The 144,179-nt window shown below is 38.5% G+C and overlaps 5 protein-coding genes and 2 long non-coding RNA genes across 19 annotated transcripts; 3 read left to right on the forward strand and 4 right to left on the reverse strand.

The window, feature by feature from the left end:
* Window positions 1–10,203: 10,203 nt before the first annotated feature.
* Window positions 10,204–16,868, reverse strand: LOC126868976 (RRP12-like protein). 3 transcript variants are annotated; one of them, XM_050625013.1, is made up of 23 exons: window positions 16,605–16,868; window positions 16,340–16,517; window positions 16,092–16,218; window positions 15,219–15,401; window positions 14,977–15,136; window positions 14,719–14,891; window positions 14,414–14,649; window positions 14,163–14,330; window positions 13,984–14,092; window positions 13,750–13,914; window positions 13,543–13,664; window positions 13,345–13,459; window positions 13,039–13,275; window positions 12,747–12,973; window positions 12,536–12,659; window positions 12,160–12,448; window positions 11,922–12,079; window positions 11,567–11,829; window positions 11,330–11,493; window positions 11,074–11,259; window positions 10,859–10,969; window positions 10,630–10,786; window positions 10,204–10,558 (listed from the first exon to the last, which is right to left on the reverse strand). In XM_050625013.1, the coding sequence occupies exons 1-23, from the start codon at window positions 16,738–16,740 to the stop codon at window positions 10,468–10,470; spliced, it is 3,879 nt and encodes a 1,292-aa protein (XP_050480970.1). In that variant the 5' UTR covers window positions 16,741–16,868; the 3' UTR covers window positions 10,204–10,467. The 3 variants fall into 3 exon arrangements, with proteins under 3 accessions (XP_050480970.1, XP_050480969.1, XP_050480971.1); XM_050625012.1 differs by having other exon boundaries at window positions 10,630–10,789; window positions 16,605–16,751; XM_050625014.1 differs by lacking the exons at window positions 16,340–16,517; window positions 16,605–16,868 and having other exon boundaries at window positions 10,630–10,789; window positions 15,219–15,358; window positions 15,438–16,218.
* Window positions 16,869–17,554: 686 nt separating this feature from the next.
* LOC126868982 (uncharacterized) lies at window positions 17,555–20,088 on the reverse strand. Its single transcript, XM_050625032.1, has 2 exons — window positions 19,023–20,088; window positions 17,555–18,333 (listed from the first exon to the last, which is right to left on the reverse strand). Exons 1-2 carry the CDS (start codon window positions 19,758–19,760, stop codon window positions 18,076–18,078), a joined length of 996 nt encoding a protein of 331 aa, XP_050480989.1. The 5' UTR covers window positions 19,761–20,088; the 3' UTR covers window positions 17,555–18,075.
* An 8,372-nt stretch (window positions 20,089–28,460) lies between these two features.
* Window positions 28,461–53,069, forward strand: LOC126868994 (uncharacterized). The gene is made up of 2 exons (XM_050625065.1): window positions 28,461–29,068; window positions 52,930–53,069. The coding sequence occupies exon 1, from the start codon at window positions 28,476–28,478 to the stop codon at window positions 29,061–29,063; it is 588 nt and encodes a 195-aa protein (XP_050481022.1). The 5' UTR covers window positions 28,461–28,475; the 3' UTR covers window positions 29,064–29,068; window positions 52,930–53,069.
* Window positions 53,070–60,928: 7,859 nt separating this feature from the next.
* On the forward strand, window positions 60,929–116,608 carry LOC126868985 (uncharacterized). Of its 10 annotated transcripts, none has more exons than XM_050625038.1 (9): window positions 60,929–61,015; window positions 64,881–65,003; window positions 77,350–77,472; window positions 89,811–89,933; window positions 102,280–102,402; window positions 114,743–114,865; window positions 115,240–115,449; window positions 115,553–115,774; window positions 115,874–116,608. In XM_050625038.1, the coding sequence occupies exons 1-7, from the start codon at window positions 60,929–60,931 to the stop codon at window positions 115,399–115,401; spliced, it is 864 nt and encodes a 287-aa protein (XP_050480995.1). In that variant the 3' UTR covers window positions 115,402–115,449; window positions 115,553–115,774; window positions 115,874–116,608. The 10 variants fall into 10 exon arrangements, with proteins under 10 accessions (XP_050480995.1, XP_050480996.1, XP_050481002.1 ...); XM_050625039.1 differs by having other exon boundaries at window positions 115,685–115,774; XM_050625045.1 differs by having other exon boundaries at window positions 115,361–115,449.
* Window positions 62,076–112,691, reverse strand: LOC126869013 (uncharacterized). Its single transcript, XR_007690808.1, has 2 exons — window positions 112,052–112,691; window positions 62,076–62,190 (listed from the first exon to the last, which is right to left on the reverse strand). It is a non-coding gene; the product is annotated as an uncharacterized LOC126869013 (long non-coding RNA).
* On the reverse strand, window positions 63,758–101,921 carry LOC126869006 (uncharacterized). Of its 2 annotated transcripts, none has more exons than XR_007690784.1 (3): window positions 101,907–101,921; window positions 88,789–89,410; window positions 63,758–63,851 (listed from the first exon to the last, which is right to left on the reverse strand). It is a non-coding gene; the product is annotated as an uncharacterized LOC126869006 (long non-coding RNA). The 2 variants fall into 2 exon arrangements; XR_007690783.1 differs by lacking the exon at window positions 63,758–63,851 and adding an exon at window positions 76,227–76,320.
* LOC126868999 (uncharacterized) lies at window positions 69,096–71,693 on the forward strand. The gene is made up of 2 exons (XM_050625071.1): window positions 69,096–70,780; window positions 70,859–71,693. The coding sequence occupies exons 1-2, from the start codon at window positions 70,733–70,735 to the stop codon at window positions 71,270–71,272; spliced, it is 462 nt and encodes a 153-aa protein (XP_050481028.1). The 5' UTR covers window positions 69,096–70,732; the 3' UTR covers window positions 71,273–71,693.
* Window positions 116,609–144,179: the final 27,571 nt, after the last annotated feature.

The following is a 144,179-nucleotide window of genomic DNA, read 5'->3' on the forward strand; positions in this document are numbered from 1 at the left end:
ATATTGATACTCCAAGGCAAAACAACAACATGATCTGAATTACCCTCTAACTCATCTGCCACTACATTAATTACCTAAAATTAGGAACTTGCTTCGAGCCGACTATACCATGGTCAGCAGCGAAGCGAACCGTAAGGTAGCGATGTCTAGCTAATATGAAGCGAACTAAATACCATGCACGACATTCCAGACCAACGCATGCGCACTAGCTTCGAAATCTCGCATATCGATACGTTTTTTTTCTTTTTTTTTTCTTAATTTTACAATTTGTCCAGTAGGACATTTGGTAAAATATTGTAGCGGTATACTAATATAACATGTGGGTGGCTACCCCCCGCGGGGTACCATCATCGTGTTTGTTAGGTTATGTCCTTTATGAGATCTGCTGGGTGTTTCCTTTTTAGTCTTCTTTCTATGGTTGTGTTGATCGTTTCCGCTGCCAGCCGGTTCGGGTGCGTTGCTATTCTTTCTCTGTTCCTTCTTGCGGATCTGCTAATCTCCTCCTTGACCGTTGGTATTCCAAGGTCTTTCCGTATGTCCTCGTTTCTAACGTACCATGGGACGTTTACTATTGTTCTGAGAATTTTATCTTGAATTGTCTCTATTTCGCTTGTATGGCTCATTGCTGCTGTTCCCCATAGTGCTATTCCGTACGTCCAGATTGGTTTTATGATCGTTTTGTATATTTTTAGTTTGTTTTCTATGCTTAGTTTGGATTTTCGACTTGTTAACCAATACATTTGTCTCCTTGCTATCTGTATTTTGTCTATTATAGATTTAATACGCTGTTTCCATGTGAATCGTGTATCTAAGTGGAGTCCTAGGAATTTGACTTGCCTTGTTTGTATTATGTGCGTGCCGTTCAGTATAATGTTTGGTGGTATCTGTTTTCGCAGTGTGAATGTAATGTGGTTGCATTTATCGGGGTTTGCTTTAATTTGTTTAACTTGAAGCCACTTTTCTATTTTTGTGATATGTTCTTGTAGTAATGTAACTGCTGTTGCAGGGTTAGTGTGCCTGACTAGTACAGCTGTGTCATCCGTGAATGTCAGTATTTTGCTATTGTTAGTTGTTGGTATGTTGGCCGTGTATAATGTGTATAAAATTGGTCCTAGGACGTTTCCTTGCGGAACTCCTGCCTTGATTTCTTTAACTTGCGAGTGTGTACCTTTGATTTTTACTATGAAGCTTCTGCTGCTTAAGTATGATTTGATTAATTGGTATATCTGCCCCGGAAACTGTTTCCTGATTGATTGAAGTAGGCTAGTGTGGTTTATTTTATCGAATGCTTTTTCGATGTCCATGAAGAGTGCCGTGCAGTATTGTTTTGTTTCCAGCGCCTGTAAGATTTGCGTCTTGCCCATGTGTTATCTGCTCTCCTGGTTGCTGGTACCATTTTTATTGTCTTCCTTATTTTTTTTTGTGGCTTTCCATAGGGAGTAGTTGTAGTTCTCTGTTGTAGTAATTTTTTGTGTGTCCATATTGTTGACACCGCATATATTGCGGTATGTCTTTTTTGTGCCTGGGTGGCTCGACTGTAATTATTGTGTTTAAAACTTTTTTAATTTCGAAAATTTCCTTATTATTATTTTTAGGTTCAAGTTCTATTAAAAATTGCGTTAATGGTTGTTAATGGTTGGTTTAGTATCAAATCTGGTTATATTACTTATTGTTCTTACCTGATGTCCGATTTTGGCCAATTCCTCATATATGTTACTTGTATTTGTCTTTGGGTGTAAACCTCTAATTACTGCTTTGTAGCTTTTATCAGTTTTGAGTTGGTAGGTATGATACCCAGCGTTTTTTTCTTTTAGTGCTTTTGTCACTTTCCTAAAAATTTCTGGGGTATTAGTTTGTACTTTTACCTGATCCAATTTAAGTTGTTTAATGGTGTAATTTTCTTTTCCTGCCGTGCTGTTTAGTAGTTCAATGAGGGGGTCTATTATTTTGGCATCTATGTAGATTGGTGGTGGCTTGGCAATGTGTGTTATTGGTTTTTCAGCTGGGTCTGAATCCATCTCTTCTGGCAGTGAGCTGAAAGAGTTTTGTAGAGGAATTTCCTGTAGCCATTGTTGCCTTTCTGTTTCTATAGCCCTCCTAGCATTTGTATTTGAAGTTATTTTTCGCTTTTTGCTGGGAGTTACAGTCTTTCAGCTTTCGTTCTGATGTGGTAGATCATTGTTGATATTATTCTTTTCGTTATTATTTTGTGTAATTTCCATTTCTATTTCATTAATAACTGAGCAATCGTGAACTTCGCTTGTTGGTTTATTTGAGTTTGTTTTATCTACAGCTCTGTTTATAGAATATGTTTCGCCTTTATTTAGAATTTTTATTGGTGGTATTTTTTGCATGTTTTCCATCATTTAGCGATTGGTTCTATTATAAGTCACTTTGTTTTCCCACTTGTCGCACATACGGAAGCACTGATTCACACGACCGTATAGCTCAACTGCTCGGGCAGAACTCGTACTATGATAAATCGTAGTATAACTTGACTTTTACTTGGTCAAGCAGTACAGTAATGTTTCGTTAATTGTTTAAGTGAATAGAACCTTATATGTGCAGTTATGGAAAGAAATACATTTCTAAGAAGTCCCAAGTATTTCTTCCTTTATTTAGATAGTAAAAATTCGCTTCACAAAAGGAATTTAAAAAACTAGTAAGTATAACGATGGCCACTTAAAGGAACAAGAAGCCAGTTAATTTGTCATTAGATATTACCGATTTTCGTTCAGTAACTCTCGAAATATCGTAAGGGAGGAATTCTGCAAACTGAGAACAACTAGTATCAGATCGTATCGGCTAAAACAGGTGCACCATAAGAAAGTGACCAATCGGAATGGCTAGCTCGTCATATGGATGTATGAGATAGTCGTCAATGGACGTCAGTAGAACGGGGTGGGGCAGGGGAGGAAAATACGAAGCAGCGAGGGTTGTCAAGAGTCAAGACTCAAGACTCAAGACGCCTCGCCCACAAAAACCAGATGCCAGATGCAGATGCGACTGAGCGGTGTACACGTGCGACGCAGTTCTACCCGAGCAGCCGAGCTAAACGGGCGTGTGAAACAGTGCTCCAGAGAAAGTGCGGCAAGTGGGGAAGAGAAAACTACGAACGGTTACGCCTATAGTCAAACGGTGGAAACCCGTGTCCTATATCAAGAAGACTAGCAAACCTACTATGGAAAATAAGGATTATAAGCAAACAAGATCAATACTACATATACAAAACAACAGATACATTAAAAACAAGTCAACCAACAAACCAAGGACAGGACTGCTCAGCCACAATAGAAGTTGACATGGAAAACAACAAAGTAACAACTCAACAGGACGAAAGCTGGAAGGTAGCCAGCTATAACAAAAAAAGAAAAATAATAGGCAATCTAGATATGGAAAAGCAGCGATGGCTGCAAGAACTACCGCTAAGTAACTCCTTCAGCTCGCTAACAGAAGAATTAGACGACGACCCAATAAGCAACACCACAACTCAATCAACACACATTACAAAACCTCCACCAATATTTGTTGGGGCGCAAATAATAGACCCGCTTATTGATCAACTTAACAATATTGTTGGGAAGGATAATTACACAATAGGTACAACATAGGAACAGGTAAAGATCCAAACAAACACACCAGAAAATTACAGAAAAGTTATAAAAGAATTAAGGGGAAAATATGCAATATACCACACGTACCAGCTCAAAACGAAAAGGAGCTACAAAGTAGTTATAAGAGGACTGCACCCAAAAATTAACACAAAAAAACTAAGTGACGAATTAGCAAAGATGGGCCACCAAACAAGAACTATAAACAATATTACAAGGTACGATACGAAGCAACCACTACCGCTATTCTTAATAGAATTAGAACCTAAAAATAATAACAAGGAAATTTTCGAAATTAAAAAGGTTTTAAACACAATAATTACAGTCGACCCACCCAGGCACAAAAAAGACATACCGCAATGTATGCGGTGTCAACAATATGGACACACTAAAAATTACTGCAACAGGAACCCGGCGTGTGTCAAATGCGCAGGAAAGCACCTAACAGCGAACTGCCCACACACAGGAAAAATAAACGACATAAAATGTTACAATTGCGGTGGAAATCACCCAGCGAGTTACAAAGGCTGTCTAGTAAGAAAGCAACTTCAAGATAAACTTTTTCCACCGCTTCGTAACAGGACACACAACAATTTCCACACGCAACATGACAACACAGAATCTACGTTAACACCAAATACACAGCATGTAAGGAACAATAACCACACTAACACCAACACCGCTAGAAACCGAAGCTACGCGCAAGTAGTCAAACGGTCGTCACCCTTAGATAATCAAGAACAGAACAACCACAGCAATGACGCTACAGAAATCAAAGAGTTAATAAAACATTCCATAAAAAACACCGGAATACTCACAAAAATGATAAGCGAACAAAACGAACTCCTCAGACAGCAAACACAGCAGATAACAGTCATGTTACAATTACTTACTAACATGATGAGCAAAAAATAAAAATAGACACGCTTAAAATAGCAGCCTGGAACTCTAACAGCATACAACAAAGGGCCCTAGAAACTAAAACATTCCTGTATAGCAACAACATCGATATACTACTCGTCTCAGAAACACACCTCACAATAAAAAGCTACATAAAAATACCGCACTACACCATATACGACACCAAGCATCCCTCAGGGAAAGCACACGGAGGGACGGCAGTAGTAATAAAAAACGACATTAAACATCACCTACACAGCCAGGTCAGTAAGGAACATATACAAGCAACCACCGTTACCGTACAGACTAACAGCAACCAACTGCAGTTGTCAGCAGTATACGTACCGCCGCGACACAAAATCACAACGCAAATGTGGGAAGAGTACTTCCGACACTTAGGTGACAAGTATATTGCAGCGGCAGACTATAACTCAAAGCACACACTATGGGGATCAAGAATCACCACACCTCGAGGCAGAACCTTGGAAAAATACATTAGAAATAATAACCTCAATATATTATCCACAGGAAGACCGATATACCGGCCGACAGACCGGAGCAAAATACTTGACCTGCTAGACTTCGCAGTTACAAAGGGACTAAACGCAAATAAACTAAACATAGCACACAGCCTCGAGCTTACCTCCTACCATACGCCCATAATAATTACATACAGAAACAAACCAATACTTTACAGCAGCACAGAGAAGCTATGCAATAAAACCACCAAATGGCAAATATTCGAAGAAATAATAGAGAGCAAAATCAGCTGCAACATCCCACTGAAAACACCTAAACACATCGATCAAGCACTAACAACACTCACAGAAACTATCCAAGAAGCAGCAAGGCCAACCACTATATCTGAAACAACCAACAGACAAACAACAACAGTTCCACTAGACATCCCCGAAAAAATTAGAGAAAAAAGAAAAGCGAAAGCAAAATGGCAAAAACACAGAACAAAAGAAAACAAAAAACACCTAAACAAACTCACAAAAGAAATAAAAAACAAAATAAAAGAGCACAACAACAACGAGTTCACAAAGTTCATCGAGTCACTATCTGCTCACGAGAACTACAACTACTCCCTATGGAAAGCCACAAAAAGAAATAAAGAAGACAACAAAAATGGTACCAGCAATCAGAAGAGCAGACAACACATGGGCAAGACGCAACGAAGAGCAAGCTGAAGAATTTTCCAACCACCTACGCAACACATTCACCCCACATAACATCAACAACAGCAACCACAATAATCATACGGACGAGGATGCGCTAACTACTAGTACACCAACTGACAATCACTACACCATACCCAAAGCAACAGCACAAGAAATCAGAAATATAATTGAGAAAACAAAAAATAATAAAGCACCAGGAATCGACCTAATTAACGGCAAAATCTTGAAAAATCTTCCGCCAAAAGCGATAAGACAAATCACAATAATAGTTAACGCAATACTAACAATACAATACTTTCCAAAAACTTGGAAACTGGCACAAATCATAATGATACCCAAACCGGGCAAGGACCCACACGAAACCAAATCCTACCGACCAATCTCACTACTTCCGGTGTTCTCTAAGATACTAGAGAAAATAATTTACGACCGTATAAAACCCATAATAGAGAAGAATCAACTAATACCGGATCACCAATTCGGATTCAGAAACAAACACTCCACAATAGAACAAACGCACAGGCTCGTCAATGAAATCTTACAGGCGCTGAAAACAAAACAATACTGCACGGCACTCTTCATGGACATCGAAAAAGCATTCGATAAAATAAACCACACTAGCCTACTTCAATCAATCAGGAAACAGTTTCCGGGGCAGATATACCAATTAATCAAATCATACTTAAGCAGCAGAAGCTTCATAGTAAAAATCAAAGGCACACACTCGCAAGTTAAAGAAATCAAGGCAGGAGTTCCGCAAGGAAACGTCCTAGGACCAATTTTATACACATTATACACGGCCAACATACCAACAACTAACAATAGCAAAATACTGACATTCACGGATGACACAGCTGTACTAGTCAGGCACACTAACCCTGCAACAGCAGTTACATTACTACAAGAACATATCACAAAAATAGAAAAGTGGCTTCAAGTTAAACAAATTAAAGCAAACCCCGATAAATGCAACCACATTACATTCACACTGCGAAAACAGATACCACCAAACATTATACTGAACGGCATGCACATAATACAAACAAGGCAAGTCAAATTCCTAGGACTCCACTTAGATACACGATTCACATGGAAACAGCGTATTAAATCTATAATAGACAAAATACAGATAGCAAGGAGACAAATGTATTGGTTAACAAGTCGAAAATCCAAACTAAGCATAGAAAACAAACTAAAAATATACAAAACGATCATAAAACCAATCTGGACGTACGGAATAGCACTATGGGGAACAGCAGCAATGAGCCATACAAGCGAAATAGAGACAATTCAAGATAAAATTCTCAGAACAATAGTAAACGTCCCATGGTACGTTAGAAACGAGGACATACGGAAAGACCTTGGAATACCAACGGTCAAGGAGGAGATTAGCAGATCCGCAAGAAGGAACAGAGAAAGAATAGCAACGCACCCGAACCGGCTGGCAGCGGAAACGATCAACACATCAGGCACAGAAAGAAGACTAAAAAGGAAACACCCAGCAGATCTCATAAAGGATATAACCTAACAACCACGAAGATGGTACCTCGCTGGGGGTAGCCACCCACATGATAATCAAACAGCTAAAAAATTCTACCAAATTGGACAAATTGTGAATGTGAAATATTAAATAAAAACAAAAATTTATCATAGTACGTTCTTCAATATCGTTGCATAGCTTCTGTGCAGGTTATTACAGTTAACATCTTAGAAAGATACATTCATTGGAGAATTAATGTTTGGTAAAATAACTTTCCATTTTATATGTGTTACAAACTATGAATTGAATTTTGGTTTCCCCTAAATTTTGAGATTTTATGTACCTCTTCCGACTCATCCCATTGGATAAACCATGATTATATAAATAGATCTGCACACTCATTAGGGAAAACCGCCCGAAAACTGAGTCGTATCTAGCTGTGAAAAATCAACATTGAAAAATCAACAAAGTCCGCGTTCTTGCGAGACTGACAGAGATAAGTAAAACGTCTTTGTCTCCATTTAAGGCATTCATAGCATGTCACGCATGCACAGAACTTCTTCTTGTTTTCCACGTTGATTTTTTATAACTAGTCGAGACTCAATTTCCAGATTTTCCCTAGGCTTCGGTATATGAGTCTCGAGATCTTATATGACCGTGGAATAAATTATAGAATAAATTCTTGTTTACGTTACCTTTCGATTGAGAATCAGTGGCTTAAAGTCAAGTTCACGATGTGTAATACATTTGTCTTTTCGTTCCATTCTCATTAAAAAAATGTTATATCTTTTACATTGGATTAAATGTTTTCTAAATTGTTTAAATTTAAATAATACGTGCTTTTTTTTATTGAAGATTCAAACAAAAATTAGTGTACATACATATAATTTCCTTAACAACATTTCAATTTATTTGTCGGAGTCAGGTTGGCATTTTGTGGCGTTCGATGAACCTTTACTTACTTTACCGTCGCGGATGTAGCTAATATTTATCGGTACAAATGTGGACACTACAAGAGGCTATGAGTAATGGCGATAGGATGGTCGAGATAATGGTGACAACGAATTCAGGTTCAATAACGAATCCACGGTCCACGGGATAACGAGTACCAACGTAATACACGATTCGGATAACTCAATCAGCAATTCGTCCAACGTACCTAACTAACTAACTCACACTTAATCCAAATGAAACTGCCCTTATATATTCCTGTCCCCACTTCTCGGCTCAATCTTTGTTTTTAAGGAGAGCCATATAATCATTTCATACCTCTGTCAGGTACACGTCCCTCCCGTGACCGTGACTACCTCTAGTGACCCGCTATGTCACTTCGAGCCCGAACCCATTGTCATAAAGTCAGGTTGGAACATTAAAAATTATTTCTTATTTTTATTACTTAAGTGTAGCTATAGTAAAAGTCTGGACTATTGGGGTTTTTCCCAACATTCCGGATGGGAAACCCAGACGTTCTTTCATCTCCGACATATTTTATTCGTCAAATAACAGAAAAATAGTAACGATAATTAAGCCATAAATTAGTATTGTTCACAAATTATTAAATTAATTTAATGAAGTTTGTTGTAGAATACCATGTGTAGTAGAACTATTCTACTATAAAATGTAGGGGATTGGCGAACTACTGCACAGCCGCGGTATTTTCGCATTTGTGAATATAGAACGTTTATAAGAGCGATGTTAAAAGTTGCGTAGAAGATGTCGTAGTGAATAAACGAATTTGCAAAATATTTCTTGATATTATCGCGTGTTTATCAATTACACAAAGTAAAGTGACAGGATGTCTATCATTAATATTAATTCTGAACAAGAATAGAAGAATTACGTCAAGTGAGTAATTCTAAATAATAAGTAATTCAGTTTCTTTATTTTTTTATATGTCGGAGATGAAAAGAACACCGGAGCCTTTGGAATTTTGGATAATCCCGCAATATTGTAATCTAGAGTCTACTATAGCTGTAATTAAACAATTGTAGTTATTCAATCCGATTGTAATTGTTCGCGAGTTGTGATAATGAGCTTGGGCTCGAGGCGACAGTCAGTCGCCGAACGTAGCCGCGGTCACGGGATGAACGCTTTGTCTAACAAAGGTATGGAGTAATTCTATAGCTCTCCTTAAAAGAAATATTCGTGGCGACACGCGACAGTAAACATTCCAACGGTTTCTGTCTCGTAGCTCGCCACACGCAGACCCTATTCTTCGAGTAAGATGATTGCCAGATGTCGATGCGTCTCCGCAGTACATGTTCAGCTAGCCCGAGGACCCGTTATAAATCTTAAGATTTAGCTAACTAAAGTCCTTCAAACAGACAAACAGTCTTTGTCTCAACTACGGGAAAATAGGGGAGACCTATTTTTCAACGTGCGGCGTCTCCCACTAGCAACTTTCCCTCGAGGGCGGCTAGCATCTTTTTCTAACCACCGATATGAAGATTGACCAATTAGCAGCAACGCCAATTTCCCTTACTTTCTGAACGAAGGCTTTTCTCGACGAATCCGATGATCTCGTGTCCTTAGACACACCCCATTATAGTTTTCCTCTGTGGCATCATCGGGACGGGAAAGTCATTCTCACTCGCGATCTCATCGATGAAAAGAGTAACCCTTTACGACCAGTGAATATTACGCGTCCGATTTAGATTTTGTGAGCACGTTCATCTATCATCCCGTCGACCGCGGATTCGTTATTGAACCTAGGATCATTGTCGTTAGTTTCTCGAGTACCTAACTACCACGGTTACTTGTCCGGTTCTATAATAATCGTATTTGCACTAGTCGATGTCTTCTCTATTGCATAACGACAACGTGTAACGCAAACGAAGATTCGTTTCACGCCCCTAACCCTAATTCTAATGTAAACCCGACAAATATAATTATTTGTAAGTTATTTTGTATCAATTGTAAGGATTTCAATATTTGTTCTATGGAAATATGCAATAAATTAAACCATCTGTGTAAAAGGTCTTTTTGTAAGCGCTAATTTGTAGCCAACAGATTGCACAAGACAAATAAATAGTAATATAAGAATTCTTTTGCTCTATAACGAAGTCACTTTGATTTCAAACAATATGTCAATTTCTCAAGTGTTTATTTGTTAATATTAATCCACATATGTCATAAATCGTCACGGATTTTTAATTCAATGTCAATTCTTGCACAACTTTATATCATGCATTTTATGTATGTACAAATCTATAGCCAATGAAACCTACTCATAATTAGAGACTCATACCACAAAAGCATAGTTTTTGAAAATTTTTTTATGGTATATTATACTTTAGTTGTTCCGTTGCTTCATTCCAATTTTCGCACCTTTCTTCGCTCCTTTAATAATGTTCTGAAATTTACTCGCATTTTTCTTCTTTTTTCTGAAGATAAAAATGAATCAATTCAATGCGTATCTTCTACTTAAATCAAAATTCATGGTATCATCATTTACCTCTTGTTTAATGCTGCTCTTGACAGAGGTACATAAGCATATGGATCTGGTTTTCCTTTCCTTTTAACATCACCTCCAGCCTTTGATGCTTTATATTCTGCTCCTGGTACATATTCTGTTCTTGATCTTTTCAATGGTCGATGTATTCCAGACCCTCCTGCTATGGATACCAAAATTGTTATTAAACAACAGACCAAAATTTACTATAGATTATATATTACTATTATACCTTGATACTTCAATGTGGATCCACTCCTTACGCTAATGTTATCATAACTATCGCTATATTTACGTTTTTTATCCATTGCTTGCGACATGGCTACAGACTGAACATTGTCTTCTGATCATGTAACATAAAAATTCATTGACTTCGTTCACTTGTTTCTTTGAATTACTTTACATTTTTCTACAATTCCTAACATCAAATCTAACCCCAATTCTTACCATAATCGTCTTCTGAATCACTGTGCAACAAAAGTGCAGATTTCTTCTTTCTCTTGGGTTCTGGTTCGTTATCTTTCTCATTATCTACTGTGATAATAAGACGGCCATCAGACGTAGTCTTAAATTCACTATCTTTCCGTTTTATAGCCGCTATTTTTGAATTTATAGCGACTGTAGGTTGTGTTGCTACAAAAATTATTTTGTAAATTTAATTCCAACTTCGACTAATCGAATTTTGAAAAATATCTAGACTTACTTGATATATTTCGAGCAGCCGCAGGATCAACGAGATCAACAATCTCTTCATTCTCATGAATCCAGGCTTCCTTTCGCGATGTTCTTTTCTTCCTTTTCCTTGACTCTTCATTGTCCATATCTTCATCGAACTCATCATCGCTATCCGCCAATATTTCTTCTATACTGAATTTTAATAAAGATTATAGAGTTGTTTCTGTTTAAGAAAAATTTCGTTTAAAGTAAAATACGAAGTTACCTTTTAGGTTTTCTCTTTGCATTGAATTCGGTATCCTCGTCATTTTCTTGTTTTTTCAATTTCCTCAATTCTTTTTTCTTTTTCTTCGCTTCTTCTGCCTTATTCATATTTTTTAATCTCTTATGTAACATCGCATTAGAAGCTGGAATCATGCCAGAAATTGTTTCCATTCCGTATCTTCTTATTAATTTTACGAGAATATCTCGTACTTTTTGTCTGAAATGCCTATGGCAGTCATCGTTCATTGCACATAAAGCGTCTATCTGCAAATTCATTAATTTGTTTTTTTATTGAGCTATATGGGATTTTGTTACTAACCTTTTATTGTTATTAATTAAACGCCTTTGTTACTAACCAACAATTTTAAATTCGAAGCAGCAATATGAGATGGCATCACAGTAATATATACTTTGATATATGCCAATGCAGCTTCTGCAATTTCTCTTGTCGGACTTGTAACAAAAATACAAGCTTGTCCCAAGATTTCTTTAACTGTCTCTATACCTAAAGATCCTGTTGTAATATTTTTAATATGCTATTATTTATTTTTATACGAAATATTTATTTTAACTTTAGTTTGAAATATATTGTACCATTGTAATGATATGTAACGGATGAAAGCGCCAGCAAGGATGCGGTACAATACTTTTCTATCGCACCACTCAAACCAACTATGAGCATATTAACAAAGTCATTAAAATGTGTAGGATTTCCTACAAATTTCTCCGCAATAGTATTTAAAAGTTGGTATGCAGAAGTTCGACATTTCGCATTTAACTCTTTTAAACACATTATTGCTTCGGGCACAATGGCTTCTAAGAACTTAGTTTTCTCAAGTTGTGGATGAATTTTTATGAGATGAATTAAGCATCTTAATCGTGCCTAATTAAAAAAATGAGTAAGGCTTATTTGTTAAAATTTTCATAAGAAACTGATATTATAGAACAATGTATGTAAGTTAGCACTTACTCCTCTGCTTGGTTTTGCGACTTCAGTAGCCGAGGATATTAATAATTTTTGTATCTCACGTCTGTATTGAACTACAAACTCCTTACACGTTTCCTTCTCACTGCCACATATCTCTTCAAAAAACCTGAAAGAACACACAAGTAAAAACTAATTTTTGTTTTTGCAGAAAAGATAATTAAAATATTTAATTCCAAATATATTAAGAAGTTACCTATATGCTTTCTTCTGTTCCTTGGTTTTAGAAATTTCTTTAAGAAGTGGTACACACATATCGTAAAACGTCTTTAATCTATTAATGTCAGTATAATTAATAAATAATCTTATTATATCGTGAATACTTTCTTTGAAAAAATCGTCGATATCAGGTTCTTTCAACTTAAATAACGCACGATCGAATAATTCGTGTATCAATTCCTTATCCGCAATTGTAAGATACACCTGTAATTGTACAAAATATTAGTTAATCTCTTTAAAGAAAATTACTCCTTCTATGCACAAATTACTCTTATTGTATCATATGTAGCAAAGCGTTGTCCTTCTTCGTCAGTTCCAAGTGGCTTAGTAGTGTATAGATTTAAAAACAATGGTAAATAATTCTTTGCAAATCTAGCTAGTTCGTGTATATCTTCTTTTTTGTCGTCTTCGAGTGCTTTCGTTATTAATCTTCGTAAGGCAGACATTATCGACATCCTTAAATTCTTTTTCTCATTTAAATTTGTTCCTAACAGTTTAGCTATATTCTAAACAAGATAAAAGTTATCTCATGGACACTTGATACTATATCTTTTATATTTATCTCTGATATATACCTTGAAATTATCTTTCACATCGGTAGCGTTGTTGCATATACTTGGTAAAATAGCCCAGACTTGGCAAACGAGAAATTCGTAAGTTTTCCCACCTACAGGTTCGGTTGCTTTTTTTCTAAAATTAGGTATAATTATCATTAAAAATATCAATATAAAATAATTTATACTCTTATAATAAAGATAGATTACAATACTTACTCGCACAATGCAACGATAGGTAGCAATTTTTCCGTGAAGAAAGTAAGTGACCCACCTAGCACACAATCTTTCAATAATGGTAGTAGCCAAGTTCTTTTTAAATTAATCGCATTGTCCGACACCTATAGAATAGAGATTTATATTACTGTAGTTATAAAATAAAGTTTTTCTTTCTAAGTATAATCTGGTTCATATAGAATTACTTGCTTTCAATGGAATCAAATTTAATATTGTCTCTGGGCCTAGCACTCTTATCGCAGCTCCAATAGCATACTCAGCGTCATTTTTCGACGCAAAATTATAAGAATCACGTAACTCAGCAAGACTTTTTAATATCTCTATTAATTGCGGACTTCTTGCTTTACCAGTTACCTGTAATAAAAGGGAACGTTGAATTGTACAACAATGACAAAAGGGTAAGAAGCAGAAAATCGATATTACCTGAAATAGTAAGGCTATTAAATGAAGAATATGATACCAAGCTTCCAAATATTGATAACCTAATGCTTGATGGATCATAAAAGTTATCTGATTGATAGTGTCCTTATATCTAAAAGTATGATATAAATGATGAAATATAAATTATAGATACGAAGAATAATAATTAAATCTAATCTTACGTTTTCATTGATTCTTCGGTTTCACATATTTTACCGACACAATCTTGTAATAAAATTTTTATCGTGTGCGAAGAACCAGATATAACTTCCGATTTGTCCGAAAGCCACAATTCCATGCATTTATCCAAAATTCTTGGTAAAAGAACTGCGCATAAATTTAATGAATTGCTATAAAGGAAAAATATATTCAGCAATTACTATCTCTCCAATAAAATTGGATATAAGGAGTTTAAATATAAAAGTTTCTTTACTGTGCTAAATTTAAATACGCTTCTTGCATTACAGTTAGCCACGCTAAGGTTGGTTGTGTATCAGTTGCTGGAGGTTGATAATCATATAAGGCAGTAATGATTTGCCCATTTCTTTGTACTGGTAAAATAGCTTCTGATGGTCGAGAAACGAACAAACCATGAAAGGTTTGTAAACAACATGAAGTTACTAACACATTTTTCATAGTCATAAGCTTCAATAAAGATTCACTGATAGTCTGGAAAACAAAAGTTCGTAATTGTATAATATAAATATATGTATTTCCTTAACAAATGTTGACAAATACCTTCACATGAATCTTTGGTAAATGATGGAAAATGTCTTTTAGTAGTGTAAGGACATGAAGAATATTTGTAATACCATCGTGCTCGGAGTCAAGTTGACCAATACAGAATTTTGCAATGTATGGAGTAGCTGGATGATATTGCGGTGGGTTTTCACCTTTCATGATATCAACTCCTATAATTATTAACATTGTAATATTAAAGTTTATCAAAAATTGTCCAATTTATTTGAATAATTTCTTTATTCAAATTTGTGCTACCGTTTAATATGGCACATATTCCATGTTGTGCTGATTTTCTTAATTTTGGTTTATAGTGTATGGTAAATGATAAAATAACATCCAACACTTGCATCGTAGATGAACTAGACCATGTGGCTGCTTCTTGTGCTCGAAGGAGCACAGATAAACAATGAATACACTGTGAAAAATGAAAAATATAGATAGTATGCCTTGGTGTAATATTTAAAATCATATAAAGAAATAGAATGAAAAAGATTTACATGTCGAAGTATTAAGTACTCTTCCGATGATGCATATTTAACAAGGATACGTAAGAAAATTCCACTTGCAGCTCCAAATTGGATATTTAAAACATCTTTTGGGACAGTTTTTAGGCCCATGCCTAATAACGAGAGTGTGGCTGCGATTGACGTATCCGATTCAATCGCTTCCAAAGTGCTCATCTAAGATATTAATATTTATAATTAGTTTGTCCATACCTTTCTTAACCCTTTGCGAACGAGTATCGGTATATAGCCGCCAGAGTCTGTTCACAGTTCCGGGTACTTATTTTGAGATGTCTGACGTACGTCTATTTTCCTGAGCGATAATCTTATGTGTACTTACGGATGGGTATAGTAAACTAAACAGTGCTATATTTTTGATGGGAGAAAATTATAGATCTTTAGAAATCTTATGTTCCGTTTAACATAAACTCGCGATGCAGGATGGTGGCCGAGTGACAACGAATTTCAGTCTTTCAATGGCATTACCAGACAAATCGGCAGGCTTTTTATAAATTTTGTATATTTCTTATAATACCTTATATGTACACAATGCCTAAAAGATTCAGAAAAGGTTCGATAGTGACAGTAGTGATGACGAATATTATTTTGAACCTGATAAGATAGAAGACAACAACAGTGCTTCAGACACTGGAAATGAACTTTGTTCAATAAGGACATAGCTCAGACATTTCAATATTTCTAGTGATAGTCACGGCGATGATGAACTAAATATAAACCCTCAACAACGCAATCGTTCAACGTATATATTTTCTCAACTGTGTGTGCCAATACGTCTTGTCCACAGCGACATCCGCTTGTCGAGCAGCCCCGTCAGCAAAGGGTTAAAAAATATTTTGTAATACATACCAATGCAGCAAAATATTCTGTGCTAGATTCATTACCACCATGCTGTTTTATAATCTCCGTTACAGCAGACAACACAGCTAACATTTCCTTATGCAACAGTGATTTCGATTGAAAATGATTTAAAAACCTGTAAAATCATTATTCAATAATATTCAATTAATCGGTCAATTTAATATTTAATAATATCTTCGAGTACATATTGCTGATGTTTAAAATTAAGTTTGATTTAAGTATGACTATGTACTAACCTACTAAATGATATATTTGAACAATTACTATAATTAGTAGCAAAGGTATCAGCAGTGTTTTCTGTACATGTTTCCCAAGAGTTATCTTCGCTATCAGGTGTTTCTACCTGTGATTCAATCCCTTGAATAGCATTGTGTTTTTTCAAACTTTCTTCTGTTATACCAGGCTTCGCAGAGGCTAAGAGAATTACAAAAATTAATATAATATCAAAGACAAAAGAAAATTCATAAAAAATTCTAATCATTGATATTTGTAAGTTTATACCTGTTGAATCTTTAAAGAACATCCACGATGCCTGTTCCCGATGCTTTTTAGTTTGTGGATTAGAACTGGAGCTCTGACCCTTTGGCCAACGTTTCGCCTTTTTCCGGCTATTTAACCGCGGTCCCAATTTACCCATCTTCTCCTACCTAATTTTTGAGTAATATATACTTGAAAGGTACGAAATTTATCAAGACAGATATTTTTTTCTTTTATCCACAACGATAGAGAGAGGTTAAATCCATACTGCACGTGCTGCAAGTATTGTTACGACGCTATTGATGGCGTTGTATGGCAAAATGCTACGATATTCTAATGGCCGTCGAAAGATGGCAGCATATATCCACCATTGTGTAGCTTAAATATATGTCGGAGATGAAAGGATATCGGAGCCTTCCCTCTGAAACTTCAGGAAAATCCGTAAAATTGTAATTAAAGCTTACAGTTGTAATTAAACAATTTGCCGTCATTCTACCCAATTGTACTTGTTTGCGATTTATGATAATAAACTTGGACTCAAGGCGACCATCAGCCGCCGAACGTAGCCGCGGTCAACGGGACGGGCGTTTCATCTAACAAAGATATGGAGCGATAGTATGATTAAAGAAATCATTAAAAGAAATACCCATAGAGGTACCTGACAGTAAAACATTCCAACGGTTCCTTCGGACAATGAATACCAGATGTTGAGGCACCTACACGGCACAAGTGCAGTTACGCTGAGGACCCGCTATAAAACCTGGGGTTTTTGGTAATTAAGATTGTTCAAACGGACAGGCAGCCGTTGTCCCAAACTGACCAATTGACAACAACGTCAATTTCCCTTACTTTCGAAACGAGGGCTATACTCGACTGTGTATACTCGATTATGAACTGACTTTATCTGATGAGTCATTATAGTTCCAAACATATTTATTCTAAGCTATTGTATTTAGATTACTTAAAATTGAAGATAAATTTCTTCTTAAAACTTTATATTTATATAGTTCTTCAATTATATTACGTAGAATACTCCTCCATTATATTACCACTCTTTATTATATTTTATTTAACTCTGGCTTCTTCTAATTCAGTTCTAATTTTATTTCCTTTTAAAGTTTTATCATTTAAATTGAGATTCGTAATTGCATTTTCTATAGATACTCGACTTTACCAACTCCTCTCCATATTTTAATTCAATAATTCAATAATTTATTGCTTTATATTCTTTGTTATTGTTCGCCTATGACTCATCACGCCACAGTTATCGAGCATTACACTTCTTGTTTCTCTCACATTTAACATTAGATCCTCCAATTATTCCAGTTATTTTTGTTCAGCGAGGATATTACCATTTAATTATACCCAAACATATTGTAACTCACTCACTCGATCGTAATCCACGTCGACTCCCTTGTAACATACACCCTGATATTCACTTAATACTATTCCACTCACAGCAATTCTCCTATCACCTCATCCCACTTCACACCCCTTACAATTTATCGTAATAATTCATTGCACTTCCCTCCCCCTTTGTAGTCCATTGTAACCCACTGCAATTTTGTTGAAATTCGTACAAGCATACTGTATTTTCGATCAGTCGCGGGGAGACGCTTTCGCTAGGAAATGCGCCAACGGTCGCGGCGGAGGCGCGGGGACGCGTCCGCGGGGGATCCGGACTGCGCGCTACTGCCGACTCCCGATAAAAGGGAGATGGGGACGGATACCGACACCGAAATCGACGCCGAGGCTGCTGTCACGTAATTTTTTGGGTTGGTTGGTGGAAATAAAATATAGTTGAATCGTAACACAACAATTAACTTTATTTTAATCAACCTTTATTGTGAATTCACCAATCACAATGTAACACGCACTGAATTAGCATAAATCACAATACACTCCAACCACGTTATGTGAGACTTAGTTACAACAATACATTAAGTACGCGACTTATAAGGGTAGAGACCGATATAGATATGTTGACTATTCTAAGGATACAGAATAAGTGAAGTTTTACTGACGATACTGTGTCTGAGGAAAGCTAGGGGTGAGTGTGTCTATGGACACGGGACTATCGGATTTGTTGATGACAATTTTGGTTAAGGAAGTGAGGGCAGTAGACACCGTCTCCGATTGGATAATAAGACGGTTGGTGGACCAGGAAGGGTTTTAGCCGCCCTCGCGAGAAAGTTGCCAACGGAACATACCAGATGTGGAGAAAACCAACTTTCTAAGCTAACACGTGGTAGACAATAAACGTAAAGGGAAATCTAAGACAGGAAATACTCGCTTGGTCCGAAGGACCTTAACTATAAAAATGCCAAGGCCCCTGGTGGGCACTTAAGACTATTGAGGGTGCGCGCCAAGGATATGCAGACATCTGGGTGCCATCCTATCCGTGGTGTGTGGCCTGGTCTCTGATATGAATTGACGTTACACTGCCACCGTGGCCGCCGCCGCCTCTAAAATCTGCGACGGTGCCGACGGCGGCGACGACACGCGGAGTGACGAAACGAGGATCAGACCGGTCGACAAGCAAGCGACCGTGAAGGACGCGGACCGACCCACGATCAGGAAGAGGAGGACGTCGCATACCTGCGAAGGTATTCTGGAGAGAGAGGTCAGTCGTCTCCAAGAGACGGTGGAACGGCTGACCAAGCAATGCACGGAGAGGGCAGCCAAAGATGATAACAACGACGGTGAAGGACAAGAGGTGGGCATCACCTCTACGAGGGGGGCGAAAGAAAATGCTCCCGGGGCCCCAACGGGAACGATTATGGGTCCTCCTCCCCCACCACCCCCACACCCCTGGTCAGCATCGCGCCGTTTCCGCTGTCCCGACGGGTCGGGGAGTAATACACAAACCAAGAAAACGGATAGATTTGGTGGTCTAGAACCTCGAGATCCACTAGAGGTTCTCGAGATCCTGTTCCTCCGCAAGTTGGAGGAGTGTTGGCGAGAAATAATGCTAGGGGAATCGATCCCCCAGCTACGGACGCTGGCGTCGCCGCAAAAACCGTATAAGCACGATTGCGGTCGGCGAGAGACATCTCGCGGTTGACCGTGGAGTCGTCGGCCGACGAGGCAGGATTTACTACTGTCATAGGAGGAGGAGGAGGAGGGAAAGCGAGGCGAAAGAACAGGAAGCCCACGGCGCAACCTCTTCCAACGGTCCATGCGCCGACCGAGGACGCAAGAACCAAGGGACGGGTATCGTCGTCTTTTCCGTCGTCGACATTGCGAACAGGGACCTTGGCGCCCAAGACGGCTACCAGAAGTGGCGTAACGAGGGCGAGGACTTTCGCGGAAGTGGCCGCTTGGTCTTCGGTGCGTCCCCGCACGGGAAGGGAATCCATGCGAGGAGCGGACAGTGGCGATGGATCCGGAGCTATCGGGGCAGGAAAGAGGCGTAACACTAATGGGCGGGACGTGCACAGCGAGAAAGTGCCGGGCCTTCCCTGACCCCACCGAACCGCAGTGGCGTGGCGCGGTGTGACGTGGCCGCACATCGCTCCAATAGGGGACGTATTGATCGCGGGGGGGGGGGGGGGCGTTGTGTCGTTCACACCGGTTCCCCGGCCCCTCTTGATCGCAGTCGGGACGTTCATCGTGGAGGTTTTAGTCGGTTGGAGTCCGGCACTACCAAACCGTTTCTCCCCAGAAGCGACCTGGTGTCCGTGCAGTTTTCCTCCACGTTAATAAAAAACAAAAAAAAAGGACACTTAGGTGTACACCGCACCGTGAAACGAATACAAGGGCACCATCAATGGACCTAATCCCAAATCTAGAACAACGCGTCACAGAATTAATAGAAAACTGCGAAACTTGCCAACGAGAGAAATTGAACCGTATCAGAGCAAAACAGCAACCCGTAATAACTGACACACTCGTTAACCCTAATGACAAAATCGCAATGCATATATTCAGATCTCTCACAAAAACCAAACGAGGTAACCAATTTATCCTGTCTATTCAAGACTAATTGACCAAATACCACGTTCTCATCCTTTTAAAGGACCAAACAGCCAACTCGATCATCAACGAATTTTTGGATCACCATGTATACATATTTTCCGCACCTAAAAGTATCCTGACGGATATGGGACGAAATTTCGTGTGTAAACTGATACATTTGAAAAGGCTCTCAAGATTTGACACATAAAAGCTACTTCTTTCCACGCGTAATTTAACGGATCCCTCGAACGAAGATATGCTGTGGTAAAAAATCTTATTCGAACTTGAATGAGATGAAAACCTAAAACTAGTATGTATGGGATATAGTACTTCTGTACACGAAACGACCGGATATACTCCTTTCGAACTGACATTTGGACGACAAGCTAACATGTCATCCTCAATATCAAACAGCCCCAGCGTAACTAAAGAACAATTATTTAGCCTCTGGAAAAATCGATATAACGCCTATATAGTCAAAGCAAGACAAATCACTGATCAAACAAAAAGCAATATCGGAGAGATTAGATATGAAAAGTCATTAAAACACAAACGATATTCCAAGTGAAAGGTAAAGTATGGGTACATAACGATGACAAAACCAACAAACTAGACTACGAAATCCTCTCGTCCAATCCATATTGAATCCAATCCAATATCTTATTGAATATTGCAATGATTAAACGCAAAGAATCCACGATAACAGATTAAAACCTTATTTTTCACGAAGGCGACCATAACATGGATAATTCTAACTCTCGAATACATTCAAAGCGATCTAGTGGTAAGACCACTAAGTTATGCCAACGTTTTCTTAGAACATATCGACGATTGCTGTCTGTATAATGAATCAGTAGATATCACTCTTATAGTGGACCTTAATGACCCAATCGATCGAACCAATAGATTATAACATTGAGCTAAACCGTTAATGCAAACCACCTTGCGCTTACATACCAAAGATAAACAATCTAAAAATCAAGTATAGAAATCTCGAAAACCTAACGCATCAACTTAAAATTGTTATTACACTATAGAAGCAAACGCGGACTGCTCAACGTCATAAGCTCAGTATCTAAAACTCTATTCGGAACTCTCCTCGAAAAAGACCTAGAACTCATTAATGAAAATATTGATACATTATTTGACTCCAACAGCAAAATAAAAACGATCCGATTAGTAATCAAACCGCACTTATCAAATATGTACTAGACCATGCTAAGACGAATCAACTCGAAAACGTTACCAACGTCATACGCAAGATTGAAAACCATAACGAGAAAAACGAAACATTGATCTCTTTACTAATTCAGACTGAATCTACCATATCGGAGCTCCATATTAACATCGACGAAATTTTTAACACTATCGTATCAGGAAAACAAGGAATCATAAACCCGCAAATTATGGAATCTAAACAATTCTTAACAATACTCGAGCAAATAACGAAACAAAACTTTATGAGTAATCATATCGATCTTTCAGTTCAAAACTTTCTACTAATTCTAGATCTATGTAAACTAAAATTATGGACAAATGATAACAAACTTATATATACGATAACTGTACCATTTTCAGAAGACAACGAATGGAAAATAACAAAAATTTATCCGATACCTTTCAAGCAAAACTCTGTATTTATCGCACCTGTAGTAGAAACTGATACTAATCAACTTAGAACGATACATCTTTGTCGATAGCCACTACTTAAACAAATATAAACGAACGGCAATCATCGACATTTGTAAGGGAACTTAACTAAGTCACAATAGAATCAATTCACCTGAATGTAGAATCGAATTAACTAATAATCAACAGACAGTCAAAACCTGCCCAACTGCTATATTCAAGTTGGAAGAATTGACGTTCGTACCCTTACAGACTGAAAATCATTATATCATTATCATTAGGAAAAATGTGCAGATCGACGTATCGTGTAAAACACATAAAATCTTAGAAATCAGACAACCGAGTTTAATTAGCAGCAAAACTGAAGTTCGACTCGAGACGCCGTTGCTTGCGGACGTATCTGCCGCGAGCTCCCGCTCGTGAGCACAAGGCTAGTTATAATAGTAGTTGGTTAGGGGTAGATGTGTCATATCGTGGGTGGAAATAGTTTAAAGGAAACATGAGAAATACCAATTTTTAACGAGCTAGATAGTGATGGATAATTCCCATTTGAGATGAATTAGGGTGTCGTGGGTACATACAGTGATTTTAGTTTATTGTTGTCTTGAATAAGATGAGAGGGTTTAACGGATGCGAGAAGTCACAGGCTAAATTGGAAGGCGTAGCGGGGCTAAAATCGACATAACAATTAATGTTATTGAGTGAGTAAGCGTTTAGTGGATTTTAATTAAAGTTAAAGTGAGCTAAATTAATATTAAGTCAATCTATTGGCTAAATTAAAGGAAATAGAAATTAGAATTTGACTAGGATAGGAATTGAAATAAAGTGCAATTACGGTTCGGGAACTATAACGAATGAATAACTCTCACATGTTAAGGTGGACGTAGGTCATAGACAGAAGTCTGGTTCGTGACGCGGTTGAGAGAAGACGTGTTGGCGGGTCGCTCTCGCTAGCTAGGTGTTTGACAATATACGATGATACATGCGTGTAAAAATGCAAGCAGGATTGCTAAGGATTGTGGTGAATTACAAGGGAGTGTGAGTGGAATAGTATTGAGATGATATCAGAGTGTATGTATATGGAGGCGACGAAGATTATAATCATATGATATTTTGAGTGCAATTAAAGTGCGAGAAACATGAAGTGTGGCGGTCAATATTGGCATGACAAGTCGTAGGGGAATAGCTGTTAAATTAACTTGAGTACAGCAGCTTGTGTGGAGCATTAACGGCTCATTGGTAATGGTGTTTATAATGGATAGCGGTGAATAAGTAAGAGGAGGAGTAATATAATATGTGAGTGTTAGCATACGCTGCTGGCCTTCAAACCTAACAAGGAAAAAAGAACGAGTAGCATACATTATATGGATAAATAGATAACATGAAATTCTCATACCTATTGAACAAGCATATAGGTATAATTCATAAATTAAAGGTTTGGGCAAGGATTCACACAGTTTAAATTTAAATTAAACTTTATATTTGTTTACTTAAGCTAAGTTATAGAGGACGAAATACAGATAGTCAATCATACCAAGACTGTTTGTTTATTATGTTTTGTTTTTATGTTAGTCGTTGTTTATTTTGCCTTTATCGGAATGACGTAATTAACGTTTGTATTATTGGACAACACAATAAAATTTAATATAACTGATTTGATGGGCGGGATTTATAAAGTCGTCATATCTGAACCGAATAGACAGCTCTCCTTTTGGTACAACGATACGAAGGGGAATGCATCTATTTAGGCAACCAGATTTAATAGCCTCCACCCCAGCGAAGATACGCTGATCGAAGAGGAGGGGTATGTCGGGATCAAGATAGGGGAAGTGTACTGCGTGAGCGGTTAGTGCTCGCCCAACATTAGTGTAATCAACTATGATCAGTACATTGAGAGGCTCGACATATCCATCGAGACAGCTGCGAGGAGGTGTAATGTGGAGGTGTAATTGTTGTCATTTTGATGCGGTTTGTAATAGAGCGGATGCGATTGTAGGAGCTATTAGAGAGCTACCTGCCAAATGTGAACGGCCCCTCCGACGCCTATACGAAGTTATACCATCAGGTGTGGGAGTCGGTCGTGCTATATGCTTCATCGGCCTGTGCTTAGCAGGATTAAGACTGTAGGCAAAGGAGTGCCCTGATAAGTACCTCAACGGCCTACAGGATGGTTTCGCATGCAGCGTTGTGCGTGTTGACAAGGACTATGCCCATTCATATCAGGGCTCAGTGGCGAGGAAAAATCTACGTGGTTAGGAAAAAACCAGTCCGACCTGACCTTGGCGACTCAGAAGCATTCCTAAATCAGCTCCATCTCTACGATGAGGAAACGGCAGAGGAGTGGAGAAGAGAGTGGGCCAGGTCCAACACGAACAATTGGACAAGGAGGCTGATCGAGGATGCAGCCATCTTTAGAAAAAGGAAGAGAAGTATGGACCACTACACCATGCAGCTGTTAACTGAGTATGGTATCTTCAACACGTATAGGGTCAGAATAAACAAGGAAACCGTCGATAAATGCAGGGATTGCGACGCGTGCCCAAATGATGCGGAGCACACCTTATTGAGGTCTCCGAGATGGGCAGACCAGCGTACTATTGTGGAAAATGTCGTTGGCGACACACTCACAATGGATAACATAATCGTATTGGTGTCGGCCGACGACCATACTTGAGGGTTGTTCCGTAGTTTCTACGAGACAATGATGAGAACAAGACAGGCACAAGAAAGGCACAAAGGCGGAGCGATTCAAAGATAGGGAAGAAGAGGATGATGACTATATCCGAAGAAACGGAGGCATTTGTTTGATAAGGAGTTGACGCGCCGAATGGGGTCTCATCGAAGTAATGTGCTATTAACAAAGGCGTCGAGACCCTCCGCTCGAAGAAGGATTGGAGAGGAGGGGTTTTTAGTGGGTATGGCACTACGATCAGCCGAGTCCCACATAACCCGGCGACGCGGGTCGTCTGGTATGCGTAATGCATTTTCCCCTACTCGCGAAAGAAAGGTCATAGACAGAGAGATAGGGTAGATAATAAAGTCAACGTGTAATTAAGATAAATATCTAATTTTATGTTAAATATTAATTATGTGTACAGTTTGAATATTCTTGCATTAAGTGCCGATGTTTAGAGTTTAAATAATCGTAGTTCATTGTTAAATAAAGGTCAATTTGGGCAATGGCCATGTAAAATGCGATTTTGATGGAATTGAGTGGGATTGGTGGTCCGGGCCTAAAATAAAAATAAAATAAAATAAAATATATATGTCGGGTTTACATTAGAATTAGGGTTAGGGGCGTAAAGCGAATCTTCGTTTGGATTACACGTCGTCGTTATGCAATAGAGAAGACATTGGCTAGTGCAAATACGATTACCATAGAATCGGACAAGTAACCGTGGTGATTAGATACTCGAGAGACTAATGACAATGATCCTAGGTTCAATAACGAATCCGCGGACAACGGGACGGCAGTCGTACGCACTCGCAAAAATGTAAGTCGGATTCTGTGTTGATATTCACTGACCGTAAGGCGTTAATCTCTTTTTGTCGGTGAGGTCGCAAGAGAGAATGACTTTCCGTCCCGGTGACACCCCAGAGGAAAACTATGACGGGGTGTGTCTAAGGACACGAGATCATCGGATTCGTCGGGGATATCACACGTTCGGAAAGTAAGGGAAATTGACATTGCTGCTAATTGGCCAATCTCCATATCGGTAGTTAGAAAAGGATGCTAGCCGCCCTTGAGGGAAGGTTGCTAGTGAGAGACGTCGTTCGTGGAAAAATAGGTCTCTCCTGTCTTCCTGTAACTGGGACAAAGACTGTGAATCTGTTGAAGGATTTTAGGTAACTAGATATTAGTGTTTATAACGGTCCTCGGGCTAGTTGATCACGTACTGCGGAGACGCGTTGGCATCTGGTAAACATCCTGCCCGGAGAATAGGATCTGCGTGTGGCGAGCTACGGGACAGAAACCCGGAATGTTTACTGTCACGTGTCGCTACAAATCTTTCTTTTAAGGAGAGCTATAGGGTTACTCAACGCCTTTGTTAGATGGAGAGTTCGTTCCGTTGACCGCGGCTACGTTCGGCGACTAATTGTCGCCTTGAGCCCAAGCTCATTGTCACAAGTCTCAAACAAATACAATTGGGTAGAATGACGGCAAATCGTTTAATTACAACTGTAGGGTTTAATTACAATGTTTTTATGGATTTTCCCGAGGTTTCAGAGGGAAGGCACCGGTGTCCTCTTATCTCCGACATATATAATAAATATAATAAAGATAATAAATTGATAGTTGTAGAAAGAAGCTGTAGTTAAAGTATAGTAAGGTATTGTAAGATTAATGGGATCACAATAAATTGATCGCTATATAGAAAATTAATAAATAAGTTTGGTACTTATTCTAATAGATTAGCTTGCCAATGGTATGAGGAACCAGAAAGTTAGGTGTAGATAATCATACCCTCATAGCTGTAATTGTTCGAGATTTGTGATAGCAAGATTGGGTTCGAGGTGATAATTGGTCGCCGAACGTAGCCACGGTCACGGGATGAACGTTTTGCCTAACGAAGGTCTGGAGTGGTTGTATGGTTTTTCCGAGAAATGTGGTTGTGGCGGCATGCGGCCTCGGGTGCGGGCCTAGCCACGTGTGATGTCGCCACGGAAGTGCCGATACAATGGGACATACATTGTATTAATAATCAAACTCCAGGCAGAAACTGCCTAGCAACGGCGTTTGGAACTTTCTTGATGCTTCCAACGAGTGTGTATCAAACTTCAGGCAGAGACTGCCAAGCAACGGGCATTTCGAACCTTCCCGATGCTTCCAAACCTGTATAGAAAACAAATGCAATCGTACAGCGAGAAAAATCTCCACGAGGCTGGTGTCACGACCGGCATACTTCAAATCCGACGGACTGACGATAGAGATAAAGATGTGGCGGCACTCGGCGACAATGTATATCGCTGAAGTGCCTAATGAACCATCAACATCCCAACGGTCCTTCCACCGAAGGTTCTAGAAGAAAGAGCACGTGCCGATCGCGGACGCCTAGCAAATGCATGGACGGTGGGGATGTTGAGGGACGACAAAAGAAAGTAATCGGATCCGATCGAAAGTAAAATCATAAGAGTCAGTCTTAGAAAGTCACGCCTAGAGTTCGGAAGTAGATTGTAAAGTGTATTGATGTTAGAAAAAAAATAAAGTTTTCTTTTTTTATTTTTTACCTCAAATTCCTTTTTTATTTTGTTATTTTACGTGACATTTTGGCGATCCTGCCAGGATAGTGAAAAGTGTTTGTTCGGAAACCAAAAGACATTCATCATCTACGGAAGATCGAATTATTTGGGACTACGGTCATCCGCAACAACAAAGTAACTATCACGAACCAAGTGAAGTAACAATAAAAGGTAAACTGAATTCCTTTGTACGTTACCGTGAAAGAAAATTTAGCTTCAGTAGCCAAGACTCGTCTTCTTCTGAAAATTATAAATCAGCGCAATAATGTCTAAGGCAAACGAATCTCAAACTTCAACCTCAACTGACCCAATGTTGCGAGCAATATGGGACAGTATTCAAAAACAGAACGACAACATTGCCCTTTTACGAGAGGAAATGTTACGTTTGTCTATGCAAAATGACGAAGAGAACAGACACAGGGCAGCAGAAATCGAGAATCTCGGAAAAACCGTCGCAGCGCTACGGACTGGGTTCGGATCCCCTGCGACCGATGAATTTGCTTCCATTATCACCGAAGACAATGAAAGTGCGTCGACAGCAATCAATCGCACCGTGAATATGGCAAAAGCACGCAAACTCCCAGGGTTAGCAGCTCCAGACACCCCACCTGTCCACCTCGACATCGAACAACCCGAGGTGGAAGAAAGAGGCTATTTTCCGCCCGCTCCTCCCACTCTACGAGCTAAGGATGCAATACGCTACATCCCAACGCTCAACGGAGATGATGATGTAGGAGTTGAAGACTTCATCAAAGAAGTGAGAAGTATGAAGGATCGCTGTATGGAGCAGATCTATTGCTAAAAGCAATAAAAGTGGAAAAAATCGTGGGGAAAGCAGCCCAAAGTATTCGCAACATTCCTATTGAGTGTTACAGTGATCTGTACGACGCACTGAGAAATAACTTAGCAGCACAAGTGACTTCGGATGAGTACCAAGAACAATTACGAGAGTTGAGACAGGGACGCGAGGAATCAGTGCAAAGTTTTAATATTCGGTTTAGAAGAATACTCAACCGTTTACTGTACGCAGTAACCAATGAGTACCCACAACCACTAACACGTAAAACTATGACTGAAGAAATCACGAAGAAGACTGTTCGTGTGTACCTAAAGGGACTCAGACGCGACATAGGGCGAATACTATTAAGCAGTGAACCCCTGAATCTTCCGGAAGCTGAAAAAAAGGCAGCCGATGTAGAACGCTACTTGCGAGAAGAACGACAACCTAATTGGTCATGTAATCGCTTACCTTCGGTTAGTAATCGCCCCGACAACCAGCATATGCAGGTAAGACGATCTAATGTACCATCAAGATCGCCTAACACGCCAGTAGCTCAGAAACCTGCTACATTTAACCAAGTAGAAAATAGATCACCTGCTGAACGCGCGCAGATGAAGTGCTTCAAGTGCGGAAAGCTGGGACACATTGCCAACAAGTGTCAAAATTTTCTACCACCGAGCCAGCGCGATCGACCACCCGCAAGGATTCAGGCAGTCCAGGAATGGGACGAAATACAGGAAACAACATCGAACCAGGAGATGGACAAACCGTACGAGACATACGAGTCAACATCGCCACGGGAAGATTACTCGCAATACCTTTGTCAACCCGAACCGAAGAGCGAGTATTTCTGGTCGACACAGGAGCAGGGATAAACCTGGTGAAACGTAACAAAACTGTCAACGCGATACAAATAGGGCCTAAACAAAAATTTTCTATGGGACGAGACAAATACGAAACTAACGAATACGTAACGAAACGAATTTTTGGACAAAATCACATTTTTCACATAGTACCGAACAATTTCCCTATTATCGAAGACCTTTCCTTGGAAATTTTGGGAACATCCTCTAGTACCTTAGCCTAGATTTTATTATAGTTGTAATTGCTTAAGATTTGTAATAAGCGAGATTGGGTTCGAGGTGACAATCGGTCGCTGAACGTAGCCACGGTCACGGGATGGATGTTTTATCTAACGGAGGTCTGGAGTGGTTGTATGTGTTTTCCGAGAAATGTGGTTGTGGCGGTATGCGGCCTCGAGAGCGGGCCTAGCCACGTGTGATGTTGCCTCGGAGGTGCCGATGCAATGGGACATACATTGTATTAGTAATCAAAACTCCAGGCAGAAACTGCCTAGCAACGGCGTTTGGAACTTTCTCGATGCTTCCAACGAGTGTGCCTAGCAACGGCGTTTGGAACCTTCTCGATGCTTCCAAACGGGTATAGAAAACAAAATGCAATCGTACAGGGAGAAAAATCTCCACGAGGCTGGCATTCTTGCGATTGCCTTGGAGAGTGATACGTCGAGCATTTTCGACGATCGCATTTGCGTCTAAGTTAGTTTCGCTTAGTAAGGAGTTATCCCGGTGACCGTGGATTCGTTTGAACTCAAACATTGCTAATAGTATTATTTAATTTAATTATTCGTAGATCGTATTATTCATTAGGCTTAGTGTTTGTTAGACTTATTATTAGTTGTACTTATTATTTGTTAAGCTTAGTGATAGACCTGTATATACGTGTAAATAAAATCTCGGCTTTGTGAAACGATGGCTAGTCCACATGAAGAGTCGTCGCGCACCCAAAATTCGAATCGTGATCCGACATCAGAAGTGGGATTAGAACCGTTTAAAGTGCTACAAGAGCAAATGGTCCTTATGCGCGAGTTAATTCAGACGCTAGCGCACAAACCGGGGGAGCAAAGACCGAATACGGAATCTAAGGATGCAACGTTACCACGTTTTGACCCCGAAGGCGCGGGCGCCGATCCATCCGCGTGGTGCTCTCATGCTGAGAGACCTCTGATTTTGAAAGACCACCCGATGCAAGATAGTGCGTTACTTTCCGCTCTAAATCGCGCCCTAAGGGGTTCTGCTGCGCATTGGCTTTCACAAATGGTGCGCGGTGGAAAGCTTACCTGGCCAACGTTTAAGGAACAATTTCTTTCGCGTTTTGGTGGCAGAGAGACAGCCGCTTCGGCGTTAATAAGGATATCCAGAGAACGACCGTCGGAGACTGAATCCCCGGGAGCGTACGGTAGTCGCCTCCGCTCCATGCTGCAGATGAAGTTGCAAGATCTAACGATGCCCGAAGTGATCAATGCCCTCGCCCTTTATATACTGAGTTCACAAGATCGACGCTTTCGGCGACTAACGCTCGCGAATAATATTAGGACGGAGGACCAATTTCATGATGAAATGAGGATTCTCCCTTACAACGATCAACCGACATTTTCGCCAAGAAATTCACTAACGGAACCTGAAGCTAAACGAAGCAGGCTATCAGTTCCTCGGATTAAGTGCTACCGCTGTGGTGCTCACGGACATAGGAGAACGGAGTCTCGCCTGCAAACACAAACGGGGAAGGAGCAGGATATACGAAACCCGAAGGAAAAACGATCAGTCGCATCGTCGAAGGTGACCTGCTTCAAATGCCACGAGGAGGGACATATCGCGCCTAATTGCCCATCATCGCGGAAAAGAAACTACGATTCCATTGACGAACGCCGGATCGACTCCTGTGTAGTGGAAGCTCCGGCTGGTAGATTAAGCCATCTGGGTGAGTCGTATCCATTTTACTTTGATTCTGGGGCCGAGTGTTCGTTAATCAAAGAGTCCCTAGCCTCGAAATTTTCGGGTAAAAGAATAACCGATGTGGTAGTGATGCGGGGGATCGGGAATACTTGTATTAAGAGTACACTTCAGATTTTGTCCACTGTTTGTATTAACGGTCTTACATTGGAGATAGTTTTTCATGTCCTTGCTGACGATTACCTAAAATACGACATCATGATTGGTCGCGAGATTTTGAGCCAGGGATTCGACGTAAATATCACGCAAAATAGCCTCGTTATTTGTAAAACAAAGGTCGTTAAGGCTTGTGGTAAAGTCGCGGAAGATGCGGTCAACATTAACGAGGTTGACACTGATGTGATCGGTAACGATAAAGATCGATTAATCTCTGTTCTCGAAAAATTTAAAGAATCATTCATTACGGGTTTCCCGCGTACTCGCGTCAGTACGGGCCAGTTGGAAATACGGCTAATTGATCCCAACGTCACCGTGCAGAGAAGCCCTTACAGGCTTAGCGAGGAAGAGCGAAGAATAGTACGCGAGAGAATAGACGAATTTCCCTATTATCGAAGACGGAATCATTGGGCTACCATGTTTAGAGAAGTACAACTATTCAATATCCAATGACAAAATCCGATTAAACGACAAAACCATTTTATTTCAGAAACCAATACATTTGACTCCTGGAGAAAACAGAGTTCAAACAATCTATTTGGAAGGCAAACCAACTAAAGTATGTTTTATCAACACTGGTGAGCAAAACGTTGAAATTTCTAGCAATATTCAAAATTCTCATGACTTTTCCAACGTATCAAAACTAAAAAGCCTAATGAGAACAGATCACATTGAAAAACCAATCCGTGAATCCATCGAAAAGATTATCCTTCATTATATTGACATCTTTAATTTAGAAACCGATCTTTTACCCTGTACTAATTTAACTCAGTACACAATTTCGTTAACCAAAGACAAAATTATTAACACACGATCGTATAGACGTATAGACAAATAGGAGACATGTTGAAGAAAAATATTATAGAAGAATCCGAATCTCCTTATAACTCTCCGGTATGGGTAGTTCCGAAAAAATTAGACGCCTCAGGAAAACAGAAATGGAGGATAGTTATCGATTTCAGGAAACTAAATGAACTCACAGAACAAGACGCTTACCCTTTACCTGATATAGACGACATTTTAACACAACTAGGAAACGCAAAATTCTTTTCGGCACTTGATTTATCCTCAGGATTCCATCAAATTCCAATGAACGAGAAATCTAAAAAATATACCGCTTTTTCGACACCGCAAGGGCATTTTCATTTCAATCGAATGCCATTCGGACTTAAAAACGCACCCGCTACCTTTCAAAGATTAATGGACAGAGCCTTGGCTGGACTTGTAGGAAAATACTGCTTTGTTTATTTGGATGACATAGTGATATTCGGAAAAACGATTCAAGAACATAACGAAAACCTCACGATAGTATTTCAGAGACTCAGAGAATTAGGACTTAAATTGCAACCGGACAAATGTGAATTCGTACAACCGGAATTAGAATACTTAGGCCATGTAGTTTCATCCTAAGGAGTCAAACCAAACCCCAAGAAATTAGACGCTGTAAAAAACTTTCGATTACCCCGCAATGCCACGGACGTGAAATCATTCTTAGGTTTAGCAGGTTATTATCGCAAATTTATTCGAAACTTTTCCAAAATCGCGAAAAGCCTTACAGACTTAACAAAAAAGGACACACCATTCCATTGGACTGACAAACACCAGATTAGCTTTGATACTTTAAAAGACAAACTCTGTAATTTCCCAATATTAGCTTATCCAGACTTTAACAAAACCTTTACCTTAACTACCGACGCAAGTAACGAAGGACTAGGAGCAATACTGTCGCAAGACGGTCATCCTTGTTGTTACATTTCAAGAACACTGAATCCACCCGAACGAAACTATACCACGACAGAAAAGGAACTCTTAGCCATCTTATGGGCCGTGAAAAGATTAAGACAATATTTGTTAGGACCGTTTTTCATTATTTGTTCATTATTCGAACCGACCACCAAGCTCTTAAGTGGCTACACAATTGCAAAGACCCTTCTAGCAGACTGATTCGTTGGAGACTTAGACTCGAAGAATATGACTATGAAATCGAATATACAAAGGATAAAGATAACACAGCTGCAGACGCTTTATCTAGAGTTCACGCAGTAACTCGCGACGAAGTAGTTAACCTCGACCTAGTAATTGATCACACTAATTCATTCAACGCATGGAAAGACAACAACGAGAATCCGAAACTCTTAGAAATTAAACCAAATGACCAAACATTTTACCAATTAACTCGAAACGACTTAGGAGAATACGACGAGACACTTTGGATCAGAAGACTTTACAAAATTCTTAAAGATACAACAAAAATCGGCATAGGAAATAACGATTTCACTGAATTAGAGAAAACACAGATTAAACTCATGCTAATATATTTTAACGACACGTACAAGAAAATTACTTATGCACTTAATCCCATCTTAAAACTAGACGAAAACGAAATAATACAAGCAATAAAGGAAAACCATAACGACACCGTAGGACATTTAGGGATACAGAAAACGTATCAACGGATCAAGGATAAATTCAAAATTTCCGGACTTTTAGAAAGAGTAGAAAACTTTGTGAAAACATGCGACACATGTCAAAAGGAGAAACTAACACGTAGCAGACCCAAAGAATCCCCACAAATCTCAGACACGCCACTTAACCCTAACGACAAAATCGCTATGGACATCATAGGACCGATGACGAAAACCAAACGCGGAAACCAATACATACTTTCAATACACGATGAACTTACGAAATATCTGATACTAGTTCCCCTTAAAACGCAACGAACTGAATCCATAATTAACGCGCTCATTGAACACTATATTTACATATTTTCGGCACCAAAAACGATCCTAACAGATCAGGGACAAAATTTTGTTAGTGATTTAATGACGAAATTTGAAGAAGCTTTTAAAATCAAACACATCAAAACAACTTCATTTCACCCACAAAGTAACGAATCCCTCGAAAGAACGCATGCCTCAGTTAAAGATTTAATTCGTACTGCATTACACGACGATGACAAAGAATGGGATGAAGTACTTAATTTCATTTGTTTAGGGTACAACACCGCGAAACATGAAGGAACAGGATTCTCTCCCTTTGAATTGACCTTTGGGCGAAAAGCTAACTTACCTTCCGCAATATCCAAATTTCCCACACTTACCTATGATGATATGTACTCACTTTGACAAAAACAGTTGAATAAATATTGGGAAACAGCTCACAAAACACTTATTCAGAATAAACAACGATACAAGCGGGACCAAGAAAGAAAGATTGTTAAAACTCAGACTGTGTTTAGGAAAGGAGACTTTGTTTTAATTCACAACGATCATAAAAGAGATAAGTTGGACATTGAATGGTTAGGACCCTACAGGATTAACGATGTGAAAACTCCTTATTACATTATTTCTATCGACAATGCTAAGAAAAAGATACATGGTAACCGATTGAAAGCGTACTTTTTTCAGGATAATGCTGACCCTAGCACTAGTAACAATACCCTTAATTAGTTGCCTTAAATTCACGGGATAGGAATTACGCTTTGTAAACAAACCCAACCAATTCACGATCGAAAACTACAACATGATTACGCCTCTGAAATTATTAGCTTCTCGAACACTAACAAATATTGTAAAATTGCTATATTTAAGATTAACGAAATAACTTTTGTACCATCACATGCAGAAAATCAATTCATAGCGATCCCTGAAAAAAAAAGCGTAAACATATCCTTTGATCTACATTTAAATAACTCCATTCTACTACGATCTTAGAGGACCAAGATCAATCTAACCAGGGGGGTATGTCACGACCGGCATACTTCAAATCCGACGGACTGACGATAGAGATAAAGATGTGGCGACACTCGGCGACAATGTATATCGCTGAAGTGTCTAATGAACCATCAACATCCCAACGGTCCTTCCACCGAAGGGTCTAGAAGAAAGAGCACGTGGTAACGATCGCGGACGCCTAGCAAATGCATGGACGGTGGGGATGTTGAGGGACGACAAAAGAAAGTAATCGGATCCGATCGAAAGTAAAATCATAAGAGTCAGTCTTAGAAAGTCACGCCTAGAGTTCGGAAGTAGATTGTAAAGTGTATTGATGTTAGAAAAAAATAAAGTTTTCTTTTTTTATTTTTTACCTCAAATTCCTTTTTTATTTTGTTATTTTACGTGACACTCTCGTCGATACATTGTATATGATCCGGCGGGCAGATAAGACGGTCTGCCTGCGACGTTGTAGGACCGCGAGCGACGGTTAGAAAATACAGCCTGTGGTAAGCCTCGTGGCGTAACACCTATTTTAACTTTATTATCTCTTATTTGCCCTCTTATACTAATTCTCTATATATGACTACATTTAATTAAACATTTATTTAAACAATTTCCATTTTCGTTGTATCGTGTGTTCGTTTTGGATATTCGAATTGCCCCTCGCGTTTTTTTTATATTGCGGTTTTCCGTTTTTTCGTTACGGCACGTGCGTAGCTCGGGACGTGACACCCCCCCCCCCCTCTCTTGGGGTTCAAATTTCCGAAGGAAATTTGACTGATCGCATCCCTGAGCTCGTTCGGAGCGGATGTAGTGACTGTTGGTAGTTGCTTTATTGTACCGGTCGGTGTGATTGATATTCCTCGTAATCCTTATAATATAGAATTCATCAATCGTTGGAACGCGCTGGTGCGTTTTTCAATATATCTGTTCCCTCCAGCGTCTCGCCTGGAAGATGAAATCTGTCTTGATTTTTCTGTATCAGTGCTTCAACGTTTCTTCTTTCTTCTATGTTTAAATGTTCCAGTCGCAACAATTCCATTATTTTGTCGAACCTTGTTTCTTTAGATACTGAAATATTGTTGCACGTAGTATGAGAGAGCGAAGTGGGAATTGTAAATTCTTTAATTACCATTGTAGGTATGGTCAATTCGTAATCCCTCAATGTGGTATTAATTACTTTTAGATAACCCCGTCCCTTATGATTTCTCACAAACGCGTTTCCGAAATAGACTCCCTTAATCTGTTCAATTTTAGGAATAAATCCCTCGTTTGCCTCCGGATTTTCAATATTTATTGCACGTGATACCGAACTTCGTTTCGGCACAATTATTGTATCGAACGGGCTGTAAATACTTTCCCATTTAATGTGTTTTTGCTCGTAATGCAGACGAGCTTTGCGTCCTGCAAAAATTCGGATCCTAAGATTCCGTCTTGATCGATCAGCAATGATTCATCAACTACATGAAAAGTAACTGAATGGCCCGCAACCTGTATTATTGTCTGCCCTAGGGTGACCAGGCTCGTTGCCGAAATTCCTCGAAATTCAATTGATTCTTGCTCGTTGATGGTGGCTGAATCGGGTAAGGCAGGCTTCTTGATGATATTGATTTCTGATCCGGAGTCAAAAAGTAAATTTGTTTTAGTTTTAAAATCTGGGGAGACTATTCGTGCAGTTGGAGTATTTGGGGAATCGTTTGGGTTTATATATATTCGTTTCCCTTGCAAGCTACTAAAGCTTGCTTCCCTTTCGCCCTCGAGTTCACTTATTTCCGAACATTGCGAGACGCATTCCTTCCAATCTGGATCGCCATCGCCTACATCTTACGATAGCGTTTGTCATAAACCGTATTATGTTAATCGCCCGAACGAGTAAAAATTAGCTTTCGCCATTAATCCTATCGACACAAATAAATCTTACCCTACTAGACATTTGTAAAACTTATCCGATTAGAAGCTCGAGTATTTACTATATCTACATATATATATTTATTGTACACGACCATATACTATTTCTATATTTGTATCCGACGATACTTGTAACCGACATTGTAACACCTTTAATCGACAAAATCGAATAAATTATAACATATTTACATCAATATAACTCAATCGGACGAAATAAATATATTTGTCAATATCAATTGTCTATTCCGAATAACTTTAATCCTCTCCCGTGCCAGTACTCCTGCGCATGGCAGGTTAGCCGAAAAGTGGAATTCATTTGCCAGTTGCATTAAACGTTAGTTAACGCTACCCATTATACATAAATTACCGGATAAAACTCTTACGAGGTTCAGGAAATACGCGACAGACGAAGGTACAAAGATTTGTCTTCCTACAGCCAAGAACGTGCTACAGATGCACTTCCAGACTGGGAATTCAATCTAGTTACCAAAGATACTATAGACGAGCAATACCCATCAGAGACTAATACTCTTAACTTCAAGAGAAACAATAATAATAGTAATAATAAAAAAAAAATTTTTCTGAAATAGTCCTTAGACTATTTCTGGTGGCAGCAACTACCGTATTAATCAGAAACCTAAATCAATATTTCATACACAATAATATCATTTCAATATTTCCCTTCCGATTAAACTCAATTCAAACAGAAAATAAATTCAATGAAATTAAAATTTAATATTTGATCGATTTAAACAAATAAATACGTAACATGGGCATGTTTCGACTCTGAAACTGGCGTACAGTACATTAGGCGTGTATGACGGAGTGAAATGAGCGCTTAAACGTCGAAACATCTCCAAAGGGACGGAAATGACAGTTAGTTTTCGTCAAAATCGACGAAATCATTGCGATTTGCGGGGTGTTGGGCTTGCTCGACGCTGAAACACGCGTGCAGTAAATTTGGCGTGTAAAATGGAGTGAAATGAGTACTTAAATGTCGAAATATCACCAACGGGACGGAAATGACAGTTAGTTTTCGTCAAAATCGACGAAATCATCGCGATTTGGGAGCTGTTGGGCTTGTTTCGACGCTGAAACGGTAGTGCATTACACTTGCAGTGTAAAATGGAGTTCAACGAGCGTTTAAACTTCGAAACATCTCCAACGGGAAGGGAATGACGGCTACTTTTCGTCAAAATCGACGAAATCATCGCGATTTACAAGGGGGGAATATAAAATTAAATACACATATATTTAACAAACATAAAATAGATAACCTTACACTATCACATTTAAAATATATATATATGTCGGAGATGAAAGGAAAGCCGAAGCCTTTCCTTGGAAATTTTGGGAACATCCTCTAGTACCTTAGCCTAGATTTTATTATAGTTGTAATTGCTTAAGATTTGTAATAAGCGAGATTGGGTTCGAGGTGACAATCGGTCGCTGAACGTAGCCACGGTCACGGGATGGATGTTTTATCTAACGGAGGTCTGGAGTGGTTGTATGTGTTTTCCGAGAAATGTGGTTGTGGCGGTATGCGGCCTCGAGAGCGGGCCTAGCCACGTGTGATGTTGCCTCGGAGGTGCCGATGCAATGGGACATACATTGTATTAGTAATCAAAACTCCAGGCAGAAACTGCCTAGCAACGGCGTTTGGAACTTTCTCGATGCTTCCAACGAGTGTGCCTAGCAACGGCGTTTGGAACCTTCTCGATGCTTCCAAACGGGTATAGAAAACAAAATGCAATCGTACAGGGAGAAAAATCTCCACGAGGCTGGCATTCTTGCGATTGCCTTGCTGAGTGATACATCGAGCATTTTCGACGATCGCATTTGCGTCTAAGTTAGTTTCGCTAAGGAGTTATCCCGGTGACCGTGGATTCGTTTGAACTCAAACATTGCTAATAGTATTATTTAATTTAATTATTCGTAGATCGTATTATTCATTAGGCTTAGTGTTTGTTAGACTTATTATTAGTTGTACTTATTATTTGTTAAGCTTAGTGATAGACCTGTATATACGTGTAAATAAAATCTCGGCTTTGTGAAACGATGGCTAGTCCACATGAAGAGTCGTCGCGCGCCCAAAATTCGAATCGTGATCCGACATATATATATATCGTACATAAAAACAAAATACATCTAAAAATAATAATAATAAGGAACCTCTGATGGAAATGCCTCCGCAAACATTGTTCGAACGTCGATCACCGAAGCCTAGGGAAACAACAAAAAGGAAAAAGCATCAAAATCACAAAAACAACCATAATATGCGAATATCCAAACTTACGCAAAATAACTCGAAGAAGGAGGTCCTTGTTGTGGGAGAGCAGCGGAATTGCGCGTGTTGCCCGAACAAACATCAAAATGATAATGATGCTGCAGCCGCCAGTCCTTGCACGCGCCGAAGAAACACGGGTAATTCCCACGGTACAAAACATAGAAGTTTCTCGCGGAAAAGACTAGATCAGCATGGAATGCTTCAAGCCTCCTAGACGCTAGCTCAGCAGAAACACAGGACCGATAAAAACTAAGTCGAAATATGGAATTTACATTTTGTCACGTACGATTCCAAGAAACCCAAACTGCAACATCCCGATTCCCACGGAAGCGTATCCCCAGTGGACCACCATCCCGTGGGGGATGGCATTATAAATAAGCGTAGCAACATAGCGCAGCGCTCATTATTCTTTGTTCATTATTATTGCGATCTTCGTTATTACGGTTCATAATTATTTTGTTCACTCTTTGTGTTCATTGTTACTACGTTCGTTATTGCGCTCATCATTACGTTTAGAAATTTTGTATGGTATTTTGTGTTTCGGGGTCTTTAGTTTTTCGGTCAAGAAAAGAGAGCCGCGACTAAGTAAAAAGAAAATTTTATCTTTGAAGTCCTCATTTCATCGCTTAGAAAAAAAAACGCATTGTAACTGCGGTATTAATTCGATTAGTAAATTGTTCAGCCTGTATCGAAATAGATAAATAAAGTAAAAGTTGATAATAAACTATATCCGAGTTCAAGTAATAAACCCAACAAAACACCGACGACCACCGGAGCAGCTGAGGTAATGGCACCAGACAGCACCTACTCCTCAAGGTAAGAAAATTAATTTTGAAAATTTCCTTCTTCTCTGGTAATTTCGTTGCCCTCGAGAATCGAATTAAAACTTCCTATCATCGATCTCGTTTTATTTCCGTGAACGGGTTTGAAGATAGAATCATTGTTTAAACTTTAAACAAAAGGGTTGTCCGCTGTGTCGGCTTGTGCGAACGGTGTTTTCAGCTACTGAAACACCCACTGATCTTCGCATTCCTCCTCCCATTGTTGGCAAATTATTGCCCGTCTTTGGGCAAGGCTTGCGAAATCACACAAGTCCCACACAGAAAGGACTATTAAATACATCGTCGGGGTCAATCGAAAATTAAGAGCAATACCGGCATTGCTATTAGTCGATATTCTTGCCATCATTGCATGCGATTGTAAGAGAGATATAGCAGAACAATTTCCCTTCGAAAATTTAACCAAAGGATCGTTCGCTGTGTTGGCTTGTGCAAACGGTGTTTTCGATTATCGAAAACACCCATCGATCTTCGCATTCCTCCTCCCACTGTTGGCAAAATATTGCCCGTCTTTGGGCAAGGCTTGCGAAATCACACGTGTCCCACACAGAGAGGATCGTTAGAATCATCCTTGATTATTAAACTCAAAAGGCAAGAAAATCGTGGCAACAGAATCCATCGTAGCAAATCAATTGAGCTTCGGTACTAACGACAAACTACTATAGCGAATTTAAAGGAGAAGAAGTCAAACGTAAAAATAAATTTATATAAAACGACGAAAAATCTCACATTCCTACCCAATCCAGCAACGCTAAAATATATATATACAGCTAATAAAATATATATATGGGTAATAATCTAAACAATTCTACATTCAAATAAAAATCCGTTCAACGAGGATGTCACGTCGATTCGGGGTAATTTCACGTTCCGCACGCAAGGTGAGAGATTCGTACTTCAATTTTGATTGTTATTAGAAAATTTATTAAACACTGACAGAGTAACGATACAGAATGGTAAAACAGCACAGTTAAGAATGTCGAGTACTGACTTGAGAGGTATTTTTTTATATCAAGGACTTGGTTCCTGTGGAGGGGTTATCGCTGGATGCCGGTCACAAAGGGTTTCTATTACTGCTTAGTTACTATTTTGCTGGCTAAGGTATGTGAGATATAATTATCCTTTCGCTGCGTTCTCACGACCACCGTGACATTCCCCCCTCCTTAGCTTAGCTTTGCTCCGCTAAAGCGTAAGGCTCTGGTGGGGCTTCTAAGTTGAATGATCCCCTCATCTTCGTCTTCGGTGATATTTTGGAAGGTGACCGTCCTTGGTACTGTTGATGTTTGATCGATCCTGTTTACGCGAGCGGTAGAGCAGAGTATTTTGATACGTACATTTTTAGGAAGTGATCGGCGTAGACATTCGAAAAGTTTACATTTGTACATTACATATATTGTTCCTAGTCCTAGGGCTACGATTCCTAATATTTGTAGTGTGGATATGCCATATTCCTTCAATGAATTTATGCGTCGCTCAAATTGCAGGGTACTGATTTGTGTTTGTAATGTGTCGAGGTTGGCTTTATATTGCTTAAAATTGTGAGTTACTTTTGGAGCTGTTTCTAATATTTTCTCTAATATTGGAACATCTGTTTCTTCGAAGCTGTATATGCTATTCTTAAATTTGGTTTCGTAAGAGATATTTTTATGTGATCCTCCTATTTTCATAATATTATGATCGTATGTGATTATGCACCCGGTTTTACTGCTGATTAAGCTTGGTCGTCTAATCTCTAGGATTTTATGTGTCTTACATAACACGTCGATTTGTACATTTTTCGCAGGAATAATAATATAATGATTTTCCGTTTGCAAAGGTACGAACGTCAATTCTTCCAGCTTGAAGACAGCAGTCGGGCAAGTTTTGACTGTCTGTCGATTATTAATTAATTCCGATCTGCATTCAGGTGAATTGATTCTATTGTGACTCGGTTGAGTTCTTTTACAAATGTGGATGATTGCCGTTCGTTTACAATATTTGTTTAAGTAGTGACTATCGACAAAGGTGTATTGTTCTGAGTCGGTTAGTATCAAATCAGTTTCTATTACAGGCGCAATGAATACAGAGTTTTGTTTGGAAGGTATCGGGTACATTTTAGTTATTTTCCATTTATTGTTTTCCAAAAGCGGCACAGTTATTGTATATATAAGTTTGTTATCTCTTATCCATACCTTTAGTTTGCTTAGATCTAGAATTAGTTGAAAGTTTTGAACTGAAGGTTCGATATGGTTAGTCATAAAGTTTTGTCTCGTTATTTGGTCAAGTGTTTTTAAGAATTGTTCAGGTTCTATAACTTGTGGGTTTATGATTCCTTGTTTCCCTAACATAACAGTGTTAAAAATTTCGTCGATGTTTATATGGAGTTCTGATATGGTAGATTCGGTTTGAATTAGTAGGGAGACTAATATTTCGTTTTTTTCATTGTGGTTTTCAATCTTGTGTATATCGTTGGCTAAGTTTTCAAGTTGATTTGTTTTGGTATTGTCTAGCACGCGTTTGATGAGTGCGGTTTGGGTACTAAGAATTGTTTTTATTTTATTGTTGGAATCAAATAATGTATCGATGTTCTTGTTAATGAGTTCTAGATCGTTTTCGTCGAGAGTTCCGAATAAAGTTTTGGATACTGAGCCTATGACATTGAGCAATCCGCGTTTGCTTTTATAACGCAATAATAATTTGAGTTGCCGAGTCAGGTTTTGAAGATTTCTGTACTTAAATTTTAGGCTGCTTATTTCTGGTGTGTAAGCGCAAGGTGGTTTACATTGACGGTCTATTAAATCTATTACGCGTTGTAATCTATTAACTTGGTCAATTGGATCGTTAAGGCCTACTATAAGGGTGATATCTATTTGTTCGTTGTACAGATAGCAATTGTCAATGTGTTCCAGGAATATGTTGGCGTAATTTAATGGTTTTACTTCTAGATCGCTTCTAATGTACTCGAGTGTTATGATGATCCATATTATGGTCTTCTTCCTGAAAGGTAGGGTTTTAGCCTGTTACCGTGGATTCTTTGCGTGTGACCGTTGGAATATTCGATAAGATAGGTGGGTGGATTGGATGAGAGGATTTCTGCAGGTCCTAGCCATTCGTGGTCTAGCTTGTTAGTTTTGTGATCGTTATGTACCCATACTTTATCTTTTACTCGGAATATCGTCTGTGTTTTAATAATTTTTCGCATTTGATCCCTCTGGTATCGCCTTTTGTTAGATTCGGTAACTCGTCTTGCTTTAGCTATATAGGCGTTGTGTCGATCTTTCCAGAGGTTAAACAATTGTTCTCTGGTTAGGCTAGGAGTGGTTGATATTGAGGATGGCATATTAGCTTGTCGTCCAAATGTTAATTCGAATGGGGTATGTCCGGTCGTCTCGTGTACTGAAGTATTATATCCCATGCATATTAATTTTAAGTTTTCATCCCAGTCGTTCTGTCGATCGGTCGTACAAGTTCGAATAAGGTCCTTTACTACGGCATGCGTTCGTTCAAGGGATCCGTTAGATTGTGGATGGAAAGAAGTGGTTTTTATGTGTCGGATTTTGAAAGCCCTTTCAAATGTGTCCATCAATTTACATACGAAATTTCGTCCCATGTCCGTCAGAATACTTTTTGGTGCGGAAAATATGTACACATAGTGATCCAAAAGTTCGTTAATGATTGAGTTGGCTGTTTGGTCTTTTAAGGGTATGAGAATGAGATATTTGGTTAATTGATCTTGGATAGACAGGATAAACTGATTGCCCCGTTTGGTTTTGGTGAGAGGTCCGAATATGTCCATTACGATTTTGTCATTAGGATTAAGGGGTGTGTCAGTTATCATAGGTTGTTCCTTGGCCCTGATACGATTTAGCTGTTCTCGTTGGCAGGTTTCGCAGTTTTGTATGAATTCTGTAACGTCTTGTTCTAGGTTTGTCCAGTGATGGTCCTCTTGTATTCGTTTCACGGTGCGGTGTATACCTAAGTGTCCTACTAATTGGTTATGATTTTCGCGTAGTATCGTTTGTTTTTGTTCGTTATCGTAGTCTACTGGCGGATTTTGTCCAAATATTAATTTAATTTGAGGGAATCTAGTTGTTAGAAACCTCAGCATGAGTTGAATATTTACCTTTTCTAACGTGCTGAAGCTATTGTCGTTTATTCCTATTTGTAAGCGTCCGGTTCGGTGTTTAATAAAGTGTTTGGTTAATTGACGCAACCAATGCTGTTCGTTAAAGTCTCCCAGTTCGGTCTTTGTAATTTGTTTAAAGTGTGGTCTGTTAGGTTTTTGAGTTATCGGAGCTGGGGTGATATTGATTTTCCAGTCTATATACTCGTCATAATAGTCCGGGTTTTCTACATTGGGTTGGATTTCTTCATTAGTGATAGGATACAATCGGGATAGAGCATCTGCAGCTGTATTTTCTTTTCCTTTTTTGTATTCGATTTCATAATCGTACTCCTCGAGTCTCAAACGCCATCGCATGAGTCTCGATGAGGGGTCTTTAACATTCTTTAACCATTTCAAGGCTTGATGATCGCTTTGAATTTTAAATTTTCTACCAAGTAGGTATTGTCTTAGTCTTTTGATTGACCATACTATTGCTAATAACTCTTTCTCGGTTGTGGAATAATTCTTTTCAGGAGGGTTCAAAGTTCGGGATATATAACAGCATGGATATCCGTCTTGGGAGAGTATTGCTCCTAACCCTTCGTTACTTGCGTCTGTTGTTAATGTGAATGTTTTGTCAAAGTCTGAATATTGTAGTACAGGGGCTTCGCAGAGTTTTTGTTTTAGTGTGTCAAATGCAAGTTGTTGTCTATCGGTCCAATGGAATGGAGTGTCCTTTTTTGTGAAATCTGTCAATGGTTTTGCGATTTTAGAAAAATTACGTATAAATTTTCTATAGTATCCAACGAGTCCTAAGAATGATTTTATGTGGGTCGCGGTCTTTGGTGTTTTAAAGTCTTTCACGGCTTGAATCTTTTTGGGATTAGGTTTTACTCCTTCCTTTGTTACTACGTGTCCTAAGTATTCCAATTCTGGTTTCAAAAGTTCGCATTTGTCCGGTTGTATTTTTAATCCTAAATTTTGTAGTCTGTCTAGTATAATGGCTAGATTTCGGTTATGGTTCTTGGATGGTGCTCCCGAATATTATAATGTCATCCAGGTATACGAAACAGTTATTTTTTATTAACCCCCGTAGCGCGGTATCCATCATACGTTGAAACGTCGCCGGTGCGTTTTTAAGGCCGAAGGGCATGCGATTATAGTGGAAGTGACCTTGTGGGGTTGAGAATGCAGTATATTTTTTGGAATTTTGCTCCATAGGTATCTGGTGAAATCCTGACGAGAGGTCTAGGGCCGAGAAAAATTTAGCTTTGCCTAAGTGATCGAGTATTTCGTCCGAATTTGGTAAAGGATACGCGTCTTGGTCTGTTTGCTCGTTTAATTTTCTAAAATCTATAACGATTCTCCATTTTTGTTTGCCTGATGCGTCTAATTTTTTTGGAACTACCCAAATTGGTGCGTTATATGGACTGTCCGATGGTTCTATGATTTGTTTGTCTAACATGTCGTTGATTTGAGTCTCGATTTCCTTTTTATGACATTCGGGCGGTCTATAAGATTTGATGTTTATAGGTTTGTCTGTCTTGAGTGTGATTGTATGTTCTGTCAAGTTGGTACATGGTAATGAGTCTGTTTCCATATTAAAAACGTCTAAGTAATTGATGAGGATTTTCTCAAGGGGTTCTCGAAGTTCTGGATCAATATGTTTGGTACGTATTATTTGTGCGAATTTATTAATTTGGCTTAGTTTATCGGATTTCTCTATTTCGTTTGTAATGTGACAGATTTGCTTACCAGTGTTGATGAAACATACTGTTGTGGGCTTTCCTTCGATGTATTGGGCTGAGATTAGAGTTTCGCCTGGTCTTATCTTGCTATCGGTTTCCTGGAATGGTAATATAATTTCGTCTAAGGTTAGTTTATTGTTAGTGATGCTGTATTGATACTTTGTAAGGAATGGGAGTCCGATTATTCCATCTTCGATTAGGGGAAAGTTGTTAGGGACTACGTAGAATTGATGATTTTTCTTGAGCATGGTTAAATTGCAAATTTTGTTAGTGGTATGTTTGTCACTTCCCATTAGGAAGGTTTTTGGGTTAGAAGTTTGGACGTTTAGTGAGGCTTTTTCTTTTATAAGGTTGATTCCTGCTCCGGTATCGATGAGGAATCTGGCTCTTCCTCCGTCTCTTCGTTGCAGTACGATTGATAGTAATCTTCCGGTGGTGGTGCAGTTAACTCGAGGTAAGCTTCCTCTGGGTTCTCCGTTGTTTGGTTTACTCGAGGTGGAATCTTTCCTTGGCTGGCGAATGGAAAATTTCAAGAGTAGCAGTTTTCGGCTGTGTGTCCAATTCGTAAACACTTTGAACACTTCGGTTTCATGCGGTCGTCTAATGGTCGGCTAGGTAGCTGAGCAAAAGTTTGTGGCTGTGAATCGGTAGTAGTTCGCTTGGATACTAATGTAGTGTTGTGAGATTGATTCTTTGGGCGGTTGGCGACACGATTTGCTTCTCGTAACCATTGTTCTCTATCAGCTGCTAGTTGTTGGGCAAGGTTCAGGTTCTTTGGATCGCTAGATACCACCATCTGTCCTATCTCGTATCGTAAGTTGAGCAAATATGTTTTAAGTGCTTCGCGTTCTTCAATATCTATAGCTACGCGTCGTTCTGTTGGTGTGCGGTTTTCGTTTTGGACTGCATAGTTTAATTCGTTTAGCTGTTGTCGGAATCTGGAGTTAAAAGATTGTACACTTTCTGTTGCCCCTTGTTTTAAATTCTTTAATTTGTCCCTACAGTTGCTAATAGTTGTTGGTGTTAATACGTGTTGTCTTAAACATGAATATAAGTCTTCGAACGAGTTGATTTTTAGATATCGTATGTTTCGTTTCGCGTTGTCGGTAATCCTTTCGATCAGTATGAGATCTAATGATAGCTCTCTGTCACTTGCCTTGCACCTAGCTCTTGCTTTGCGGACCGATAAGATGAAATCTTCAACGCCTACGTCATCTCGACCTCGTAGTGTCTCGACAGTTCGTATGGCCTTATCTGCCTCGAGCCCTCGATCTTCGTTGTAGTTGTTTATTGGTTTAATCGCGGCGCGGCTAGATGCGGCTCGTGGTCTTTGTGACGTGTTCGGTCCGTCAGTTTCGTCATCCGTTACGTTATCAGCAGCGGTTTCTAAATGGGTGTTTATTTGCGACTGGTCAGTCTCGGTGTCGTATTTTATTTCCATGGTTTTTGCAAGATCGCGTATTTCTTTAGAGCGATTTCTATCGCTAGTTTCCGCAAATTCCTTTATGTTTTTAATGTTTTGATCGGTGCTATTTCTAAAGCTTCTAAACTCGTGAGTTAGGCTTTCAAATTGTTCAATCAGGGTAGCGATTAGTTCGTTTTGTTTAGCGGTACTCTTGTCAGTTGGGTTCATGCTGAGAAATATGACACTTTCGGCGGAAGAAGAGTCACTATCTTCAGAACGTATTTCAGGTTTACGGTTTCGACAATGTACGAAAGCCAGCTTACCGAGATTCTTTGCAGATCCTTCTTTTGATCAAGGAGGTGACCGTGGTCCTTCGCTGTAGAATCCCCGTTCTTCGCTGTAGAGTTCCCGTTGAAGTTTCCTCTTGATGCGATGAATGGATCCTGGCAGGATCGCCAATTTTGTCACGTCGATTCAGGGTAATTTCACGTTCCGCACGCAAGGTGAGAGATTCGTACTTCAATTTTGATTGTTATTAGAAAATTTATTAAACACTGACAGAGTAACGATACAGAATGGTAAAACAGCACAGTTAAGAATGTCGAGTACTGACTTGAGAGGTATTTTTTTTATATCAAGGACTTGGTTCCTGTGGAGGGGTTATCGCTGGATGCCGGTCACATAGGGTTTCTATTACTGCTTAGTTACTATTTTGCTGGCTAAGGTATGTGAGATATAATTATCCTTTCGCTGCGTTCTCACAACCACCGTGACAAGGACAAATATTTATTGTACCCAGCTTTAATCCTCTCCCGTGCCACTATCCCTGCACATAGCAGGTTAGCCGAAAAGTGGAATTCGTTTGCCAGTTGCATTAGACGTCAGTTAACGCTACCCATTAAACGTAAAAAATAATAAAAAAAATATTTTGAAATAGTCCTTAGACTATTTCTAGTGGCAGCAACTACCGTATTAATTAGAAATCTAAATCAGTATTACATACACAATAATATCATTTCAATATTTCCCTTTCCGATTAAATTTAAACTCAAACGAAAAAAAAAAAAATTTCAGTAAAATTTAAATTTAAAATTTGATCGATTTCAATAAACTAATACGTAACAGAGTAGAGAGTAAATTTTTGGTGGCAGCGGTGGGATACGCTCCACGGAGGATTAAAGTTGGTTTAAACGGTTCGATTCGCTCCACAAAGGATTAAAGTTGTTACGATTATCGATAAAATATATACCTAAGAAATAATGTCGACTAAATTAGAATCGTTAGACAAAAACATGATCTTGATGTTATCGGAAAAACTCAAAGCATGGGATGCGAATTTTCGCGACATGAGTACAACAATGAATAAATTACAAGACGATGTGCGTTCACTGAAAATAAAAAAAGAAAGCAAGACACCCGTATCATCGCCGATAATTTCCCAAGCGACAATACCGATAGAAGTTAATCCCCAATCAATTAAGTTAAAAGATGCAATAGAGACAGTACCAGTGTTCGACGGACATCGACCCTCGGTATTTCGATTTTTAAGACCATGCGAGCGCGCACGAAACATGGTTCCTAGGCATCAAGAATCTCAGTTAGTAAAATTATTAACAAATAAGCTTCGCGGGCACGCGTTTCTCGCCATAGAAGACACAGAAGTAATAAGTTTAAACGATTTCGGGACTAAATTAAAAGATATGTTCGGTCCGGGAAAAACGGTTAACGAATATAAAGGGGAATTAGCTACAATATTTCAACGACCGGGAGAAGATATTTTGGACTACATAGAACGCGTCAAAGATCTCAGACTGGCGATAATGAACGGGGAAAGGTACGAGTACGGCACCGTATTTCAAGATAGGATAGATCGAGACACGAGGGAAGCTTTCGTTAAGGGGCTCCCAAACGAGGTGTATTTACGAGTAAAGATAGCAGGATACCAATCCTTGGACGATGCGTACCGCCAAGCCGTGAAAGTAACGCGAGAATTAAAACAAGTGAACAATAGAATTCGATACCGACATCCGACACCTTCGGATAATTATAACCAAAACAACGTTCATCCACCATACAATAGTATTTATACTGTAAACAACCGCCAGAACTGAAGATTTGTACCGCCGTCGCGGAAACATCTAAACAACCCGGGAATAGAAGAAAATGTCAGGAAAGAAACAAGAGCAATAATTTGGGAAGAAAAATGCATAAATAAATACCTCGATAGAGATCTAAATCAAAAGAGAGATGCTGATCATTTCAACCAATCAACTTTTCAATACAAACATCATTCCGTTGCTGTGATAAGGGATAATGTCACGTTAAATAATAAGAAGACGCACGGTGCCATAGACAGGATCATGAGTGAGAAATTTTCTGAGTTACCAAACAAGATAAATAATATTAGTGCCAAAGAACTTTCAGACGAAGCAGAAACTAGGAAATTGAACGACGAGACGACAGGCAACGTTTATCCACTGCCTAACATCACAGAGATATTGGACCCGCTGGGAAGTGCGAATTGCCTCTCCACGCTCGACTCCATGAAAAGCAAGACTCCGCGAATTTCGTGAATGTTTCAACCATAATAGGAAAAGAGATAGCGAGTGCATCTCACTCAAAAACTTCTATAAAGCCATCAGAAGGAAACTTTATTGAGCTCAAAGCCAAATCGTTAAATTGCAAGAAAGATCACACTATAGAAAATAAAAATATAGCTATCCCTAAATCCAAAACAGAATCTATAAGCAAAAAGGTTTGTAATAAAAATTCAAAGACTAATTCCAAATCTACCAAAAATATTCCTAAACGTTCCTTACAAATAAATAATAATTTAATTACAATAAGCACTTCCAGTGAAACTATTCATCCTGAAAAGGTAGAGGAAAACAAAGGTGTTGTGAACAAAGTAAATAAAGAAGAAAAAGGGGTAACTAAGGAAAAGGATTCTAAACATTTTCAAGCTGAAGAAACACAAGTCCAACGAGCTCGAAGAAATCAAAAGGGAGAAAATAGGGAATCACCAGTCGAAGATATATATAAAAACTTGAATAAATACGCTAGCCATTGGATTATAATTGGATTAAAAATACTTTATTGGTTACTACATCTAATATTTGACGTAGGTAACATAGTAGGTAGTGCTGATCTTATGATTTCCCTAGGAAAATATAGATGGTATCACACTATACTATATACAAAATATTTTTGGGTTAACATGGCTGCGGCACTTTCAAAAATTTGTATCTTGAATGCTATTAGCAAGCAATTGGGTAATTGGATCAATGTCAGTAAACCCGCGTCTTGGCGCAAAATAAAAACTAAAATGAAGGAAAGGAACGAAATTCTCCCCGCACGAATTAGTTTCGGACATCTAGCCAAAGAACCTATTGGTGAAGTAACAATCGAAGAGAACACGGAACCAACATGCGCTGAATATCTCAAAGATCTGTTCAATAAAATTAACACTGTACGACGAATGGCAAGAGAAAATTTGATAAAGTCCAAACTAAGACCAACAATCGACGAATCAACCTTCAAGATTTTAAAACAGGAGACTCGATATATCTATTAAAAGAACCTAGTAAGGAAAATTCTCCCATCAATATATTAGACGACACAAAGTGCTAGAAATCTTGCAGAACAAAACGTCAAGATTGAAGTAAAAGGGATTCCGCGAACGGTGCACTTAAACAAGCTAAAACTAGCGCATAATCGAAATAAACAATGAATAAAGTGATTTCAGTGGGCAACGTAGTGCAGTAGTGTATATTGTAGTGCTGTTCGTCGATACAGATATCGAACACCTAAAAGAAAAGGAAAAATTATTATATGTGTTTCAATTATTGCTTAAATATAAAACGTGTTAACTCAATGAACAATTAACTAGTGAAAGTGAAAGTTACCTTGTGAACAAGTGATCAACATACAAGAAAGTATACGTGCAAGTATAGGTTATGGATCGTTGTTCGTGGAACATAACGTATGACAGCAACCTAAAATAAGTGAATAAATTAGTCTCAATTGTCTCAGTGCAAAATGCAAGGTTACTAAGTGTTATAACTATATTGTGAATAAATCAAAAGGAAGTGTGACACTGTCCATCGAATAATACAGATAGCGAAAACCTAAAAGAAAAAAAAAGAAAATTATCAGGTGTACTCCAATTATTGTTTGAATATACAACGTGTTGATTCAATAAATAATTAAAAGAGTGGAAGTGAAAATTACCTTGTGAACAAGTGATCATAATACAAGAAGGTTTACGTGCAAAATAGGTTATGGCTCCCTGTTTGCGGAACACCATGTACAACAGCCAGCTGAAGAATAAATGAACAAATTAACTTTAATTGCCTTAATGCAAAGAGCAGCATCGCTAAATGTTATAACGGTGCTGTGGAGGCGTGACACTGTTCATCGAATGACACAGATAGCGGAAACTTGGAAAAGAAAAGAAGTTTATTATGAGTGCTCCAATTACTGTTTGAATGTAAAACGTGTTAGTTCAACGAATAACTAAAACAGTGAAAGTGCAACTTACCTCGTGAACAATCAATCACCATACAAGGAATACCATACATGCATGGATTTCGCAGATTAACAAGAAGAAATAAAATAGCTGATAAGTATAGAAAGTGGTTAGAAAATAATTAAGATAGATTAATTGAGAGTTAGTAATAAATATAACCGGAGTAAAAGGATATTTTATTATGTAATAATCTACGTAGTATTGTTATATTATTATATCTAACATGTAGAAGCGGATTTTGTAATGCACAATAGCGGCCGCACACACAATGCATTATACACATATTAAATTAAATGAATTAAACAGTACCTTTATAGCCACAGATATAAGACGATTGAAGGCAACCGTAGTAAGTATCCAAGGCATATCGAAGAATTGGATGATGTTGTGGGAATGACCCAGGTGAGTGATGCAGCATCGAATGAGTAGAATCTGAAGAATTACAGACAATGTTAATCTAATAAATAAATTTTAACCACTAATAAGGGAACTAATTCATATCATACATAAAATAATAACAAATAGCAAGTACATGCAATAATAAATTAATAGGGAAAATAAGAAGGGTCAATAAACACAGAAATGAGTTAGAAATTAATCAAGATAGACTAACTAAATATTAACGACAAGACATGACTGAACTCGGTGCAAAGGAATAAAGTTATGCTACACGAAAATAACTGGTAAAACAATACACAAAACATTAACTAAATTAAACGAGACTTACATAAATGCAAGTCACGTATAATCAAAACAATGACTATTGAAATTCGGTAACAATACAATCCATGCTATCACATTAAAGTAGCACACGGTATTGACACACACAATATCATGAAACACAAAACAATATTACAAAAACACTACTAAGTAAAATTATAGTGATTAACAATTAACTAACTATTTCAACAACACGTTACTGTTGACATTAAACCAACGCCATACCAAAGAGACACGCGAGCGGCCATGTTGAAAAATTCGTCGCGCGCACATACAAATAATAGCCAATGCAATATAATACAGCATCATAATACCAATGTTAGGTACTAATAAAAAAAAAAAACAAGAAAAAAAAGGGGAGAGAGTTAAGGAATATATATGTAATAAATAACAACTAACATAATCATAACATATATATATTATATTATATACAGAGATACAGTATTCATACAAGGAACAGGTCCGAATGAAAATTATATATAAAAAAAAAAATAAATAATATATATATGCATTAACTATTTTTATATGTGTGTACAGAACTGATGGCGAACTCATCAACCATTCTCTGAACGACGGAGGGAAGAACATGTAGGTGTTGTCCGGACGTTTCACGAGGAATCCAGAGAGCATTTTGAATCTCTGCAGAAAATCCTTCCATGCATGTTCGTTTACAATAATCTGACAGACATCGAAAGAATTTTTTTTTTTATTTTTAGTCCAAGGAATAGCAATCCGCATCGTAGAACTGTAAAGCACCTGTACGCCACTCACGAAACCAAATACTTTTGCTATCCATCTGTAAACAAACAACATCTATAACTATACATATAATTTTCACTTATGTTTACCAATATATATACACGCATGTTGTAAAGTAGGCAATATGTATAACATTCACTTCCATTGATAATGCAAGTGACTCATAAAAATAAGCCGTCATATTTACCATTATGCGCACATATATATATATACTCGAAGACAGGCTACATTTGTAATATTTATTCCTATTGATGATATATACTTATATATTTATAACAATAAAACAAATCTCATTTATACTACTTACCAATATGTACGCATATATGTATATAATTACAACCCAAGTAGTATTTATAATATTTATCTTCACTGATAACAAGTACGTAAAACCTAAAATAAAACAAAAGTTTTAACAATAAAAAAAAAGGGGGAAGAAGAAAAAAAAGAAGAGAAAAAAAGGAAAGAAGAAAATAATATAATATATATAAATATAAAAATTTTCTTTTTGTATAAAAGGTTATTCCTATTTCTGATAAACTCAAGAAATGAAAACATTATACCATGATACCAGTGTATCAATGTATCTTTGTGTCAGTACACAAAGATACACCACATAGAAGAAACTAATAGAGAACGCTTTAAGCTTGGCAAACTTACCGCCCGACGAATTTGCATACACCATAACCAAAACCCAGGACACATGGCTTCGATCGCAGGAGAAGCGGTCCATATAGTCAAATGCATTCTGGTACAAGTAAAGGTACGACATACAACAAAATGCTACTCGGAGCTACCCGTTTGGCAAAGGAATCGCACCACAGGAACACCGCTCGGACGTGCGCCAAACGTGGCGATACTCAGCACCATCGTCGTTGGCCACGAGCGGAATATATACCCAAAAAGACCTCGATGCACTACGGGACCACGTCATGTTCCCGGCAGAAAAATCTGCAGTCTTGAACGCATTGGCCAGAGGAGCAACAGGAAAAACAATCGTCCCTGGAACAGTAAACATCCTGGGAATGATGGACAAAAACACATTAACGACAATAGCGAAAAATACCGTATCAAGCTTATGGACTGGTTTTATGGAATTTGGAACTGTCAGTGCAGCAATATTTGGAATACTCGCAATATTTAAACTAATCAAGACAATAATAGATATAGCTACACACGGATACCAGTTACGTGAAACTTACGGATGTGGAATCGCCCTATTAGGAGTAATATGCGGCTCAGTCACCCACCTGCTACTATACCTCAAAAGAAGACGAAATATCGATGATCAAACAGCACAACCTCAAGGGATATCGATAACGCCGGTAGTCACTCAACTACCAACGACATCTACGTCCGCCTTGAGCGAACTCAGAGACACCATCAGTCAAATTTCCTTTGGAAATTTGAACTCCAAGGGCGGGGGTGTCACGTCCCGCGTTCCGCACGAGCCGTAACAAGAACAAGAAAACCATTCTATACAAAACACGCGAATAAGGATTTGAATGCACAAACGAACACACGGCACTACGAAACGAAAGGAAGGATTAACAAAACGAGGGCGATTAACGGATCCAACCAATAAACAAAATACATATACACACAATTCTGAATAAACCAGGAAATAAGAATAACTACAAAAGGGGAAAATAATTGAAACGCCAGGAATACATATATATATATATATAAATATATTTCAATCAATCAATTTGGAGAGTTACATATAAGTATAAACATATATGCCGAACATGTAATAACCTAGTAAATATTAGAGACAGTGCTTCCAATACTATGCAACAAATACAATATTATCAATTTATGAAATATAAGTATACATGAAGTCAAAAACTAATAGTTTAACGAATACATAAAACATACAATATTGTATTATTAAAGAAATGAAGGTTACATTGTCAGAAATATATATATATGTGTGCGAATTCTATCAAATCGATAATCTAAGATACATACTTAAAACTAGCCTACATTCCGGTAAAGGATAAATAAATAATTTTTTTTTTTTTATTTATTTGTTGAAATTACAATCAATTCTCGCGTTGAGAATTTTCAGTAATTTTTCTGGCGTGGCGCAGTGACATGGCTGTTTATTTACAATAAGTTAATACTTATTATAGATAGGTATAATTTATAATCTATAAGTATTATAAGTAAGTGCATATGCTTAATTTGGATAATTAAATGAATCTAACGTTTAGGTCTAGTGCCTCTTCAGCCTGCGAATCTGGTCCGTCGTATCGAGTAGTCCAGTGATTAGGGGGTTTCGGTGTTTATTGATTCTTTTGCTGTATCTGTCGCTATATTTTGCTATTTCCTCTTTGACGGTGGGTATCTTGAGGTCGCGGTGTATTGTTTCATTGGTTACATACCAAGGTGCGTCAATTAGGGATCTTAGCGTTTTCGATTGAAAGCGTTGGAGTATTTCGATGTTGGAGTTACTTGCTGTTCCCCATAGTTGGATTCCGTAGGTCCAGACAGGTTTTATTACGGTCTTGTAGAGGGTAATTTTATTCTGTAGATTTAGTTTGGAGCGTCGGCCCGTGAGCCAATAGAGTTTTTTTAGTTTGTCCTTTAGTTGCTTCCTTTTATCTGAGATGTGTGTCTTCCACGTTAGTCGCCTGTCCAGGGTCATGCCCAGGTATCGAACTGTGTCCCTGCTAGGAACTGTTGCATTGTTGATGGTGACCTGGGGGCAGGTTTGTTTTCGGAGCGTGAAGGTTACATGTGAGGATTTCTTTTCGTTGACTTTGAAGCCCCATTTGTGAAACCACTTTTCCATGGAGTCGAGACTTCGCTGGAGAGTGGATGAGGCTATTACCGGGTCTGCGTGGGAAGCTAATAGCGCTGTGTCGTCTGCAAATGTCGCTATTGTTATATCGTTTGATATAGGTAGGTCGGCAGTGTAGATGGAGTACAGTAGGGGTCCGAGGACACTACCTTGGGGTATGCCGGCTTCTATTGGGAATGTTGCGGAAGTGGCGTCTAGGTATTTAACCATGAATTGTCTATTGGTTAGGTATGATTTTAGGATGGAGAAGTAGGGGTGGGGTAGGATCTTTTTAAGTTTGTATAGTAGCCCTTCATGCCATACTTTATCGAATGCCTGTTGGATGTCTAGGAAAACCGCTGAGCAATATTTTTTCTTTTCGAGTGTTTGGCTGATCGTATGAGTTAAGCGGTGGATTTGCTCTACTGTAGAATGATGTTTTCGGAAGCCGAATTGGTGATCTGGGAGTGTTTTCAAGTTCTCTAGGATTGGAAGGAGTCGGTTCGTGAGCATCTTCTCGAATAGTTTGGACAGGGTAGGTAAAAGACTGATTGGGCGATAGGAGCAGGTTTCGTGTATCGGTTTACCGGGTTTAGGGATGAGGGTAATCAATGAGATTTTCCAAGCCTTAGGATAGTGTTCCAGGCGAAGGATAGCATTAAAAATCGATGTGATGAGTGCTATCCCTTTTGTGGGAAGTTCCTTGATTGCTCTATTGCCTATTAGGTCGTGTCCTGCTGCTTTCTTGGGGTTTAGGCGACTGATTGTTTCTATAGTCTCAGCAGAGAAGAAGGGTTCGATAGGAGGGGACATTTGGAAGGGGGTGTGCAGGTATTCAGTAACGTCCGCGGCGGCTTGGGGGGAATGGGGTTTGAATACTTTTGACAAGTGTTTTGCAAACAGGTCGGCTTTTTCTATAGGGCTTCGCGCCCATCCACCTTGCGGACGGCGGATAGGTGGGATTATTTGTGGGGGGCGTGTGAGTTTCCTGGAGGCCTTCCATAGTGAGTAGTTGGCGTCGGCTGTGGGGGATAAGCTGGCGAGGTATTTATGGAAACAGTCGTTTTTGTAGTTTCTTAAGGTTCTGGATAGCTTTCTAGTTACGTTGTTAAGTTTGCGTTTGTCCTCCGGTGTTCTGTGGGTCTGCCATACTCTTCTTAGTCTACGTTTTTCTGCTATTTTTTTTAGTATGTATTGTGGATATTCTTGTTTGCTGTTAGATGGCTTTGTCGGTGTGGAGAGGCGGATTGCGTTTATTATGCTCGTGTTTAAGTATTCCGTGGCTGCTTCGATATCTTCCTTTGTTTTTAGTGGGGTGAAGGCTGAGGTTGAGTGTGTAAAGACTTCTCTGAAGAGCTGCCAGTTGGTGTGTTGGTTGTGAATGGAGCCATTAGGTGTATTCTCGATGATTGTTGAACTGACTGTTGCTATCACGGGAGAATGATCAGAGGAGAGATCAGCCGAGGAGTTGATCTGGACGTGTCTTGATGGGATATTTTTAGTTATGAAGAAGTCGAGAAGGTCGGGTATTTTGTTGGTGTCAGTGGGCCAGTATGTGGGTTCGTATGTGGTGAGGTAGTTGAGGTTGTTGTTTATTATGCTGTTTAAGAGGTTTTTGCCTCTTGCTGTAACCAGTTTGCTGCCCCATTGGATGTGCTTGGCGTTATAGTCTCCTCCAACTATGAATCTGTTGCCCAGGGTGTCCAGGAAGTTATCAAAGTCTTCTTTGGCGATGGAGTGTCTGGGAGGGCAGTATACTGCTGAGGTGGTGATTGAGCCATGACAGTCTTCTATTGCTACGTTTGTTGCTTGGAGGTAGTCTTTCTGGAATGGTGGGAGTTCGTAGTGCTTAATACTTGCTTTGATTATTATTCCGGTGCCACCGTGGGCCTTTCCGCTGGGGTGTTGGGTATGGTAGAATTTGTAACCATTTATTTTCAGGTAGCTCTTCTCGGTGAAGTGGGTTTCCGATACGAGCATTACGTCGATTTGCTGGTGTTTTAAGAAGAGTTCTAGTTCACGTTTGTGTTGCGCTAGACCGTTGGCGTTCCAGAGAGCTATGCGCCTTGGTTTTATTTTGAGTCGGGGCGTGCTAATTTTTCCACGATGAGTGTTAGTAGCGATAGCAAGTGATTTATTTGCTCCGATTGTTTCTCTATTAGCTTTTCGAGCCTTGAGGAGTTGTCTGCGTTTGGTGGGTTGGGGACACTGTTTTGGGGAAGGTTCCTTTGGCTGTTCGGGTTATTTTGGATGCCTTGTACTGCTTGGGCATAGGAGGTTGAGGTGGAGATGAATTTGGTAGGACTGGGTGTTTGGTTGGTTGAGGGGGTTGGGGTAGTCGTGAATTTCGGCGGGCTGGCAGTTTGGTTGGATACCTCTTTTGCTCTGAGCTTAGGGTACCTGTTCGTGTATAGTGTTTTATATGCTGGGCAGCCTTTGTAGTTGGCAGGGTGGTCCCCTTGGCAGTGGATGCATTTCGCTGGGGTTTCCGGTGATTTGGCGCACTGGTCAGTGGAGTGAGAGCCTGCGCATTTAACGCAGCGGAAAGTATGGTTGCAGTATTTCTGCGTATGACCGTACCTTTGGCACCTTTTGCACTGCACTATTTCTTTTTTCGCGAGCGGTGGTTCGATCTTTACTATCGCGTTCATTAGGCGACTGATGTTGTATATTTCCTTGTTATTCGGTTTTTGTTTAATGTCTAGGAAGAATAAGGATAACGGGTCTTTCGAGACTCTATGCCTTATATTACTGTAATATCGTGATATAATGTGTTTAAAAAGAGTGGACAATAGAGATGTTAATCAGACAGAAAAAGACGATTGTTGTTCAACCTGAACTATTCACGCCAAACGCACAGAAAACAGCGCAATCCACACTCTCTCGGCAACGCCACTCGCAACCTCTGTCTCCGCTCAGCTCGCACTCGGCTTCTCGACTCGCACGCTGCTTTTCGACTCACTCTCTGCTTTTCGACTAACGCTCTGGCCGTTGCCGCATTCTATTGTCTATTGCTGGGCCCACCGCACACGTGTTCTGCAGACGCTCGTGGCCAGGGTCACGTAGGTCTTTTCCACGAAACTATGCACTTGAAAAGACCGATGACACATTGATGGGCCCGACGGCGCCTCGGCTCTCGCGACATTGTTCATAGTTCGCCCGATATTTCTTAGGCCTTTCGTCCACGATACTACATTACTTACGTTGATGACTTCGTGGCCAAGTTTTGAGAGTTCGTATTTTAGTTCGTCTATGTCTGCTGAGTGGTGTATGTTTCGTAGGACCACCCGGAAAGGCCTTTCCTGTTTGAGTTGGTAGGTGTGGAAGTTGGCGTTCAGGGACCTGAGTGTCTTGGTGAGTTTTCTGTAAGCTTCTGGGTTCGTCGGTAGTATTTTCACCTTGTTGTTGCTTATCTTAAGGTTATATTCCTCCTTGCTGGTATCTCTCTCTAGGGACTTGGTCATTTTCTGTATGTCAATGACGTCGTCTACAAATATTGGTGGGGGAGGGGGGATTCTCTGTGAATGTTGGTTTGGTGGCGGTTCTACGATTTCCATGGCGTCGTTTGAGGATTCCAATACGGCGAACCTGTTGTGTGTGTTTATTTGCGTTGCTGTTTCTATTTTCCTTTTCTTTGTAGTGTTAGCGTCGTTAGTGCGGAGAGTTCTGCTACACTTCTGCCACGGGGGGGGGGGGGGGGGGGGGGGTAGCACGGGGTAGCTGCGAGTCTGCTCCGGAGAGCCTGGTCGCGGTTGCTGGGCCATCATCGAGCTAGTTAATTCGGAATGAACAAATAGTCGTGAGGCTGTGAGGCTAGTATTCGGGTTGGGGTTAGGTGCGTGGGATTTTCTTCTCCCTAGAGGGTAAGGGACACTTAGCTGCGTTCTCTTTCGACGGTTGGGCGACACGTGTTGTTTTCGAACTACGCTGGGCACTAGAGACACGTCTGCACGCTTCGGCACTCCACAGCGAACTGTGATAAATAAATAATTGACATTTCATTTCGTATGAATACTACACTGCCAAGAGAAATATGCATATGAATACGTATATATATATATATATGTCGGAGATGGAAGGAAAGCCGAAGCCTTTCCTTGGAAATTTTGGGAACATCCTCTAGTACCTTAGCCTAGATTTTATTATAGTTGTAATTGCTTAAGATTTGTAATAAGCGAGATTGGGTTCGAGGTGACAATCGGTCGCTGAACGTAGCCACGGTCACGGGATGGATGTTTTATCTAACGGAGGTCTGGAGTGGTTGTATGTGTTTTCCGAGAAATGTGGTTGTGGCGGCATGCGGCCTCGAGAGCGGGCCGAGCCACGTGTGATGTTGCCTCGGAGGTGCCGATGCAATGGTACATACATTGTATTAGTAATCAAAACTCCAGGCAGAAACTGCCTAGCAACGGCGTTTGGAACTTTCTCGATGCTTCCAACGAGTGTGCCTAGCAACGGCGTTTGGAACCTTCTCGATGCTTCCAAACGGGTATAGAAAACAAAATGCAATCGTACAGGGAGAAAAATCTCCACGAGGCTGGCATTCTTGCGATTGCCTTGGAGAGTGATACATCGAGCATTTTCGACGATCGCATTTGCGTCTAAGTTAGTTTCGCTTAGTAAGGAGTTATCCCGGTGACCGTGGATTCGTTTGAACTCAAACATTGCTAATAGTATTATTTAATTTAATTATTCGTAGATCGTATTATTCATTAGGCTTAGTGTTTGTTAGACTTATTATTAGTCGTACTTATTATTTGTTAAGCTTAGTGATAGACCTGTATATACGTGTAAATAAAATCTCGGCTTTGTGAAACGATGGCTAGTCCACATGAAGAGTCGTCGCGCGCCCAAAATTCGAATCGTGATCCGACATATATATATTTTTACATTTGTAGTTGCCCATAAAATTTATTAAAGAAAAGTGTTAACAATGTGTTTTCATGATTTGTTTCTCGCGCCTGACTTCCATTAATCCCTAATATTCCTGTAGCCATGATGCGTGTAAATCCAACATGGCCGCTCATAAATGTCATCAGTAAAGTTTTTAGTGACGGGTCTTTAGTTTTGTTTGATATCGAAGTAATTTTTCGTCTGTCGCTCGTTTTTCCTTATTCTACCACAATTAGGACATTTATTTATTAATATTATTTTAAAGTGACAATAGTATAACTCGTGTGAATATACGTATATATATATGTTTATGTTGTGTGTCACTTCAGTATAGCTAATGTTTTGTAATTCTTCGATTGCATTATTTATTGTTTCGAGTAGCTTATTTTATAGAGTATTCGATAATATAAAACATATGCACTCACACATACATATATATATATATATATATATATACGTATTTATATGCATATCTCTCTTGCCCATATAGTGTTCATACGAAATGAAATGTTAATTATTTATTTTATATTAATTTCTTTTAATAAGATAGAACACGCACACGCACGCGTATATATGTATATATTTCTGGCAAAGTGATTTTCATTCAGATTCTTTAGTGATATAGTGTTGTGTATTTGAGGTTGTGTGTCAATCATTTGATTTCATATATACATATATATCTTGTATTGTGACAACATAGTATTGAAGGTTTTGTTTCTAGATTATTGTGCGTTTAATGTGTGTTTACATATTTGTGTTTGATGATAGAATTTCTGTATGTAATTCCTCAAGTCGTTGCGGTGTTTATTATTTTGAGCGTTTGGGCTATCGACAGGTTGACGCTTAGTCCCAAGTGTTGCGTTGTGTGTTCTATTTCTTTTGTAGATTATTAATAGTAGTTTTAGTTTAGAAAATAGATTATTGATATGTTTATATAGAGACATGCATGTTTCATAATGTAGTTCTTATTTTATAATGCTTTAGTGGCATGTAGGCTAGTTTTAAGTATGTATTTTAGATTGTAGAATGCACATAGATTAGTAGTAGTTTAGAATATAGATTTTTATATGTTTGTATAGAGACATGCATGTTTCGTAGCGTAGTTCTTATTTTATAACTCTTTATCGGAACGTAGGCTAGTTTTAAGTATGTATCTTAGATTATCGATTTGAATCAATAATGTAGAAAGAGCATACATTAATAGTAGTTTAGTTTAGAATATAATTTATATATTTATATATAGACATGCATGTTTCGTAATGTAGTTCTTATTTTATAATTCTTTACCGGAACGTAGGCTAGTTTTAAGTATGTATCTGTTTAATAGAATGCGCACACATATATATATGTTTCTGACAATGTAACTTTTATTTCTTTAATAATACAATATTGTATGTTTTATGTATTCGTTAGACTATTAGTTTTTAACTTTGTATATACTTATATTTCATAAATTGATAATATTGTATTTATTGCATAGTATTATAAGCGCTAACTCTAATATTTACTAATTTATTACATGCCTAGCATATATGTTTATACTTGTATGTAACTCTCCAAGTTGATTGATTAAAATATATTTATATATACTTGTATTTCTGGCGTTTCAATTATTTCCCCTTTTGTAGTTATTCTTATTTCCTGATTTATTTGTTTGGTTCGTAACTCGTTCAATCCGTTAGCTGGTTTTATTTATTTTATTTTATTTTATACCGATTGGATTTATTAGTCGCCCTCGCTTTGTTAATCCTTCCTTTAGTTTCGTAGCGCCGTGTGTTCGTTTGTGTATTCAAATCTTTATTCGCGCGTTTTGTATAGAATAGTTTTCTTGTTCTCGTTACGACACGTGCGGAGCGCGGGACGTGACACCCCCGCCCTTGGAGTTCAAATTTCCAAAGGAAATTTGTCTGATGGTGTCACTGAGTTCGCTCAAGGCGGACGTAGATGTCGTTTGTTGTTGAGTGACTACCGGTGTTATCGTTCTTCATTCCCAGGATGTTTACTGTTCCAGGGACGATTGTTTTTCCTGTTACTCCTCTGGCCAATGTGTTTAAGACTGCAGTTTTTTCTACCGGGAACATGACGTGGTCCCGTAGTGCGTCCAGGTCCTCTTGGGTATATATTCCGCTCATGGTCAATAACGATGGTGCTGAATATCGCCACGTTTGGCGCACGTCCGGGCGGAGTTTCTGTGGTGCGATTCCCTTGCCAAACGGGTAGCTCCGAGTAGCATTTTGTTGTATGTCGTACTTTTACTTGTACCGGAATGCATTTGACTATATGGACCGCTTCTCCTGCGATCAGAGCCATGTGTCCTGGGTTTTGGTTATGGTGTATGCAAATTCGTCGGGCGGTAAGTTTGCCAAGCTTAAAGCATTCTCTATTAGTTTCTTCTGTGTGTTGCGTCTTTGTGTCAGTATATCATGGTATAATGTTGTCATTTGTCGTTTTACTTTTGAGTTTATCAGAAATAAGAATAACCTTTTATTATTATTAATATATGTATAGAAAAAAAGAAAATTTTTATATTTATATATATATATTATATTATTTTTTTCTCTCTTTTTTTTTTATTATTAAAACTTTTGTTTTATTTTAGGTTTTACGTACATGTTATCAGTGAAAATAAATATTATGAATGCTACCTGGGTTATAATTATATACATATATGCATACGTATTGGTAAGTAATATAGATGAGATTTGTTTTATCGTTATAAATATATTAGTATATATTATCAATAGGAATAGATATTACAATTATAGCTTGTCTTTGAATATATATATATATGTGCGTGTAATGGTAAATATGACGACTTATTTTACGAGTCACTTGCATTATCAATGGAAGTGAGTGTTATAAATATCGCCTACTTTACAACATGCGTGTATATATATTGGTAAACATAAGTGAAAATTATATGTATAGTTGTAGATGTTGTTTGTTTACAGATGGATAGCAAAAGTATTTGGTTTCGTGAGTGGCGTACAGGTGCTTTACAGTTCTACGGTGCGGATTGCTATTCCTTGGACTAAAAATAAAAAAAAAAATTCTTTCGATGTCTGTCAGGTTTTTGTAAACGAACATGCATGGAAGGATTTTCTGCAGAGATTCAAAATGCTTTCTAGATTCCTCGTGAAACGTCTGGACAACACCTACATGTTCTTCCATCCGTCGTTCAGAGAATGGTTGATGAATTCGCCATCAGTTCTGTACACACATACAAAAATAGTTAATATATATATATATTATATTTTTTTTTTTATATATATGTTTCATTCGGACCTGTTCCTTGTATGAATACTGTATCTCTGTATATAGTATAATATATATAATATGTTATGATTATGTTAGTTGTTATTTACTATATATATTTGCCTTAACTCTCTCCCTTTTTTTTCTTTTTTATTCGTACCTAACATTGCTATTATGATGCTGTATTACATTGTATTGGCTATTGTTTGTATGCGCGCGCGACGAATTTTTCAACATGGCCGCTCGCGTGTATCTTTGGTATGGCGTTGGTTTAATGTCAACAGTAGCGTGTCGTTGAAATAGTTAGTTAATTGTTAATCACTATAATTTTACTTAGTAGTGTTTTTGTAATATTGTTTTGTGTTCCATGATATTGTGTGTGTCAATACCGTGTGCTACCTTAAGGTATTGGTAAGGTAAGGTCACATTAATGTGATAGCATGGATTGTATTGTTATCGAATTTCGATAGTCATTGTTTTGATTATACGTGACTTGCATTTATATAAGTCTTGTTTAATTTAGTTAATGTTTTTTGTGTATTGTGTTACCAAATATTTTGTGTAGCGTAACTTTATTCTTTTGCACCGAGTTCAGTCATGTCTTGTCGTTAATATTTAGTTAGTCTATCTTGATTAATTTCTAACCTATTCCTGTGTTTATTAACCTTTCTTATTTTCCCTATTAATTTATTATTGCATGTACTTGCTATTTGCTATTATTTTGTGTATGATATGAATTGGTTTCTTTATTAGTGATTAAAATCTACTTGTTAGATTAACATTGTCTGTAATTCTTCAGATTCTACTCTTTCGATGCTGCATCACTTACCTGGATCGTTCCCGCAACATCATCCGATTCTTTGATATGCCTTGGATACTTACTACGGCTGCCTTCAATCGTCTTATATCTGTGGTCATAAAGGTGGTGTTTAATTTATTTAATTCAATATATATATATAATGCATTGTATGTGCGACCGCTATTGTGCATTACAAATTAACATCACAATACTACGTAGATTAATACATAACCAAATATCCCTTTACTCCGGTTACATTTATTACTAACTCTCAATTAATCTATCTTGATTATTTTCTAACCGCTTTCTATACTTTATCAACTATTTTATTTCTTCTTGTTAATCTGCGAAATTCATGCATGTACGCTTCCTTGTATGGTGATTAATTGTTCATGAGGTAAGTTGCACCTTCACCGTTTTAGTTATTCGTTGAACTAACACGTTTCACATTCAAACAGTAATCGGAGCACTCGTAATAAACTTCTTTTCCTTTTCAGGGTTCCGCTATCTGTGTTGTTCGACGAACAGTGGCATGCTTCCACAATATTGTTGTGACATTTAGTACTGTTGTAACTTGCATTAAGGCAGTTGAAGTTAATTTGTTCATTTATTCTTCAGCTGGCTGTTGTACATGGTGTTCCGCAAACAGGGAGCCATAACCTATTTTGCACGTAAACCTTCTTGTATTATGATCACTTGTTCACAAGGTAATTTTCACTTCCACTCTTTTAATTATTTATTGAATCAACACGTTGTATATTCAAACAATAATTGGAGTACACCTGATAATTTTCTTTTTTTTTCTTTTAGGTTTTCGCTATCTGTATTATTCGATGGACAGTGTCACACTTCCTTTTGATTTATTCACAATATAGTTATAACACTTAGTAACCTTGCATTTTGCACTGAGACAATTGAGACTAATTTATTCACTTATTTTAGGTTGCTGTCATACGTTATGTTCCACGAACAACGATCCATAACCTATACTTGCATGTACACTTCCTTATTTGTTGATCACTTGTTCACAAGGTAACTTTCACTTTCACTAGTTAATTGTTCATTGAGTTAACACGTTTTATATTTAAGCAATAATTGAAACACATATAATAATTTTTCCTTTTCTTTTAGGTGTTCGATATCTGTATCGACGAACAGCACTACAATATACACTACTGCACTACGTTGCCCACTGAAATCACTTTATTCATTGTTTATTTCGATTATGCGCTAGTTTTAGCTTGTTTAAGTGCACCGTTCGCGGAATCCCTTTTACTTCAATCTTGACGTTTTGTTCTGCAAGATTTCTAGCACTTTGTGTCGTCTAATATATTGATGGGAGAATTTTCCTTACTAGGTTCTTTTAATAGATATATCGAGTCTCCTGTTTTAAAATCTTGAAGGTTGATTCGTCGATTGTTGGTCTTAGTTTGGACTTTATCAAATTTTCTCTTGCCATTCGTCGTACAGTGTTAATTTTATTGAACAGATCTTTGAGATATTCAGCGCATGTTGGTTCCGTGTTCTCTTCGATTGTTACTTCACCAATAGGTTCTTTGGCTAGATGTCCGAAACTAATTCGTGCGGGGAGAATTTCGTTCCTTTCCTTCATTTTAGTTTTTATTTTGCGCCAAGACGCGGGTTTACTGACATTGATCCAATTACCCAATTGCTTGCTAATAGCATTCAAGATACAAATTTTTGAAAGTGCCGCAGCCATGTTAACCCAAAAATATTTTGTATATAGTATAGTGTGATACCATCTATATTTTCCTAGGGAAATCATAAGATCAGCACTACCTACTATGTTACCTACGTCAAATATTAGATGTAGTAACCAATAAAGTATTTTTAATCCAATTATAATCCAATGGCTAGCGTATTTATTCAAGTTTTTATATATATCTTCGACTGGTGATTCCCTATTTTCTCCCTTTTGATTTCTTCGAGCTCGTTGGACTTGTGTTTCTTCAGCTTGAAAATGTTTAGAATCCTTTTCCTTAGTTACCCCTTTTTCTTCTTTATTTACTTTGTTCACAACACCTTTGTTTTCCTCTACCTTTTCAGGATGAATAGTTTCACTGGAAGTGCTTATTGTAATTAAATTATTATTTATTTGTAAGGAACGTTTAGGAATATTTTTGGTAGATTTGGAATTAGTCTTTGAATTTTTATTACAAACCTTTTTGCTTATAGATTCTGTTTTGGATTTAGGGATAGCTATATTTTTATTTTCTATAGTGTGATCTTTCTTGCAATTTAACGATTTGGCTTTGAGCTCAATAAAGTTTCCTTCTGATGGCTTTATAGAAGTTTTTGAGTGAGATGCACTCGCTATCTCTTTTCCTATTATGGTTGAAACATTCACGAAATTCGCGGAGTCTTGCTTTTCATGGAGTCGAGCGTGGAGAGGCAATTCGCACTTCCCAGCGGGTCCAATATCTCTGTGATGTTAGGCAGTGGATAAACGTTGCCTGTCGTCTCGTCGTTCAATTTCCTAGTTTCTGCTTCGTCTGAAAGTTCTTTGGCACTAATATTATTTATCTTGTTTGGTAACTCAGAAAATTTCTCACTCATGATCCTGTCTATGGCACCGTGCGTCTTCTTATTATTTAACGTGACATTATCCCTTATCACAGCAACGGAATGATGTTTGTATTGAAAAGTTGATTGGTTGAAATGATCAGCATCTCTCTTTTGATTTAGATCTCTATCGAGGTATTTATTTATGCATTTTTCTTCCCAAATTATTGCTCTTGTTTCTTTCCTGACATTTTCTTCTATTCCCGGGTTGTTTAGATGTTTCCGCGACGGCGGTACAAATCTTCAGTTCTGGCGGTTGTTTACAGTATAAATACTATTGTATGGTGGATGAACGTTGTTTTGGTTATAATTATCCGAAGGTGTCGGATGTCGGTATCGAATTCTATTGTTCACTTGTTTTAATTCTCGCGTTACTTTCACGGCTTGGCGGTACGCATCGTCCAAGGATTGGTATCCTGCTATCTTTACTCGTAAATACACCTCGTTTGGGAGCCCCTTAACGAAAGCTTCCCTCGTGTCTCGATCTATCCTATCTTGAAATACGGTGCCGTACTCGTACCTTTCCCCGTTCATTATCGCCAGTCTGAGATCTTTGACGCGTTCTATGTAGTCCAAAATATCTTCTCCCGGTCGTTGAAATATTGTAGCTAATTCCCCTTTATATTCGTTAACCGTTTTTCCCGGACCGAACATATCTTTTAATTTAGTCCCGAAATCGTTTAAACTTATTACTTCTGTGTCTTCTATGGCGAGAAACGCGTGCCCGCGAAGCTTATTTGTTAATAATTTTACTAACTGAGATTCTTGATGCCTAGGAACCATGTTTCGTGCGCGCTCGCATGGTCTTAAAAATCGAAATACCGAGGGTCGATGTCCGTCGAACACTGGTACTGTCTCTATTGCATCTTTTAACTTAATTGATTGGGGATTAACTTCTATCGGTATTGTCGCTTGGGAAATTATCGGCGATGATACGGGTGTCTTGCTTTCTTTTTTTATTTTCAGTGAACGCACATCGTCTTATAATTTATTCATTGTTGTACTCATGTCGCGAAAATTCGCATCCCATGCTTTGAGTTTTTCCGATAACATCAAGATCATGTTTTTGTCTAACGATTCTAATTTAGTCGACATTATTTCTTAGGTATATATTTTATCGATAATCGTAACAACTTTAATCCTTTGTGGAGCGAATCGAACCGTTTAAACCAACTTTAATCCTCCGTGGAGCGTATCCCACCGCTGCCACCAAAAATTTATAACTACTAATCTGTTACGTATCTATTTGTTTAAATCGATCAAATCTTAAGTTTAAATTTTACTGAAAATTTTTTTTTTTTTTTTTATAGTTTGAGTTTGAATTTAATCTGAAGGGAAATAAATTGAAATGATATTTCTGTGTATTTAATACTGATTTAGATTTCTAATTAATACGGTAGTTGCTGCCACCAGAAATAGTCTAAGGACTATTTGAAAATATTTTACTTTTATTATTTTCTTTTACGTTTAATGGGTAGCGTTAACTGACGCTTAATGCAACTGGTAAATGAATTTCACTTTTCGGCTAACCTGCTATGCGCAGGGATACTAGCGCGGGAGAGGATTAAAGCTGGGTACAATAAATATTTTCCTCGTTGAACGGATTTTTATTTGAATGTAAAATGGGATAGGTTATTATGTATGTATATTTGGTTAGCTAGATATATATATATTTTAGCGTTGCTGGATTAGATAGGAATGTGAGATTGTTTGTTGTTTTATCTAAATTTATTTTTTCGTTTGACTTCCTCTTCTCTTTTAATTTCGCTGTTAAGACCGAACTGAATTCATTTACCCCGATGGATTCTGTCGCCACGATTTTCTTGCCTTTTGAGTTTAGCTATCGAGGATAATTCTAACGATCCTCTCTGTGTGGGACTCGTGTGATTTCGCCAGCCTTGCCCAAAGACGGGTAATAATTTACCAACAGTGGGAGGAGGAAGGCGAAGATCGATGGGTGTTCTCGATAATTGAAAACACCGTTTGCACGAGCCGACACAGCGAACGATCTTTTGGTTAATTTCCCGAAGGGGGGATTGTTTTGTTATATCTTTCTTATAATCGCATGCAAGAATGGCAAGAATATCGGTTAATAGCAATACCGGTATCGTTCTTGATTTTCAATTGACCCCGACGATATATTTATTAGTCCTTTCTGAGCGGGACTTGTGTGATTTCGCAAGCCTTGCCCAAAGATGGGTAATATTTTACCAACAATGGGAGGAGGAATGCGAAGATCAGTGGGTGTTTCAGTAGCTGAAAACACCGTTCGCACAAGCCGACACAACGGACAACTCCTTTGTTTAAAATTTAAGCAATATTTCTATCTTTAAACCCGTAAATGAAATCGATGATAGGAGGTTTTGATTCAATTCTCGAGGACAACGAGATTGCCAGAGAAGAAGAAAGTTTTTTAAATTTAATTTGCTTACCTTAAGGAAAAGGTGCTATCGGGTGCCATCACTCCAGCTGTCCCGGTGATCGTCGAAGGTTGTTGGGTTTATTATTTAATCTCGAATATAGTTTTCTATCAACCTTTACTTTATTAAACTATTTCGATACAAATTGAGTGACTTGCTAACTGAATTGATATCGTAATGAAGACTTAAAATTTTACTTTATTTAATCGCGACTCTCTTCTCTTTATCGAAAAACTAAAGACCCCGAAACGCAAATACTTATACAAATTTCTAGACGCAAAGAATAATGAGCCGTAGTAACAAACGATCGCAAACTAATGAACGAATAATGAACTGAAGAACGAATAAAGAATTAAAGAACGCCGCGCTATGTTGCATCGCTTATTTATAATGCCATTCCCCACGGGGTGGTGGTCCGCTGGGGGTACGCTTCCGTGGGAATCGGGATGTTGCAGTTTGGGCTTCTTGGAATCGTACGTGACAAAATGTAAATTTCATATTTCGACTTAGTTTTTTATCAGTCCTGTGTTTCCGCTGAGCTAGCGTCTAGGAGATTTGAAGCATTCCACGCTGATCTAGTCCGTTCCGCGAGAAACTTCCATGTGCTGTACCGTGGGAATTACCGGTGTTTCTTCGGCGCGTGGAAGGGCTAGTGGCTGCAGCATCATTATCATTTTAAAGTTTGCTCGGGCAACACGCGCAACTCCGCTGCTCTCCCATAACAAAGACCTCCTCCTTCGAATTGTTTTGCGTAAGTTTGGATGTTTGCATATTAAGATTGTTTTGTGATTTTGATTGTTTTTCCCTTTTTTGCTATTTCCTTAGGCTTCGGTGATCGACGTTCGAACCATGTTTGCCGAGTCGTTTCTATCAGAGGTTCCTTTCCAGACTTCCCTGGTACGTATTTAGTCTTATTTTTAGTTCGTTTGGTTCGTCCTGTTTCGTTTTATTTAAAATATACCGTGTTGTTTCCAGCCCAAGCGAAAGAGGGATTCCGAAGAGCCCATGGGCGACTCGGGGGAACCCATCAAGCGCATGCGGCCTTGTGATGGACCACGAGTGTCGGGGAGTTTGGAGGAACTGTTTTACATTGGTGCCGAGGATGTGTCGAAATTGGGTTTTGACGATTTGGTTACTTTCGACGAGAATTTCTTCGATGCGGAGACCGTCATATTGGAGAGGGAACCCCCTCTGGTTGAAATCGTCGATACCGAGCGTTGCGTGAAAGTTCGTTTTGCGAATGAAATTCCCGAAGAGGTTTTGGAGGCGCATCTTCGTCACCATGCTTCTGGGAGAAAGGGAATTTCTCCTGTTGTGCGCTATTGGTGTATGTGTGAGTTCAGCGAACTTTATCCCGGAGCTCCTTGCTTCGATTTTGATTTATTGTAGCTGCTTCAATTTCGTTGGTTCGCTGTTTTGATGTTCCTTATTATTATTAATTTTGACATATTTTGTTTTGTGTTCAATGTGTGTATATATATATATATATGTGTGTGTATATATATATATATTTAAGTCTGATAGTGTTAGGTTATCTATTTTACATTTGTTAATTAAATTTTTTAATTTTATATTTCCCCCCTTTTATTTAAATATATATATATATGTCGGAGATGAAAGAACACCGGAGCCTTTGGAATTTTGGATAACCCCGCAACATTGTAACCTAGAGTCTACTATAGCTGTAATTGAACAATTGTAGTTATTCAACCCGATTGTAATTATTCGAGAATTGTGATAATGAGCTTGGGCTCGAGGCGACAGTCAGTCGCCGAACGTAGCCGCGGTCACGGGATGAACGCTTTGCCTAACAAAGGTATGAAGTAATTCTATAGCTCTCCTTAAAAGAAATATTTGTGGCGACACGCGACAGTAAACATTCCAACGGTTTCTGTCCCGTGGCTCGCCACGTGCAGACCCTATTCTTCGAGTAAGATGATTGCCAGATGTCGATGCGTCTCCGCAGTACATGTTCGGCTAGCCCGAGGGCCCGTTATAAATCTTAAGGTTTAGTTAACTAAAGTCCTTCAAACAGACAAACAGTCTTTGTCCCAACTACGGGAAGATAGGGGAGACATATTTTTCAACGAGCGGCGTCTCCCACTAGCAACTTTCCCTCGAGGGCGGCTAGCATCCTTTTCTAACCACCGATATGGAGATTAACCAATTAGCAGCAACACTTTCTGAACGAAGGCTTTTCTCGACGAATCCGATGATCTCGTATCCTTAGACACACCCCGTTATAGTTTTCCTGTGTGGCATCATCGGGACGGGAAAGGCATTCTCGCTCGCGATCTCATCGATCCAAGAGTAACGCCTTCGCGATCAGTGATTATTCTCAGACTTAGACTTTGTGAGTACGTTCTGTTGTCATCCCGTTGACCGCGGATTCGTTATTGAACCTAGGATCATTGTCATTAGTATCTCGAGCACCTAACTACCGCGGTTACCTGTCCGGTTCTATAATAATCGTATTTGCACTAGTCAATGTCTTCTCTATTGCATAACGACAACGTGTAACCCAAACGAAGATTCGTTTCACGCCCCTAACCCTAATTCTAATGTAAACCCGACATATATGTCGGAGATGAAAGGAAAGCCGAAGCCTTTCCTTGGAAATTTTGGGAACATCCTCTAGTACCTTAGCCTAGATTTTATTATAGTTGTAATTGCTTAAGATTTGTAATAAGCGAGATTGGGTTCGAGGTGACAATCGGTCGCTGAACGTAGCCACGGTCACGGGATGGATGTTTTATCTAACGGAGGTCTGGAGTGGTTGTATGTGTTTTCCGAGAAATGTGGTTGTGGCGGTATGCGGCCTCGAGAGCGGGCCTAGCCACGTGTGATGTTGCCTCGGAGGTGCCGATGCAATGGGACATACATTGTATTAGTAATCAAAACTCCAGGCAGAAACTGCCTAGCAACGGCGTTTGGAACTTTCTCGATGCTTCCAACGAGTGTGCCTAGCAACGGCGTTTGGAACCTTCTCGATGCTTCCAAACGGGTATAGAAAACAAAATGCAATCGTACAGGGAGAAAAATCTCCACGAGGCTGGCATTCTTGCGATTGCCTTGGAGAGTGATACATCGAGCATTTTCGACGATCGCATTTGCGTCTAAATTAGTTTCGCTTAGTAAGGAGTTATCCCGGTGACCGTGGATTCGTTTGAACTCAAACATTGCTAATAGTATTATTTAATTTAATTATTCGTAGATCGTATTATTCATTAGGCTTAGTGTTTGTTAGACTTATTATTAGTTGTACTTCTTATTTGTTAAGCTTGGTGATAGACCTGTATATACGTGTAAATAAAATCTCGGCTTTGTGAAACGATGGCTAGTCCACATGAAGAGTCGTCGCGCGCCCAAAATTCGAATCGTGATCCGACATATATATATTTTTACATTTGTAGTTGCCCATAAAATTTATTAAAGAAAAGTGTTAACAATGTGTTTTCATGATTTGTTTCTCGCGCCTGACTTCCATTAATCCCTAATATTCCTGTAGCCATGATGCGTGTAAATCCAACATGGCCGCTCATAAATGTCATCAGTAAAGTTTTTAGTGACGGGTCTTTAGTTTTGTTTGATATCGAAGTAATTTTTCGTCTGTCGCTCGTTTTTCCTTATTCTACCACAATTAGGACATTTATTTATTAATATTATTTTAAAGTGACAATAGTATAACTCGTGTGAATATACGTATATATATATGTTTATGTTGTGTGTCACTTCAGTATAGCTAATGTTTTGTAATTCTTCGATTGCATTATTTATTGTTTCGAGTAGCTTATTTTATAGAGTATTCGATAATATAAAACATATGCACTCACACATACATATATATATATATATATATATATATACGTATTTATATGCATATCTCTCTTGCCCATATAGTGTTCATACGAAATGAAATGTTAATTATTTATTTTATATTAATTTCTTTTAATAAGATAGAACACGCACACGCACGCGTATATATGTATATATTTCTGGCAAAGTGATTTTCATTCAGATTCTTTAGTGATATAGTGTTGTGTATTTGAGGTTGTGTGTCAATCATTTGATTTCATATATACATATATATCTTGTATTGTGACAACATAGTATTGAAGGTTTTGTTTCTAGATTATTGTGCGTTTAATGTGTGTTTACATATTTGTGTTTGATGATAGAATTTCTGTATGTAATTCCTCAAGTCGTTGCGGTGTTTATTATTTTGAGCGTTTGGGCTATCGACAGGTTGACGCTTAGTCCCAAGTGTTGCGTTGTGTGTTCTATTTCTTTTGTAGATTATTAATAGTAGTTTTAGTTTAGAAAATAGATTATTGATATGTTTATATAGAGACATGCATGTTTCATAATGTAGTTCTTATTTTATAATGCTTTAGTGGCATGTAGGCTAGTTTTAAGTATGTATTTTAGATTGTAGAATGCACATAGATTAGTAGTAGTTTAGAATATAGATTTTTATATGTTTGTATAGAGACATGCATGTTTCGTAGCGTAGTTCTTATTTTATAACTCTTTATCGGAACGTAGGCTAGTTTTAAGTATGTATCTTAGATTATCGATTTGAATCAATAATGTAGAAAGAGCATACATTAATAGTAGTTTAGTTTAGAATATAATTTATATATTTATATATAGACATGCATGTTTCGTAATGTAGTTCTTATTTTATAATTCTTTACCGGAACGTAGGCTAGTTTTAAGTATGTATCTGTTTAATAGAATGCGCACACATATATATATGTTTCTGACAATGTAACTTTTATTTCTTTAATAATACAATATTGTATGTTTTATGTATTCGTTAGACTATTAGTTTTTAACTTTGTATATACTTATATTTCATAAATTGATAATATTGTATTTATTGCATAGTATTATAAGCGCTAACTCTAATATTTACTAATTTATTACATGCCTAGCATATATGTTTATACTTGTATGTAACTCTCCAAGTTGATTGATTAAAATATATTTATATATACTTGTATTTCTGGCGTTTCAATTATTTCCCCTTTTGTAGTTATTCTTATTTCCTGATTTATTTGTTTGGTTCGTAACTCGTTCAATCCGTTAGCTGGTTTTATTTATTTTATTTTATTTTATACCGATTGGATTTATTAGTCGCCCTCGCTTTGTTAATCCTTCCTTTAGTTTCGTAGCGCCGTGTGTTCGTTTGTGTATTCAAATCTTTATTCGCGCGTTTTGTATAGAATAGTTTTCTTGTTCTCGTTACGACACGTGCGGAGCGCGGGACGTGACACCCCCGCCCTTGGAGTTCAAATTTCCAAAGGAAATTTGTCTGATGGTGTCACTGAGTTCGCTCAAGGCGGACGTAGATGTCGTTTGTTGTTGAGTGACTACCGGTGTTATCGTTCTTCATTCCCAGGATGTTTACTGTTCCAGGGACGATTGTTTTTCCTGTTACTCCTCTGGCCAATGTGTTTAAGACTGCAGTTTTTTCTACCGGGAACATGACGTGGTCCCGTAGTGCGTCCAGGTCCTCTTGGGTATATATTCCGCTCATGGTCAATAACGATGGTGCTGAATATCGCCACGTTTGGCGCACGTCCGGGCGGAGTTTCTGTGGTGCGATTCCCTTGCCAAACGGGTAGCTCCGAGTAGCATTTTGTTGTATGTCGTACTTTTACTTGTACCGGAATGCATTTGACTATATGGACCGCTTCTCCTGCGATCAGAGCCATGTGTCCTGGGTTTTAGTTATGGTGTATGCAAATTCGTCGGGCGGTAAGTTTGCCAAGCTTAAAGCATTCTCTATTAGTTTCTTCTGTGTGTTGCGTCTTTGTGTCAGTATATCATGGTATAATGTTGTCATTTGTCGTTTTACTTTTGAGTTTATCAGAAATAAGAATAACCTTTTATTATTATTAATATATGTATAGAAAAAAAGAAAATTTTTATATTTATATATATATATTATATTATTTTTTTCTCTCTTTTTTTTTTATTATTAAAACTTTTGTTTTATTTTAGGTTTTACGTACATGTTATCAGTGAAAATAAATATTATGAATGCTACCTGGGTTATAATTATATACATATATGCATACGTATTGGTAAGTAATATAGATGAGATTTGTTTTATCGTTATAAATATATTAGTATATATTATCAATAGGAATAGATATTACAATTATAGCTTGTCTTTGAATATATATATATATATGTGCGTGTAATGGTAAATATGACGACTTATTTTACGAGTCACTTGCATTATCAATGGAAGTGAGTGTTATAAATATCGCCTACTTTACAACATGCGTGTATATATATTGGTAAACATAAGTGAAAATTATATGTATAGTTGTAGATGTTGTTTGTTTACAGATGGATAGCAAAAGTATTTGGTTTCGTGAGTGGCGTACAGGTGCTTTACAGTTCTACGGTGCGGATTGCTATTCCTTGGACTAAAAATAAAAAAAAAAATTCTTTCGATGTCTGTCAGGTTTTTGTAAACGAACATGCATGGAAGGATTTTCTGCAGAGATTCAAAATGCTTTCTAGATTCCTCGTGAAACGTCTGGACAACACCTACATGTTCTTCCATCCGTCGTTCAGAGAATGGTTGATGAATTCGCCATCAGTTCTGTACACACATACAAAAATAGTTAATATATATATATATTATATTTTTTTTTTTATATATATGTTTCATTCGGACCTGTTCCTTGTATGAATACTGTATCTCTGTATATAGTATAATATATATAATATGTTATGATTATGTTAGTTGTTATTTACTATATATATTTGCCTTAACTCTCTCCCTTTTTTTTCTTTTTTATTCGTACCTAACATTGCTATTATGATGCTGTATTACATTGTATTGGCTATTGTTTGTATGCGCGCGCGACGAATTTTTCAACATGGCCGCTCGCGTGTATCTTTGGTATGGCGTTGGTTTAATGTCAACAGTAGCGTGTCGTTGAAATAGTTAGTTAATTGTTAATCACTATAATTTTACTTAGTAGTGTTTTTGTAATATTGTTTTGTGTTCCATGATATTGTGTGTGTCAATACCGTGTGCTACCTTAAGGTATTGGTAAGGTAAGGTCACATTAATGTGATAGCATGGATTGTATTGTTATCGAATTTCGATAGTCATTGTTTTGATTATACGTGACTTGCATTTATATAAGTCTTGTTTAATTTAGTTAATGTTTTTTGTGTATTGTGTTACCAAATATTTTGTGTAGCGTAACTTTATTCTTTTGCACCGAGTTCAGTCATGTCTTGTCGTTAATATTTAGTTAGTCTATCTTGATTAATTTCTAACCTATTCCTGTGTTTATTAACCTTTCTTATTTTCCCTATTAATTTATTATTGCATGTACTTGCTATTTGCTATTATTTTGTGTATGATATGAATTGGTTTCTTTATTAGTGATTAAAATCTACTTGTTAGATTAACATTGTCTGTAATTCTTCAGATTCTACTCTTTCGATGCTGCATCACTTACCTGGATCGTTCCCGCAACATCATCCGATTCTTTGATATGCCTTGGATACTTACTACGGCTGCCTTCAATCGTCTTATATCTGTGGTCATAAAGGTGGTGTTTAATTTATTTAATTCAATATATATATATAATGCATTGTATGTGCGACCGCTATTGTGCATTACAAATTAACATCACAATACTACGTAGATTAATACATAACCAAATATCCCTTTACTCCGGTTACATTTATTACTAACTCTCAATTAATCTATCTTGATTATTTTCTAACCGCTTTCTATACTTTATCAACTATTTTATTTCTTCTTGTTAATCTGCGAAATTCATGCATGTACGCTTCCTTGTATGGTGATTAATTGTTCATGAGGTAAGTTGCACCTTCACCGTTTTAGTTATTCGTTGAACTAACACGTTTCACATTCAAACAGTAATCGGAGCACTCGTAATAAACTTCTTTTCCTTTTCAGGGTTCCGCTATCTGTGTTGTTCGACGAACAGTGGCATGCTTCCACAATATTGTTGTGACATTTAGTACTGTTGTAACTTGCATTAAGGCAGTTGAAGTTAATTTGTTCATTTATTCTTCAGCTGGCTGTTGTACATGGTGTTCCGCAAACAGGGAGCCATAACCTATTTTGCACGTAAACCTTCTTGTATTATGATCACTTGTTCACAAGGTAATTTTCACTTCCACTCTTTTAATTATTTATTGAATCAACACGTTGTATATTCAAACAATAATTGGAGTACACCTGATAATTTTCTTTTTTTTTCTTTTAGGTTTTCGCTATCTGTATTATTCGATGGACAGTGTCACACTTCCTTTTGATTTATTCACAATATAGTTATAACACTTAGTAACCTTGCATTTTGCACTGAGACAATTGAGACTAATTTATTCACTTATTTTAGGTTGCTGTCATACGTTATGTTCCACGAACAACGATCCATAACCTATACTTGCATGTACACTTCCTTATTTGTTGATCACTTGTTCACAAGGTAACTTTCACTTTCACTAGTTAATTGTTCATTGAGTTAACACGTTTTATATTTAAGCAATAATTGAAACACATATAATAATTTTTCCTTTTCTTTTAGGTGTTCGATATCTGTATCGACGAACAGCACTACAATATACACTACTGCACTACGTTGCCCACTGAAATCACTTTATTCATTGTTTATTTCGATTATGCGCTAGTTTTAGCTTGTTTAAGTGCACCGTTCGCGGAATCCCTTTTACTTCAATCTTGACGTTTTGTTCTGCAAGATTTCTAGCACTTTGTGTCGTCTAATATATTGATGGGAGAATTTTCCTTACTAGGTTCTTTTAATAGATATATCGAGTCTCCTGTTTTAAAATCTTGAAGGTTGATTCGTCGATTGTTGGTCTTAGTTTGGACTTTATCAAATTTTCTCTTGCCATTCGTCGTACAGTGTTAATTTTATTGAACAGATCTTTGAGATATTCAGCGCATGTTGGTTCCGTGTTCTCTTCGATTGTTACTTCACCAATAGGTTCTTTGGCTAGATGTCCGAAACTAATTCGTGCGGGGAGAATTTCGTTCCTTTCCTTCATTTTAGTTTTTATTTTGCGCCAAGACGCGGGTTTACTGACATTGATCCAATTACCCAATTGCTTGCTAATAGCATTCAAGATACAAATTTTTGAAAGTGCCGCAGCCATGTTAACCCAAAAATATTTTGTATATAGTATAGTGTGATACCATCTATATTTTCCTAGGGAAATCATAAGATCAGCACTACCTACTATGTTACCTACGTCAAATATTAGATGTAGTAACCAATAAAGTATTTTTAATCCAATTATAATCCAATGGCTAGCGTATTTATTCAAGTTTTTATATATATCTTCGACTGGTGATTCCCTATTTTCTCCCTTTTGATTTCTTCGAGCTCGTTGGACTTGTGTTTCTTCAGCTTGAAAATGTTTAGAATCCTTTTCCTTAGTTACCCCTTTTTCTTCTTTATTTACTTTGTTCACAACACCTTTGTTTTCCTCTACCTTTTCAGGATGAATAGTTTCACTGGAAGTGCTTATTGTAATTAAATTATTATTTATTTGTAAGGAACGTTTAGGAATATTTTTGGTAGATTTGGAATTAGTCTTTGAATTTTTATTACAAACCTTTTTGCTTATAGATTCTGTTTTGGATTTAGGGATAGCTATATTTTTATTTTCTATAGTGTGATCTTTCTTGCAATTTAACGATTTGGCTTTGAGCTCAATAAAGTTTCCTTCTGATGGCTTTATAGAAGTTTTTGAGTGAGATGCACTCGCTATCTCTTTTCCTATTATGGTTGAAACATTCACGAAATTCGCGGAGTCTTGCTTTTCATGGAGTCGAGCGTGGAGAGGCAATTCGCACTTCCCAGCGGGTCCAATATCTCTGTGATGTTAGGCAGTGGATAAACGTTGCCTGTCGTCTCGTCGTTCAATTTCCTAGTTTCTGCTTCGTCTGAAAGTTCTTTGGCACTAATATTATTTATCTTGTTTGGTAACTCAGAAAATTTCTCACTCATGATCCTGTCTATGGCACCGTGCGTCTTCTTATTATTTAACGTGACATTATCCCTTATCACAGCAACGGAATGATGTTTGTATTGAAAAGTTGATTGGTTGAAATGATCAGCATCTCTCTTTTGATTTAGATCTCTATCGAGGTATTTATTTATGCATTTTTCTTCCCAAATTATTGCTCTTGTTTCTTTCCTGACATTTTCTTCTATTCCCGGGTTGTTTAGATGTTTCCGCGACGGCGGTACAAATCTTCAGTTCTGGCGGTTGTTTACAGTATAAATACTATTGTATGGTGGATGAACGTTGTTTTGGTTATAATTATCCGAAGGTGTCGGATGTCGGTATCGAATTCTATTGTTCACTTGTTTTAATTCTCGCGTTACTTTCACGGCTTGGCGGTACGCATCGTCCAAGGATTGGTATCCTGCTATCTTTACTCGTAAATACACCTCGTTTGGGAGCCCCTTAACGAAAGCTTCCCTCGTGTCTCGATCTATCCTATCTTGAAATACGGTGCCGTACTCGTACCTTTCCCCGTTCATTATCGCCAGTCTGAGATCTTTGACGCGTTCTATGTAGTCCAAAATATCTTCTCCCGGTCGTTGAAATATTGTAGCTAATTCCCCTTTATATTCGTTAACCGTTTTTCCCGGACCGAACATATCTTTTAATTTAGTCCCGAAATCGTTTAAACTTATTACTTCTGTGTCTTCTATGGCGAGAAACGCGTGCCCGCGAAGCTTATTTGTTAATAATTTTACTAACTGAGATTCTTGATGCCTAGGAACCATGTTTCGTGCGCGCTCGCATGGTCTTAAAAATCGAAATACCGAGGGTCGATGTCCGTCGAACACTGGTACTGTCTCTATTGCATCTTTTAACTTAATTGATTGGGGATTAACTTCTATCGGTATTGTCGCTTGGGAAATTATCGGCGATGATACGGGTGTCTTGCTTTCTTTTTTTATTTTCAGTGAACGCACATCGTCTTATAATTTATTCATTGTTGTACTCATGTCGCGAAAATTCGCATCCCATGCTTTGAGTTTTTCCGATAACATCAAGATCATGTTTTTGTCTAACGATTCTAATTTAGTCGACATTATTTCTTAGGTATATATTTTATCGATAATCGTAACAACTTTAATCCTTTGTGGAGCGAATCGAACCGTTTAAACCAACTTTAATCCTCCGTGGAGCGTATCCCACCGCTGCCACCAAAAATTTATAACTACTAATCTGTTACGTATCTATTTGTTTAAATCGATCAAATCTTAAGTTTAAATTTTACTGAAAATTTTTTTTTTTTTTTTTATAGTTTGAGTTTGAATTTAATCTGAAGGGAAATAAATTGAAATGATATTTCTGTGTATTTAATACTGATTTAGATTTCTAATTAATACGGTAGTTGCTGCCACCAGAAATAGTCTAAGGACTATTTGAAAATATTTTACTTTTATTATTTTCTTTTACGTTTAATGGGTAGCGTTAACTGACGCTTAATGCAACTGGTAAATGAATTTCACTTTTCGGCTAACCTGCTATGCGCAGGGATACTAGCGCGGGAGAGGATTAAAGCTGGGTACAATAAATATTTTCCTCGTTGAACGGATTTTTATTTGAATGTAAAATGGGATAGGTTATTATGTATGTATATTTGGTTAGCTAGATATATATATATTTTAGCGTTGCTGGATTAGATAGGAATGTGAGATTGTTTGTTGTTTTATCTAAATTTATTTTTTCGTTTGACTTCCTCTTCTCTTTTAATTTCGCTGTTAAGACCGAACTGAATTCATTTACCCCGATGGATTCTGTCGCCACGATTTTCTTGCCTTTTGAGTTTAGCTATCGAGGATAATTCTAACGATCCTCTCTGTGTGGGACTCGTGTGATTTCGCCAGCCTTGCCCAAAGACGGGTAATAATTTACCAACAGTGGGAGGAGGAAGGCGAAGATCGATGGGTGTTCTCGATAATTGAAAACACCGTTTGCACGAGCCGACACAGCGAACGATCTTTTGGTTAATTTCCCGAAGGGGGGATTGTTTTGTTATATCTTTCTTATAATCGCATGCAAGAATGGCAAGAATATCGGTTAATAGCAATACCGGTATCGTTCTTGATTTTCAATTGACCCCGACGATATATTTATTAGTCCTTTCTGAGCGGGACTTGTGTGATTTCGCAAGCCTTGCCCAAAGATGGGTAATATTTTACCAACAATGGGAGGAGGAATGCGAAGATCAGTGGGTGTTTCAGTAGCTGAAAACACCGTTCGCACAAGCCGACACAACGGACAACTCCTTTGTTTAAAATTTAAGCAATATTTCTATCTTTAAACCCGTAAATGAAATCGATGATAGGAGGTTTTGATTCAATTCTCGAGGACAACGAGATTGCCAGAGAAGAAGAAAGTTTTTTAAATTTAATTTGCTTACCTTAAGGAAAAGGTGCTATCGGGTGCCATCACTCCAGCTGTCCCGGTGATCGTCGAAGGTTGTTGGGTTTATTATTTAATCTCGAATATAGTTTTCTATCAACCTTTACTTTATTAAACTATTTCGATACAAATTGAGTGACTTGCTAACTGAATTGATATCGTAATGAAGACTTAAAATTTTACTTTATTTAATCGCGACTCTCTTCTCTTTATCGAAAAACTAAAGACCCCGAAACGCAAATACTTATACAAATTTCTAGACGCAAAGAATAATGAGCCGTAGTAACAAACGATCGCAAACTAATGAACGAATAATGAACTGAAGAACGAATAAAGAATTAAAGAACGCCGCGCTATGTTGCATCGCTTATTTATAATGCCATTCCCCACGGGGTGGTGGTCCGCTGGGGGTACGCTTCCGTGGGAATCGGGATGTTGCAGTTTGGGCTTCTTGGAATCGTACGTGACAAAATGTAAATTTCATATTTCGACTTAGTTTTTTATCAGTCCTGTGTTTCCGCTGAGCTAGCGTCTAGGAGATTTGAAGCATTCCACGCTGATCTAGTCCGTTCCGCGAGAAACTTCCATGTGCTGTACCGTGGGAATTACCGGTGTTTCTTCGGCGCGTGGAAGGGCTAGTGGCTGCAGCATCATTATCATTTTAAAGTTTGCTCGGGCAACACGCGCAACTCCGCTGCTCTCCCATAACAAAGACCTCCTCCTTCGAATTGTTTTGCGTAAGTTTGGATGTTTGCATATTAAGATTGTTTTGTGATTTTGATTGTTTTTCCCTTTTTTGCTATTTCCTTAGGCTTCGGTGATCGACGTTCGAACCATGTTTGCCGAGTCGTTTCTATCAGAGGTTCCTTTCCAGACTTCCCTGGTACGTATTTAGTCTTATTTTTAGTTCGTTTGGTTCGTCCTGTTTCGTTTTATTTAAAATATACCGTGTTGTTTCCAGCCCAAGCGAAAGAGGGATTCCGAAGAGCCCATGGGCGACTCGGGGGAACCCATCAAGCGCATGCGGCCTTGTGATGGACCACGAGTGTCGGGGAGTTTGGAGGAACTGTTTTACATTGGTGCCGAGGATGTGTCGAAATTGGGTTTTGACGATTTGGTTACTTTCGACGAGAATTTCTTCGATGCGGAGACCGTCATATTGGAGAGGGAACCCCCTCTGGTTGAAATCGTCGATACCGAGCGTTGCGTGAAAGTTCGTTTTGCGAATGAAATTCCCGAAGAGGTTTTGGAGGCGCATCTTCGTCACCATGCTTCTGGGAGAAAGGGAATTTCTCCTGTTGTGCGCTATTGGTGTATGTGTGAGTTCAGCGAACTTTATCCCGGAGCTCCTTGCTTCGATTTTGATTTATTGTAGCTGCTTCAATTTCGTTGGTTCGCTGTTTTGATGTTCCTTATTATTATTAATTTTGACATATTTTGTTTTGTGTTCAATGTGTGTATATATATATATATATGTGTGTGTATATATATATATATTTAAGTCTGATAGTGTTAGGTTATCTATTTTACATTTGTTAATTAAATTTTTTAATTTTATATTTCCCCCCTTTTATTTAAATATATATATATATGTCGGAGATGAAAGAACACCGGAGCCTTTGGAATTTTGGATAACCCCGCAACATTGTAACCTAGAGTCTACTATAGCTGTAATTGAACAATTGTAGTTATTCAACCCGATTGTAATTATTCGAGAATTGTGATAATGAGCTTGGGCTCGAGGCGACAGTCAGTCGCCGAACGTAGCCGCGGTCACGGGATGAACGCTTTGCCTAACAAAGGTATGAAGTAATTCTATAGCTCTCCTTAAAAGAAATATTTGTGGCGACACGCGACAGTAAACATTCCAACGGTTTCTGTCCCGTGGCTCGCCACGTGCAGACCCTATTCTTCGAGTAAGATGATTGCCAGATGTCGATGCGTCTCCGCAGTACATGTTCGGCTAGCCCGAGGGCCCGTTATAAATCTTAAGGTTTAGTTAACTAAAGTCCTTCAAACAGACAAACAGTCTTTGTCCCAACTACGGGAAGATAGGGGAGACATATTTTTCAACGAGCGGCGTCTCCCACTAGCAACTTTCCCTCGAGGGCGGCTAGCATCCTTTTCTAACCACCGATATGGAGATTAACCAATTAGCAGCAACACTTTCTGAACGAAGGCTTTTCTCGACGAATCCGATGATCTCGTATCCTTAGACACACCCCGTTATAGTTTTCCTGTGTGGCATCATCGGGACGGGAAAGGCATTCTCGCTCGCGATCTCATCGATCCAAGAGTAACGCCTTCGCGATCAGTGATTATTCTCAGACTTAGACTTTGTGAGTACGTTCTGTTGTCATCCCGTTGACCGCGGATTCGTTATTGAACCTAGGATCATTGTCATTAGTATCTCGAGCACCTAACTACCGCGGTTACCTGTCCGGTTCTATAATAATCGTATTTGCACTAGTCAATGTCTTCTCTATTGCATAACGACAACGTGTAACCCAAACGAAGATTCGTTTCACGCCCCTAACCCTAATTCTAATGTAAACCCGACATATATGTCGGAGATGAAAGGAAAGCCGAAGCCTTTCCTTGGAAATTTTGGGAACATCCTCTAGTACCTTAGCCTAGATTTTATTATAGTTGTAATTGCTTAAGATTTGTAATAAGCGAGATTGGGTTCGAGGTGACAATCGGTCGCTGAACGTAGCCACGGTCACGGGATGGATGTTTTATCTAACGGAGGTCTGGAGTGGTTGTATGTGTTTTCCGAGAAATGTGGTTGTGGCGGTATGCGGCCTCGAGAGCGGGCCTAGCCACGTGTGATGTTGCCTCGGAGGTGCCGATGCAATGGGACATACATTGTATTAGTAATCAAAACTCCAGGCAGAAACTGCCTAGCAACGGCGTTTGGAACTTTCTCGATGCTTCCAACGAGTGTGCCTAGCAACGGCGTTTGGAACCTTCTCGATGCTTCCAAACGGGTATAGAAAACAAAATGCAATCGTACAGGGAGAAAAATCTCCACGAGGCTGGCATTCTTGCGATTGCCTTGGAGAGTGATACATCGAGCATTTTCGACGATCGCATTTGCGTCTAAATTAGTTTCGCTTAGTAAGGAGTTATCCCGGTGACCGTGGATTCGTTTGAACTCAAACATTGCTAATAGTATTATTTAATTTAATTATTCGTAGATCGTATTATTCATTAGGCTTAGTGTTTGTTAGACTTATTATTAGTTGTACTTCTTATTTGTTAAGCTTGGTGATAGACCTGTATATACGTGTAAATAAAATCTCGGCTTTGTGAAACGATGGCTAGTCCACATGAAGAGTCGTCGCGCGCCCAAAATTCGAATCGTGATCCGACATATATATATTTTTACATTTGTAGTTGCCCATAAAATTTATTAAAGAAAAGTGTTAACAATGTGTTTTCATGATTTGTTTCTCGCGCCTGACTTCCATTAATCCCTAATATTCCTGTAGCCATGATGCGTGTAAATCCAACATGGCCGCTCATAAATGTCATCAGTAAAGTTTTTAGTGACGGGTCTTTAGTTTTGTTTGATATCGAAGTAATTTTTCGTCTGTCGCTCGTTTTTCCTTATTCTACCACAATTAGGACATTTATTTATTAATATTATTTTAAAGTGACAATAGTATAACTCGTGTGAATATACGTATATATATATGTTTATGTTGTGTGTCACTTCAGTATAGCTAATGTTTTGTAATTCTTCGATTGCATTATTTATTGTTTCGAGTAGCTTATTTTATAGAGTATTCGATAATATAAAACATATGCACTCACACATACATATATATATATATATATATACGTATTTATATGCATATCTCTCTTGCCCATATAGTGTTCATACGAAATGAAATGTTAATTATTTATTTTATATTAATTTCTTTTAATAAGATAGGACACGCACACGCACGCGTATATATGTATATATTTCTGGCAAAGTGATTTTCATTCAGATTCTTTAGTGATATAGTGTTGTGTATTTGAGGTTGTGTGTCAATCATTTGATTTCATATATACATATATATCTTGTATTGTGACAACATAGTATTGAAGGTTTTGTTTCTAGATTATTGTGCGTTTAATGTGTGTTTACATATTTGTGTTTGATGATAGAATTTCTGTATGTAATTCCTCAAGTCGTTGCGGTGTTTATTATTTTGAGCGTTTGGGCTATCGACAGGTTGACGCTTAGTCCCAAGTGTTGCGTTGTGTGTTCTATTTCTTTTGTAGATTATTAATAGTAGTTTTAGTTTAGAAAATAGATTATTGATATGTTTATATAGAGACATGCATGTTTCATAATGTAGTTCTTATTTTATAATGCTTTAGTGGCATGTAGGCTAGTTTTAAGTATGTATTTTAGATTGTAGAATGCACATAGATTAGTAGTAGTTTAGAATATAGATTTTTATATGTTTGTATAGAGACATGCATGTTTCGTAGCGTAGTTCTTATTTTATAACTCTTTATCGGAACGTAGGCTAGTTTTAAGTATGTATCTTAGATTATCGATTTGAATCAATAATGTAGAAAGAGCATACATTAATAGTAGTTTAGTTTAGAATATAATTTATATATTTATATATAGACATGCATGTTTTGTAATGTAGTTCTTATTTTATAATTCTTTACCGGAACGTAGGCTAGTTTTAAGTATGTATCTGTTTAATAGAATGCGCACACATATATATATGTTTCTGACAATGTAACTTTTATTTCTTTAATAATACAATATTGTATGTTTTATGTATTCGTTAGACTATTAGTTTTTAACTTTGTATATACTTATATTTCATAAATTGATAATATTGTATTTATTGCATAGTATTATAAGCGCTAACTCTAATATTTACTAATTTATTACATGCCTAGCATATATGTTTATACTTGTATGTAACTCTCCAAGTTGATTGATTAAAATATATTTATATATACTTGTATTTCTGGCGTTTCAATTATTTCCCCTTTTGTAGTTATTCTTATTTCCTGATTTATTTGTTTGGTTCGTAACTCGTTCAATCCGTTAGCTGGTTTTATTTATTTTATTTTATTTTATACCGATTGGATTTATTAGTCGCCCTCGCTTTGTTAATCCTTCCTTTAGTTTCGTAGCGCCGTGTGTTCGTTTGTGTATTCAAATCTTTATTCGCGCGTTTTGTATAGAATAGTTTTCTTGTTCTCGTTACGACACGTGCGGAGCGCGGGACGTGACACCCCCGCCCTTGGAGTTCAAATTTCCAAAGGAAATTTGTCTGATGGTGTCACTGAGTTCGCTCAAGGCGGACGTAGATGTCGTTTGTTGTTGAGTGACTACCGGTGTTATCGTTCTTCATTCCCAGGATGTTTACTGTTCCAGGGACGATTGTTTTTCCTGTTACTCCTCTGGCCAATGTGTTTAAGACTGCAGTTTTTTCTACCGGGAACATGACGTGGTCCCGTAGTGCGTCCAGGTCCTCTTGGGTATATATTCCGCTCATGGTCAATAACGATGGTGCTGAATATCGCCACGTTTGGCGCACGTCCGGGCGGAGTTTCTGTGGTGCGATTCCCTTGCCAAACGGGTAGCTCCGAGTAGCATTTTGTTGTATGTCGTACTTTTACTTGTACCGGAATGCATTTGACTATATGGACCGCTTCTCCTGCGATCAGAGCCATGTGTCCTGGGTTTTGGTTATGGTGTATGCAAATTCGTCGGGCGGTAAGTTTGCCAAGCTTAAAGCATTCTCTATTAGTTTCTTCTGTGTGTTGCGTCTTTGTGTCAGTATATCATGGTATAATGTTGTCATTTGTCGTTTTACTTTTGAGTTTATCAGAAATAAGAATAACCTTTTATTATTATTAATATATGTATAGAAAAAAAGAAAATTTTTATATTTATATATATATATTATATTATTTTTTTCTCTCTTTTTTTTTTATTATTAAAACTTTTGTTTTATTTTAGGTTTTACGTACATGTTATCAGTGAAAATAAATATTATGAATGCTACCTGGGTTATAATTATATACATATATGCATACGTATTGGTAAGTAATATAGATGAGATTTGTTTTATCGTTATAAATATATTAGTATATATTATCAATAGGAATAGATATTACAATTATAGCTTGTCTTTGAATATATATATATATGTGCGTGTAATGGTAAATATGACGACTTATTTTACGAGTCACTTGCATTATCAATGGAAGTGAGTGTTATAAATATCGCCTACTTTACAACATGCGTGTATATATATTGGTAAACATAAGTGAAAATTATATGTATAGTTGTAGATGTTGTTTGTTTACAGATGGATAGCAAAAGTATTTGGTTTCGTGAGTGGCGTACAGGTGCTTTACAGTTCTACGGTGCGGATTGCTATTCCTTGGACTAAAAATAAAAAAAAAAATTCTTTCGATGTCTGTCAGGTTTTTGTAAACGAACATGCATGGAAGGATTTTCTGCAGAGATTCAAAATGCTTTCTAGATTCCTCGTGAAACGTCTGGACAACACCTACATGTTCTTCCATCCGTCGTTCAGAGAATGGTTGATGAATTCGCCATCAGTTCTGTACACACATACAAAAATAGTTAATATATATATATATTATATTTTTTTTTTTATATATATGTTTCATTCGGACCTGTTCCTTGTATGAATACTGTATCTCTGTATATAGTATAATATATATAATATGTTATGATTATGTTAGTTGTTATTTACTATATATATTTGCCTTAACTCTCTCCCTTTTTTTTCTTTTTTATTCGTACCTAACATTGCTATTATGATGCTGTATTACATTGTATTGGCTATTGTTTGTATGCGCGCGCGACGAATTTTTCAACATGGCCGCTCGCGTGTATCTTTGGTATGGCGTTGGTTTAATGTCAACAGTAGCGTGTCGTTGAAATAGTTAGTTAATTGTTAATCACTATAATTTTACTTAGTAGTGTTTTTGTAATATTGTTTTGTGTTCCATGATATTGTGTGTGTCAATACCGTGTGCTACCTTAAGGTATTGGTAAGGTAAGGTCACATTAATGTGATAGCATGGATTGTATTGTTATCGAATTTCGATAGTCATTGTTTTGATTATACGTGACTTGCATTTATATAAGTCTTGTTTAATTTAGTTAATGTTTTTTGTGTATTGTGTTACCAAATATTTTGTGTAGCGTAACTTTATTCTTTTGCACCGAGTTCAGTCATGTCTTGTCGTTAATATTTAGTTAGTCTATCTTGATTAATTTCTAACCTATTCCTGTGTTTATTAACCTTTCTTATTTTCCCTATTAATTTATTATTGCATGTACTTGCTATTTGCTATTATTTTGTGTATGATATGAATTGGTTTCTTTATTAGTGATTAAAATCTACTTGTTAGATTAACATTGTCTGTAATTCTTCAGATTCTACTCTTTCGATGCTGCATCACTTACCTGGATCGTTCCCGCAACATCATCCGATTCTTTGATATGCCTTGGATACTTACTACGGCTGCCTTCAATCGTCTTATATCTGTGGTCATAAAGGTGGTGTTTAATTTATTTAATTCAATATATATATATAATGCATTGTATGTGCGACCGCTATTGTGCATTACAAATTAACATCACAATACTACGTAGATTAATACATAACCAAATATCCCTTTACTCCGGTTACATTTATTACTAACTCTCAATTAATCTATCTTGATTATTTTCTAACCGCTTTCTATACTTTATCAACTATTTTATTTCTTCTTGTTAATCTGCGAAATTCATGCATGTACGCTTCCTTGTATGGTGATTAATTGTTCATGAGGTAAGTTGCACCTTCACCGTTTTAGTTATTCGTTGAACTAACACGTTTCACATTCAAACAGTAATCGGAGCACTCGTAATAAACTTCTTTTCCTTTTCAGGGTTCCGCTATCTGTGTTGTTCGACGAACAGTGGCATGCTTCCACAATATTGTTGTGACATTTAGTACTGTTGTAACTTGCATTAAGGCAGTTGAAGTTAATTTGTTCATTTATTCTTCAGCTGGCTGTTGTACATGGTGTTCCGCAAACAGGGAGCCATAACCTATTTTGCACGTAAACCTTCTTGTATTATGATCACTTGTTCACAAGGTAATTTTCACTTCCACTCTTTTAATTATTTATTGAATCAACACGTTGTATATTCAAACAATAATTGGAGTACACCTGATAATTTTCTTTTTTTTTCTTTTAGGTTTTCGCTATCTGTATTATTCGATGGACAGTGTCACACTTCCTTTTGATTTATTCACAATATAGTTATAACACTTAGTAACCTTGCATTTTGCACTGAGACAATTGAGACTAATTTATTCACTTATTTTAGGTTGCTGTCATACGTTATGTTCCACGAACAACGATCCATAACCTATACTTGCATGTACACTTCCTTATTTGTTGATCACTTGTTCACAAGGTAACTTTCACTTTCACTAGTTAATTGTTCATTGAGTTAACACGTTTTATATTTAAGCAATAATTGAAACACATATAATAATTTTTCCTTTTCTTTTAGGTGTTCGATATCTGTATCGACGAACAGCACTACAATATACACTACTGCACTACGTTGCCCACTGAAATCACTTTATTCATTGTTTATTTCGATTATGCGCTAGTTTTAGCTTGTTTAAGTGCACCGTTCGCGGAATCCCTTTTACTTCAATCTTGACGTTTTGTTCTGCAAGATTTCTAGCACTTTGTGTCGTCTAATATATTGATGGGAGAATTTTCCTTACTAGGTTCTTTTAATAGATATATCGAGTCTCCTGTTTTAAAATCTTGAAGGTTGATTCGTCGATTGTTGGTCTTAGTTTGGACTTTATCAAATTTTCTCTTGCCATTCGTCGTACAGTGTTAATTTTATTGAACAGATCTTTGAGATATTCAGCGCATGTTGGTTCCGTGTTCTCTTCGATTGTTACTTCACCAATAGGTTCTTTGGCTAGATGTCCGAAACTAATTCGTGCGGGGAGAATTTCGTTCCTTTCCTTCATTTTAGTTTTTATTTTGCGCCAAGACGCGGGTTTACTGACATTGATCCAATTACCCAATTGCTTGCTAATAGCATTCAAGATACAAATTTTTGAAAGTGCCGCAGCCATGTTAACCCAAAAATATTTTGTATATAGTATAGTGTGATACCATCTATATTTTCCTAGGGAAATCATAAGATCAGCACTACCTACTATGTTACCTACGTCAAATATTAGATGTAGTAACCAATAAAGTATTTTTAATCCAATTATAATCCAATGGCTAGCGTATTTATTCAAGTTTTTATATATATCTTCGACTGGTGATTCCCTATTTTCTCCCTTTTGATTTCTTCGAGCTCGTTGGACTTGTGTTTCTTCAGCTTGAAAATGTTTAGAATCCTTTTCCTTAGTTACCCCTTTTTCTTCTTTATTTACTTTGTTCACAACACCTTTGTTTTCCTCTACCTTTTCAGGATGAATAGTTTCACTGGAAGTGCTTATTGTAATTAAATTATTATTTATTTGTAAGGAACGTTTAGGAATATTTTTGGTAGATTTGGAATTAGTCTTTGAATTTTTATTACAAACCTTTTTGCTTATAGATTCTGTTTTGGATTTAGGGATAGCTATATTTTTATTTTCTATAGTGTGATCTTTCTTGCAATTTAACGATTTGGCTTTGAGCTCAATAAAGTTTCCTTCTGATGGCTTTATAGAAGTTTTTGAGTGAGATGCACTCGCTATCTCTTTTCCTATTATGGTTGAAACATTCACGAAATTCGCGGAGTCTTGCTTTTCATGGAGTCGAGCGTGGAGAGGCAATTCGCACTTCCCAGCGGGTCCAATATCTCTGTGATGTTAGGCAGTGGATAAACGTTGCCTGTCGTCTCGTCGTTCAATTTCCTAGTTTCTGCTTCGTCTGAAAGTTCTTTGGCACTAATATTATTTATCTTGTTTGGTAACTCAGAAAATTTCTCACTCATGATCCTGTCTATGGCACCGTGCGTCTTCTTATTATTTAACGTGACATTATCCCTTATCACAGCAACGGAATGATGTTTGTATTGAAAAGTTGATTGGTTGAAATGATCAGCATCTCTCTTTTGATTTAGATCTCTATCGAGGTATTTATTTATGCATTTTTCTTCCCAAATTATTGCTCTTGTTTCTTTCCTGACATTTTCTTCTATTCCCGGGTTGTTTAGATGTTTCCGCGACGGCGGTACAAATCTTCAGTTCTGGCGGTTGTTTACAGTATAAATACTATTGTATGGTGGATGAACGTTGTTTTGGTTATAATTATCCGAAGGTGTCGGATGTCGGTATCGAATTCTATTGTTCACTTGTTTTAATTCTCGCGTTACTTTCACGGCTTGGCGGTACGCATCGTCCAAGGATTGGTATCCTGCTATCTTTACTCGTAAATACACCTCGTTTGGGAGCCCCTTAACGAAAGCTTCCCTCGTGTCTCGATCTATCCTATCTTGAAATACGGTGCCGTACTCGTACCTTTCCCCGTTCATTATCGCCAGTCTGAGATCTTTGACGCGTTCTATGTAGTCCAAAATATCTTCTCCCGGTCGTTGAAATATTGTAGCTAATTCCCCTTTATATTCGTTAACCGTTTTTCCCGGACCGAACATATCTTTTAATTTAGTCCCGAAATCGTTTAAACTTATTACTTCTGTGTCTTCTATGGCGAGAAACGCGTGCCCGCGAAGCTTATTTGTTAATAATTTTACTAACTGAGATTCTTGATGCCTAGGAACCATGTTTCGTGCGCGCTCGCATGGTCTTAAAAATCGAAATACCGAGGGTCGATGTCCGTCGAACACTGGTACTGTCTCTATTGCATCTTTTAACTTAATTGATTGGGGATTAACTTCTATCGGTATTGTCGCTTGGGAAATTATCGGCGATGATACGGGTGTCTTGCTTTCTTTTTTTATTTTCAGTGAACGCACATCGTCTTATAATTTATTCATTGTTGTACTCATGTCGCGAAAATTCGCATCCCATGCTTTGAGTTTTTCCGATAACATCAAGATCATGTTTTTGTCTAACGATTCTAATTTAGTCGACATTATTTCTTAGGTATATATTTTATCGATAATCGTAACAACTTTAATCCTTTGTGGAGCGAATCGAACCGTTTAAACCAACTTTAATCCTCCGTGGAGCGTATCCCACCGCTGCCACCAAAAATTTATAACTACTAATCTGTTACGTATCTATTTGTTTAAATCGATCAAATCTTAAGTTTAAATTTTACTGAAAATTTTTTTTTTTTTTTTTATAGTTTGAGTTTGAATTTAATCTGAAGGGAAATAAATTGAAATGATATTTCTGTGTATTTAATACTGATTTAGATTTCTAATTAATACGGTAGTTGCTGCCACCAGAAATAGTCTAAGGACTATTTGAAAATATTTTACTTTTATTATTTTCTTTTACGTTTAATGGGTAGCGTTAACTGACGCTTAATGCAACTGGTAAATGAATTTCACTTTTCGGCTAACCTGCTATGCGCAGGGATACTAGCGCGGGAGAGGATTAAAGCTGGGTACAATAAATATTTTCCTCGTTGAACGGATTTTTATTTGAATGTAAAATGGGATAGGTTATTATGTATGTATATTTGGTTAGCTAGATATATATATATTTTAGCGTTGCTGGATTAGATAGGAATGTGAGATTGTTTGTTGTTTTATCTAAATTTATTTTTTCGTTTGACTTCCTCTTCTCTTTTAATTTCGCTGTTAAGACCGAACTGAATTCATTTACCCCGATGGATTCTGTCGCCACGATTTTCTTGCCTTTTGAGTTTAGCTATCGAGGATAATTCTAACGATCCTCTCTGTGTGGGACTCGTGTGATTTCGCCAGCCTTGCCCAAAGACGGGTAATAATTTACCAACAGTGGGAGGAGGAAGGCGAAGATCGATGGGTGTTCTCGATAATTGAAAACACCGTTTGCACGAGCCGACACAGCGAACGATCTTTTGGTTAATTTCCCGAAGGGGGGATTGTTTTGTTATATCTTTCTTATAATCGCATGCAAGAATGGCAAGAATATCGGTTAATAGCAATACCGGTATCGTTCTTGATTTTCAATTGACCCCGACGATATATTTATTAGTCCTTTCTGAGCGGGACTTGTGTGATTTCGCAAGCCTTGCCCAAAGATGGGTAATATTTTACCAACAATGGGAGGAGGAATGCGAAGATCAGTGGGTGTTTCAGTAGCTGAAAACACCGTTCGCACAAGCCGACACAACGGACAACTCCTTTGTTTAAAATTTAAGCAATATTTCTATCTTTAAACCCGTAAATGAAATCGATGATAGGAGGTTTTGATTCAATTCTCGAGGACAACGAGATTGCCAGAGAAGAAGAAAGTTTTTTAAATTTAATTTGCTTACCTTAAGGAAAAGGTGCTATCGGGTGCCATCACTCCAGCTGTCCCGGTGATCGTCGAAGGTTGTTGGGTTTATTATTTAATCTCGAATATAGTTTTCTATCAACCTTTACTTTATTAAACTATTTCGATACAAATTGAGTGACTTGCTAACTGAATTGATATCGTAATGAAGACTTAAAATTTTACTTTATTTAATCGCGACTCTCTTCTCTTTATCGAAAAACTAAAGACCCCGAAACGCAAATACTTATACAAATTTCTAGACGCAAAGAATAATGAGCCGTAGTAACAAACGATCGCAAACTAATGAACGAATAATGAACTGAAGAACGAATAAAGAATTAAAGAACGCCGCGCTATGTTGCATCGCTTATTTATAATGCCATTCCCCACGGGGTGGTGGTCCGCTGGGGGTACGCTTCCGTGGGAATCGGGATGTTGCAGTTTGGGCTTCTTGGAATCGTACGTGACAAAATGTAAATTTCATATTTCGACTTAGTTTTTTATCAGTCCTGTGTTTCCGCTGAGCTAGCGTCTAGGAGATTTGAAGCATTCCACGCTGATCTAGTCCGTTCCGCGAGAAACTTCCATGTGCTGTACCGTGGGAATTACCGGTGTTTCTTCGGCGCGTGGAAGGGCTAGTGGCTGCAGCATCATTATCATTTTAAAGTTTGCTCGGGCAACACGCGCAACTCCGCTGCTCTCCCATAACAAAGACCTCCTCCTTCGAATTGTTTTGCGTAAGTTTGGATGTTTGCATATTAAGATTGTTTTGTGATTTTGATTGTTTTTCCCTTTTTTGCTATTTCCTTAGGCTTCGGTGATCGACGTTCGAACCATGTTTGCCGAGTCGTTTCTATCAGAGGTTCCTTTCCAGACTTCCCTGGTACGTATTTAGTCTTATTTTTAGTTCGTTTGGTTCGTCCTGTTTCGTTTTATTTAAAATATACCGTGTTGTTTCCAGCCCAAGCGAAAGAGGGATTCCGAAGAGCCCATGGGCGACTCGGGGGAACCCATCAAGCGCATGCGGCCTTGTGATGGACCACGAGTGTCGGGGAGTTTGGAGGAACTGTTTTACATTGGTGCCGAGGATGTGTCGAAATTGGGTTTTGACGATTTGGTTACTTTCGACGAGAATTTCTTCGATGCGGAGACCGTCATATTGGAGAGGGAACCCCCTCTGGTTGAAATCGTCGATACCGAGCGTTGCGTGAAAGTTCGTTTTGCGAATGAAATTCCCGAAGAGGTTTTGGAGGCGCATCTTCGTCACCATGCTTCTGGGAGAAAGGGAATTTCTCCTGTTGTGCGCTATTGGTGTATGTGTGAGTTCAGCGAACTTTATCCCGGAGCTCCTTGCTTCGATTTTGATTTATTGTAGCTGCTTCAATTTCGTTGGTTCGCTGTTTTGATGTTCCTTATTATTATTAATTTTGACATATTTTGTTTTGTGTTCAATGTGTGTATATATATATATATATGTGTGTGTATATATATATATATTTAAGTCTGATAGTGTTAGGTTATCTATTTTACATTTGTTAATTAAATTTTTTAATTTTATATTTCCCCCCTTTTATTTAAATATATATATATATGTCGGAGATGAAAGAACACCGGAGCCTTTGGAATTTTGGATAACCCCGCAACATTGTAACCTAGAGTCTACTATAGCTGTAATTGAACAATTGTAGTTATTCAACCCGATTGTAATTATTCGAGAATTGTGATAATGAGCTTGGGCTCGAGGCGACAGTCAGTCGCCGAACGTAGCCGCGGTCACGGGATGAACGCTTTGCCTAACAAAGGTATGAAGTAATTCTATAGCTCTCCTTAAAAGAAATATTTGTGGCGACACGCGACAGTAAACATTCCAACGGTTTCTGTCCCGTGGCTCGCCACGTGCAGACCCTATTCTTCGAGTAAGATGATTGCCAGATGTCGATGCGTCTCCGCAGTACATGTTCGGCTAGCCCGAGGGCCCGTTATAAATCTTAAGGTTTAGTTAACTAAAGTCCTTCAAACAGACAAACAGTCTTTGTCCCAACTACGGGAAGATAGGGGAGACATATTTTTCAACGAGCGGCGTCTCCCACTAGCAACTTTCCCTCGAGGGCGGCTAGCATCCTTTTCTAACCACCGATATGGAGATTAACCAATTAGCAGCAACACTTTCTGAACGAAGGCTTTTCTCGACGAATCCGATGATCTCGTATCCTTAGACACACCCCGTTATAGTTTTCCTGTGTGGCATCATCGGGACGGGAAAGGCATTCTCGCTCGCGATCTCATCGATCCAAGAGTAACGCCTTCGCGATCAGTGATTATTCTCAGACTTAGACTTTGTGAGTACGTTCTGTTGTCATCCCGTTGACCGCGGATTCGTTATTGAACCTAGGATCATTGTCATTAGTATCTCGAGCACCTAACTACCGCGGTTACCTGTCCGGTTCTATAATAATCGTATTTGCACTAGTCAATGTCTTCTCTATTGCATAACGACAACGTGTAACCCAAACGAAGATTCGTTTCACGCCCCTAACCCTAATTCTAATGTAAACCCGACATATATGTCGGAGATGAAAGGAAAGCCGAAGCCTTTCCTTGGAAATTTTGGGAACATCCTCTAGTACCTTAGCCTAGATTTTATTATAGTTGTAATTGCTTAAGATTTGTAATAAGCGAGATTGGGTTCGAGGTGACAATCGGTCGCTGAACGTAGCCACGGTCACGGGATGGATGTTTTATCTAACGGAGGTCTGGAGTGGTTGTATGTGTTTTCCGAGAAATGTGGTTGTGGCGGTATGCGGCCTCGAGAGCGGGCCTAGCCACGTGTGATGTTGCCTCGGAGGTGCCGATGCAATGGGACATACATTGTATTAGTAATCAAAACTCCAGGCAGAAACTGCCTAGCAACGGCGTTTGGAACTTTCTCGATGCTTCCAACGAGTGTGCCTAGCAACGGCGTTTGGAACCTTCTCGATGCTTCCAAACGGGTATAGAAAACAAAATGCAATCGTACAGGGAGAAAAATCTCCACGAGGCTGGCATTCTTGCGATTGCCTTGGAGAGTGATACATCGAGCATTTTCGACGATCGCATTTGCGTCTAAATTAGTTTCGCTTAGTAAGGAGTTATCCCGGTGACCGTGGATTCGTTTGAACTCAAACATTGCTAATAGTATTATTTAATTTAATTATTCGTAGATCGTATTATTCATTAGGCTTAGTGTTTGTTAGACTTATTATTAGTTGTACTTCTTATTTGTTAAGCTTGGTGATAGACCTGTATATACGTGTAAATAAAATCTCGGCTTTGTGAAACGATGGCTAGTCCACATGAAGAGTCGTCGCGCGCCCAAAATTCGAATCGTGATCCGACATATATATATTTTTACATTTGTAGTTGCCCATAAAATTTATTAAAGAAAAGTGTTAACAATGTGTTTTCATGATTTGTTTCTCGCGCCTGACTTCCATTAATCCCTAATATTCCTGTAGCCATGATGCGTGTAAATCCAACATGGCCGCTCATAAATGTCATCAGTAAAGTTTTTAGTGACGGGTCTTTAGTTTTGTTTGATATCGAAGTAATTTTTCGTCTGTCGCTCGTTTTTCCTTATTCTACCACAATTAGGACATTTATTTATTAATATTATTTTAAAGTGACAATAGTATAACTCGTGTGAATATACGTATATATATATGTTTATGTTGTGTGTCACTTCAGTATAGCTAATGTTTTGTAATTCTTCGATTGCATTATTTATTGTTTCGAGTAGCTTATTTTATAGAGTATTCGATAATATAAAACATATGCACTCACACATACATATATATATATATATATATATATATACGTATTTATATGCATATCTCTCTTGCCCATATAGTGTTCATACGAAATGAAATGTTAATTATTTATTTTATATTAATTTCTTTTAATAAGATAGAACACGCACACGCACGCGTATATATGTATATATTTCTGGCAAAGTGATTTTCATTCAGATTCTTTAGTGATATAGTGTTGTGTATTTGAGGTTGTGTGTCAATCATTTGATTTCATATATACATATATATCTTGTATTGTGACAACATAGTATTGAAGGTTTTGTTTCTAGATTATTGTGCGTTTAATGTGTGTTTACATATTTGTGTTTGATGATAGAATTTCTGTATGTAATTCCTCAAGTCGTTGCGGTGTTTATTATTTTGAGCGTTTGGGCTATCGACAGGTTGACGCTTAGTCCCAAGTGTTGCGTTGTGTGTTCTATTTCTTTTGTAGATTATTAATAGTAGTTTTAGTTTAGAAAATAGATTATTGATATGTTTATATAGAGACATGCATGTTTCATAATGTAGTTCTTATTTTATAATGCTTTAGTGGCATGTAGGCTAGTTTTAAGTATGTATTTTAGATTGTAGAATGCACATAGATTAGTAGTAGTTTAGAATATAGATTTTTATATGTTTGTATAGAGACATGCATGTTTCGTAGCGTAGTTCTTATTTTATAACTCTTTATCGGAACGTAGGCTAGTTTTAAGTATGTATCTTAGATTATCGATTTGAATCAATAATGTAGAAAGAGCATACATTAATAGTAGTTTAGTTTAGAATATAATTTATATATTTATATATAGACATGCATGTTTCGTAATGTAGTTCTTATTTTATAATTCTTTACCGGAACGTAGGCTAGTTTTAAGTATGTATCTGTTTAATAGAATGCGCACACATATATATATGTTTCTGACAATGTAACTTTTATTTCTTTAATAATACAATATTGTATGTTTTATGTATTCGTTAGACTATTAGTTTTTAACTTTGTATATACTTATATTTCATAAATTGATAATATTGTATTTATTGCATAGTATTATAAGCGCTAACTCTAATATTTACTAATTTATTACATGCCTAGCATATATGTTTATACTTGTATGTAACTCTCCAAGTTGATTGATTAAAATATATTTATATATACTTGTATTTCTGGCGTTTCAATTATTTCCCCTTTTGTAGTTATTCTTATTTCCTGATTTATTTGTTTGGTTCGTAACTCGTTCAATCCGTTAGCTGGTTTTATTTATTTTATTTTATTTTATACCGATTGGATTTATTAGTCGCCCTCGCTTTGTTAATCCTTCCTTTAGTTTCGTAGCGCCGTGTGTTCGTTTGTGTATTCAAATCTTTATTCGCGCGTTTTGTATAGAATAGTTTTCTTGTTCTCGTTACGACACGTGCGGAGCGCGGGACGTGACACCCCCGCCCTTGGAGTTCAAATTTCCAAAGGAAATTTGTCTGATGGTGTCACTGAGTTCGCTCAAGGCGGACGTAGATGTCGTTTGTTGTTGAGTGACTACCGGTGTTATCGTTCTTCATTCCCAGGATGTTTACTGTTCCAGGGACGATTGTTTTTCCTGTTACTCCTCTGGCCAATGTGTTTAAGACTGCAGTTTTTTCTACCGGGAACATGACGTGGTCCCGTAGTGCGTCCAGGTCCTCTTGGGTATATATTCCGCTCATGGTCAATAACGATGGTGCTGAATATCGCCACGTTTGGCGCACGTCCGGGCGGAGTTTCTGTGGTGCGATTCCCTTGCCAAACGGGTAGCTCCGAGTAGCATTTTGTTGTATGTCGTACTTTTACTTGTACCGGAATGCATTTGACTATATGGACCGCTTCTCCTGCGATCAGAGCCATGTGTCCTGGGTTTTAGTTATGGTGTATGCAAATTCGTCGGGCGGTAAGTTTGCCAAGCTTAAAGCATTCTCTATTAGTTTCTTCTGTGTGTTGCGTCTTTGTGTCAGTATATCATGGTATAATGTTGTCATTTGTCGTTTTACTTTTGAGTTTATCAGAAATAAGAATAACCTTTTATTATTATTAATATATGTATAGAAAAAAAGAAAATTTTTATATTTATATATATATATTATATTATTTTTTTCTCTCTTTTTTTTTTATTATTAAAACTTTTGTTTTATTTTAGGTTTTACGTACATGTTATCAGTGAAAATAAATATTATGAATGCTACCTGGGTTATAATTATATACATATATGCATACGTATTGGTAAGTAATATAGATGAGATTTGTTTTATCGTTATAAATATATTAGTATATATTATCAATAGGAATAGATATTACAATTATAGCTTGTCTTTGAATATATATATATATATGTGCGTGTAATGGTAAATATGACGACTTATTTTACGAGTCACTTGCATTATCAATGGAAGTGAGTGTTATAAATATCGCCTACTTTACAACATGCGTGTATATATATTGGTAAACATAAGTGAAAATTATATGTATAGTTGTAGATGTTGTTTGTTTACAGATGGATAGCAAAAGTATTTGGTTTCGTGAGTGGCGTACAGGTGCTTTACAGTTCTACGGTGCGGATTGCTATTCCTTGGACTAAAAATAAAAAAAAAAATTCTTTCGATGTCTGTCAGGTTTTTGTAAACGAACATGCATGGAAGGATTTTCTGCAGAGATTCAAAATGCTTTCTAGATTCCTCGTGAAACGTCTGGACAACACCTACATGTTCTTCCATCCGTCGTTCAGAGAATGGTTGATGAATTCGCCATCAGTTCTGTACACACATACAAAAATAGTTAATATATATATATATTATATTTTTTTTTTTATATATATGTTTCATTCGGACCTGTTCCTTGTATGAATACTGTATCTCTGTATATAGTATAATATATATAATATGTTATGATTATGTTAGTTGTTATTTACTATATATATTTGCCTTAACTCTCTCCCTTTTTTTTCTTTTTTATTCGTACCTAACATTGCTATTATGATGCTGTATTACATTGTATTGGCTATTGTTTGTATGCGCGCGCGACGAATTTTTCAACATGGCCGCTCGCGTGTATCTTTGGTATGGCGTTGGTTTAATGTCAACAGTAGCGTGTCGTTGAAATAGTTAGTTAATTGTTAATCACTATAATTTTACTTAGTAGTGTTTTTGTAATATTGTTTTGTGTTCCATGATATTGTGTGTGTCAATACCGTGTGCTACCTTAAGGTATTGGTAAGGTAAGGTCACATTAATGTGATAGCATGGATTGTATTGTTATCGAATTTCGATAGTCATTGTTTTGATTATACGTGACTTGCATTTATATAAGTCTTGTTTAATTTAGTTAATGTTTTTTGTGTATTGTGTTACCAAATATTTTGTGTAGCGTAACTTTATTCTTTTGCACCGAGTTCAGTCATGTCTTGTCGTTAATATTTAGTTAGTCTATCTTGATTAATTTCTAACCTATTCCTGTGTTTATTAACCTTTCTTATTTTCCCTATTAATTTATTATTGCATGTACTTGCTATTTGCTATTATTTTGTGTATGATATGAATTGGTTTCTTTATTAGTGATTAAAATCTACTTGTTAGATTAACATTGTCTGTAATTCTTCAGATTCTACTCTTTCGATGCTGCATCACTTACCTGGATCGTTCCCGCAACATCATCCGATTCTTTGATATGCCTTGGATACTTACTACGGCTGCCTTCAATCGTCTTATATCTGTGGTCATAAAGGTGGTGTTTAATTTATTTAATTCAATATATATATATAATGCATTGTATGTGCGACCGCTATTGTGCATTACAAATTAACATCACAATACTACGTAGATTAATACATAACCAAATATCCCTTTACTCCGGTTACATTTATTACTAACTCTCAATTAATCTATCTTGATTATTTTCTAACCGCTTTCTATACTTTATCAACTATTTTATTTCTTCTTGTTAATCTGCGAAATTCATGCATGTACGCTTCCTTGTATGGTGATTAATTGTTCATGAGGTAAGTTGCACCTTCACCGTTTTAGTTATTCGTTGAACTAACACGTTTCACATTCAAACAGTAATCGGAGCACTCGTAATAAACTTCTTTTCCTTTTCAGGGTTCCGCTATCTGTGTTGTTCGACGAACAGTGGCATGCTTCCACAATATTGTTGTGACATTTAGTACTGTTGTAACTTGCATTAAGGCAGTTGAAGTTAATTTGTTCATTTATTCTTCAGCTGGCTGTTGTACATGGTGTTCCGCAAACAGGGAGCCATAACCTATTTTGCACGTAAACCTTCTTGTATTATGATCACTTGTTCACAAGGTAATTTTCACTTCCACTCTTTTAATTATTTATTGAATCAACACGTTGTATATTCAAACAATAATTGGAGTACACCTGATAATTTTCTTTTTTTTTCTTTTAGGTTTTCGCTATCTGTATTATTCGATGGACAGTGTCACACTTCCTTTTGATTTATTCACAATATAGTTATAACACTTAGTAACCTTGCATTTTGCACTGAGACAATTGAGACTAATTTATTCACTTATTTTAGGTTGCTGTCATACGTTATGTTCCACGAACAACGATCCATAACCTATACTTGCATGTACACTTCCTTATTTGTTGATCACTTGTTCACAAGGTAACTTTCACTTTCACTAGTTAATTGTTCATTGAGTTAACACGTTTTATATTTAAGCAATAATTGAAACACATATAATAATTTTTCCTTTTCTTTTAGGTGTTCGATATCTGTATCGACGAACAGCACTACAATATACACTACTGCACTACGTTGCCCACTGAAATCACTTTATTCATTGTTTATTTCGATTATGCGCTAGTTTTAGCTTGTTTAAGTGCACCGTTCGCGGAATCCCTTTTACTTCAATCTTGACGTTTTGTTCTGCAAGATTTCTAGCACTTTGTGTCGTCTAATATATTGATGGGAGAATTTTCCTTACTAGGTTCTTTTAATAGATATATCGAGTCTCCTGTTTTAAAATCTTGAAGGTTGATTCGTCGATTGTTGGTCTTAGTTTGGACTTTATCAAATTTTCTCTTGCCATTCGTCGTACAGTGTTAATTTTATTGAACAGATCTTTGAGATATTCAGCGCATGTTGGTTCCGTGTTCTCTTCGATTGTTACTTCACCAATAGGTTCTTTGGCTAGATGTCCGAAACTAATTCGTGCGGGGAGAATTTCGTTCCTTTCCTTCATTTTAGTTTTTATTTTGCGCCAAGACGCGGGTTTACTGACATTGATCCAATTACCCAATTGCTTGCTAATAGCATTCAAGATACAAATTTTTGAAAGTGCCGCAGCCATGTTAACCCAAAAATATTTTGTATATAGTATAGTGTGATACCATCTATATTTTCCTAGGGAAATCATAAGATCAGCACTACCTACTATGTTACCTACGTCAAATATTAGATGTAGTAACCAATAAAGTATTTTTAATCCAATTATAATCCAATGGCTAGCGTATTTATTCAAGTTTTTATATATATCTTCGACTGGTGATTCCCTATTTTCTCCCTTTTGATTTCTTCGAGCTCGTTGGACTTGTGTTTCTTCAGCTTGAAAATGTTTAGAATCCTTTTCCTTAGTTACCCCTTTTTCTTCTTTATTTACTTTGTTCACAACACCTTTGTTTTCCTCTACCTTTTCAGGATGAATAGTTTCACTGGAAGTGCTTATTGTAATTAAATTATTATTTATTTGTAAGGAACGTTTAGGAATATTTTTGGTAGATTTGGAATTAGTCTTTGAATTTTTATTACAAACCTTTTTGCTTATAGATTCTGTTTTGGATTTAGGGATAGCTATATTTTTATTTTCTATAGTGTGATCTTTCTTGCAATTTAACGATTTGGCTTTGAGCTCAATAAAGTTTCCTTCTGATGGCTTTATAGAAGTTTTTGAGTGAGATGCACTCGCTATCTCTTTTCCTATTATGGTTGAAACATTCACGAAATTCGCGGAGTCTTGCTTTTCATGGAGTCGAGCGTGGAGAGGCAATTCGCACTTCCCAGCGGGTCCAATATCTCTGTGATGTTAGGCAGTGGATAAACGTTGCCTGTCGTCTCGTCGTTCAATTTCCTAGTTTCTGCTTCGTCTGAAAGTTCTTTGGCACTAATATTATTTATCTTGTTTGGTAACTCAGAAAATTTCTCACTCATGATCCTGTCTATGGCACCGTGCGTCTTCTTATTATTTAACGTGACATTATCCCTTATCACAGCAACGGAATGATGTTTGTATTGAAAAGTTGATTGGTTGAAATGATCAGCATCTCTCTTTTGATTTAGATCTCTATCGAGGTATTTATTTATGCATTTTTCTTCCCAAATTATTGCTCTTGTTTCTTTCCTGACATTTTCTTCTATTCCCGGGTTGTTTAGATGTTTCCGCGACGGCGGTACAAATCTTCAGTTCTGGCGGTTGTTTACAGTATAAATACTATTGTATGGTGGATGAACGTTGTTTTGGTTATAATTATCCGAAGGTGTCGGATGTCGGTATCGAATTCTATTGTTCACTTGTTTTAATTCTCGCGTTACTTTCACGGCTTGGCGGTACGCATCGTCCAAGGATTGGTATCCTGCTATCTTTACTCGTAAATACACCTCGTTTGGGAGCCCCTTAACGAAAGCTTCCCTCGTGTCTCGATCTATCCTATCTTGAAATACGGTGCCGTACTCGTACCTTTCCCCGTTCATTATCGCCAGTCTGAGATCTTTGACGCGTTCTATGTAGTCCAAAATATCTTCTCCCGGTCGTTGAAATATTGTAGCTAATTCCCCTTTATATTCGTTAACCGTTTTTCCCGGACCGAACATATCTTTTAATTTAGTCCCGAAATCGTTTAAACTTATTACTTCTGTGTCTTCTATGGCGAGAAACGCGTGCCCGCGAAGCTTATTTGTTAATAATTTTACTAACTGAGATTCTTGATGCCTAGGAACCATGTTTCGTGCGCGCTCGCATGGTCTTAAAAATCGAAATACCGAGGGTCGATGTCCGTCGAACACTGGTACTGTCTCTATTGCATCTTTTAACTTAATTGATTGGGGATTAACTTCTATCGGTATTGTCGCTTGGGAAATTATCGGCGATGATACGGGTGTCTTGCTTTCTTTTTTTATTTTCAGTGAACGCACATCGTCTTATAATTTATTCATTGTTGTACTCATGTCGCGAAAATTCGCATCCCATGCTTTGAGTTTTTCCGATAACATCAAGATCATGTTTTTGTCTAACGATTCTAATTTAGTCGACATTATTTCTTAGGTATATATTTTATCGATAATCGTAACAACTTTAATCCTTTGTGGAGCGAATCGAACCGTTTAAACCAACTTTAATCCTCCGTGGAGCGTATCCCACCGCTGCCACCAAAAATTTATAACTACTAATCTGTTACGTATCTATTTGTTTAAATCGATCAAATCTTAAGTTTAAATTTTACTGAAAATTTTTTTTTTTTTTTTTATAGTTTGAGTTTGAATTTAATCTGAAGGGAAATAAATTGAAATGATATTTCTGTGTATTTAATACTGATTTAGATTTCTAATTAATACGGTAGTTGCTGCCACCAGAAATAGTCTAAGGACTATTTGAAAATATTTTACTTTTATTATTTTCTTTTACGTTTAATGGGTAGCGTTAACTGACGCTTAATGCAACTGGTAAATGAATTTCACTTTTCGGCTAACCTGCTATGCGCAGGGATACTAGCGCGGGAGAGGATTAAAGCTGGGTACAATAAATATTTTCCTCGTTGAACGGATTTTTATTTGAATGTAAAATGGGATAGGTTATTATGTATGTATATTTGGTTAGCTAGATATATATATATTTTAGCGTTGCTGGATTAGATAGGAATGTGAGATTGTTTGTTGTTTTATCTAAATTTATTTTTTCGTTTGACTTCCTCTTCTCTTTTAATTTCGCTGTTAAGACCGAACTGAATTCATTTACCCCGATGGATTCTGTCGCCACGATTTTCTTGCCTTTTGAGTTTAGCTATCGAGGATAATTCTAACGATCCTCTCTGTGTGGGACTCGTGTGATTTCGCCAGCCTTGCCCAAAGACGGGTAATAATTTACCAACAGTGGGAGGAGGAAGGCGAAGATCGATGGGTGTTCTCGATAATTGAAAACACCGTTTGCACGAGCCGACACAGCGAACGATCTTTTGGTTAATTTCCCGAAGGGGGGATTGTTTTGTTATATCTTTCTTATAATCGCATGCAAGAATGGCAAGAATATCGGTTAATAGCAATACCGGTATCGTTCTTGATTTTCAATTGACCCCGACGATATATTTATTAGTCCTTTCTGAGCGGGACTTGTGTGATTTCGCAAGCCTTGCCCAAAGATGGGTAATATTTTACCAACAATGGGAGGAGGAATGCGAAGATCAGTGGGTGTTTCAGTAGCTGAAAACACCGTTCGCACAAGCCGACACAACGGACAACTCCTTTGTTTAAAATTTAAGCAATATTTCTATCTTTAAACCCGTAAATGAAATCGATGATAGGAGGTTTTGATTCAATTCTCGAGGACAACGAGATTGCCAGAGAAGAAGAAAGTTTTTTAAATTTAATTTGCTTACCTTAAGGAAAAGGTGCTATCGGGTGCCATCACTCCAGCTGTCCCGGTGATCGTCGAAGGTTGTTGGGTTTATTATTTAATCTCGAATATAGTTTTCTATCAACCTTTACTTTATTAAACTATTTCGATACAAATTGAGTGACTTGCTAACTGAATTGATATCGTAATGAAGACTTAAAATTTTACTTTATTTAATCGCGACTCTCTTCTCTTTATCGAAAAACTAAAGACCCCGAAACGCAAATACTTATACAAATTTCTAGACGCAAAGAATAATGAGCCGTAGTAACAAACGATCGCAAACTAATGAACGAATAATGAACTGAAGAACGAATAAAGAATTAAAGAACGCCGCGCTATGTTGCATCGCTTATTTATAATGCCATTCCCCACGGGGTGGTGGTCCGCTGGGGGTACGCTTCCGTGGGAATCGGGATGTTGCAGTTTGGGCTTCTTGGAATCGTACGTGACAAAATGTAAATTTCATATTTCGACTTAGTTTTTTATCAGTCCTGTGTTTCCGCTGAGCTAGCGTCTAGGAGATTTGAAGCATTCCACGCTGATCTAGTCCGTTCCGCGAGAAACTTCCATGTGCTGTACCGTGGGAATTACCGGTGTTTCTTCGGCGCGTGGAAGGGCTAGTGGCTGCAGCATCATTATCATTTTAAAGTTTGCTCGGGCAACACGCGCAACTCCGCTGCTCTCCCATAACAAAGACCTCCTCCTTCGAATTGTTTTGCGTAAGTTTGGATGTTTGCATATTAAGATTGTTTTGTGATTTTGATTGTTTTTCCCTTTTTTGCTATTTCCTTAGGCTTCGGTGATCGACGTTCGAACCATGTTTGCCGAGTCGTTTCTATCAGAGGTTCCTTTCCAGACTTCCCTGGTACGTATTTAGTCTTATTTTTAGTTCGTTTGGTTCGTCCTGTTTCGTTTTATTTAAAATATACCGTGTTGTTTCCAGCCCAAGCGAAAGAGGGATTCCGAAGAGCCCATGGGCGACTCGGGGGAACCCATCAAGCGCATGCGGCCTTGTGATGGACCACGAGTGTCGGGGAGTTTGGAGGAACTGTTTTACATTGGTGCCGAGGATGTGTCGAAATTGGGTTTTGACGATTTGGTTACTTTCGACGAGAATTTCTTCGATGCGGAGACCGTCATATTGGAGAGGGAACCCCCTCTGGTTGAAATCGTCGATACCGAGCGTTGCGTGAAAGTTCGTTTTGCGAATGAAATTCCCGAAGAGGTTTTGGAGGCGCATCTTCGTCACCATGCTTCTGGGAGAAAGGGAATTTCTCCTGTTGTGCGCTATTGGTGTATGTGTGAGTTCAGCGAACTTTATCCCGGAGCTCCTTGCTTCGATTTTGATTTATTGTAGCTGCTTCAATTTCGTTGGTTCGCTGTTTTGATGTTCCTTATTATTATTAATTTTGACATATTTTGTTTTGTGTTCAATGTGTGTATATATATATATATATGTGTGTGTATATATATATATATTTAAGTCTGATAGTGTTAGGTTATCTATTTTACATTTGTTAATTAAATTTTTTAATTTTATATTTCCCCCCTTTTATTTAAATATATATATATATGTCGGAGATGAAAGAACACCGGAGCCTTTGGAATTTTGGATAACCCCGCAACATTGTAACCTAGAGTCTACTATAGCTGTAATTGAACAATTGTAGTTATTCAACCCGATTGTAATTATTCGAGAATTGTGATAATGAGCTTGGGCTCGAGGCGACAGTCAGTCGCCGAACGTAGCCGCGGTCACGGGATGAACGCTTTGCCTAACAAAGGTATGAAGTAATTCTATAGCTCTCCTTAAAAGAAATATTTGTGGCGACACGCGACAGTAAACATTCCAACGGTTTCTGTCCCGTGGCTCGCCACGTGCAGACCCTATTCTTCGAGTAAGATGATTGCCAGATGTCGATGCGTCTCCGCAGTACATGTTCGGCTAGCCCGAGGGCCCGTTATAAATCTTAAGGTTTAGTTAACTAAAGTCCTTCAAACAGACAAACAGTCTTTGTCCCAACTACGGGAAGATAGGGGAGACATATTTTTCAACGAGCGGCGTCTCCCACTAGCAACTTTCCCTCGAGGGCGGCTAGCATCCTTTTCTAACCACCGATATGGAGATTAACCAATTAGCAGCAACACTTTCTGAACGAAGGCTTTTCTCGACGAATCCGATGATCTCGTATCCTTAGACACACCCCGTTATAGTTTTCCTGTGTGGCATCATCGGGACGGGAAAGGCATTCTCGCTCGCGATCTCATCGATCCAAGAGTAACGCCTTCGCGATCAGTGATTATTCTCAGACTTAGACTTTGTGAGTACGTTCTGTTGTCATCCCGTTGACCGCGGATTCGTTATTGAACCTAGGATCATTGTCATTAGTATCTCGAGCACCTAACTACCGCGGTTACCTGTCCGGTTCTATAATAATCGTATTTGCACTAGTCAATGTCTTCTCTATTGCATAACGACAACGTGTAACCCAAACGAAGATTCGTTTCACGCCCCTAACCCTAATTCTAATGTAAACCCGACATATATGTCGGAGATGAAAGGAAAGCCGAAGCCTTTCCTTGGAAATTTTGGGAACATCCTCTAGTACCTTAGCCTAGATTTTATTATAGTTGTAATTGCTTAAGATTTGTAATAAGCGAGATTGGGTTCGAGGTGACAATCGGTCGCTGAACGTAGCCACGGTCACGGGATGGATGTTTTATCTAACGGAGGTCTGGAGTGGTTGTATGTGTTTTCCGAGAAATGTGGTTGTGGCGGTATGCGGCCTCGAGAGCGGGCCTAGCCACGTGTGATGTTGCCTCGGAGGTGCCGATGCAATGGGACATACATTGTATTAGTAATCAAAACTCCAGGCAGAAACTGCCTAGCAACGGCGTTTGGAACTTTCTCGATGCTTCCAACGAGTGTGCCTAGCAACGGCGTTTGGAACCTTCTCGATGCTTCCAAACGGGTATAGAAAACAAAATGCAATCGTACAGGGAGAAAAATCTCCACGAGGCTGGCATTCTTGCGATTGCCTTGGAGAGTGATACATCGAGCATTTTCGACGATCGCATTTGCGTCTAAATTAGTTTCGCTTAGTAAGGAGTTATCCCGGTGACCGTGGATTCGTTTGAACTCAAACATTGCTAATAGTATTATTTAATTTAATTATTCGTAGATCGTATTATTCATTAGGCTTAGTGTTTGTTAGACTTATTATTAGTTGTACTTCTTATTTGTTAAGCTTGGTGATAGACCTGTATATACGTGTAAATAAAATCTCGGCTTTGTGAAACGATGGCTAGTCCACATGAAGAGTCGTCGCGCGCCCAAAATTCGAATCGTGATCCGACATATATATATTTTTACATTTGTAGTTGCCCATAAAATTTATTAAAGAAAAGTGTTAACAATGTGTTTTCATGATTTGTTTCTCGCGCCTGACTTCCATTAATCCCTAATATTCCTGTAGCCATGATGCGTGTAAATCCAACATGGCCGCTCATAAATGTCATCAGTAAAGTTTTTAGTGACGGGTCTTTAGTTTTGTTTGATATCGAAGTAATTTTTCGTCTGTCGCTCGTTTTTCCTTATTCTACCACAATTAGGACATTTATTTATTAATATTATTTTAAAGTGACAATAGTATAACTCGTGTGAATATACGTATATATATATGTTTATGTTGTGTGTCACTTCAGTATAGCTAATGTTTTGTAATTCTTCGATTGCATTATTTATTGTTTCGAGTAGCTTATTTTATAGAGTATTCGATAATATAAAACATATGCACTCACACATACATATATATATATATATATATACGTATTTATATGCATATCTCTCTTGCCCATATAGTGTTCATACGAAATGAAATGTTAATTATTTATTTTATATTAATTTCTTTTAATAAGATAGGACACGCACACGCACGCGTATATATGTATATATTTCTGGCAAAGTGATTTTCATTCAGATTCTTTAGTGATATAGTGTTGTGTATTTGAGGTTGTGTGTCAATCATTTGATTTCATATATACATATATATCTTGTATTGTGACAACATAGTATTGAAGGTTTTGTTTCTAGATTATTGTGCGTTTAATGTGTGTTTACATATTTGTGTTTGATGATAGAATTTCTGTATGTAATTCCTCAAGTCGTTGCGGTGTTTATTATTTTGAGCGTTTGGGCTATCGACAGGTTGACGCTTAGTCCCAAGTGTTGCGTTGTGTGTTCTATTTCTTTTGTAGATTATTAATAGTAGTTTTAGTTTAGAAAATAGATTATTGATATGTTTATATAGAGACATGCATGTTTCATAATGTAGTTCTTATTTTATAATGCTTTAGTGGCATGTAGGCTAGTTTTAAGTATGTATTTTAGATTGTAGAATGCACATAGATTAGTAGTAGTTTAGAATATAGATTTTTATATGTTTGTATAGAGACATGCATGTTTCGTAGCGTAGTTCTTATTTTATAACTCTTTATCGGAACGTAGGCTAGTTTTAAGTATGTATCTTAGATTATCGATTTGAATCAATAATGTAGAAAGAGCATACATTAATAGTAGTTTAGTTTAGAATATAATTTATATATTTATATATAGACATGCATGTTTTGTAATGTAGTTCTTATTTTATAATTCTTTACCGGAACGTAGGCTAGTTTTAAGTATGTATCTGTTTAATAGAATGCGCACACATATATATATGTTTCTGACAATGTAACTTTTATTTCTTTAATAATACAATATTGTATGTTTTATGTATTCGTTAGACTATTAGTTTTTAACTTTGTATATACTTATATTTCATAAATTGATAATATTGTATTTATTGCATAGTATTATAAGCGCTAACTCTAATATTTACTAATTTATTACATGCCTAGCATATATGTTTATACTTGTATGTAACTCTCCAAGTTGATTGATTAAAATATATTTATATATACTTGTATTTCTGGCGTTTCAATTATTTCCCCTTTTGTAGTTATTCTTATTTCCTGATTTATTTGTTTGGTTCGTAACTCGTTCAATCCGTTAGCTGGTTTTATTTATTTTATTTTATTTTATACCGATTGGATTTATTAGTCGCCCTCGCTTTGTTAATCCTTCCTTTAGTTTCGTAGCGCCGTGTGTTCGTTTGTGTATTCAAATCTTTATTCGCGCGTTTTGTATAGAATAGTTTTCTTGTTCTCGTTACGACACGTGCGGAGCGCGGGACGTGACACCCCCGCCCTTGGAGTTCAAATTTCCAAAGGAAATTTGTCTGATGGTGTCACTGAGTTCGCTCAAGGCGGACGTAGATGTCGTTTGTTGTTGAGTGACTACCGGTGTTATCGTTCTTCATTCCCAGGATGTTTACTGTTCCAGGGACGATTGTTTTTCCTGTTACTCCTCTGGCCAATGTGTTTAAGACTGCAGTTTTTTCTACCGGGAACATGACGTGGTCCCGTAGTGCGTCCAGGTCCTCTTGGGTATATATTCCGCTCATGGTCAATAACGATGGTGCTGAATATCGCCACGTTTGGCGCACGTCCGGGCGGAGTTTCTGTGGTGCGATTCCCTTGCCAAACGGGTAGCTCCGAGTAGCATTTTGTTGTATGTCGTACTTTTACTTGTACCGGAATGCATTTGACTATATGGACCGCTTCTCCTGCGATCAGAGCCATGTGTCCTGGGTTTTGGTTATGGTGTATGCAAATTCGTCGGGCGGTAAGTTTGCCAAGCTTAAAGCATTCTCTATTAGTTTCTTCTGTGTGTTGCGTCTTTGTGTCAGTATATCATGGTATAATGTTGTCATTTGTCGTTTTACTTTTGAGTTTATCAGAAATAAGAATAACCTTTTATTATTATTAATATATGTATAGAAAAAAAGAAAATTTTTATATTTATATATATATATTATATTATTTTTTTCTCTCTTTTTTTTTTATTATTAAAACTTTTGTTTTATTTTAGGTTTTACGTACATGTTATCAGTGAAAATAAATATTATGAATGCTACCTGGGTTATAATTATATACATATATGCATACGTATTGGTAAGTAATATAGATGAGATTTGTTTTATCGTTATAAATATATTAGTATATATTATCAATAGGAATAGATATTACAATTATAGCTTGTCTTTGAATATATATATATATATGTGCGTGTAATGGTAAATATGACGACTTATTTTACGAGTCACTTGCATTATCAATGGAAGTGAGTGTTATAAATATCGCCTACTTTACAACATGCGTGTATATATATTGGTAAACATAAGTGAAAATTATATGTATAGTTGTAGATGTTGTTTGTTTACAGATGGATAGCAAAAGTATTTGGTTTCGTGAGTGGCGTACAGGTGCTTTACAGTTCTACGGTGCGGATTGCTATTCCTTGGACTAAAAATAAAAAAAAAAATTCTTTCGATGTCTGTCAGGTTTTTGTAAACGAACATGCATGGAAGGATTTTCTGCAGAGATTCAAAATGCTTTCTAGATTCCTCGTGAAACGTCTGGACAACACCTACATGTTCTTCCATCCGTCGTTCAGAGAATGGTTGATGAATTCGCCATCAGTTCTGTACACACATACAAAAATAGTTAATATATATATATATTATATTTTTTTTTTTATATATATGTTTCATTCGGACCTGTTCCTTGTATGAATACTGTATCTCTGTATATAGTATAATATATATAATATGTTATGATTATGTTAGTTGTTATTTACTATATATATTTGCCTTAACTCTCTCCCTTTTTTTTCTTTTTTATTCGTACCTAACATTGCTATTATGATGCTGTATTACATTGTATTGGCTATTGTTTGTATGCGCGCGCGACGAATTTTTCAACATGGCCGCTCGCGTGTATCTTTGGTATGGCGTTGGTTTAATGTCAACAGTAGCGTGTCGTTGAAATAGTTAGTTAATTGTTAATCACTATAATTTTACTTAGTAGTGTTTTTGTAATATTGTTTTGTGTTCCATGATATTGTGTGTGTCAATACCGTGTGCTACCTTAAGGTATTGGTAAGGTAAGGTCACATTAATGTGATAGCATGGATTGTATTGTTATCGAATTTCGATAGTCATTGTTTTGATTATACGTGACTTGCATTTATATAAGTCTTGTTTAATTTAGTTAATGTTTTTTGTGTATTGTGTTACCAAATATTTTGTGTAGCGTAACTTTATTCTTTTGCACCGAGTTCAGTCATGTCTTGTCGTTAATATTTAGTTAGTCTATCTTGATTAATTTCTAACCTATTCCTGTGTTTATTAACCTTTCTTATTTTCCCTATTAATTTATTATTGCATGTACTTGCTATTTGCTATTATTTTGTGTATGATATGAATTGGTTTCTTTATTAGTGATTAAAATCTACTTGTTAGATTAACATTGTCTGTAATTCTTCAGATTCTACTCTTTCGATGCTGCATCACTTACCTGGATCGTTCCCGCAACATCATCCGATTCTTTGATATGCCTTGGATACTTACTACGGCTGCCTTCAATCGTCTTATATCTGTGGTCATAAAGGTGGTGTTTAATTTATTTAATTCAATATATATATATAATGCATTGTATGTGCGACCGCTATTGTGCATTACAAATTAACATCACAATACTACGTAGATTAATACATAACCAAATATCCCTTTACTCCGGTTACATTTATTACTAACTCTCAATTAATCTATCTTGATTATTTTCTAACCGCTTTCTATACTTTATCAACTATTTTATTTCTTCTTGTTAATCTGCGAAATTCATGCATGTACGCTTCCTTGTATGGTGATTAATTGTTCATGAGGTAAGTTGCACCTTCACCGTTTTAGTTATTCGTTGAACTAACACGTTTCACATTCAAACAGTAATCGGAGCACTCGTAATAAACTTCTTTTCCTTTTCAGGGTTCCGCTATCTGTGTTGTTCGACGAACAGTGGCATGCTTCCACAATATTGTTGTGACATTTAGTACTGTTGTAACTTGCATTAAGGCAGTTGAAGTTAATTTGTTCATTTATTCTTCAGCTGGCTGTTGTACATGGTGTTCCGCAAACAGGGAGCCATAACCTATTTTGCACGTAAACCTTCTTGTATTATGATCACTTGTTCACAAGGTAATTTTCACTTCCACTCTTTTAATTATTTATTGAATCAACACGTTGTATATTCAAACAATAATTGGAGTACACCTGATAATTTTCTTTTTTTTTCTTTTAGGTTTTCGCTATCTGTATTATTCGATGGACAGTGTCACACTTCCTTTTGATTTATTCACAATATAGTTATAACACTTAGTAACCTTGCATTTTGCACTGAGACAATTGAGACTAATTTATTCACTTATTTTAGGTTGCTGTCATACGTTATGTTCCACGAACAACGATCCATAACCTATACTTGCATGTACACTTCCTTATTTGTTGATCACTTGTTCACAAGGTAACTTTCACTTTCACTAGTTAATTGTTCATTGAGTTAACACGTTTTATATTTAAGCAATAATTGAAACACATATAATAATTTTTCCTTTTCTTTTAGGTGTTCGATATCTGTATCGACGAACAGCACTACAATATACACTACTGCACTACGTTGCCCACTGAAATCACTTTATTCATTGTTTATTTCGATTATGCGCTAGTTTTAGCTTGTTTAAGTGCACCGTTCGCGGAATCCCTTTTACTTCAATCTTGACGTTTTGTTCTGCAAGATTTCTAGCACTTTGTGTCGTCTAATATATTGATGGGAGAATTTTCCTTACTAGGTTCTTTTAATAGATATATCGAGTCTCCTGTTTTAAAATCTTGAAGGTTGATTCGTCGATTGTTGGTCTTAGTTTGGACTTTATCAAATTTTCTCTTGCCATTCGTCGTACAGTGTTAATTTTATTGAACAGATCTTTGAGATATTCAGCGCATGTTGGTTCCGTGTTCTCTTCGATTGTTACTTCACCAATAGGTTCTTTGGCTAGATGTCCGAAACTAATTCGTGCGGGGAGAATTTCGTTCCTTTCCTTCATTTTAGTTTTTATTTTGCGCCAAGACGCGGGTTTACTGACATTGATCCAATTACCCAATTGCTTGCTAATAGCATTCAAGATACAAATTTTTGAAAGTGCCGCAGCCATGTTAACCCAAAAATATTTTGTATATAGTATAGTGTGATACCATCTATATTTTCCTAGGGAAATCATAAGATCAGCACTACCTACTATGTTACCTACGTCAAATATTAGATGTAGTAACCAATAAAGTATTTTTAATCCAATTATAATCCAATGGCTAGCGTATTTATTCAAGTTTTTATATATATCTTCGACTGGTGATTCCCTATTTTCTCCCTTTTGATTTCTTCGAGCTCGTTGGACTTGTGTTTCTTCAGCTTGAAAATGTTTAGAATCCTTTTCCTTAGTTACCCCTTTTTCTTCTTTATTTACTTTGTTCACAACACCTTTGTTTTCCTCTACCTTTTCAGGATGAATAGTTTCACTGGAAGTGCTTATTGTAATTAAATTATTATTTATTTGTAAGGAACGTTTAGGAATATTTTTGGTAGATTTGGAATTAGTCTTTGAATTTTTATTACAAACCTTTTTGCTTATAGATTCTGTTTTGGATTTAGGGATAGCTATATTTTTATTTTCTATAGTGTGATCTTTCTTGCAATTTAACGATTTGGCTTTGAGCTCAATAAAGTTTCCTTCTGATGGCTTTATAGAAGTTTTTGAGTGAGATGCACTCGCTATCTCTTTTCCTATTATGGTTGAAACATTCACGAAATTCGCGGAGTCTTGCTTTTCATGGAGTCGAGCGTGGAGAGGCAATTCGCACTTCCCAGCGGGTCCAATATCTCTGTGATGTTAGGCAGTGGATAAACGTTGCCTGTCGTCTCGTCGTTCAATTTCCTAGTTTCTGCTTCGTCTGAAAGTTCTTTGGCACTAATATTATTTATCTTGTTTGGTAACTCAGAAAATTTCTCACTCATGATCCTGTCTATGGCACCGTGCGTCTTCTTATTATTTAACGTGACATTATCCCTTATCACAGCAACGGAATGATGTTTGTATTGAAAAGTTGATTGGTTGAAATGATCAGCATCTCTCTTTTGATTTAGATCTCTATCGAGGTATTTATTTATGCATTTTTCTTCCCAAATTATTGCTCTTGTTTCTTTCCTGACATTTTCTTCTATTCCCGGGTTGTTTAGATGTTTCCGCGACGGCGGTACAAATCTTCAGTTCTGGCGGTTGTTTACAGTATAAATACTATTGTATGGTGGATGAACGTTGTTTTGGTTATAATTATCCGAAGGTGTCGGATGTCGGTATCGAATTCTATTGTTCACTTGTTTTAATTCTCGCGTTACTTTCACGGCTTGGCGGTACGCATCGTCCAAGGATTGGTATCCTGCTATCTTTACTCGTAAATACACCTCGTTTGGGAGCCCCTTAACGAAAGCTTCCCTCGTGTCTCGATCTATCCTATCTTGAAATACGGTGCCGTACTCGTACCTTTCCCCGTTCATTATCGCCAGTCTGAGATCTTTGACGCGTTCTATGTAGTCCAAAATATCTTCTCCCGGTCGTTGAAATATTGTAGCTAATTCCCCTTTATATTCGTTAACCGTTTTTCCCGGACCGAACATATCTTTTAATTTAGTCCCGAAATCGTTTAAACTTATTACTTCTGTGTCTTCTATGGCGAGAAACGCGTGCCCGCGAAGCTTATTTGTTAATAATTTTACTAACTGAGATTCTTGATGCCTAGGAACCATGTTTCGTGCGCGCTCGCATGGTCTTAAAAATCGAAATACCGAGGGTCGATGTCCGTCGAACACTGGTACTGTCTCTATTGCATCTTTTAACTTAATTGATTGGGGATTAACTTCTATCGGTATTGTCGCTTGGGAAATTATCGGCGATGATACGGGTGTCTTGCTTTCTTTTTTTATTTTCAGTGAACGCACATCGTCTTATAATTTATTCATTGTTGTACTCATGTCGCGAAAATTCGCATCCCATGCTTTGAGTTTTTCCGATAACATCAAGATCATGTTTTTGTCTAACGATTCTAATTTAGTCGACATTATTTCTTAGGTATATATTTTATCGATAATCGTAACAACTTTAATCCTTTGTGGAGCGAATCGAACCGTTTAAACCAACTTTAATCCTCCGTGGAGCGTATCCCACCGCTGCCACCAAAAATTTATAACTACTAATCTGTTACGTATCTATTTGTTTAAATCGATCAAATCTTAAGTTTAAATTTTACTGAAAATTTTTTTTTTTTTTTTTATAGTTTGAGTTTGAATTTAATCTGAAGGGAAATAAATTGAAATGATATTTCTGTGTATTTAATACTGATTTAGATTTCTAATTAATACGGTAGTTGCTGCCACCAGAAATAGTCTAAGGACTATTTGAAAATATTTTACTTTTATTATTTTCTTTTACGTTTAATGGGTAGCGTTAACTGACGCTTAATGCAACTGGTAAATGAATTTCACTTTTCAGCTAACCTGCTATGCGCAGGGATACTAGCACGGGAGAGGATTAAAGCTGGGTACAATGAATATTTTTCCTCGTTGAACGGATTTTTATTTCGACGTAGAATTGCTTAGGTTATTGTATATATATTTTATTAGCCGGATATATATATTTTAGCGTTGCTGGATTGGATAGGAACGTAAGATTTTTCGTTGTTTTATATAAATTTATTTTTACGTTTGACTTCTTCTTTTTTAATTTCGCTGTAGTAGTTTGCCGTTAGAACCGAAACTCAATTCATTTACTACGATGGATTCTGTTACCACGATTTTCTTGCCTTTTGAGTTTAATAATCGAGGATGATTCTAACGATCCTCTCTGCGTGGAACTCGTGTGATTTCGCAAGCCTTGCCCAAAGGCGGGTAATATTTTACCAACAGTGGGAGGAGGAATGCGAAGATCGATGGCTGTTTTCGATAATCGAAAACACCGTTTGCACAAGCCAACGCAGCGAACGATCTTTTGGTTAAATTTTCGAAGGGAAATTGTTCTGTTATTTCTCTCTTACAGTCGCATGCAATGATGGCAAGAATATCGGTTAATAGCAATGCCGGTATTGTTCTTAATTTTCGATCGATTCCGACGATGTATTTAATAGTCCTTTCTGTGCGGGACTTGTGTGATTTCGCAAGCCTTGCCCAAAGACGGGTAATATTTTAACAACAGTGGGAGGCGGAATGCGAAGATCAGCGGATGTTTCAGTAGCTGAAAACACCGTTCGCACAAGCCGACACAGCGGACAACCCTTTTATTTAAAGTTTAAACAATGATTCTATCTTCAAAACCGTTCACGGAAATAAAACGAGATCGATGATAGGAAGTTTTAATTCGATTCTCGAGGGCAACGAAATTACCAGAGAAGAAGGAAATTTTCAAAATTAATTTTCTTACCTTGAGGAGTAGGTGCTGTCTGGTGCCATTACCTCAGCCGCTCCGGTGGTCGTCGAAGTTTTTGTTGGGTTTATTATTTGAACTCGAATGTAGTTTATTATCAACTCTTACTTTATTTATCTATTTTAATACAGACTGAGCAATTTACTAACTGGATTAATACCGCAATTACAATGCGCGTTTGTGTCTAAACGATGAAATGAGGACTTCAAAGATAAAATTTTCTTTTACTTAGTCGCGACTCTCTTTTCTTTACCGAAAAAACTAAAGACCCCGAAACGCAAAATACAATACAAAATTTCTAAACGCAGTGATGAGCGCAATAACGAACGCAAAGAATAATGAGCCGTAATAACAAACGATCGCAAGAATTATGAACAAACTAATGAACGCTGCGCTATGTTGCATCGCTTATTTATAATGCCATCCCCCACGGGGTGGTGGTCCGCTGGCGGTACGCTTCCGTGGGAATCGGGATGTTGCAGTTTGGGCTTCTTGGAATCGTACGTGACAAAATGTAAATTCCATATTTCGACTTAGTTTTTATCAGTCCTGTGTTTCCGCTGAGCTAGCGTCTAGGAGATTTGAGGCATTCCACGCTGATCTAGTCCGTTTCGCGAGAAACTTCCACGTGCTGTACCGTGGGAATTACCGGTGTTTCTTCGGCGCGTGGAAGGGCTGGTGGCTGCAGCATCATTATTATTTTAAAGTTTGCTCGGGCAACACGCGCAACTCCGCTGCTCTCCCATAACAAAGACCTCCTCCTTCGAATTGTTTTGCGTAAGTTTGGATGTTTGCATATTAAGATTGTTTTGTGATTTTGATTGTTTTCCCCTTTTTTGCTATTTCCTTAGGCTTCGGTGATCGACGTTCGAACCATGTTTGCTGAGTCGTTTCTATCAGAGGTTCCTTTCCAGACTTCCCTGGTACGTATTTAGTCTTATTTTTAGTTCGTTTGGTTCGTCCTGTTTCGTTTTATTTAAAATATACCGTGTTGTTTCCAGCCCAAGCGAAAGAGGGATTCCGAAGAGCCCATGGGCGACTCGGGGGAACCCATCAAGCGCATGCGGCCTTGTGATGGACCACGAGTGTCGGGGAGTTTGGAGGAACTGTTTTACATTGGTGCCGAGGATGTGTCGAAATTGGGTTTTGACGATTTGGTTACTTTCGACGAGAATTTCTTCGATGCGGATGTCACGTAATTTTTGGGTTGATCGGTGAAAATAAAATATAGTTGAGTCGTAACACAACTATTTACTTGGTTTTAATCAACCTTTATTATGAATTCAGCAATCACAATGTAACACGCACTGAATTAACATAAATCACAATTCACTCCAACCACGTTATGTAAGACTTAGTTACAACAATACATTAACTACGCGACTTATAAGAGTAGAGACCGACATAGATATGTTGACTATTCTAAGGATACAGAATAAGTGAAGTTTTACTGACGATACTGTGTCTGAGGAAAGCTAGGGGTGGGTGTGTCTAAGGACACGGGACTATCGGATTTGTTGATGACAATTTTGGTTAAGGAAGTGAGGGCAGTAGACACCATCTCCGATTGGATAATAGGACGGTTGGTGGACCAGGAAGGGTTTTAGCCGCCCTCGCGAGAAAGTTGCCAACGGAACATACCAGATGTGGAGGAAACCAACTTTCTAAGCTAACACGTGGTAGACAATAAACGTAAAGGGAAATTTAAGACAGGAAATACTCGCTTGGTCCGAAGGACCTTAACTATAAAAATGCCAAGGCCCCCCTGGTGGGCACTTAAGACTATTGAGGGTGCGCTCCAAGGATATGCAGACATCTGGGTGCCATCCTGTCCGTGGTGTGTGGCCTGGTCTCTGATATGAATTGACGTTACATACCCCCCTTCTTAGATTGATTTTGGTCCTCCAAAATCTCAGTGTTTCTGCGGATTATCTCTAGGTCAATTGGCTTTTCCGGTAAGGTTGCTGTTTGCGTGTTGCCTAAGTATATTATAGTTATGAAGCCCGTCCTGGAAAATAAGGTTTTAACCGGTTTCCATTAATTTTCTTGATATTACCTTCTATTAAAACCTCATAATACGGTGTTTTAACTCTCTCAATGGTGTAGGGTCCTAGCCACTCTATGTCTAATTTATGCTCTTTATGGTCGTTGTGTATTAAGACTCTATCCCCTTCTTTGAATATTGACTGGGGTTTTATTATTCGTCGTCTCTGATCTCTTTGATATCTTTGTTTACTCCTAATCAATTGGTCGCGAGCTTTCGAAAGTCTAGAATCCCATTCTCGTTTTCTGAATGCTACTTCGTCCGCGTAAGTGCGTTGTGGATTTCGTGAAATGGTCGAGGGTAAGTTGGCTTTGTGTCCGAATGTCAATTCAAAAGGTGTATAACCGGTCGAGTCGTGTATCATCGTATTGTAGGCTAGGCATATAAAATTTAAATGTTCGTCCCATTCTTCCCCTGAGTCCCTTTGAACACACTTTAGCATATCTGCTATTACAGCGTGAGTTCGCTCTAATGATCCATTACTTTGGGGGTGGAAGCTAGTAGTTTTAATGTGTTTTATTTTGAAGGCTTCTTCGTATTTTTGCATTAAGCTACTAATAAAATTTTGTCCTCTGTCTGTCAGTATAGGCGCTGAGAATATGTATATGTAATGGTCTAACAGGGAATTCCAAATAGTTTCTGTTTGTTGGTTTTTTATAGGAACAAGGATAAGGTATTTTGTGAGTTCATCGTGAATGGAGAGTATAAAGGAATTGCCTCGTTTCGTTTTCTTCAATGGTCCTAGTATATCCATGGCTATCTTGTCATTGGGTTCCAATGGTGTGTCGGTTATACATGGTTCTTCTTTGGGTCGAATCCTAGTCATTTTTGCGGTTTGACAGGTCTCACAAGTTTCTATTCTGGTTTTTATTCTGTCCATAAGGTGTGGGATACTATATTTGTCTCTGATTCTGTCGTACGTCTTTTGTATCCCGGGATGTCCTATCAAGTCATGATTTTCTTTCAGTATTTGTTCTATCTCTTCGTCACTTAAGCTCTGTATTGGCTCGTAAGCAAACTCTATGTCGCCGCGTTGGTCATTGAAAAACAAAAGAAGTCTCTTTATGTGTGCTTTGTCTTGTGCGTTTAAGTTGTTGTCTCCTATCCCTATCTTTCTATTTGTTTTGAGTACGTTTGATATTTTCTGTAACCATGCGGTTTCGTCATATGGGCCTAGATATGTTTTTGTTAATTGGAAAAAGTTGTCTTTGTTAGGTGTTAGTTTTAATAATTTTGGTATTTCTTCTGATTTTTCCCAGTCTTTGAATTGTTTTAATAAGACGTCAGTTTGTGTTATCGCGTGTACTCTGGATAGGGCGTCAGCGGCCGCGTTTTCCTTTCCTTTTACGTACTCTATGTCATACTCGTATTCCTCTAATCTTAATCTCCATCGGATCAGTCGGCTTGAGGGGTCCTTACAGTTGTGTAGCCATTTAAGGGCTTGGTGGTCTGTTTGAATTTGGAATTTACGGCCTAATAAATATTGTCTCAGTCTTTTAACTGCCCAAACGATAGCTAATAATTCTTTTTCCGTCGTTGTATAATTTCGTTCAGGAGGGTTTAATGTTCTCGAAATGAAGCAACAAGGGTGCCCGTCTTGTGAAAGGATCCCTCCCAAACCTTCGTTACTGGCGTCCGTTGTCAACGTAAATGTTTTTGTGTAGTCGGGATATTTTAGTACCGGTGCTTGGCATAATCTTTCTTTTAACGTATCGAAGCTGAGTTGTGTTCTGTCGGTCCAGTGGAATGGCGTGTCCTTTTTCGTGAGGTCCGTAAGGGGTTTTGCTAGCTTTGAAAAGTTACGAATAAATTTTCTGTAATAACCTGCTAGCCCGAGGAAAGATTTTACTTCTGTTGGGTTCTTAGGTTGTCTAAAGTTTTTTACTGCTTCTATTTTCTTCGGATTGGGTTTTACTCCCTCGCTTGTTACGGTATGTCCGAGGTATTCTAATTCGGGCTTTAAAAATTCGCACTTATCTGGCTGTAGTTTCAGCCCCAATTCCCTAAGTCTTTGTAAAACGATAGCTAGGTTTTGGTTGTGTTCTTCTATCGATTGACCGAAAATAATAATATCGTCCAAATATGCAAAGCAATGTTTATTAATAAGTCCGCGAAGCGCAGTGTCCATCATTCTTTGAAATGTCGCTGGCGCGTTTTTGAGTCCAAAAGGCATTCGATTATAATGGTAATGTCCTTGTGGTGTGCTAAATGCAGTGTACTTCTTTGATTTGGGATCCATAGGAATTTGGTGGAATCCCGAGGATAAGTCTAGGGCGGAAAAGAATTTTGCGTTTCCTAACTGCGATATTATGTCATCTATGTCGGGTAGTGGATATGCGTCTTGGTCCGTAAGTTCGTTAATTTTTCTGAAGTCAGTTACAATTCTCCATTTCTGTTTTCCCGAGGCGTCCTGTTTCTTTGGTACAACCCATACTGGGGAATTATATGGAGAGTCGGAAGGTTCTATAATGTTTTTCCTAAGCATTTCGTCCATCTGTCGCCTAATTTCTGTTTTGTGGCATTCAGGGGGTCGGTAGGATTTAGTGTTTATGATTTTGTTCTCTTTTAGGGTAATTGTATGTTTAGCAAGTGAAGTGCACGGTAAGAGTTCTGTTTCGAGATTGAAGACGTCCAAATAGTAAAGTAATATCTTTTCAATTGGTTCTCTGAGAGCCTTTTCTATATGTGAAAGTCTAACTAGATCTCTGAATGTAGAAATTTGATTGTAGGTGTTGGAATTTTCGATGCAATTAGTGATTTTTAAGTTGGACTCACCACCATTGATAAAGCATACTGGAGTCGGTTTTCCTTCTAGGTACACTGTCTTTGATATGGCTTGCCCAGGTGATATGGTCGTTGCCGGTTGTAACAAAATAGTATTATTATTTAGTTTTAATCTGTTGTTGGAAAGATTGAATTTAAACTGTCGTAATGCGGGGAAACCTAATATTCCATCTTCTATTAGCGGAAAATCATCATCTATTATATGAAAGTCTATCTTTTTGTCAAACAGATCTATAATGACGCGTTCGGAAGTTTCGAATTCAGAGTGTCCCATTGTGAATTTCTTCACAGGTACCGGTTCTGTTCTTGCTGTCCATTTTCGCTTGAGCAGGTTGATTCCTGCCCCTGAGTCGACAAGAAATGTTCGTTTCGGTTGTCCGGCTGGTCCAAGGAGCACTGTGGGTAGTTCTCCTGTAGTTGCATTGATCCTGATTCTTTCGTTTCCATCTGGACGAAGTTGATTGGGGGTGCTCGTTGTTGTAGGCCTGGTGTTCGAAAATTTGGACATTGGTTTGATCTGTGTCCAAAGCGTTTGCACTTGAAACATTGTACCTGGGCTCGTTCTTCTAACGGTGCTCGTCGAAAGGCCGTTTTAGGTTGTTGGGCGAAACCATTTTGAATCGCTCTGGGCGGTGTGGACGTGAAATTTGCTACTGGTCGTGGTCGATTATCGGGGCGAATGGTCCGTTCCTTACGGGTTCTGTGCTCATGAAAGTATCTTTCGATTTCGATGGCGCGTTTCTCGGCTTCAATAAAATTCTGCGGCGGAGTGGTCAGTAGTATTTGTCCTATTTCTAATTTTAATCCGCGAACAAAGTCCGTTATCGAGTCTTTCAAGATTCTGTCGCTCACGGCGCGTCTGTTCGTTTCATCTGGGTATTCATTAGTAATGCTGTGCTGTAATTCATTGTAGGCTCGTCTAAACCGAGTAATATAGCTCTGTACGCCTTCACTAAACCCTTGTCTAGTGTCTCGTAATTGATCCTGGTTTTCACGGGCCGAGGTTCGAGTCGCTAAGTTCTGTCGTAATGCTTGGTATAAGTGTGCGTATTCTGAAATGTGCACACTACGTATTGCCATAGCTGCTTTTCCCGAAATTCTCTCAGTCTTAATCATTCTTAGCAGTAAGTACTGTTCGCTGCACATTACCCTCATCTCTTCGACTTCTCTAACGAATTCTTCCACTCCTATATCATTTTCGCCGTTAAGTTGTGATATACATCTTATTACATCTGTAGCTTTAAGCTCTGGTTGCGTAGAACGTTGGAGGAACGCTCTGCCCTCGGGTGATTGGGGTGGCTGAGGCATTGGAGGGGGTTCTCGGAAGACTGATTGATCCGTAGTGGTGGGGTTTATTTCATCTATAGTTATCAGGGAGCTGGCTTCTGATCCGTTTCTCATTTGCATGTTTGCTAACTTATCGCTTATTCGTGCGATCTCTGCTTCGAGTCGGTTAAATCGTTGCGTGGAACTCTCGCTCTCTTTCTGCCATGCGTCTATTATAGCTCTAACTGTTGGGTCTATCCCACTACTAGTTAAAGCGGCGTCAACCATTTCGGTATTACTTTCTTGTGGCGTTGCCATTGTTATACTACTTGTACTGTCTGTGCTATTTGACAAAAGAGTTCAGCGTTCGCTCACCTTGATCGTTTACCCCGTAGGAAAGGTGCCGTTGCGGTGTTCCTTTGTCGAAACGTCAGAGGTGTCTGCTCTGTTGCAGTGGTCCGTTGATCCTCAATCTTCGAAGTTGACCGTAGCCCGAAATGCGTAATTTCGTTTTCTCGAAGCTGATGGATCCTGGCACGGATCGCCAAAATGTCACGTAATTTTTGGGTTGGTCGGTGAAAATAAAATATAGTTGAGTCGTAACACAACTATTTACTTGGTTTTAATCAACCTTTATTATGAATTCAGCAATCACAATGTAACACGCACTGAATTAACATAAATCACAATTCACTCCAACCACGTTATGTAAGACTTAGTTACAACAATACATTAACTACGCGACTTATAAGAGTAGAGACCGACATAGATATGTTGACTATTCTAAGGATACAGAATAAGTGAAGTTTTACTGACGATACTGTGTCTGAGGAAAGCTAGGGGTGGGTGTGTCTAAGGACACGGGACTATCGGATTTGTTGATGACAATTTTGGTTAAGGAAGTGAGGGCAGTAGACACCATCTCCGATTGGATAATAGGACGGTTGGTGGACCAGGAAGGGTTTTAGCCGCCCTCGCGAGAAAGTTGCCAACGGAACATACCAGATGTGGAGGAAACCAACTTTCTAAGCTAACACGTGGTAGACAATAAACGTAAAGGGAAATTTAAGACAGGAAATACTCGCTTGGTCCGAAGGACCTTAACTATAAAAATGCCAAGGCCCCCCTGGTGGGCACTTAAGACTATTGAGGGTGCGCTCCAAGGATATGCAGACATCTGGGTGCCATCCTGTCCGTGGTGTGTGGCCTGGTCTCTGATATGAATTGACGTTACACGGAGACCGTCATATTGGAGAGGGAACCCCCTCTGGTTGAAATCGTCGATACCGAGCGTTGCGTGAAAGTTCGTTTTGCGAATGAAATTCCCGAAGAGGTTTTGGAGGCGCATCTTCGTCACCATGCTTCTGGGAGAAAGGGAATTTCCCCTGTTGTGCGCTATTGGTGTTACGACCGTTCGCGGAGAGACGCGGTCGCGAGGAAAACGCGTCAGAGAGAGGCGTAAATTCTCGCTACGATTCGGTGAATCGACGCCGCGAAGTAGTCGTTCCCCTGTTTCGGTTAGGATAACAGAGGTGGTTAATATGAATGTGACACAGTAGTAAGTTATATTTCACCGTTTATTCCACAACTTATAACGAGGATAGTTACACTGGTGCGTATGTACGAGATGAGTGACTGAGTGATCTGCGGGTGTGTATACCCGCTCGAAGGATGTTGACCGTTCGAAGGATGCAAAAACAGTACTCTTGGAAGACGATGCTGTCTCGGAGGAGAGCTAAGGATGAGTGTGTCTAGCGCACGGGACCATCGGATTTGTTGGTGCCGATGTTATTTAGGAGAGTGAGGGAATAGGCTTCGATTTTAATTGGTTAAACGAAGGGTCTTAACCGCCCTCGAGAGAAAGTGGTTAGTGGGAGGAAAGTTGCAGCGGACGTGACAAAAACTAACTTTCCCTTGTTAAGCCGTGGTAGACAATAGTCTCTAGAAATTCCTCCGAACCAGATGTTTGTTTCGTTTGAAGGACCTTTTCTAGGAAATCTATGTGATTTATGGAAGGTCCTTGAAATCATGGAAGATACGCTGCGAGTATCCGAAGACATCTGGTTGCCATATTGCCTGCGGTGTGTGGCCTCGGCTAGGTAGAGTGTTACGCGACGTAACAATTGGTGTATGTGTGAGTTCAGCGAACTTTATCCCGGAGCTCCTTGCTTCGATTTTGATTTATTGTAGCTGCCTCAATTTTGTTGGTTCGCTGTTTTGATGTTCCTTATTATTATTAATTTTGCGTTCAATATGTGTATATATATATATATATATATATATATATGTCGGAGATGAAAGAACACCGGAGCCTTTGGAATTTTGGATAACCCCGCAACATTGTAACCTAGAGTCTACTATAGCTGTAATTGAACAATTGTAGTTATTCAACCCGATTGTAATTATTCGAGAATTGTGATAATGAGCTTGGGCTCGAGGCGACAGTCAGTCGCCGAACGTAGCCGCGGTCACGGGATGAACGCTTTGCCTAACAAAGGTATGAAGTAATTCTATAGCTCTCCTTAAAAGAAATATTTGTGGCGACACGCGACAGTAAACATTCCAACGGTTTCTGTCCCGTGGCTCGCCACGTGCAGACCCTATTCTTCGAGTAAGATGATTGCCAGATGTCGATGCGTCTCCGCAGTACATGTTCGGCTAGCCCGAGGGCCCGTTATAAATCTTAAGGTTTAGTTAACTAAAGTCCTTCAAACAGACAAACAGTCTTTGTCCCAACTACGGGAAGATAGGGGAGACATATTTTTCAACGAGCGGCGTCTCCCACTAGCAACTTTCCCTCGAGGGCGGCTAGCATCCTTTTCTAACCACCGATATGGAGATTAACCAATTAGCAGCAACACTTTCTGAACGAAGGCTTTTCTCGACGAATCCGATGATCTCGTATCCTTAGACACACCCCGTTATAGTTTTCCTGTGTGGCATCATCGGGACGGAAAAGGCATTCTCGCCCGCGATCTCATCGATCCAAGAGTAACGCCTTCGCGATCAGTGATTATTCTCTCAGACTTAGACTTTGTGAGTACGTTCTGTTGTCATCCCGTTGACCGCGGATTCGTTATTGAACCTAGGATCATTGTCATTAGTATCTCGAGCACCTAACTACCGCGGTTACTTGTCCGGTTCTATAATAATCGTATTTGCACTAGTCAATGTCTTCTCTATTGCATAACGACAACGTGTAACCCAAACGAAGATTCGTTTCACGCCCCTAACCCTAATTCTAATGTAAACCCGACATATATATATATATATATATATGTCGGAGATGAAAGGAAAGCCGAAGCCTTTCCTTGGAAATTTTGGAAACATCCTCTAGTACCTTAGCCTAGATTTTATTATAGTTGTAATTGCTTAAGATTTGTAATGAGCGAGATTGGGTTCGAGGTGACAATCGGTCGCTGAACGTAGCCACGGTCACGGGATGGATGTTTTATCTAACGGAGGTCTGGAGTGGTTGTATGTGTTTTCCGAGAAATGTGGTTGTGGCGGCATGCGGCCTCGAGAGCGGGCCGAGCCACGTGTGATGTTGCCTCGGAGGTGCCGATGCAATGGGGTACATACATTGTATTAGTAATCAAAACTCCAGGCAGAAACTGCCTAGCAACGGCGTTTGGAACTTTCTCGATGCTTCCAACGAGTGTGCCTAGCAACGGCGTTTGGAACCTTCTCGATGCTTCCAAACGGATATAGAAAACAAAATGCAATCGTACAGGGAGAAAAATCTCCACGAGGCTGGCATTCTTGCGATTGCCTTGGAGAGTGATACATCGAGCATTTTCGACGATCGCATTTGCGTCTAAGTTAGTTTCGCTTAGTAAGGAGTTATCCCGGTGACCGTGGATTCGTTTGAACTCAAACATTGCTAATAGTATTATTTAATTTAATTATTCGTAGATCGTATTATTCGTTAGGCTTAGTGTTTGTTAAACTTATTATTAGTCGTACTTATTATTTGTTAAGCTTAGTGATAGACCTGTATATACGTGTAAATAAAATCTCGGCTTTGTGAAACGATGGCTAGTCCACATGAAGAGTCGTCGCGCGCCCAAAATTCGAATCGTGACCCGACATCAGAAGTGGGATCAGAACCGTTTAAAGTGCTACAAGAGCAAATGGTCCTTATGCGCGAGTTAATTCAGACGCTAGCGCACAAACCGGAGGAGCAAAGACCGAGTACGGAATCTAAGGATGTAACGTTACCACGTTTTGACCCCGAAGGTGCGGGCGCCGATCCATCCGCGTGGTGCTCTCATGCTGATTTGATTTTGAAAGACCACCCGATGCAAGATAGTGCGTTACTTTCCGCTCTAAATCGCGCCCTAAGGGGTCCTGCTGCGCATTGGCTTTCACAAATGGTGCGCGGTGGAAAGCTTACCTGGCCAACGTTTAAGGAACAATTTCTTTCGCGTTTTGGTGGCAGAGAGACAGCCGTTTCGGCGTTAATAAGGATATCCAGAGAACGACCGTCGGAGACTGAATCCCCGGGAGCGTACGGTAGTCGCCTCCGCTCCATGCTGCAGATGAAGTTGCAAGATCTAACGATGCCCGAAGTGATCAATGCCCTCGCCCTTTATATACTGAGTTCACAAGATCGACGCTTTCGGCGACTAACGCTCGCGAATAATATCAGGACGGAGGACCAATTTCATGATGAAATGAGGATTCTCCCTTACAACGATCAGCCGACATTTTCGCCAAGAAATTCACTAACGGAACCTGAAGCTAAACGAAGCAGGCTATCAGTTCCTCGGATTAAGTGCTACCGCTGTGGTGCTCTCGGACATAGGAGAACGGAGTGTCGCCTGCAAATACAAACGGGGAAGGAGCAGGATATACGAAACCCGAAGGAAAAACGACCAGCCGCATCGTCGAAGGTGACCTGCTTCAAATGCCACGAGGAGGGACATATTGCGCCTAATTGCCCATCATCGCGGAAAAGAAACTACGATTCCATTGACGAACGCCGGATCGACTCCTGTGTAGTGGAAGCTCCGGCTGGTAGATTAAGCCATCTGGGTGAGTCGTATCCATTTTACTTTGATTCTGGGGCCGAGTGTTCGTTAATCAAAGAGTCCCTAGCCTCGAAATTTTCGGGTAAGAGAATAACCGATGTGGTAGTGATGCGGGGGATCGGGAATACTTGTATTAAGAGTACACTTCAGATTTTGTCCACTGTTTGTATTAACGGTCTTACATTGGAGATAGTTTTTCATGTCCTTGCCGACGATTACCTAAAATACGACATCATGATTGGTCGCGAGATTTTGAGCCAGGGATTCGACGTAAATATCACGCAAAATAGCCTCGTTATTTGTAAAACAAAGGTCGTTAACGCTTGTGGTAAAGTCGCGGAAGATGCGGTCAACATTAACGAGGTTGACACTGATGTGATCGGTAACGACAAAGATCGATTAATCTCTGTTCTCGAAAAATTTAAAGAATCATTTATTACGGGTTTCCCGCGTACTCGCGTCAGTACGGGTCAGTTGGAAATACGGCTAATTGATCCCAACGTCACCGTGCAGAGGAGCCCTTACAGGCTTAGCGAGGAAGAGCGAAGAATAGTACGCGAGAGAATAGACGAATTAATGAAAGCACAAATCGTAAAACCTAGTAATTCGCCGTTCGCGAGCCCTATGATACTCGTGAAGAAGAAGGACGGCTCAGACAGATTGTGTGTAGACTTTCGAGCGCTGAATAAAAATACGGTCGCGGATCGGTATCCCTTACCCCTTATTGCTGACCAAATCGCGAGATTGCAGAGTGCGAGATACTTCATTAGCCTGGACATGGCTAGCGGATTTCACCAGATTCCCATTCATCCTAACTCGACGGAATATACTGCGTTCGTTACCCCCGACGGTCAATACGAATACGTGACGATGCCGTTTGGGTTGAAAAATGCACCAGCCGTTTTCCAGAGAGCCATTTTCAAGGCCTTAGGCGACCTCGCTTATTCGTATGTCGTTGTTTATTTGGACGACGTTCTAATAATCGCCGACTCAATAGATCAAGCTCTAGAAAGGTTGCACACTGTACTAAACACTCTCGTAAACGCCGGATTTTCTTTCAATTTCGCTAAATGTTCTTTTCTGAAAACGTCGGTACTTTATTTGGGATATGTAATTCGTAACGGAGAAGTTCGTCCAAACCCGGGAAAAATACAAGCTTTGAATTCTTTACCTGCACCGTCGACCGTCACACAGCTTAGGCAGTTTATAGGTGTGGCCTCTTACTTCCGAAAATTTATTCCTAAATTTTCACAAGTGATGAAACCCTTGTACGCACTCACTTCTAGTAACAAGCACGTAACTTGGACGGACAGGCACGAAAAGATAAGACAACAGATAATTTCCGTTCTGACCGACGCGCCGGTGTTAATGATATTTGATCCCAATCGTCCCATAGAGCTACATACCGACGCTAGTTCGGAGGGGTATGGAGCTATTTTAATGCACAAAGTCGAAAAGGAAAACAGAGTCATCGAATATTATAGTAAAAGGACCAGTCCCGCGGAATCTAGGTATCATTCGTACGAACTGGAGACACTAGCAGTAGTAAGCGCCGTCAAGCATTTCCGACACTACTTACATGGACGGAAATTCTTAGTAGTTACCGACTGTAATTCTTTGAAAGCCTCCAGCAACAAAGTAAACTTAAACGACCGGGTTTATAGGTGGTGGGCTTATTTGCAAACATTCGATTTTGACATCATGTATCGAGAGGGTAAACGAATGGCCCACGTAGATTTCTTTTCGCGAAACCCCGTAGACTTGAATCGCCGTATGATAGACAAGGTCGCAGAGAAAGAGATTAATCTGGCCGAGATCTCCGAAGATTGGCTATTAGCGGAACAACGTCGCGATCCGCAAATCTCCGAAATCGTTAATAAATTACAGAACGAAGAGCTCGCGGAAGATGTCGCGAATACCTACGAACTGCGATCCGGTACACTTTACCGTAAAATACAACGAAAGGGCAGAACCCTTTGCTTACCCATTGTTCCGAGAGGTTTTAGATGGTCCGTCATCAACCATGTGCATCAGTCAATTATGCACTTAGGATGGGATAAAACGCTCGAGAAGCTCTATGAGTATTATTGGTTCGAGGGAATGGCGAAGTACGTTCGCAAATTTGTCGAGAACTGCCATGCTTGTAGAGTTTCGAAGGCTAGTTCAGGTAAAATACAGGCTGAACTGCATCCTATACCTAAGACCGGCATACCGTGGCATACGGTGCACATGGACATAACGGGCAAGCTGAGTGGCAAGAATGACTCGAAAGAGTATGTCGTCGTCTTGATCGATGCCTTTACGAAATTCGTGCACTTACATCACACACGCAAATTGGATTCGCTTAGCGTTATCAAGGCACTTAAGTCCGCCGTGTTTTTGTTCGGTAGTCCCTGTCGGGTAATAGCAGATCAGGGTAGATGTTTCACGGGCCGGGAATTTCAAGAATTCTGTGCAAGCAAACAAATCAAAGTTCATTTGATCGCGACCGGTGCAAGTAGGGCCAATGGCCAAGTAGAACGTGTTATGAGCACGTTAAAAAATATGTTCACAACGGTAGAAACGACCGGGCGTTCATGGCAAGACGCGATCGGGGAGATGCAATTGGCTTTGAATTGCACCATCAACCGCGTAACCAAATCGAGTCCTTTAGAGTTATTGATTGGTAGAGCAGCAAGACCGTATGACTTATTACTACCTGATAACATCGAGGAAAAAGAAATAGATATCTCCAGTGTAAGACAACAGGCAATAAAAGAGATGGAAACTAGTGCTAGGTATGACAAAGAGAGATTCGATAAAACCAAAGCTAAAGTAGTTAGGTTTAATCCCGGTGATTTGGTACTACGCCAAAATGAAGAAAGGAACCAGACAAAACTGGATCCAAAATTCAGGGGTCCGTTTGTAATATCGGAGGTCCTGGAAGGAGACCGATATACCTTGAAAACACTGGATGGGAAAAGGTCATACAAGTACAGTCATGACAGGTTAAGGAAAATGCCGGATAGTTGCATTCCTGCGGAGTTGGATGTCTGTTGTGATGACGAGAACAGTGACCATGGCGATGTGAGTACCCCGATCCCAGAGGATCGTAGAATTATATGAGCCCAGGTGCGGCCATGGGATGGAGTTCAGTGCGGTCAGGCACTGGAAGTGACGATGTCACGAAGCTGGGAGCCGGTTTAGTACCGACAGCGACGATGTCACGAAGCTGGGAGCCGGTTTAGTACCGACAGCGAAAATGTCACGAAGCTGGGAGCCGGTTTAGTACCGACAGCGAAAATGTCACGAAGCTGGGAGCCGGTTTAGTACCGACAGCGAAAATGTCACGAAGCTGGGAGCCGGTTTAGTACCGACAGCGACAATGTCACGAGGTTAGAGCTGGTCTAGTACCGACAGCGACAATGTCACGGATTTGGAGCTGGTCTAGTACCGACAGCGACGATGTCACGAGGCTGGAGGCGGTCTAGTGTTGACAGCGATCGTGTTACGAAGCTGGTTATGTAACGAACTTTGAGAGTATGTGCGATTCGAAGGATGAGACCCATTTGGGTGTGAAATCGAGAATGGTCCGTCATGTCATTACGACCCGACTGAAAGCACGCAGAATGCAACTGGCACTTTGAATGCTAATCATAATGATACTAATCTTGTTTCCTTTTGTTTTGTTGACGAAGGTACACCCGAGGACGTGTGATAGTCAGGATGGCCGTGTCGGAGATGAAAGGAAAGCCGAAGCCTTTCCTTGGAAATTTTGGAAACATCCTCTAGTACCTTAGCCTAGATTTTATTATAGTTGTAATTGCTTAAGATTTGTAATGAGCGAGATTGGGTTCGAGGTGACAATCGGTCGCTGAACGTAGCCACGGTCACGGGATGGATGTTTTATCTAACGGAGGTCTGGAGTGGTTGTATGTGTTTTCCGAGAAATGTGGTTGTGGCGGCATGCGGCCTCGAGAGCGGGCCGAGCCACGTGTGATGTTGCCTCGGAGGTGCCGATGCAATGGGGTACATACATTGTATTAGTAATCAAAACTCCAGGCAGAAACTGCCTAGCAACGGCGTTTGGAACTTTCTCGATGCTTCCAACGAGTGTGCCTAGCAACGGCGTTTGGAACCTTCTCGATGCTTCCAAACGGATATAGAAAACAAAATGCAATCGTACAGGGAGAAAAATCTCCACGAGGCTGGCATTCTTGCGATTGCCTTGGAGAGTGATACATCGAGCATTTTCGACGATCGCATTTGCGTCTAAGTTAGTTTCGCTTAGTAAGGAGTTATCCCGGTGACCGTGGATTCGTTTGAACTCAAACATTGCTAATAGTATTATTTAATTTAATTATTCGTAGATCGTATTATTCGTTAGGCTTAGTGTTTGTTAGACTTATTATTAGTCGTACTTATTATTTGTTAAGCTTAGTGATAGACCTGTATATACGTGTAAATAAAATCTCGGCTTTGTGAAACGATGGCTAGTCCACATGAAGAGTCGTCGCGCGCCCAAAATTCGAATCGTGACCCGACATATATATATATATACACACATATATATATATATATATATATATATATATATATTTTGTCTGATAGTGTTAGGTTATCTATTTTACATTTGTTAATTTTTTAATTTTATATTTCCCCCCTTTTGTTTAAATATATATATATATATTTTTACATTTGTAGTTTCCCATAAAATTTATTAAAAAAAAGTGTTAACAATGTGTTTTCATGATTTGTTTCTCGCGCCTGACTTCCATTAATCCCTAATATTCCTGTCGCCATGACGCGTGTAAATCCAACATGGCCGCTCATAAATGTCATCAGTAAAGTTTTTAGTGACGGGTCTTTAGTTTTGTTTGATATCGAAGTAATTTTCGCTCGTTTTTTCCTTATTCTACCGCAATTAGAACATTTATTTATTAATATTATTTTAAAGTGACAATAGTATAACTCGTGTGAATATACGTATATATATATATATGTTTATGTTGTGTGTCACTTCAGTATAGCTAATGTTTTGTAATTCTTTGATTGCATTATTTATTGTTTCGAGTAGTTTATTTCATAGAGTGTTCGATAATATAAAACATATGCACTCACACACACATATATATATATATATATATATATATATATATATATATATACGTATTTATATGCATATCTCTCTTGCCCATATAGTGTTCATACGAAATTTTTTTTTTTTATTTATTTGTTGAAATTACAATCAATTCTCGCGTTGAGAATTTTCAGTAATTTTTCTGGCGTGGCGCAGTGACATGGCTGTTTATTTACAATAAGTTAATACTTATTATAGATAGGTATAATTTATAATCTATAAGTATTATAAGTAAGTGCATATGCTTAATTTGGATAATTAAATGAATCTAACGTTTAGGTCTAGCGGGTAGTGCCTCTTCAGCCTGCGAATCTGGTCCGTCGTATCGAGTAGTCCAGTGATTAGGGGGTTTCGGTGTTTATTGATTCTTTTGCTGTATCTGTCGCTATATTTTGCTATTTCCTCTTTGACGGTGGGTATCTTGAGGTCGCGGTGTATTGTTTCATTGGTTACATACCAAGGTGCGTCAATTAGGGATCTTAGCGTTTTCGATTGAAAGCGTTGGAGTATTTCGATGTTGGAGTTACTTGCTGTTCCCCATAGTTGGATTCCGTAGGTCCAGACAGGTTTTATTACGGTCTTGTAGAGGGTAATTTTATTCTGTAGATTTAGTTTGGAGCGTCGGCCCGTGAGCCAATAGAGTTTTTTTAGTTTGTCCTTTAGTTGCTTCCTTTTATCTGAGATGTGTGTCTTCCACGTTAGTCGCCTGTCCAGGGTCATGCCCAGGTATCGAACTGTGTCCCTGCTAGGAACTGTTGCATTGTTGATGGTGACCTGGGGGCAGGTTTGTTTTCGGAGCGTGAAGGTTACATGTGAGGATTTCTTTTCGTTGACTTTGAAGCCCCATTTGTGAAACCACTTTTCCATGGAGTCGAGACTTCGCTGGAGAGTGGATGAGGCTATTACCGGGTCTGCGTGGGAAGCTAATAGCGCTGTGTCGTCTGCAAATGTCGCTATTGTTATATCGTTTGATATAGGTAGGTCGGCAGTGTAGATGGAGTACAGTAGGGGTCCGAGGACACTACCTTGGGGTATGCCGGCTTCTATTGGGAATGTTGCGGAAGTGGCGTCTAGGTATTTAACCATGAATTGTCTATTGGTTAGGTATGATTTTAGGATGGAGAAGTAGGGGTGGGGTAGGATCTTTTTAAGTTTGTATAGTAGCCCTTCATGCCATACTTTATCGAATGCCTGTTGGATGTCTAGGAAAACCGCTGAGCAATATTTTTTCTTTTCGAGTGTTTGGCTGATCGTATGAGTTAAGCGGTGGATTTGCTCTACTGTAGAATGATGTTTTCGGAAGCCGAATTGGTGATCTGGGAGTGTTTTCAAGTTCTCTAGGATTGGAAGGAGTCGGTTCGTGAGCATCTTCTCGAATAGTTTGGACAGGGTAGGTAAAAGACTGATTGGGCGATAGGAGCAGGTTTCGTGTATCGGTTTACCGGGTTTAGGGATGAGGGTAATCAATGAGATTTTCCAAGCCTTAGGATAGTGTTCCAGGCGAAGGATAGCATTAAAAATCGATGTGATGAGTGCTATCCCTTTTGTGGGAAGTTCCTTGATTGCTCTATTGCCTATTAGGTCGTGTCCTGCTGCTTTCTTGGGGTTTAGGCGACTGATTGTTTCTATAGTCTCAGCAGAGAAGAAGGGTTCGATAGGAGGGGACATTTGGAAGGGGGTGTGCAGGTATTCAGTAACGTCCGCGGCGGCTTGGGGGGAATGGGGTTTGAATACTTTTGACAAGTGTTTTGCAAACAGGTCGGCTTTTTCTATAGGGCTTCGCGCCCATCCACCTTGCGGACGGCGGATAGGTGGGATTATTTGTGGGGGGCGTGTGAGTTTCCTGGAGGCCTTCCATAGTGAGTAGTTGGCGTCGGCTGTGGGGGATAAGCTGGCGAGGTATTTATGGAAACAGTCGTTTTTGTAGTTTCTTAAGGTTCTGGATAGCTTTCTAGTTACGTTGTTAAGTTTGCGTTTGTCCTCCGGTGTTCTGTGGGTCTGCCATACTCTTCTTAGTCTACGTTTTTCTGCTATTTTTTTTAGTATGTATTGTGGATATTCTTGTTTGCTGTTAGATGGCTTTGTCGGTGTGGAGAGGCGGATTGCGTTTATTATGCTCGTGTTTAAGTATTCCGTGGCTGCTTCGATATCTTCCTTTGTTTTTAGTGGGGTGAAGGCTGAGGTTGAGTGTGTAAAGACTTCTCTGAAGAGCTGCCAGTTGGTGTGTTGGTTGTGAATGGAGCCATTAGGTGTATTCTCGATGATTGTTGAACTGACTGTTGCTATCACGGGAGAATGATCAGAGGAGAGATCAGCCGAGGAGTTGATCTGGACGTGTCTTGATGGGATATTTTTAGTTATGAAGAAGTCGAGAAGGTCGGGTATTTTGTTGGTGTCAGTGGGCCAGTATGTGGGTTCGTATGTGGTGAGGTAGTTGAGGTTGTTGTTTATTATGCTGTTTAAGAGGTTTTTGCCTCTTGCTGTAACCAGTTTGCTGCCCCATTGGATGTGCTTGGCGTTATAGTCTCCTCCAACTATGAATCTGTTGCCCAGGGTGTCCAGGAAGTTATCAAAGTCTTCTTTGGCGATGGAGTGTCTGGGAGGGCAGTATACTGCTGAGGTGGTGATTGAGCCATGACAGTCTTCTATTGCTACGTTTGTTGCTTGGAGGTAGTCTTTCTGGAATGGTGGGAGTTCGTAGTGCTTAATACTTGCTTTGATTATTATTCCGGTGCCACCGTGGGCCTTTCCGCTGGGGTGTTGGGTATGGTAGAATTTGTAACCATTTATTTTCAGGTAGCTCTTCTCGGTGAAGTGGGTTTCCGATACGAGCATTACGTCGATTTGCTGGTGTTTTAAGAAGAGTTCTAGTTCACGTTTGTGTTGCGCTAGACCGTTGGCGTTCCAGAGAGCTATGCGCCTTGGTTTTATTTTGAGTCGGGGCGTGCTAATTTTTCCACGATGAGTGTTAGTAGCGATAGCAAGTGATTTATTTGCTCCGATTGTTTCTCTATTAGCTTTTCGAGCCTTGAGGAGTTGTCTGCGTTTGGTGGGTTGGGGACACTGTTTTGGGGAAGGTTCCTTTGGCTGTTCGGGTTATTTTGGATGCCTTGTACTGCTTGGGCATAGGAGGTTGAGGTGGAGATGAATTTGGTAGGACTGGGTGTTTGGTTGGTTGAGGGGGTTGGGGTAGTCGTGAATTTCGGCGGGCTGGCAGTTTGGTTGGATACCTCTTTTGCTCTGAGCTTAGGGTACCTGTTCGTGTATAGTGTTTTATATGCTGGGCAGCCTTTGTAGTTGGCAGGGTGGTCCCCTTGGCAGTGGATGCATTTCGCTGGGGTTTCCGGTGATTTGGCGCACTGGTCAGTGGAGTGAGAGCCTGCGCATTTAACGCAGCGGAAAGTATGGTTGCAGTATTTCTGCGTATGACCGTACCTTTGGCACCTTTTGCACTGCACTATTTCTTTTTTCGCGAGCGGTGGTTCGATCTTTACTATCGCGTTCATTAGGCGACTGATGTTGTATATTTCCTTGTTATTCGGTTTTTGTTTAATGTCTAGGAAGAATAAGGATAACGGGTCTTTCGAGACTCTATGCCTTATATTACTTACGTTGATGACTTCGTGGCCAAGTTTTGAGAGTTCGTATTTTAGTTCGTCTATGTCTGCTGAGTGGTGTATGTTTCGTAGGACCACCCGGAAACGCCTTTCCTGTTTGAGTTGGTAGGTGTGGAAGTTGGCGTTCAGGGACCTGAGTGTCTTGGTGAGTTTTCTGTAAGCTTCTGGGTTCGTCGGTAGTATTTTCACCTTGTTGTTGCTTATCTTAAGGTTATATTCCTCCTTGCTGGTATCTCTCTCTAGGGACTTGGTCATTTTCTGTATGTCAATGACGTCGTCTACAAATATTGGTGGGGGAGGGGGGATTCTCTGTGAATGTTGGTTTGGTGGCGGTTCTACGATTTCCATGGCGTCGTTTGAGGATTCCAATACGGCGAACCTGTTGTGTGTGTTTATTTGCGTTGCTGTTTCTATTTTCCTTTTCTTTGTAGTGTTAGCGTCGTTAGTGCGGAGAGTTCTGCTACACTTCTGCCACGGGGGGGGGGGTAGCACGGGGTAGCTGCGAGTCTGCTCCGGAGAGCCTGGTCGCGGTTGCTGGGCCATCATCGAGCTAGTTAATTCGGAATGAACAAATAGTCGTGAGGCTGTGAGGCTAGTATTCGGGTTGGGGTTAGGTGCGTGGGATTTTCTTCTCCCTAGAGGGTAAGGGACACTTAGCTGCGTTCTCTTTCGACGGTTGGGCGACACGTGTTGTTTTCGAACTACGCTGGGCACTAGAGACACGTCTGCACGCTTCGGCACTCCACAGCGAACTGTTCATACGAAATGAAATGTTAATTATTTATTTTATATTAATTTCTTTTAATAAGATAGAACACACTCACGCACGCGTATATATGTATATATTTCTGGCAAAGTGATTTTCATTCAGATTCTTTAGTGATATAGTGTTGTGTATTTGAGGTTATGTGTCAATCATTTGATTTCATATATACATATATATCTTGTAGTGTGACAACATAGTATTGAAGATTTTGTTTCTAGATTATTGTGCGTTTAGTGTGCGTTTACATATTTGTGTTTGATGATAGAATTTCTGTATGCAATTACTCAGGTCGTTGCGATGTTAATTATTTTGAGCGTTTGGGTTATCGACGGGTTGTCGCTTAGTCCCAAGTGTTGCGTTGTGTGTTCTATTTCTTTTGTAGATTATTAATAGTAGTTTTAGTTTAGAAAAATAAATTATTTATATGTTTATATAGAGACATGCATGTTTCATAATGTAGTTCTTATTTTATAATTCTTTACCGGAACGTAGGCTAGTTTCAAATATGTATCTGTTTAATAGAATGCGCACACATATATATATGTTTCTGACAATGTAACTTTTATTTCTTTAATAATACAATATTGTATGTATTAGTTTTTAACTTTGTATATACTTATATTTCATAAATTGATAATATTGTATTTATTGCATAGTATTATAAGCGCTAACTCTAATATATACTAATTTATTACGTGCCTAGCATATATGTTTATACTTATATGTAACTCTTCAAATTGATTGATTAAAATATATTTATATATATACTCGTATTTCTGGCGTTTCAATTATTTCCCTTTCTGCAGTTATTCTTATTTCCTGATTTATTTGTTTGGTTCGTAACTCGTTCAATCCGTTAGCTGGTTTTATTTATTTTATTTTATTCTATACCGATTGGATTTATTAGTCGCCCTCGCTTTGTTAATCCTTCCTTTAGTTTCGTAGCGCCGTGTGTTCGTTTGTGTATTCAAATCTTTATTCGCGCGTTTTGTATAGAATAGTTTTCTTGTTCTCGTTACGACACGTGCGGAGCGCGGGACGTGACAACGGTAGTGCATTGCATTTGCACTGTGAAATGGAGTTCAACGAGTGCTTAAACGTCGAAATATCTCCAATGGGAAGGAAATGACGGCTATTTTTCGTCAAAATCGACGAAATCTTCGCGATTTGCGAGCTATATTGATTGTTTCGACGCTTAAACGGTAGTGCAATGCATTTGCACTGTAAAATGGAGTTCAACGAGCGCTTAAACGTCGAAATATCTCCAACGGGCAGGAAATGACGGCTATTTTTCGTCAAAATCGCGTTTTGCGAGATATTTTGATTGTTTCGTCGCATAAACGGTTGTGCATTGCATTAGCACTGTGAAATGGAGTTCAACGAGTGCTTAAACGTCGAAATATCTCCAACGGGAAGGAAATGACGGCTATTTTTCGTCAAAATTTACGAAATCTTCGCGATTTGCGAGATATTTTGATTGTTTCGACGCATAAATGGTTGTGCATTGCATTAGCACTGTGAAATGGAGTTCAACGAGTGCTTTGTCACAGACGAAATTCGAGCAACTGTATATAACAAACCGAAATTCCGAACGCCTTATCGCGTGTGACCGTCCGGTCAGCACCCGTTCTCAGCCGCCTGAGTGGCATTCGATCACTCCAGCCGTTCTCCGAATTTTACACTAAGTATAAACAAAACCTTCTCCCACTCCAACGAATGGAAGAATATAAATGCTCCCTTCAATATCATCCAGTCAGTCTAATAAAAAAATTCTTAACTAATCCAAATATCGAAAGTGTATCATCGCGAACCGAAAAAATTGTATAAATTGAGTAAAAAAAATAAAAAGAACTTAATCTCCTTTTCGGAAATTAACAAGTTCCTTATTTTTACCTTAATTTTACACGACATTTTTGGCGATCCGTGCCAGGATCTATTCACTTCAGTGCAAACGAAATTACGATTTCGGCGTACGCGCATCATTGAAGATCGAAGGATCAGCGGACCCAGTGCGAATCTTTGCTACTACGAAGCCCTGCAGCAACTTTCAACGTTCCACTACGGTGAAACTAGACGAGAGGACTACGGTCAGCGCAGAGCAAGCCTACGAATAAGATTCGGAATCTAGAACCAGCCAGAGAGGAAACATCCCTGAGACTCCTCAACGGTCATAGCTACTACGGTAAGCTGAAAAATCTGGATTCATTTTCACGATACCGTGTGAGAAAACCCAGTTTCTCAAGCGCTTCGAGTCCAAATAGCAACAGTAGTTCAGACTCAATAAGCTCAATTAGAATCATGCCCACATCACGAAAAGACAAAGTCGAAACTATTGAAACCGTTTCTACAAACGGAGGTACGGACAATTCGATTCGTGCCATACTCGACGTGATACAAAAACAAATTGAAATTCTTGCGCAACGTGTAGAAGAGACACAACGGACGGCCGACAGTGAAAATAAGAAGCGTGCAGCGGAAATAGAACTATTAGGCAAAAATATCTCTAAAATAAAAATAGGACGCGACGCTACTACAGAACTAGGCTCCCTTATTACTATGGACGAATCTGTTGCCGCGAGAGATAGAACTTCCCCACCATGCGTTCCAATTCGAACAGAAGAAGGCAACCATCCCTCTTACGAAGACCGTCCACCGCAATTCGCCCCTCCGAGCTTACGGGCCAAAGACGCGATAGTATGTATTCCGCAATTAAACGGCGAAGACAATATCGGAGTAGAAGAATTCATACGCGAAGTACGCGAATTACGAGCCATGTGTAGCGAACCCACGCTACTATTAAAAATGATCAAAATCGGGAAAATCGCGGGTAAAGCCGCAATGGCCATCTGCAATATACCGATATACGAATACGGACACCTGTACGATGCCCTAAGACGAAACGTAGCCACCCAAGACTCTGTTAGAGAACATCAAGACCAGCTACGCGAAACGAGACAGCGTCACGACGAAAGTGTGCAAAATTATATCATCAGGTTCCGCAGAGCGCTCAATAAGTTACAATACAGTATAACGAACGAATACCGTGACGAAATTACTAGACGAGCTATGAACGACAGGATTTTAAAAGACTCCGTGATCGATTTTATCCGAGGCCTGAAAGGCGAAATAGGACAATTACTACTCGCCAATCCACCATACAATATCCTTGAAGCCGAAAAGAAAGCCACCGACATCGAGCGATTCTTCAGGGAAGATCGAAATCGACGACCAAAACCAATAGAACGATTACGACTTCCTGAGCAGCAACGACTAACAACCAATAATCCTAATCCGATCACTAAAAAACCAACTCCAACACCCAATCCAATGCCAAGAAGCTTCCGACAAACCGAACAAATACCACTTGCCCAAAGGACACAATTAAAATGCTTCAAATGCAACCAAATCGGACTCGTCTCCAGTCAATGTAAAAATTTTCGAACACCCAGCCAATTTCCGAGACCACCAGCAGTCCACAATCTCGAGACACACAAGGAAGAAATAGAGGAACCAATAGACCAGACCTACGAATTAACGCCACAACAGGAAGACTACCCACAGTATTTTTACGATCCGACGGACAGCGACATAAATTCCTCATTGACAGCGGAGCAGGAATTAATATACTCAAGCGAAGATGCGTATTACGACCAAGAATAACAAAAGAACGGAAATTCTCGATGGGACACTCTAAATTTAAAACCAACGAACACGCTTTGATAAAACTATTTGGCAAAACTCTAGAATTTTTTGTGGTAGAAGACAACTTTCCA

This window comes from Bombus huntii, chromosome 8, assembly GCF_024542735.1.
Source record: "Bombus huntii isolate Logan2020A chromosome 8, iyBomHunt1.1, whole genome shotgun sequence".
Classification (NCBI taxonomy): Eukaryota; Metazoa; Arthropoda; class Insecta; order Hymenoptera; family Apidae; genus Bombus; species Bombus huntii.

Excerpts from the sequence above, each read along its gene's own strand:
- LOC126868976 (XM_050625012.1), bottom strand. The coding sequence starts at position 16,740 with ATGGGTAAATTGGGACCGCGGTTAAATAGCCGGAAAAAGGCGAAACGT. Across the intron at positions 16,518-16,604 it reads GTTCTTTAAAGATTCAACAG|CCTCTGCGAAGCCTGGTATA; the intron begins GTATAAACTTAC and ends TAATTCTCTTAG. Across the intron at positions 15,402-16,091 it reads CAGAATATTTTGCTGCATTG|ATGAGCACTTTGGAAGCGAT; the intron begins GTATGTATTACA and ends TTAATATCTTAG.
- LOC126868982 (XM_050625032.1), bottom strand. The coding sequence starts at position 19,760 with ATGGACCGTTGGAAGAGGTTGCGCCGTGGGCTTCCTGTTCTTTCGCCT. Across the intron at positions 18,334-19,022 it reads CGGCGGCGGCCACGGTGGCA|CCTCGGCGTCGATTTCGGTG; the intron begins GTGTAACGTCAA and ends ACGTGACAGCAG.
- LOC126868994 (XM_050625065.1), top strand. The coding sequence starts at position 28,476 with ATGACTGAAGAAATCACGAAGAAGACTGTTCGTGTGTACCTAAAGGGA.
- LOC126868985 (XM_050625037.1), top strand. The coding sequence starts at position 60,929 with ATGATGCGTGTAAATCCAACATGGCCGCTCATAAATGTCATCAGTAAA. Across the intron at positions 65,004-77,349 it reads TTATATCTGTGGTCATAAAG|ATTCTACTCTTTCGATGCTG; the intron begins GTGGTGTTTAAT and ends GTAATTCTTCAG. Across the intron at positions 89,934-102,279 it reads TTATATCTGTGGTCATAAAG|ATTCTACTCTTTCGATGCTG; the intron begins GTGGTGTTTAAT and ends GTAATTCTTCAG.
- LOC126868999 (XM_050625071.1), top strand. The coding sequence starts at position 70,733 with ATGTTTGCCGAGTCGTTTCTATCAGAGGTTCCTTTCCAGACTTCCCTG. Across the intron at positions 70,781-70,858 it reads TTCCTTTCCAGACTTCCCTG|CCCAAGCGAAAGAGGGATTC; the intron begins GTACGTATTTAG and ends TGTTGTTTCCAG.